We start from the raw sequence: 110,500 nt of genomic DNA on the forward strand, positions 1-110,500 counted from the left end.
AGAGAGATTTGACGGGCTCTCAAAAGTCCAAAATTGTGAGATGTCTTGCAGAGGGATGCAGCAGACTTGCAATTGCCAAACTTTTGAAGCGTGATCACTGAACAATCTAGCGTTTCATGGCAAATAGCCAACAGGCATGCAAGAAGCGTGTTGGGCAAAAAAGGCGCAAAATAACTGCCCATGAATTGAGAAAAATCAAGCGTGAAGCTGCCAAGATGCCATTTGCCACCAGTTTTGCCATATTTAAGAGCTGCAACGTTACTGGAGTAACAAAAAGCACAAGGTGTGCAATACTCAGGGACATGGCCAAGGTAAAGAAGGCTGAAAAGTGACCACCTTTGAACAAGAAACATAAGATAAAACGTCAAGATTGGGCCAAGAAATATCTTAAGACTTTTCAAAGATTTTATGGACTGATGAAATGAGAGTGACTCTTGATGGGCCAGAGGCTGGATCAGTAAAGGGCAGAGAGCTCCACTCCGACTCAGACGCCAGCACGGTGGAAGTGGGTACTGGAATGGGCTGGTATTATCAAAGATGAACTTGTGGGACCTTTTCAGGTTGAGGATGGAGTGAAGCTCAACTCCCAGACCTACTGCCAGTTTCTGGAAGACAACTTCTTCAAGCAGTGGTACAGGAAGAAGTTGGTATCGTTCAAGAATAACATAATTTTCATGCAGGACAATGCTCCATGACATGCCTCCAACTACTCCACAGCGTGGCTGGCCAGTAAAGGTCTCAAAGAAGAAAAAATAATGACATGGCCCACTTGTTCACCTGATCTGAACCCCATGGAGAACCTGTGGTCCCTCATAAAATGTGAGATCTACAGGGAGGGAAAACAGTACACCTCTCGGAACAATGTCTGGGAGGCTGTGGTGGCTGCTGCACGCAATGTTGGTCGTAAACAGATCAAGCAACTGACAGAATCTATGGACGGAAGTTTGCTGAATGTCATCATAAAGAAAGGGGGCTATATTGGTCACTAATTTTTGGGGGTTTTGTTTTTGCTTGTCAGGAATGTTTATTTCTAAATTTGTGCAGTTATATTGGTTTACCTGGTGAAAATAAACAAGCGAGATAGGAATATATTTGGTTTTTATTAAGTTGCCTAATAATTCTGCACAGTAAGTTACCTGCACAAACAGATATCCTCCGAAGATAGCCAAATCCCAAAAAAAAAAAAAAACCCGATCCAACTTCCAAACATATTAAGCTTTGATATTTATGAGTCTTTTGGGTTGATTGAGAATATAGTTGTTGATCAATAATAAAAATAATCCTCTAAAATACAACTTGCCTAATAATTCTGCACACAGTGTACGCTGACAGACACAGCAAACCTCCTTGCCCCAGCTCGCATTGATGTGCCATCCTGGATGAGCTGCACTACCTGAGCCACTTGTGTGGATTGTAGAGTCCGTCTCATACTTCCACTAGTGTGAAAGCACAACCAACATTCAAAAGTGACCAAAACATCAGCCAGAAAACATTGATACTGAGATGTGGTCTGTGGTCCACACCTGCAGAACCACTCCTTTATTGAGTGTGTCTTGATAATTGCCAATAATTTCCATCTGTTGTCTATTCCATTTGCACAACAGCATGTGAAATTGATTGTCAGAGTGTTGCTTCCTAAGTGGACAGTTTGATTTCACAGAAGTTTGATATACTTGGAGTTATATTCTGTTGTTTTAAGTGTTCCCTTTTTTTTTTGAGCAGTGTATATTGCCGACCGTTATTACACAGTGCCCTCTTGTTATGTACAGCTCCGTCCCTTACATATTGGATTACCGTATTTTTTGCTTTGTAATGCGCACTTTTTTTCCCCCAAAATTTTTTTTGGGGGAAATGGGGGTGTATCTTACAATACGGATATACCACTTACCGGTACCGTTGCAGAAGGCTGGGATGAGGGAGTGTCCGCCGCTGCAGGGGGCTCTGCCGACATTTCGTGAAAGGCCAGAGCCCCCAGGCGGTTCGTCCATGCTTTCCTGTGCGGTGGACTTCGGGAAAATGGCTGCTAGAGGTGGCACACGCACAAATGGAGGTCACGGGACCAAGATCTCGAGAGAGATCTCAGCGCTGAAATCTCATCTCCGGAGATCTCTATCTGCACATGCGCTGCCTCCCAGTGACCATTTTCCCGAAGTCCACCGCACAGGAAAAATGGACGAACTACCGGCGGGCTCTGGCCTTTTACGAAATGTCGGTAGAGACCCAGCAACGGAGACGCCAGCATCACCGGAAACACCCCAGCAGCACACCCCCCCCCCCCCCCGCAGCACAGGACACCTGCACACCCCCTCATCCTAGCCTGCGGCGTGCAGCAACGCTCCACTCTTGCCTCCTCCAGCAGCAACCCCGCTTCACCGCAGCCATCACCCCTGGTAAGCAATAAGGCGCATTGCTTATAAGAAGCACCACAATTTTATTGAAAAAAAAAAAAAAAGGGGGGTTTCCTATTTTTCTCCTCAAAATTTGGGGTGCGTCTTATAATCTGGAGCATCTTATAAATGGAAAAATTCGGTAGTTTTATGTCTAATATATGTAGAAATTTGGAAATTTATGAGTTTACAAACTTTCAAGCCCAATTACACATGTTCTACCAATGCGAATCACATTTAGAACAGAAACCCATTATGGTCCATGATACGGTTAACAAAAAAATTGAAGAAGAAAAAACCACAATGGAGACATGTCAGTTTTTGAACAGAGTCACAGATCTAACTTGTCCACCTAAATCAATGGCTCCATGCATTTTTTTTCTCTTTAAGGCTGAACGGTCAGCTTAATATAGGGTCTTTTGTAAGATTAGGAGTCTTTCCCCCTAGTGGTAAAAAAAACTAATATTGACGGACAAATGTTGCCATATTCATTCATGAGTATTTACATTTTTCTTTTTTTTTTAATTTAAATGGAAATAACTTCAAGAAAAGAAGAGCTCCTATAAAAACTCTAAAGAAAAAAAGTAGTAGATTTACTGAACTTTGTTTTTTTTTTTACGACTTAAATTTTAGTGTGTAGTGTGGAGAGGATTCCATCAGAGTCAACATACAAATTTTCTTTCCAATCAGGCATTTTTTTGTTTTATTTCCTCAGGGGAAATTCTGTATATGTAATACATTATAAATACATAGAAAACACACACACAAACACACACACAAAAACACACACACTTCATGAACAGCTAAGAAGAAAAAAATAAACACATTTCTGTATTAACAAATAAACAAAGAGTGCAAGAAAGAAACGAAAGAGGGTCGGTGTGCATGTAGATTACATTTCTTATCGGTTTAATAAATCCACTCGATCATCCCTGCAGGTGGTTACATGAGACGCTCTTATCTCAATAGAACATTTATACCAGTCAAAAAGGCTTATAAATTAAATAAAATATTTAAGGTGAAACATACAGAACAGATTGTAACCACCCACCTATAATACCTGCAGAAATAAAATACAAATAGTTTACATTCTGTTAACAGGACTATAATATTCCATCACATAATATCACACCAGAACTTTGGTCACAGTTATAGCTTTAAATAGATCATCACGATAACGGCGACATTCAGACTTCTAATACAGTCAAATTTTAGAACGTAACCTGAATGGAAGGAAAAGGATATTCGCTACCAAGATGAAAGACAGTTGCTACTGTACATGGACACGTGATGGGGCATTTGTTTCAAGGGAAAACTAAACGTGTACATGGTGGGTTCTGATGGTAGGAATTGATGTGGCTCCTGACCATTTGGCCTCTAGCCGAAATCAGAAATGTTTTCTCCAAAGTTTATATTCGCAAAGTTAGGGAACTGCGGCTATAGAAATAGAAAGTTTTCTATAACTAGTTTGGTAATTGGGCTCTGCTCATAATTGTGCTGCAGTTCCATCAGGGTTTTCAGGGGCCCAACGACAGAAAATAGATATCGTACGTCATAGTGACTACTGTTAGAAATGGAATCCACAATGCTGGTGTGAACAGATCCTTACTACTAAAAAAGAGTTTCCAAAGTTCAGAGGCTTAAACAGAAGAGCATCACATTTGTCATCTGGTTTCCCATTCCCCACCAGTGATGAAATCATATGCAGAAATATGCAAGCAAAAATGCATACAGGAATAAAGCAAAATAGCTACAATTATACAACATTGTATAGATTTTACTTATGAAATGTTAAGAAAACCCCACATACATATTTCTTAATGTAAACTTAACCAAAAATTAAAAGCACTTTCTACTTCATCAGGTGGCTGTCGCGCAATAGTGACACCTTGGTGGTTTTGCGCTTGCAGACTGGCCAGTGCAAAGTATAGAGATTTAGGAAATGATGTTAAAGGGCTATTCCTATCTTCATAAGTGATTATTACTAGAAAGCCCATGTAAATAAAAGCAATATATTGCTTATTAAAATTTTCAGCCATTCTTGTGAGCTATTAACACGTTTCTCTTTTTGCTTACACCTTGTTGGTAGGCCACGTGCCGTGCTTACAAGCAGTTTTCTATTGAGCTTGTAAGCACTGTTTTGAAGCTGACCAGAATCGTTGGCTTGTGCCCTTACCTTCTGATTCCAGACAGCTTCAGCTCAGTGTTTACAAACTCGACAGCGGCGATGGTCGGTCTCCTAGGAAACAAGCTGTAAACAGATTTTAATAAGCAGTATATGGCTTGTTTTCACAAGCTCTAATTGACAATATTCATATCTGAAGATAGAAGTAATCCTTTCATGTCTCAAGATTCAAATACAAAGGATATGCTATAGACTCTACCCTGGTGCCATATTGCCTCTCCCACCCTGCACATATTGTCATGCCTTAGTAAAGCCAATTATAGACATGTAACAACTATTGATGGCTGCAAAGTTTCCAAGTTTTGTTTTGTTTTTTTTTTTCTTGGATTTTGAAGCAGATCAAATTCGAAGTCAACGTCAATAAACTCCATGTGGACACACTCAAAACTTACGTTCTACTTGTCCGAATAAGCATCTTATCACCCTTTCCTATATTGCAGCAAGTGGCTTCCTAACCTTCATTGTTTTTGTAATAAATGGAAACCACACAAGTACGGACATAGCCTAAAAGATCATTCACTAAACACCACCATTATGGTGAAAAATATTCCCATGGTTTCAGCATGACTACAAAAAGTGATACATTTCTAGGTCATATAATATATTGCACTTCCCTAACCAGTCCATGTACATGTTGGCAATGCAGAAAAACTGTTTTTTTTCCCCTTATTTTTAATAGAAAACACAGAATAACCAGATAATAAAATACTAAAATAAGCCTCAGGATGCTATGAATAGCTGGTGGTCACACAATGCTGCTTTCTTTTATGCTGATTTTTTCCCCAATATTTGCTTTGCTGGGAAAGAAGAAATCATGGCATACTAGATGGCAGTGGAGTTTTTCCATAGCAGAGTTCCTTTTGTTAATTTCCGCCGCACCACTGCTGTACACATGATGAACTGGTTACAGCTGAAACATGCTCGAGTATTACAGTCAAAACTTACACAATCGTTTGATAATAATGATTTGGAATCGGAGGCAATTATTTTCTTACAGAGGTTGTACCAAGTACATGAGTTATTCCCGATCGATAGGATGGGGGATAACATTGGATCATTGGGGGTACTAGCAGTAAAACCCCCAGCGCTGAGGCCAGATATTATTTTAGGTCTTTATTGGAAGGTCTACATTGTTGCAGTGTTTTAATATGGAGGTTGTTCTAGGTATATTTTTATTCTGGCATTTTTTCTCAAGAAGACTTCGTAATGCATAGTCAAAAAGGTCACAAGACATATTTAAAGTGTCCAAAATACCAATGACTTTTTTTTTTTTTTTTTTTAAACATGCATTGTAAAACACAGAAAAATTTTTTTGTGCGTAACGGATTCCATAGAGAAAGGTGTACGCGCTGTCATTCGTAGGATTCTGTAACTCCCATTCTTAATAACTGGAAACCTGTACAGGACATCTCATGATCAGAGTTATAACATGTCAATTTATAAAATGTCACTTTTTTTTCCTTAAACAAAAAAATTAATTAGGTTACAAATATTAAAATGTAAATATAACCTATATAAATGTCATCAGATTAACCCTACTTAAGGCCTCATTCAGACAGTCCTACTAAACTGAACTTGCAGCCCCAGAGGATGCTATGGAGTTTTGCCTAGTAAAGCCATGGCTGGCCTGAAATATGTAGTTAAATGTGGGCACAGTAAACCAGTTCGAGCGAGGCCTTAAAGGGGTTGCTTCATTCCTTGTATACCAAGGACCCGACCTAGTGATAGGCCATCAGATTGGTGGAAGTATGGCAACCGGCACCACAAGTAATCCTCCGTTTTTGGTCTCAGATGATAGAAATTGTGGAGCTGAGCACAGCTCCATCTACTGTGTAGCAGCTACAGACGGGTACTGTACATCCAACAATTTTCAAATGAATATTACTGGATCCCAGTACCTGGCAGCTGCTGCTACAGTGGACGGAATTGGTTTCTTCAGCTCCGCAATTGTTAACTTCTGGCTGCCGCCAGCTGCTGTCAGTGGGGGCGTTGGACCCCTACCGATCTGATATTGACGCCCTATCCTCCTCAGGGGCAAGCCTTTAAATTGGGTTACAAGATTTCACAATACAAATGGCATACATTATTAAATATCAAATTATTTATAGACTCGAAGATACACTTCTCTCTCCTCCTGCCCCACACTGATCAGTCCGATTAGAATAGGGCAGGAGAGAAAGCTGCCTGAACCTGCACATCAATAAAATGGAACAGATGCTGCAGGTCCAGAGTAGATGAAGGTCACTTTAAAATGTAACTGTGTATACAGTGTGTAGGCCACAGCAAAACATTATATATTACACACACACACACGAGAAGCAGAGTGTGCATGTAATCTGCATTCAGCAATGTTATATGTGCGCTGCAGGGAGTGTATATAATGTGCAAACACTGACAATAGATCTATTACCACATTATTCTACCCTGTTACATGAAAATTAGTAATACTAACTAGTGATGAGCAAGTGTACTCGTTGCTCGAGTTTTCCGGAGCACGCTCGGGTGGTCTCTGAGTATTTGTGACTGCTCGGAGATTTAGTTTTTGTTGTTGCAGCTGCATGATTTACAGCTACTAGCCAGCCCGAGTACATGTGGGGGTTGCCTAGTTGTTAGGGAATCCCCACATGTATTCAAGCTGTCTAGTAGCCACAAATCATGCAGCTGCGGCGAGGAAAACTAAATCTCCAAGCAGTCACAAATACTCGGAGACCACCCGAGCGTGCTCAAGAAAACCCGAGCAATGAGTATACTCGCTCATCACTAATCCTAACCTTTCTACTACTTTACATCACCAGGGAAGATTTAATTATTAGGTAATATGTGTTTCCTATTTTATGCCATCTAAAGATGGGGTGTGTGTTTCAGTAAGATACTTCCCATAGATCAAATATGGTAGATCTCTTAGATCTGATGGGGCTGGTGTACTTTGAGGATTCTGTATTTTCATTTTTCAAGACCGGCTAGAGCTGAACTCCTAAAATTACCATTTTAATATTAAACCAGGAAAACTTTCAAAAAGATTACACAGCCATTTTTACATTGATTTTTAAAGGACACTAGTATCATCAAGTCTCAGATTTATGTAAAGTATGCACTTTATATTGTAAAATCTCGAGACAGGTCTATTTCATACAGAGGATCTAGAACTAGTGCAATGGTCAAAATAGAAACTATGAAATATATGGAAAATAGGAGGCATCGATGTATAGAATATATGACTTTACTTCAAACCATTTCCACGTGGAAGCCCTCTAAATAAATGATTTCACATCTTTTCGAAAGAACAACAAACTTGGCAAAATTCCTATTGCCCACTATAGCTGATTTTTACATATAATCTAATCTCCATATAGATATACATCTTTTGTATTTACATGTAAAAATAAAACTGGCACTCTAATACAATATAGAGGAATCTTCTAGTGGGCAGCTACACCCAAGCCCCCCAGAAGCAGTGTAATACATTAATTTATTGGCCTCTATAAATCAAATATATTATCCACATCTTTATCTTCTCCGTATACCTCTATTTAAAATATATTTTAATCAGATTGGATGGGATATAGATCTTTGGTGCATTACAAATTAACCAAGCGAGCCAGGTCACACTACCACCGTCTCATGGCAGCCCACCACACAGCATTGCCACACCTGTGATACCACTTACAGAACATTTCCCATTCCTGGGGAGCCATCAGCTCTTCAGCGAGGTCCTCATGTTGGGGGCCAATGGCGCATGTTGATTGTCAACACTACGTAACATTAATATTGTGGCTGCACCATGTGGATTGATGTTCTGGAAGTCTGACTCCGATGTGAGACCGAATGCTACTCGACTCCCTTGTACTAAAAATTATCGCACAAAATAGAGAAATTACACTCAGAATACGCCAGGCTCACATTATCAGAGGTCACTCTTGGATAAGACACAATATGTGAATGCGCTTGTGACTGCATAATCGCATTGTTTTACAGTGGTAACACAAGCTTACGCCTTGACTTTGTATGTCAGAACTGAAACAGTAAGGCTGCCTTCACGCTTCGACATTCATGGTCCAAGTAAAGATGATCAGATCTGGACCGCCTGTGGATCTCCAAACCCAAACTCAACAGCCGCTTCGGTTTATGAGGCTGTCGAGATTTTCAGGAGGCACGCGGCTGGTCCCGACATTGCAGTCCCTAATTAGAGCTTGAATGTCAAAAGTGTGAAACCACTGATGCCACATGAACAGGCAACTGTTGGATACCTAGCAAGTTCAACACAGGGATCAGACACCATGTGCATGGTATTTGCTGGGCATCAGACCCAAGAGGCATGCAGAAGCTTATCTACATGCTGGATATCAGAGTATGCAAAAGAAAGATTCCGCACAACCTCTTTATTCACACAATATATGAAAGGCAACGTAATGGAAGAAAAAAAAACAAACAAACAAAAAAAAAAAACAACAACAAACACACACATACATATCTATATAAAGCTGCGGCACTTCAGGGAAAAACCTAGGTTAAATAGCCGCCGAAGACCGAGCAACAAGGGAGACCAGTCCAGTCTGGTGGCTTGCACCCGCTGTCATTCCAGGGGACTGGAGAAGCCGCCAGAGACCAGCTTGTCTGACTAGTCTCCTGTGTGGTCCTGTCCCTAGCAGCTTTCAACCTACTGGTATATTCTTCTCTCTTCAGGAGCATTTCAGAGTTACACAAATATGGTTCAAATCAAACAGGCAGTACCTGATACATGCAATTCACGGGCAGCATGCCCAAACAAAAAAAAAAGTACATTTCACACGGGGCATACTTTCTCTTTCAAATTAATGTATATATTTATTATTATTATACACACCATAGAAATTCTGAATTTCAACATTAAAGATATCCTCATTCCAGATTGCCGGATTAGGCTAGGATTATACAGGTACTGAGAGTGTGGTTGATTAATACACAGCACTCGTCTGTATAAAATAGAAAATAGTGCAAATATAAATGCAAAGCTGGTTTTTAAAACAACCATAATATGGCTGCTTTTTAGGGTCCATATAACAGCTGCAATATTTGGATCCCCAATCGCCATTTAACCAAATGTGGACCACTATAAGGATTTACGGCTCTTAAGTTTACTCCCCTCTCCTGAATCTCAGCACGTTTAAGGTCATGTGAATTTGGCTTATGTAGAATAATCCACAATTTATACAATCACTTGCAGTTTTGAATGCCAAGAAAACCTATGGGGTTAAATTCATGTAGGAATATAACTATTATTCAAATATTTTTTTTTCTAATACATTTTTCAGGCTCACTATAAAAGCCTGTATGGGGAGGGGGAGCGAGTGTCGTCCACACCAAAAAAGGAGCAGATCAGCAGCGTCTTAATGCACAGTGACCATGAATTTTCAGAAAATTATATCCATTTTTCTTGGACTGTTAAATGCGGATTTTTGCACACACAAACAATAAAAAAAATAAAATAACATGCAGCAGTTATGCAATGTGGGAACATGTCCTAAATGTCCAAGGCCGCATGCTCGAGGCAGGGCTTTAGCAATACAGATACATGCATTTTGCATTAAATTTTACAGTCAGCACTTGCGCATATTGTGTCTTACAGAGCGTCCCTATACAATGAATTTACAAATTATCACATTTTTATTTCATCGTGAAACATGCGTTCACTTAACCATACATAGAATTCATGGCATGGTTAAGCAGGAATCATGGAGTAAGATATGCCCAGTTTACTTTTGCTCTCCCTTCCAGTAACATAAAATGAAAAAAAAAAAAAAAAAAATTATAGCAGTACCAATCCAAATGTGCAACTGTTCTCTCCCTAGGAAGAGGGTTGTGGATTTGGTAAGAATCTGTTGCTTCCACCTTTAATCTTTAGGAAGCCGTCCAGTGGTAAAAATGATGCAAGAACAAAAGTATGTGGTAGTAATAAGGACGAATCTGATAAAGGTCGTGGTGTTGTGTTCATTTCTTTCGCTCCTGAGTGCAGCGTGGACAAAACCTAAGAGAGAAAAAAAAATACTGTGAAAAGGATAATAAAAGAGAGTATTCACATGTGGTCAGTTAGCTGGCCTGTCCTATTCATCTGAATAAGATTTGCAGAAATTCATTTACAAGCGAAAGAAACAACTGCATCCACACAAAATGGGTTTTTAATGGCAGAAACTAATCGTACCCAATATACTCATTGCTGGAAAGGACTAGGAGACAATGACGGTAGGTAGAAAGCAGCTGCAACACTCACTTTTTCTATCTTGCTATATGTCAGATAGAATTGTAAAAGTGCGTGATCCCCACAAAAAACCCCATAGGCATCACAGACATATGACCCCACACCCACGATGTACTAAATAGTACCGCCAATAATGAAGGTTATGATGCAGCTTATATATTTACCAATACCTACTAGTATATGATTATTAAACAACTGGTAACAAATATAAAAATGCAGAACTTACCACTTTCCTTTTGGTTTAGTAGTGAGATCTACACAGGCAAAATGGAACCATTCAATGGGACACTAAAGACAGAAATAATTCTGTGAGACTATGATCTATGCCTAAATTATATAAATATATTTATTTTTACCTGTTAGACATTAGACTGACACTAGTGTGCATTTTGGTATAAAATTGGCTATAAAATTTCAATATGACTTATTGTCCATTAGAAGTGATATGATATACACAATCCTTACATCTGGGTTATCGCAGCCAATCATTTCTCCATAGGACACCTGGTGACACAGGCAGTATGTAGGCTCATTGGGGTCCACGGGCATATCAAGGACATCGGAAGGATGCACAGATAGAACCGCATCTGAAAAGACTGGCCTGTAGGAAAAAGCATAACCCAATCACAATGGCCAAAATCAGAGTGATTCAAAACCTAATGAGAAGACGCAACTCTACGTTTAGGTAATCGAACATTAGGTCACAGAAAGTCAGAACTATGGCTGATCTCTGACTTCCTGATGATGTTCGATTTGTCTGAAGGCGGGGACTGTGTCGCCGGCGATAACTGGGCACTGGGCCCACGTGATTTAAAGGGAACCTGTCACCCCGTTTTTTTCAGATTGAGATAAAAATACTGTTCAATAGGGCCTGCGCTGTGCGTTACAATAGTGTATGTAGTGTACCCTGATTCCCCACCTATGCTGCGAAATACATTACCAAAGTCGCCGTTTTCGCCTGTCAATCAGGCTGGTCAGGTCAGGTGGGCGTGGTGACATCGCTGTTTCTTCCCCAGCTTTCCGTTGGTGGCGTAGTGGTGTGCGCATGTCCAAGTGCCGAATCCACTGCGCGCAGGTGAAGAAAAAGCGCGCGATCTGCGGTATTACCCTTGTCATCGGTGGGGGTGGCCATCTTCCTGAGGCCGCGCGTGCGCAGATGGAGATCGCGGTGGCCATTTTCCTGAAGCCGAGATGCAAACTCGGCTTTGGGAAAATGGCCGCCGCTATCTCCATCTGCGCACGCGCGGCATCCCGCGGCCATTTTCCTGAAGCCCCGTGCAGCAGAGCACTCCATCTGCGCACGCGCGGCCTCAGGAAGATGGCCACCCCCACCGATGACAGGGGTAATAGCGCAGATCGCGCGCTGTTTCTTCACCTGCGCACAGTGGATTCGGCACTTGGACATGCGCACACCATTACGCCACCAACGGAAAGCTGGGGAAGAAACAGCGATGTCACCACACCCACCTGACCTGACCAGCCTGATTGACAGGTGAAAACGGCGACTTTGGTAATGTATTTCGCAGCATAGGTGGGGAATCAGGGTACACTACGTACACTATTGTAACGCACAGCGCAGGCCCTATTTAACAGTATTTTTATCTCAATCTGAAAAAACGGGGTGACAGGTTCCCTTTAACAACCACACGTGACCCTAAGGCTATGTGCACACGTCCGGAATTGCCACGGAAATTTCCTTGGCAATTCCGGAACTCCCGCTAAACACTAGCGTTTTACAAGCAATCTGTAGCATCGCTTGGAAAACTTATTGACAGGTTGGTCACACTTAAACATAGTGTATGCAGCATCAATAGTAAAAAGATCTAATGTTAAAAATAATTTAAAAAAATAAAAAAAATCGTGATATTCTCCCCTTCCGGCGTCCCCTGCAGCGTTCCAGATGATCCCGTTCCCAGTAATGCATTGCGAGAATGACCTGTGATGATGTAGCGGTCTCGCGAGAGCATCGAAAGGAGCGGGAAGACTGCAGAAGACGCCGGAAGGTGAGAATATCACGATTTTTAATTTTCTTTCTTTATTTTTTTTTTTTTTAACAATTATATGGTTCCCAGGGCCTGGAGAAGAGTCTCCTCTCCTCCACCCTGGGTACCAACCGCACATGATCCACTTACTTCCTGCATGGTCGGCATAGCCACAAGCGGAAAGTAAGAGGATCAATGCATTCCTATGTGTGCGGAATCCCGGCGATTCTGCACAAAGAATGAATTTTTTTTTTTCCCGAAATGCGATTCTGCTGCGGAAAAAAAACCGCAACATGTGCAAAAAAAATGTGGATTGCATTCTAAAAATAGGATGCTTAATGTATGCGTTTTTTTCATGGTTTTAAAAATCCTGAACATGTGCACACAGCCTTAGGGAAGCGAGTGCCAACACCGAAGAGGAGTATAAGAGTTTACAGCTTAACAGGGGGCATTCATTTCCTTTAAGGAAAATTTGTCAGATGGTTTTCGCTATGTATTCTGAGAGCAATATGATGTAGGGGCCGAGACCCTGATTCCAGCAATGTGCCACTTACTAGGCTGCATGTTGCAGTTGCAATAAAAATCACTGTTTTATCAGCAGGATATTACCATTAGAGGACTATGTGTCTCGTGGCTCCATGGCAACTGCAATCTAAATTCCCTATCAGTATGTCTTGGGAATGTGGGAGGAAACCGAAGAACCTGGAGGAAACCCACGCAAATACGGGGAGAACATACAAACTCCTTGCAGATGTTGTCCAAGGTGGGATTAGAACCCAGGACTCCAGCGCTGCAAGGCTGCAGTGCTATCCACTGAGCCACTGTGCTGCACCCATCTCGGACTAGCAGCTTTCTGTCTATGCAGTGTACAAACCAGGGCTGGGTATAGTGGGCTCAGCATTTGAGAACTGCTAGATTTGCAGCAGATAAGCGATTGTATTAAAATGAAAGCAAGCAGACTAGTAAGTGAGACATACCTGGAATCAGGGTCTCATCCCCTACATCATGCTGCTCTCAGATTACATAGCAGAAACCTTCTGACAGTTTCCCTTTAAAAGATTAATTTGACTTACCCTCCTTTTAATTTCTTTTTCTTTACTGTATCTTCTTCAGATACCCGGCGGCCTCGGGATCCGCGCTTATCCTTCTGACCACGATTCTCTGTTCAAAACATAGTAAAATAGGCCCCCAAAAAATCTTAAATCTAGACACCTACGGTATTTATGCACAAAATCTGGCAGTGCCAACTGTTGGAAATGAGAGTCTCACTTTTCACACCACGTCCAGACGAGCTGTCAAACTCTGCGCCTTCTAGTTTTTCCTTGAGGTCAGCTTCAAATCGTGCCAAATCGGCATCCAGACGCCTGATGTGCTTATCCACCTTTAATTACACCAAAGACACAAATTGCCTAATTTTGTCACTATTGAAAACATACACGCACTCAGCTAAAGAACAAACGGATGAACAAGTGTGGGGGTACACCCATTTCTAAGAGACATCTGGGCAGTGATTCTACCCACGCAAGCGGGCACACACACACACGCACGCACGCACACGCACGCTTGTAAGGCAAAGGCTGAATCTCCATAGTCTTGTAGAAGCTATTGTGTCATCTGGAAATAGAAATATCCATATACAGGCACCAGTATTCGTAAATTTAATAGGAACCCACCAATAGATGGAGTGGCTCGGGCATCGTCAATGTTACACAACCACTCCTCGTCATCTCTTACAAAAACCGCCATATAAAGGTGGCCTTGGAGTATAATGTGCTGCTGCCACCCGTGCTCCCAGGATCTAATACATGGATTCTTACCATTTCATAGGTCTGCATGGCCAGCTGCACTTTGTCATCACTGTACTCTTTGCACTTGCTGTAAGCATTCTGGATACGCTGTAGATGCTGCACCCTCTGTTCAGGAGTGAGGTCCCGCACCTTGGAGATATACTCACTGGCCAATGTATCGATCTCTTTCTTTTTATCTGTAAATAAGTATTACAATTTTAACATAAATACAACTTTAATTCATGAGTGATGTGTAAGCTTCAAGGAAAAATCATTTACCCTACAACAGAACGGACCAGAGGCTTAAATTGCTCTAAAGTTTAATTACAATCTGGTTTCCGGTGGGGATGCCGGACTAAAGATTTTAAGGCAAGGTATCCATCAATATCATAACGACAACACCTTTAAATTAAATATAAAGAACATACCCTCTGTCCTCTGATCTAGATCACTCATAAGTTGGAAATTTCTTTGGAGTTCACATGGTAAATTTTCTATACCTTAAAAAAAAAAAAAAAAAAAATTAATAAAAAAAAAAAAAGTTTGATTTCTATGAAAAATGTTACTTACGAATGGATATAACCCGCAGCACAGTGGATGACGTCCTGTACCAATTTCTAAGCAATTACAGTCGTTAAGCTACAGAATAACAGGGTGCAGTCGCTTCTAGTAAACTCCGGCGTTAGTGCTTATATCACACATCATTACCCTTCAGTTTTAGATTTTTTTTGTCTAAGTATAGAATTTTAAATGTGAAAACACATAAATGTACCTTACAGTAGTAAGAGCACCCACACCTCCAACCTCCCACCACAGGGTGGTGGAGCAGCGTCAGAGGCACCTGCTGCTACTAAAAGGGGTGTACATTCAGTACTGCACTAAGAATTAGGGAACTAAGAAGCAAATTCTGTGCATATCAGAAATGGTTCTTTAGAAATATCGCACCGTTTTCTTGATGCTTCGCATAACAAATATAATATAGAGTTTTTGTTTTATTAAATATATCCAAGTAGTCTGAAGTATTAACCACTAAATGAGGGACAGTCTATGATAATGAATTAGTCTCATGTATGGTTATATTATCCCTATAGAACTACTAGGTGACTGGTTTAAATATGTTGTAATATTTATGTTGACCACTAGAGGTCGCATCATGCCACCCTATCTATATCTATATACATAATTGTCTAAGGGGTACTTCAGTCTGTCCTTCTGTCACGGATATTCATTGGTCGTGGCCTCTGTCTATCATGGAAATCCAAGTCGCTGATTGGTCGCCGCAAAACAGCCACGACCAATCAGCGACGGGCACAGTCCGGAAGAAAACGGCCGCTCCATACTCCCCGCAGTCAGTGTCCCCGGCGCTCCACTGCTTACTCACCGCACCGTCCCCGGCGCCCGCTCCATACTCCCCTCCGGTCACCGCTAACACAGGGTTAATGCCGGCGGTAACGCATTCCGTTACCGCCGCTATTAACCCTGTGTGTCCCCAACCTTTTACTCTTGATGCTGCCTATGCGGCATCAATAGTAAAAGAAAGTAATGTTAAAAAATAATAAAAAAACAAAAAACCTGCTATACTCACCCTCCGTTGTCCGCTGAACCGCTCGCGCCCGCCACCATCTTCCTTTCCCAGCGATGCTTTGCGAAATTACCCATAAGACCTAGTGGTCTCGCGAGACTGCTAAGTCATATGGGTAATTTCGCAAAGCATCCTGGGTATGCAAGATGGTGGCAGCCGCGCACCCATCTGCACAGCGCCGTTGGATCCCAGAAAGCGGAGAGACGGGACGCCGAGGAGCAGCGACAAGAATGGTGAGTATGTTCAACTACAAGGGGCCCTCGGATCGTTAGGTGAGTATGTTTATTTTTTATTTTTTAACCTGTGACATACGTGGCTCGGTAATATAGTGCGTCACTGGGCAATATCCTACGTGGCTCTGTGCTGTATACTACGTGACTGGGCGATATACTATGTGGCTGGGCAATATACTACGTGGCTCTGTGCAATATACTACGTGGCTGGGCAATATACTACGTGGACATGCATATTCTAGAATACCCGATGCGTTAGAATCAGGCCACCATGTAGTGTATATATATATATATATATACGTCTAAGGGTCACTTCCATCTTTCTGTCAGTCACAGATATTCATTGGTCGCGGCCTCTGTCTGTCATGGAATCCAAGTCACTGATTGGTCTCGCCAGCTGCCTGTCATGGCTGCCGCAACCAATCAGCGACGGCCACAGTCCGATTAGTCCCTCCCTACTCCCCTGTAGACAGTGCCCGGCGCCCACTCCATACTCCCCGCAGTCACCGCTCACACAGGGTTAATGCCAGCGGTAACGGACCACGTTATGCCGCGGGTAACTCACTCCGTTACCGCCGCTATTAACCTTGTGTGACCAAGTTTCTATTATTGATGCTGCCTATGCAGCGTCAATAGTAAAAACATCTAATGCTAAAAATTATTTTAAAAAAATTAAAAATACATTATATACTCACCTTTCGCGATGCTCCGGTGACAGCTCCATGCAGGGTGGATTTGATTTAAATCTAACTGATTTAAATCACGATTTAAATCACTAGTCAGTAAGGCTTGATTTAAATCAGTGATTTAAATCAAAGTTTCTACCTAAACTAGTTCTTGCTACTAGTTCATGCAAGTAGATGAAGATTTTTAGAATCACTTTTTATATTACTTTTTGCTCCCCAGTTTAATGGGTTAATCATTCATATTTGGACACCACTGTTCTGTTGTACTTAGGAAGGAGAAAAATAATCCTGACCTTAATAACAATTTAAATAGATTTATTCAACTGAAACAATAACAACATTACAGCATAAGTTATTTGCTTAAACAAACATCCATGTTTGTTAACTAATTTGGCTAAACAAAAAATATATATATTATAAGAAACTTAGACTGTCAGCCCAGCCGACACATGAAAAACTTAAATACTACTCTCCCTGCTGTCCTCTGTAGCTCACTTGTCGTCATCTTCTTCTTTGTTCCTATTCATAATCTGGAAAAGAAAAACAAGCTTTCCTGCTTTATTGGGTCCCAACCGATTTCTCAATTTAGAATGAATGAGTCCAAAGGAAGAGAATATTCTTTCAACGCCTGCAGAAGAAGCTACTGCTGTTAAAAGTGAAATCATTACTTGAACAGTCTCTAAATCCAAGCGCTTAAGTGACTTCCACCAGTTTACTGGTGTGACCTTCCTTAAAATATCTTCAGCAAACATATATTTCTTGAATGGTTCCCCCTTAGCTCTGAAGTTTATTATAGTTGGCATTAAAGATGGATGATTGCTGGATACCCATGTCATAGCTAACTCCTCTTCCTCAGCACTTAGGTTTTGACCCTGATATTGGATACTGACAATATTTGCCAAAAAATGAGCTGGAGTCAGTGCTTGTCCCATTCGTTTGTTTACTGCTTGTAATTTAATTCTGTCCATGTGTAGTTCTGTTTTTAAATGTTCACTCAGTTCCTTCCAAATTTCAACAGCATCCGCAATAAAACAGCTATTTTTCTGTATTTTGTTTAAAGCTTGAGAGATGGGTTTCAGGAAGCTCAGCATATGTTCAACATTTCTCTTAAGCCCAATGTTGAGGATTTTGGCCGTGACAGTGCCATCTATTTTATCTCGATTTTCTTCACAAAGTGTCATCAGAATAGGCCAGTTTTTGATATACTGCTCAAAACAGTCCACCACAGAGTTCCAGCTAACATCTTGTGGGAGCGTTAGCTTGGTTCCACCCATCCTTTTCAGAGCTGCTGCAGCAAAATGATTATTACGGAAGTATTTAGCAATTTCAACAACATTAGCCTTTATTTCTGGAACACTTAAGTCTTTGGCTAAGAGGTGCAGCAAATGAGCACTGCAACCATATGTTATTAGCAGCTTTGTATTCCCTCCCTGCTCTTCTAAATCTCTTCTCATCTTGGATACGTTTGCAGCATTGTCAGTGACCAAACTGCGTACTAGACATTTGAATTTTTGTTCACATGTCGTTATAGCTTTTACTGCCACTTCTTGTAAGTATTCTGCTGTGTGTGCATTTCCTGACGTATCAGTTGTTTGTGCAAGGAAGACTTTACCTTCTTCTGTTGTTATACAAGCACATACAATAGGATCATTGTGGACATTACTCCACCCATCAATACTTAGGTTAACAATTTTACTCTCCAGAGCTGTTGCACATTGCTCCATTTCTCTGTCATACACTTGATCCAGCAGTTTCCCTGCAACATCAGCTCTGCTGGGTGGACTGTATCCTGGTCTCAGTGACTGAACCATATTAATGAAATGTGGGTTCTCAGTCAGACGGAAAGAAGAGTTCGTTGCATAAATAAACTGGGCAATTTTTTCATCAATCAACTCTTTTTCTAATCTGCTAGTTCTTATCACAAACCTATCTATGGTGGTTCCAGGAGGTAAAGGTTTTTTCTTCCTTTTGAGTGATGGTGATATGTGGCTGCGGGTGTCTGATGATGATGCTGCTGCTAATGAAGCACTATCCTGGATGGATAACTCTGAAAATGTAGAACAGGATGATGGTGATCTTGGAGGTGGATAGTTTCCAGAATCCATGAATTCCCCTAAACAAAAAAAGTCAATGCTGTTATTTTATTGTTTATACAATTTCTGCTTATTGTACACAACACATCACTTGCCCCTGCCCCAAAAGGAATATTTGTTTTTCTTCATAACTGTACCAAATGACAGTAACATGCAGTAATAATAAGAAATATAATTTTTCTCACACATGACAGTTCAGTCTTTAGAAATAGGATTCAATAAAAATGTTTACCAACCTGAAGATCCTGCCTGTTCAGAAGTGTTTCTTTGGTCATCTTCATCACCGCACTTCTCATGATGTTGCCTCATTCGCGCCACCAGGCCTTGCATCTTTGTTGCATCGTTTGCATTTTGCACGCATGCCTGCCTTACCGATAGGCGAAGGAGCTTCATTAAAATATTCCCAAACTGGGTCTCTTTTACGGCCTGCTGCCATTATAAGGAAAGAATGTAACAAACCTCAGATCGTACACACAAACAGATCCAGACTTGTCTGTCTGTGGCTATGCTGCAGTATTGTGCTCAAAGTTTCACTTTCATTTTCTTGTCTGCTTGCCCTTCCTCCTCCTCACACTTAGATTCACATTCTTCTTGTGTTGTGCAGATCTATTCCACTCCAAACAATCAGAAAAATATTGTCTAACTTCTTGGACTTGGCACTGAAGGGGTTGATTCTGTATTCATAGGTTTGTAGAACAATAGGATTAAGGTCTTTTTCTCAACTCTGTTCATGTTGTAACATTTTTGACGTGAAGAAGAGGCTGGGACCTCTGCGGAGTCAAATTCAGTTTTGAGAACTGCGTAAGTAAAGCGAGCATCTGTGATAATATAGGAGAGAAACTGCCCACTAATCCTACAGAAACCTCTGGAAGAGCATGGCATTGTGAATGTTACACATATACAGCCTTTATTCTACTGAGTTAAACAACTCAGCTTTATCTCATGATGGAAGAACCTTTGGATGGTAAAATATTTTCCTCAAAAAGCAGTTTATTGAAAAAAATCCGATTTAAATAAAAAAAATCCGATTTTTTTTAAAAAAAAAACATTGATTTTTATCCACCCTGGCTCCATGCAACCGGCAGGTTCCGGTGCCAAGGATGGTATGGGAGAAGGACCTGCCATGACGTCACGGTCACGTGACCGAACTACAATGGGCCCTCGGAAGGTGAGTATATGTTTATTTTTTAACCTGTGACATACGTGGCTGAGCAATATACTACGTGGGCTGGGCAATGTACTACGTGGACATGCATATTCTAGAATACCCGATGCGTTAGAATCGGGCCACCATCGTGCGTGCGTGTGTATATATATATATATATATATATATATATATATATATATATATATATATATATATATATATATATATATATATATATATATATATATATATATATATATATATATATATATATCTATCTCTCTCTAAGGACTTCCGTCTCTCTGTCCTCAACTTCCGTAACGGAAATCCCGCGTCGCTGATTGGTCTCGCCAGCTGCCTGTCATGGCTGCCACGACCAATCAGCGACTGGCACAGTCCGATTAGTCCCTCCCTACTCCCCGCAGTCAGTGCCCGGCGCCCGCTCCATACTCCGTCCCCCCGCAGTCAGTGCCTGGCGCCCGCTCCATACTCCCCGCAGTCAGTGCCCGCTCCATACTCCCCTCCGGTCACCGCTAACTCAGGGTTAATGCCAGCGGTAATGGACCGCGTTATGCCGCGGGTACCGCACTCCGCTACCGTCGCTATTAACCCTGTGTGTCCCCAACTTTTTACTATTGATGCGGCCTATGCAGCATCAATAGTAAAAAAAAAATGTAATGTTAAAATAAAAAATAAAAAAACCTGCTATACTCACCCTCGGTAGTCCGCTGAGCCGCACGCGGCTGCCGCCATCTTCCGTTCCCAGAGATGCATTGCGAAATTACCCAGAAGACTTAGCGGTCTCGCGAGACCGCTAAGTCATGTGGGTAATTTCATAATGCATCCTGGGAATGGAAGATGGCGGCAGCCGCGCGCTCATCGCCTGCGCCAGAGCCTCGCTGGATTGGATCCCGGCAGGTGAGTATATAACTATTTTTTATTTTAATTTTTTATTTATTTATTTTTTTAACAGGGATATGGTGCCCACACTGCTGTATACTACGTGAGCTGTGTAATATACCGCGTGGCTGCTATATACTACCTGGCCAGTGTATTATACTGCGTGGGCTGTGCTATGTATTACGTCGCCTGTGTTATATACTGCGTGGCTGCTATATACTGCGTGGGCTGTGTTATATACTGCGTGGCCACTGTTCTATATTGCGTGGCCTGTATTAACGCATCAGGTATTCTACAATATGTATGTATGTTTGTTTGTTTGTATATAGCAGCCACATAGTATATAGCACAGGCCACGTTGTATTTGTCTGCTATATACTACATGGCTCCTATATACTACGTGGCCTGTGCTATACACTGGGTGGCTGCTATATACATATTCTAGAATACCCAATGTGTTAGAATCGGGCCACCATCTAGTCTACTATATAATTGTCTAAGGGTCACTTCCGTCTTTCTGTCTGTCACGGAAATCCCAAGTCGCTGATTGGTCGTGGCTGTTTTGCTGCGACCAGTCAGCGATGGGCACAGTCCGCCGGCAAAATGGCCGCTCCTTACTCTCCGCAGTCAGTGCCCGCTGCATACTCTCCTCTAGTCAGCGCTCACAAAGGGTTAATGGCAGCGTTAACGGACCGCGTTATGCCGCGGTGTAACACACTCCGTTAACGCTGCTCTTAACCCTGTTTGACCAACTTTTTACTATTGATGCTGCCCATGCAGCATCAATAGTAAAAAGATCTAATGTTAAAAATAATAATAATAAAGAAAAAATCTCATATACTCAAATTCCCGCGCCTTTCCTGCTGCTCGCGACGCTTCGGTGACCGGTCCATGCATTGCGGTCTCACGAGATGATGACGTAGCGGTCTCGCAAGACCGCTACATCATCTCACGAGACCACAATGCACTCTTGGGACCGGAGCGTCGCGAGAAGCATCGGTAAACGCCTCGGCTGGATCCGGGGGGGCCGACGGAGGGCGAGTATATAACTATTTTTTATTGTAATGCTTTTTTTAACAGGGATATGGAGCCTACATTGCTATATACTGCATGGGCTGTGCTATATACTTTGTGGGATGTGCTATATACTACGTGGCTGGGCAATGTACTACGTGGATGGGCAGTGTACTACGTGGATGGGCAGTGTACTACAGGGATGGGCAGTGTACTACGTGGATGGGCAGTGTACTACGTGGATGGGCAGTGTACTACGTGGATGGGCAGTGTACTACGTGGATGGGCAGTGTACTACGTGGATGGGCTATATTCTACGTGGCTGAGCAATATACTACGTTGGCTGTGCAATAAACTACGTGGCTGGGCAATATACTACGTGGCAATTTGAACCACGCTTTGCTAATTGCTCGCGGCCGGCCGAATCCTGTGTGTAAATTGCATTATTCTGAAAACTTTGTAAATAAACTACATACAGATTCTAGAATACCCGATGCATTAGACTAGATGGTGGCCCGATTCTATCTATATAATTGTCTAAGGGGTACTTCCGTCTGTTTGTAACCAACTTCCGGAACGGAAATTCTGCGTCGCTGATTGGGCGACCAATTAACGACAGGCTTATTCCAACCGCGAATTGGCCCCTCCCTACTCCCCTCCAGTCAGCACCAGTGTGTCGCCCCATCCTGGACCAACTTTTTACTATTGATGCGGTCTATGCAGCATCAATAGTAAAAAGATATGTTAAAAAAAAAAAAAAAATCATCATGCTATTCTTACTTTCCGTCGCCTCTGCAGCTTTCCCGCTCCTCGCGATGCGGCCGGCAGCTTCTGTTCCCAGAGATGCATTGCGAAATTACCCAGATGACTTAGCGGTGTCACTGGGTAATTTCGCAATGCATCTCTGGGAACGGAAGCTGTCGGCCGCATCGCGAGGAGCGGGACAGCTTCGGTGGACGACGGAAGGTGAGTGTGTAACTTTTTTATTTTAATTCTTTTTTTTCACATGGATATGGTGCCCGCACTGCTGTATACTACGTGGGCTGTGTTATATAATGTGTGGGCTGTGTTATATACTGCGTGGGCTGTGCTATATACTACGTAACTGCTAACTTCCTAAGGGAGTGGAGTCGGTCCATATTCATTACTGTAATGAGCGGTACCATGTGACCGCTCAACGCTGGAAGAAACTGTCAGCGCCCGGAGAACCAGGGACGTCCAGGGACCACGCCAGGAGCAGGTGAGTATGATTAGATAGCTGCCGCTCCCCCTCCCCTGCCGACCCCTGGGAATGTCTCAAGTATAAGCCGAGAGGGGAAATTTCAGCCTAAAAAAAAAAAAAAAATGGGCTGAAATTCTCGGCTTATACTCGAGTATATACGGTATATCTACAACGCACGGGCACCGCTATGGGAAGTAAAACGGCACCCCAGTATGCCAACCTCTTCATGGCTACACTGGAAAAATTACATTTTAACATCCTGCTCCATCAAACCCTTTGTCTATTTCCGTTATATCGATGACATCTTAATAATCTGGACTGAGTCCGAACAAGAACTTCTAAATTTCCATGAAAAATTCAACAAATTTCACCCTACCATAAACTTGACATTGAACCACTCAAAAATAAAAATCAACTTTCTAGACACCACCATAAAAGTCCAATATGGTTCGCTCCAAACATCAGTGTATCGAAAACCAATTGACCGTCCCACATACCTCAGATGGGACAGTTTCCATCCTAAACACATTAAAAAGTCCATTGTCTACAGCCCTCAGATATAACCATATCTGTTATAGTCCTAAGGACAGGGATGAACACCTAACCCAACTGAAAATGTCATTTTTAAATCAAGGTTACCATCCCGCCTCCATTGATGATCAGATCATTAGAGCCACAAGGACCCTAGAAGTCAAGTACTTCAATACGGAAAAAAAAAAAAAAGAGGAAAATCATCGTGTACCTCTGGTAGTGACCTACAACCCACAGCTTGAAATACTGAGAAAAACAGCTAAGAAACGTCACCATATCCTACACAAGGATGACCGCTTAAAAATATTATTCAAAGACCCCCTTGCCGTGTTACAGGCAACCTCCTAATTTAAGAAACATCATGATCCAAAGTTCAATGCCCTCAGATTCACCAAGAGGGACATATCCTTGCAATGGGAGGAGATGCAAAACCTGCATTCATGTAGAGACCAACGACAAGATCCAAATCCCCAACACACAGCAGGACTATAAGATCCCCGGGACATTCACATGTTCCTCTTCCAATGTGGTGTATTTAATTCTATGCAATATATGTCCTGTGGGCGGCCTCTATGTTGGAGAAACAGGACAGAGGCTGAGAGCAAGGATGAGGTCTCATCGTCATACAATTACAGACAAAAAAAATCCATTTACCTGTGGCCAAACATTTCTGTGGTCCAGGACACAACAGACAATATGAAAGTTGTCATTTTGAAAGGCAACTTCAAATCACAGAAACATCAAAGGGTTTAGGAAGATAAATTCATCACCATCTTTGATTCTATACACACAGGACTCAATTTGTCAGGAGGATTTATGGCCCACTACCAAATCTGAACAATTTCCTTCAAAAACAATGAAGGCACCACCAGCCCTTTGATCTCACATGCATATGGGGTCCATGAAACTTTCACACCACTTGTCTAACCTTACCTAATTAAAGTGAACCTGTCACCCCGAAAATCGCAGGTGAGGTAATCCCACCGGCATCAGGGGCTTATCTGCAGCATTCTGTAATGCTGTAGATAAGCCCCAGATGTAACCTGAAAAAGGAGAAAAAGACGTTAGATTATACTCACCCAGGGGCGGTCCCGCTGCTGGTCAGGTCGGATGGGCGTCTCCTATCTTCTTTCCATGACGTCCTCTTCTGATCTTCAGCCACGGCTCCGGCGCAGGCGTACTTTGCTCTGCCCTGTTGAGAGCAGACAAAGTACTGCAGTGCGCAGGCGCCGGGCCTCTGACCTTTCCGGCGCCTGCGCACTGCAGTACTATCCTCTGCCCTCAACAGGGCAGAGCAAAGTACGCCTGCGCCGGAGCCGTGGCTGAAGATCAGAAGAGGACGTCATGGAAAGAAGATGGAGGCGCCGCAGCGGACCAGAGACGCCCATCCGACCTGACCAGCAGTGGGACCGCCCCTGGGTGAGTATAATCTAACGTCTTTTTCTCCTTTTTCAGGTAACATCGGGGGCTTATCTACAGCATTACAGAATGCTGCAGATAAGCCCCTGATGCCGGTGGGATTACCTCACCCGCGATTTTCGTGGTGACAGGTTCCTTTAAGGACTCTCTCTTTAAGCTCAGTGTTTGTTTAATTTAAATGTCCATGTATCACACCTTGCCTGTGCTCATTACTGTATATAATTGAGTTTCTTCAAATATTTTGTTATACCAGCTAGATGAAGAGACGCAAGCCCTCTTTAAAGCTTGCTTTGTAACATCATTCACTATATTTTGTTAGCCTTTAAAAGCTATGACACCCACAAGATTCCTATTTTGTCTCAGACTGAGAGCACTTTATATATATTTTTACCCTATGCTTTATAGCAGGGGTGGGGAACCTCAGGCCCCAGGGCCATTTACGGCCCTCGATGACCTTTTATCAGGCCCCCCGGGCAGATTCTCAGGACCGCATTCTTGGGAGGGAGGTGTATTTTGATTGTCACCAGCTCATTAATTTCTTCTTGCTCTGTTGGCACGCACGCACACACACACACACACACACACACACACACAGTGTTCACTACTGACCACTGAAGGGCATGCAATGAAACATTACATCCTTCTTGACACCAGTGCCAGAGTCAGGATGTACTTTGTGGGCGGCGTTTGTACGGCCCCCGAAGGATGGTATAAATATCCAAATGGCCCTTGGTAGAAAAAAAATAAATAAAACACTCCTGCTTTATAGTGTCCCTGCGCACAGTGGATATTGTAGTATTGTTTCCACCGCTAAAGGCTCGTTCACATGTAACGTTTGTGCGGAATAAAAACTCCACAGCAGAATAAGTGAGATTTCTAAAATCTCAGGCACACGGTGAGTTTGTTTTTTTTTAAACCACTGTATGTCGTCATTTATTTCAGCAATTTTGCTCAGCTTTTTTTTATGTTTTAACTAAAAATGCATAAAAAACAGCAAGATGGCAAAAAGCATCATGTGAACATACCCTAAAAAGGTGACATTATGCTCCAAGGAGTCTGACACTGCAGATATTTGCATTAGGCCGGGATCACACACAGCGAGATACGGCCGAGTCTCACAGGTTAAAACCAAGCTCTGGCACCGGCACTCCAGAGCGGAGCGTGCGGCCGCATAGCAATACATGGAGCTGCACAGTCTGCTCCGGAGTGCCGATGCCAGAGCTTGGTATTAACCTGCGAGACTCGGCCGTATCTCGCTGTAGTGTGACTCCGGCCTTAGGTGGAGGCCGTAAATTAGGAAGTAATACAGGAGTGCGGCCCGGCTACCAAATGTTGCCGACATAGCTATTATTATTATTATTTATTTATATAGCACCATTAATTCCATGGTGCTGTACATGAGAAAGGGGTTACCGTACATACAGGGTTATAGATATCATTTACAGTACACAAATTTACGATGACAGACTGGTACAGAGGGGAGAGGACCCTGTCCTTGCGGACTTACATTCTTCAGGATAGTGGGGAAAAGACAGAAGGTAGGGGTGAGGAGGCGGCGGCAGCTCTGGCGGCGGTGAGGCGGCGGCTCTGGCAGCGGTGGATTGGTTATTGTAGGCTTTCCAGAAGAGATGGGTTTTCAGGTTGCGTCTAGCTATGATAACACATACAGCACGACAGCCGAATGGACGCTTTCTACTTAATTATAGTCATTTCATTGGTTTAATGTATTGAGCTGAGGTAATAATGGGGTCTTTTCATTGAGTTACCAGTATGTAAATATACGGAGCAGTTGTCACTAATCATGTGGATAAGCAATGGATTGGATAATAGTGATGTAAGGCTGTATACAGGAAATGCTGTTTACTGAAAATAACCTCTGAGGAAGAGGCCGTCAACAACTGGGCCCAGGGAGAAAAGGGGGCCCGCTGAGGAAGAGGCCGTCAACAAATGGGCCCAGGGAGAAAGGGGACCTGCTTAGGAAGAAGACGGCGACCCGCTGAGGAAGAGGACGTCAACAAATGGGCCCAGGGAGAAAGGGGACCTGCTTAGGAAGAAGACGGCGACCCGCTGAGGAAGAGGACGTCAACAAATGGGCCCAGGGAGAAAGGGGACCTGCTTAGGAAGAAGACGGCGACCCGCTGAGGAAGAGGACGTCAACAAATGGGCCAAGGGAGAAAGGGGACCTGCTTAGGAAGAAGACGGCGACCCGCTGAGGAAGAGGACGTCAACAAATGGGCCAAGGGAGAAAGGGGACCTGCTTAGGAAGAAGACGGCGACCCGCTGAGGAAGAGGACGTCAACAAATGGGCCAAGGGAGAAAGGGGACCTGCTTAGGAAGAAGACGGCGACCCGCTGAGGAAGAGGAAGTCAACAACTGGGCCCCATGGAGAAAGGGGACCTGCTTAGGAAGAGGACGTCAACAACTGGGCCCCATGGAGAGAGGGGGCCTGCTGAGGAAGAGGACGTCAACAACTGGGCCCATGGAGAGAGGGGGCCTGCTGAGGAAGAGGACGGCGACCCACTGAGGAAGAGGACGTCAACAACTGGGCCCATGGAGAGAGGGGGCCCGCTGATGCCCATTTCAGCTGGATTTGTGTCCTCTGACGCACATTAACTTGAAATGCATTGTGGTGCAGAGATCCACAATGGCTTCTACAAGCAGAGACAACACTACTCTAATACATTTTTGTGGATACTGCTTCTATGGGAGGAACTAAATGGAAGTACTGTCACTGTGCAGGGAACCAGAGCAGCATCATTGCATGGTGTAAAAGTGTGAAGGGTGCTATAAAAGTGAACAGTTATAGATATAAGCGTGTTTCTGTCTGCAGAGATCATGGCACATGACGAAAAGCAAAAATGAATTCCTTCATTTGAAAGTGTCACTGAACTGACCTGTGCTGTATACAGAGCTCCTGTGTGTAGTGTCACTGGTGGGAGTATTAGCTCTGTGGTTTATGTTAATGATCAGTATGGTGGTATTATTCGGTCGCTATGTGGTTGTAGTATGTGGTCTGGTCATGGTGTGGGGGTACTTAGCTATCAGATAAGATTAGTGTAATAGTCTTGGTGTAGTGGAACTATTCATCAACACCAGCGATGTTCACACTGATCTAGATGAGGGGACGTGCTGGAGTCAGACCATTACGGTTCATCATGGAGATGGCAGTTGGTGCTGATAAAGATTCTATGTAGATGGGGAGGAGCTCTGCCTCTAGCCCCGTCCCCCCCATATACATACAATCTTATCACTACCAAGTACCATCTCCTCTTTCAGTGATGTAATCTGTCTTCACTAAACACAGAGCTGAACCCAGAATGGAGAATTTCGAAAATGACTGCTCAGTCCTGGTGGAGGAAGAAGCAAAATCCTCTGATCAGACATATTACACAGTTGCTTATGAGCATGTGTATTATCAATGAATGAAATAAAAATTAAAATGAAGGTTGCTCCTACAGTCAGGGCACAACAGCTCCACTCACCCTGTTGTGGCCGTTCTAAGGTACTGCAGCTCAGCAGCTGGCACAGTAATGGGAGCTGAGCTGCAGTACCCAATAACGGCCACAAGGGAGCCGCCACCAGCTGATAGTGGGGTGCTGGGAGGGGAACCCTACAAATTGGATAAAGATGGCGTACACCAAGGATCACCGCACCACAGCCGGTAATACCGCACCGCAGCCGGTAAAACCGCACCGCAGCCGGTAATACCGCACCGCAGCCGGTAATACCGCACCGCAGCCAGGGGTCGTGGCCTTCCCTTATTCCCTATGATAACAGTGGCGCAGTAACGGACACTAAGCGATTTCAATAAAGTTTTACGTGTTCAGAAAAATTACGTAAGCCCTCATACGTCATCACGCACCACTGCCTGCAAGGAGTGCGCGCCCGCAAGGCGGTGACGCACTTTTAATAACCCGCTCGGTGGATTCTTATTAACCCTCAGTTTCCCTCCACCTCACGCAATAACACACCCGTGTACTCAGCCCGTTCACCTCCCCCGCACCCGTACTCACTGTCTAGGTAGTGTTCGAGGTACATCGCAGTCGCCATGTTAGCAAAGTGCGAGCGTTTCCTTCCTCAGATCTGAATCCCGCTCAGAGACTCGCTAGATTATTCATGAGCAGTGCGCTTCCGGCGACTCGGATTGGCCAACTGCCTGATTAATATTCATTAGGATAGACTGCCCGCGCTCTGTGCAAGGGGGCGGGGCTGGGATTTCTCCTTCCTTTAGAGCCCGCCCTCGTTCACCTCAGTGATTGGTGCGTTGTTAGGGCAGTGCGCAGTTTCTATTGGCTAATAACTGTTGCACAGGGTTTAGTGCGGCCTGCACGCTCTGTGAGATCATTGGAGCGCGCCAAGTAGGGCCACTTCTGATTGGCTCACGAGTGTGTGCGGGAATTGCGAACGGACAGGGACTGACGTCACATAGTTGTGGTCTCCGTACAGCAGTGACCGGAGAATGGCTGCACGCCGCGGCGCTCTCATTGTCCTAGAGGGTGCGGACAGGGCGGGAAAGAGCACCCAGGCCCGAAGACTGGTGGAGGCGCTGAAGGAGAACGGCTACCAGGCCGAGGGCATGCGCTTCCCAGGTGAGAGCCCCTGTGTTGGGTCCTTAGGCTACTTTCACACTAGCGTTTTCTGCAATCCGTCACAATGCGTCGTTTTGCAGAAAAAACGCATCCTGTAAAAGTGCTTGCAGGATGCGTTTTTTCCCCATAGACTTGTATTGACGACGGATTGCCACACGTCGCATCCGTCGTGCGACGGATGCGTCATGCTTCTGCGGACCGTCGGGAGCAAAAAACGCTACATGTAACGTTTTTTGCTCCTGACGGACCGCTTTTTCCGACCGCGCATGCGCGGCTGGAACTCCGCCCCCACCTCCCCGCACCTTACAATGGGGCAGCGGATGCGCCGGAGAAATGCATCCGCTGCCTCCATTGTGCAATGCGCTAAACGCTAGCGTCGGAATCTCTCCCCGACGCACTGCGACGGGGAGATTCCGACGCTAGTGTGAAAGAAGCCTTATTGGAGGCGCAGCGCCCACAGGATGCGGCTGCAGTACCAGACACGGCCTGGGAACACGGGTGGCGCTGTTTATGCATGGTCTCCAATGCTGGACACCCCCTGTAGTCTGCGCAGTAAGGATCTGCTGCTCCTCTCCTTGCTGTGGTGAGGAGTCTGAGTGGAGGCTGTTATATGGGGTCGGGGTGGGCCCCTGGTGGCTGGCATTGAAGCGAGTGCTGTAGGGTTACTTACTATCGTCTTCATTCCTGAGCGCGTCATCACCACGAGGGGTTACTGGGAATGGAGAAGTATTCGGGAAGAGCACCACGAGGGGTTACTGGGAATGGAGAAGTATTCGGGAAGAGCACCACGAGGGGTTACTGGGAATGGAGAAGTATTCGGGAAGAGCGGAGCGGCTGACATTCACATTTGGGAGTGGAATAAGCCCAGACTGTAATAAATGGAGGGTGTAAGAATAATCGGCTCCTCTCTCCGCTGACCTGTCGTCCTCTTCAGCCTTCTTCACTGTCCTCCAGGGCTTCCAGCGCTGAGTTTTCCTCTGATGCCACGACAGATCACGTCTGTACATTGTGTGTTACCCGTGGGCTGGTGATCGCCTCTGGTCACACACGGCGCCACAAGCGCATGACGCCTTGGTGCAGAGTGAAGAAGGCCAAAGAGAATTTCGGGACCGGCAAGCAGCAAAGTGAAAACTATTTTATTTATTTTAATTTGAAGCAAACTAATTTCACTTTAAGCAAACTCACTCACCCCTATTATATGTCCTGTACATCCTAATAACGCATGGAAACCTTGTATATGTAATGGTAGTGATTCCTTACAAACATCATAGTATACTATTCCTTGGCCTCGGTAGCTAAGCAGACACAACATACACTATTTACAGGATAGAAGAAGGATGTCTGGTTCCCACCACTTATCGCTAGTGATGAAGTCCCAATCCCCCAATTTTTCCCAACAAATTTTCCGCAAATGCCACAAAGTATCTCTCCTACAATACACAAAACAGCACAGAGACGAGCCTCAAAACTGATGGAACAAGGTAATTTGGAGTGATGAGACCAAAATTGAACTTTTTGACTGTAACCCTAAGGCTGGGTTCACATTGCTTTATGGCAGTTCGTTAGACGGACTGCGTTACAACGCGGTGTGAAGCAGTCCATTAACACTGCTATTGACCCCTATTATCGGGCGCATCGCCAACGCATGCCATAATTGGCATGCGCTAGCGACGTGCCATCATTCTGTGACGGACGCAGGCTGCAGCGTTTCCGGGTCCGTTACCGCTAGCGCAGATAGAGCATTTGCGCGATCGCATAACGCGATCTTTTTCAGCACTTGCATTAACGCACTCCGTTTAACGCATGCGTTGGAACGGACTGCACTAACGCAATGTGAACCTAGCCTAAATGTTACATTTGGAGAGAGGTCAACAAGGCCTATGATGAAAGGAACACCATTCCTACTGTAAAGCATGGAGGTGGATCACTGATGTTTTGGCAATGTGTGAGCTACAAAGGCACAGGAAACTTGGTCAAAGTTGAAGGAAAGATGAATGTAGCATGTGATCAGCGAATACTGGAGGCAAATTTGCACTCATCAGCCCGGAAGCTGCGCATGGGATGTACTTGTACGTTTCAACATGACAACGATCCCAAACACAGGTTAATTGCAATTTTTTCTGACACAAATTGTTGAATTCGATGATAAAAACATCACTAATTTATAATAAAACATCATGTTGTGTATGAATGAGAAGATCGGCCCAGTGTAGACGGCAGTCTCTCCGGCATGTGCACATTATACGAGATGACTGAAACTAGGAAGAGAATGTAAACTACATAACAGGAAATCTGAAAACTAATTATTGTAGACTGAAACTATAGCCATCTGTGCATGCTATGAGCAGTAATTCTGTGTTTTGTTTTTTTAGAGCGAACAACAGAAATTGGTCGACTTGTTGGTTCCTACCTTGAGAAAAAAAGTAACATTGAAGATCATACGGTTCATCTGCTGTTTTCTGCAAATCGATGGGAACATGTGTACGAGTGAAATGGTTTTTGTCTTTTTTTATTTTGTCATTTTAAGCAATAATCGCACATATACTTAAAATCGTGCACCAGACATAGTAATGATATGTGGTTAAAATGCAGCCAAATTATTAAGTTATTAGATTTTGGCAGCCCAAGTTGCTCATGGTGTAGTTTTCCACTATAATTTGTAACCCATTGTGGATTAAGTTTTAGTACATTCATCTGACTTAACCTCCTCTCTGCTAAATCACGGTCACTTCTGGAAAAGAGTTGTGGAAAAGTTTTCATATTTTTGCACATGTATGCATAATGGGGCAGCTGTATTGTGCTTTGCATGGTTATGCAATTTACTCCTGGGAATATATAGTTTAAGTTATTCTGCCCTCATTAAAAGGGTTGCACAACAAACAAAGTACATTATAATCAATAGATCTTGGAATAAAAATAATTAACAAAATAGAATGTTTTTAGAAAAAAATGTCCCTGTGCTGAGATAATCTTATAAATGTGCCCCTGCTGTGTACTGTGTAATGGCCATGTCTGACCGTACAGGAACATGGTCTAATCATAACACAGCTCCTGGGTAGGGGAGAGTGCAAAAGTATACATTCGGTTATGGAAATTGTTATTTTCTCCTTCGCCTCATTGGGGGACACAGACCGTGGGTGTATGCTGCTGCCAATAGGAGGCTGACACTAAGTGATACAAAAAAAAAAAAGTTAGCTCCTCCCCTGCAGTATACACCCTCCTGCTGGCTCTCAGCTCCTCCCCTGCAGTATACGCCCTCCTGCTGGCTCTCGGCTCCTCCCCTGCAGTATACACCCTCCTGCTGGCTCTCGGCTCCTCCCCTGCAGTATACACCCTCCTGCTGGCTCTCAGCTCCTCCCCTGCAGTATACGCCCTCCTGCTGGCTCTCAGCTCCTCCCCTGCAGTATACGCCCTCCTGCTGGCTCTCGGCTCCTCCCCTGCAGTATACGCCCTCCTGCTGGCTCTCGGCTCCTCCCCTGCAGTATACGCCCTCCTGCTGGCTCTCGGCTCCTCCCCTGCAGTATACGCCCTCCTGCTGGCTCTCGGCTCCTCCCCTGCAGTATACACCCTCCTGCTGGCTCTCGGCTCCTCCCCTGCAGTATACACCCTCCTGCTGGCTCTCGGCTCCTCCCCTGCAGTATACACCCTCCTGCTGGCTCTCAGCTCCTCCCCTGCAGTATACACCCTCCTGCTGGCTCTCAGCTCCTCCCCTGCAGTATACACCCTCCTGCTGGCTCTCGGCTCCTCCCCTGCAGTATACACCCTCCTGCTGGCTCTCAGCTAACCAGTTCTTGCTTAGTGTCTGTAGGAGGCACATGGGTCTGTTTCAGACCCCAACGTTTTTATTTTGTTTACTTTTCTGTAAATTTTTATTTTTTAATTAACGGAGTGAAGGGGGCGACGGTTCCTTTCAAGGTTCCGATCTCCCCCGAACCATCAACAGGCGAGCACGGCGAGTATACCTCCCCGTACCCTCTCCTGCGACGTGGGAAGCCATGCCTGAGCTCACTTCAGGGGCGACGGTTCCTTTCATGGTCCCGATCTCCCCACACCAGCAGCAGACGACCACATGGAGTGTCGCCTCCATGTATCCTCTCCTGGAACCAGGCCTAATGCCGGACAACTGGCCCTGTCCACCCGGACTGAACTCCGTGGCTGTACAGAGGCCCCTCTCTATGGCGTCCGAGCAGCCCCCACTGTCCCACCACTGTGAAAGCGGATGGCACAAGGAGGCGGACGGTTCCTCTCCACCTCCCTAACAAAGGTATGATGGATTGAGGCTTATCCCTGCACCGTCCACGCTGCACAGAACAGCGCTGAAACCCACATCCGCGGCGGCTCCATGCCGGGACGCGCATCAATGGTGAGTGGATCCATCTTCAGTGGGATATCCACATGCTGACAGGCAGCCGCAGCCACTTCCCTGTGGCCCACCTCTCTGAGGTAACGCTCTGGATGGCTGCAAAAATTTAGTCCCCGGCTTCAGCCGATTTGTAGGCCGCATCCTGGAAGTCCTGCCTGGAACGACCCACTGGTGACGTCCGCCGGCTACAGAAATTTAGGCCCCGGCTTAGGCCTATTCAACATCGTGTCTGTGGCTCCTCCCCCCCAAATTGGCGCTTCTCGCTCTCTGCGAGATTTTAGCAACTCTGCAGCTCCCGGTGGCCATCTTGGTCCACCCGGCCAGCTCACACTGGGGTGACAGTATTTTTGCATTAAAGGGGCACATCGACTCTACATCAGTACCCGGGTAAGGAAGTACCTGGTCTTAAAGGCTGATGACCAGTATTCCCTGGTCTTAAAGGCGCATGACCAGTATTCCCTGGTCTTAAAGGTGCATGACCAGTATTCTCTGGTCTTAAAGGCGCACGACCAGTATTCTCTGGTCTTAAAGGTGCACGACCAGTATTCTCTGGTCTTAAAGGTGCACGACCAGTATTCTCTGGTCTTAAAGGTGCACGACCAGTATTCTCTGGTCTTAAAGGCGCATGACCAGTATTCCCTGGTCTTAAAGGCGCTTGATCAGTCCGAGGAGCCCTCCGCCGCCGACCCCAGCTTTATCCTCTAGTTCCCCTCAGTGGACTTCTTCACTGACCAATCCATGGTTCTCGGACCAAGAGATTGAATCCCTCTGTGTTCCCTCTGTGTTTGGAGTGCTCGCAGGACCAATATACATGGTCCCTATCCTACATGGGAGCCGTCGGCTAGCAGGGGCCGCAAGTATTCTAGAAACGTGCAGGCGTCTAGAAACATACAGGCATCTAGAAAACGGAAGTTTTTCGTTTCCTGCACCCTCACCAATGATTTGATGACAACAAGGCTCTGAATATGGATTGGATATTGCCTGAGCTTGCCAGAGCTTCAGAGACTAAACTCCCTCGAGAGCATTTGCCATTCAATTCGGATAAGCGATTCACTGGACAGAAGCCTCTACGTGGGATGCCATGCCTGGCCTGTTTTTTTTTTTTTTTTAAGGGCGACGGGTCCTTTAAAGGGCACCGATCTCCCAACACCATCAACAGACGAGCACACGGAGTGTGTCGTCTCCATGTTTCCTCTTCTGCATCCAGGCCTAACGTCAGACAACCTGTCCTGTCCACCTGGAGACCTGAACTCTGTGGACATATAGAGGCACCCTTTTTTGGCGTACGAGCTCCCCTCTCTGCATCACCACTATTTAGTGGAGGATGCAAGAAGGCGGACAATTCCTCTCCACTTCCCTGTTAAGAGGTTGATGGATCGAGGGTTCCTAATTTTTATCTCTGCACCGTGAAAAGAGGAGATGGCAAGAGACTATGACCTGCTGGATGCAGCCGCACATTCTGCCATGGGGCAGATTAACCGGGTAGAATCTCCTGTGGTATACCTACCAGTATCCCTACCTGATGGGTCATCAATTAAAAATACCACGGACTGTCAGATAGCAAATCTGGTTCGTTCCGTCTTGCGGCTTCGGGTCCAGCGCTCTATCCTCCCTAGCGGCCGCATGGATTGCTAGAGCAATGGTCTCCTGGCTGGAGACCTTAACTACCTTGATTCACACCAGCAACAACTGGCCAATCAAATCCTTTGAGCGGGAGTCTGACAAAGGATTGTATAAGGATTGTCCAGCACAGTCTAGATCTAAGGGATCTTGGTTCCAAACAGGGGAACGAAAAGTAAGATCAACCCTGGACCTCAAACTTCTAACAACCTTTGACATGGTCCTCCTTCTTTGGATGGAGTTCCTCCGCTCAGCCATTACTTCAACAGAAAAAGGTGCAGTTTCCGGCATCCATCGACATTCGGGTTGCTTGCCCTCTGCAAAAATTCCTTCGCCTTTCCATTCGTCAACAGCATTTTCAAGTCACAACCTTGTCCTTCGGCCTTGCTTCCGCACCCAGAGTGTTCGCTCGGGTCATGGCGGATGTCATGTTTCTCTTGCACTCTAGAGGCGTGCTCGTCCTGCCCTGTTTGGTCTGTCTAGCCGCCCTTCCAGGACTACGCTGAGTCGTCTATATCTCTTGCGATACATTCTCTCCTGGGCTGGCAGCTACACTTAGACAAGTTCTCCTCATTTCCAGCCCAGCAGATATCCTTTTTGAGGATGATCCTGCACACTTCTAGAAAGATGGTAATTCTTCCTCGAGACAAGGTCATGGCCCTGCAACAGGGAGCTCGCGCAAGGAGAGTTCTGAGGACTTGATTACTCACCCCCTCATTTCATTCGATTTGCTAAGAGAGTTCTGAGGAAAAATGGTGACGACAATGGAAGCGGTTTCCTTTGCTCCGCTCGTTTTCAGCAAGTCAAACAGACTTTCAGACAATAGTCTCTGAGCTCCTTCTTCATCAAGGGCCTTTCTCCCGGTTCAATGGTTATTAGTAACTACCAATGCCAGTCTTCTTCTCCCCATCATTATTCTGGAGATCCGAACGGTAGTCTTACAGCAGGTCCACTGCCTTCTGGCGGGTCTCCCTATCCGAATTCAATTGGATAATGCCACGGCGGTGCCTTACGTCAGTCATCTAGCAGGTACCCACGGTCAGGCGCCATGACCGAGGTACCTCACTTTCTCTGATGGGCCGAAGTCTATTATTCGGTGATCTCGGCAGTATATATCCCAGAAGTAGAACTCTGAACGGCAAACAAATTCAGCCGTCAGGGTTCCGCCTCAAGTCAGTGGGAACTTCACCCCGAAGTCTTCCATCAGATCTGTCCTTACTGGAGCTCTCCAGTTGTAGGTGGGATGACATCCAGACTGAAGGCCAATGTATTCGAGTTCGTGGTTCGGCCTCGAGATCCAAGAGTCATCGCTCTCCATGCTCTGGTTCTGCCGTGGTACCAGTTTCCATAACTCCCCTTCCACTGCTTCCGAAAGCCTTTCGGAAGCAGAAAGGGGCCCCATTGATCCTCAGAGATCCGCACTGACCACGTCCGTTTTTTGTTTGCGGAGCTAGTATCTTCTCGCCTTATCGCAGCACAACTGCAAGTAGGGACTTTCTCACAGGGAGTATTCACACGTAGTTCTTCCCTATCGCATACCGTTAGATCATTGGGACCTTATTATTCCTAGGAGCCTTACAGTAGGCTCCTTTTTTCATCCAGGCAGACTTTACTATCAGGGAAAGTCGTCCCGTTCTCCTCTGCGATATTCTCACTCTGACGAGTCTTCGGAGCTAGCTTCTCTGGTCTTTCAGACTTTTTTCCCTTATTACCTTCGAGGCAAGGTTGTCCTCAGGCCATCTCCATCCCTTGTTACCAAGGTGGTACTGTATTACCACTGTTATGAGGGCATAGTTCTTCCCTCATCTCTTTTGGCTCCAGTCCACAAAATGGAATAAGATCCCCCATATTCTGGACGAAGTGAGTGCTCTGAGTAGGTACGTCTTGAGGACGGCGTCCTTCTGAAGGTTGGACGTTTTATTTGGGCTTCCTGACGGTAGAGGAAGGCTTCCTGACATTTTCAGGAAGGGTTTAGCCGTTTCATCGACCATGATAACATGGTGAATTCTTTTCACCATCCAGGAGTCCTTCCGTGCTAGATGTCAGCCTATCAAGGGTTCTAGGCACCAGGCGTCAGCAAGGCACGCCTGCAAGCTTGCGGATTCGTCCAGTCCGCATGCATTCTTGAAGCACTATAATTCCCACACTTCCACAGATGTGAGTCTGGGCAGGCGGACTCTGCAGGCCGCGGTGGCGCACTTGTAAGTAGTGGTTACACAGGGCCTGATCTATTGTTGTCCCCACCCAGGGACTGCTTTGGGACGTCCCACGGTCTGTGTCCCCCAATGAGGCGAAGGAGAAATAGGGATTTTTGTGTACTCACCGTAAAATCCTTTTCTCCGAGCCATTCATTGGGAAACACAGCTCCCACCCTGTTATTAGCTTATGCTTGTTTTTTAGAATATGACATGCTATACGCTCATATATTGTTATTGATCTCCTACTGCTTTTGCACCGAACTGGTTAGCTAAGAGCTAGCAGGAGGGTGTATACTGCAGTGGAGGAGCAAATTTTTTTTTTTTTTTTTTTTGTATCACTTAGTGTCAGCCTCCTATTGGCAGCAGCATACACCCACGGTCTGTGTCCCCCAATGAATGGCTCGGAGAAAAGGATTTTACGGTGAGTACACAAAAATCCCTATATTCCAAGATCTATTGAGTCAAATGTCCTTTGTTTTTGGGAAAATCCCTTTAACTAAAGCTGAATTGTTGTGAATGACGTCATGCACCTTTCTAATATACAAGTGCTTTTTTCCAATTCCTCCCAATTAACGCCTTCTACACAGAATAACAGCTTAGAGCACTCCTGAAAATCAGTTGCACCAATTACCGTATGTGCTAGCTTTTCTGAATTTAGTAATGTTTTTGGGTTTCATATTAGAAAAAGAAATATGCACAACTGCACCAGAGCAGGCGTTCATCAGTTGGCTTTCTTAGATGTTCAGGATGTCTGTTCGCAGACTTGTAACTTGCAGTTTTGAAGTCCTGAAGATGACGCCTATGTATTTTAATTCTTTTTGCTTCCTGTTTTACAGTCCACTAATAAAAGAGAAACTGCGCAGCGGAGTCACTCTTGTGGTGGATAGATATGCATTTTCTGGTGTTGCATTCACAAGCTCAAAAGAGGTAATGTAACGTATATATACCATATTTTTCGGACTACAAGATGCACTTTTTCCCCAAGAAATGGGGGGTGCGTCTTATAGTTGGAATGCAGGCTTACCGGCAGTGGTGTGGCGGCGGCAGAGGTGCGGGGATGATGAGGCGCAATGAGCGGTATGGCTCACCACAGGTGAGGTGACGCAGCAGCCGGGTAGCAGCAGAGCCGGGTGATTCATTGCATTATCGGTGGCGGCGGCCGCCATCTTCCGACCGCAGATGGAGGTCGCGGCGGCCTTTTTCCTGAAGCCGAGATCTAAATCTGCTAACTCGGCTTCAGGAAAATGGCCGCCGCAATCTCCATCTGCGCACGCACAGCCTCCTGCTGCCATTTTCCTGAAGCCCCGGGAAGCAGAGCACTTCATCTGCGCACACGCGGCCTCAGGAAGATGGCCGCCGCCACCAATAAAGCCACGATTCACCCAGCTCTGCTGCTTACCTTGGATCCCGGGCCGCTGCGTCACCTCACCTTTGCACACTCTTGGCATTCTCTTGAGCTTCAAGAGCTAGTCACCAGGAATAGTGTTCACTTCACAGGTGTGCCCTGTCAGGTTTAATAAGTGGGGTTGGGATCATCAGTTGTGTTGTGCAGAAGTCTGGTGGATACACAGCTGATAGTCCTACTGAATAGACTGTTAGCTGCTTTTTTTCTTGCCATAATACAAATTCTATGTAAAGAAAAACGAGTGGCCATCATTACTTTAAGAAATGAAGGTCAGTCAGTCCGAAAAATTGGGAAAACTTTGAAAGTGTCCCCAAGTTCAGTTGCAAAAACCATCAAGCGCTACAAAGAAACGCTCACATGAGGGCCGCCCCAGTAAAGGAAGACCAAGAGTCACCTCTGCTTCTGAGGATAAGTTTATCCGAGTCACCAGCCTCAGAAATCGCAGGTTAATAGCAGCTCAGATTAGAGACCAGGTCAATGCCACACAGTTCTAGCAGCAGACACATCTCTACAACAACTGTTAAGAGGAGACTTTGTGCATCAGGCCTTCATGGTAAAATAGCTGCTAGGAAACCACTGCTAAGGACAGGCAACAAGCAGAAGAGACTTGTTTGGGCTAAAGAACACAAGGAATGAACATTAGACCAGTGGAAATCTGTGCTTTGGTCTGATGAGTCCAAATTTGAGATCTTTGGTTCCAACCACCGTGTCTTTGTGCAATGCAGAAAAGGTGAACGGATGGACTCTACATGCCTGGTTCCCACCGTGAAGCATGGAGGAGGAGGTGTGATGGTGTGGGGGTGCTTTGCTGGTGACACTGTTGGGGATTTATTCAAAATTGAAGGCATACTGAACCAGCATTGCTACCACATCATCTTGCAGCGGCATGCTATTCCATCCGGTTTGCATTTAGTTGGACCATCATTTATTTTTCAACAGGACAATGACCCCAAACACACCTCCAGGCTGTGAAAGGGCTATTTGACCAAGAAGGAGAGTGATGGGGTGCTACGCCAGATGACCTGGCCTCCACAGTCACCAGACCTGAACCCAATCGAGATGGTTTGAGGTGAGTTGGACTGCAGAGTGAAGGCAAAAGGGCCAACAAGTGCTAAGCATCTCTGGGAACTCCTTCAAGATTGTTGGAAAACCATTCCCGGTGACTACCTCTTGAAGCTCATCAAGAGAATGCCAAGAGTGCAAAGCAGTCATCAAAGCAAAAGGTGGCTACTCTGAAGAACCTAGAATATAAGGCATAATTTCAGTTGTTTCACACTTTTTTGTTAAGTATATAATTCCACATGTGTTAATTCATAGTTTTGATGCCTTCAGTGTGAATGTACAATTTTCATAGTCATGAAAATACAGAAAAATCTTTAAATGAGGTGTGTCCAAACTTTTGGTCTGTACTGTAGGACCTCTAATGCCACTTCAAACCTGGATAGGCCCCAAAAAAAAAAAAAAAAAAACACGGTACATTTTGTAAATTTCCATGAAAAAATGAAATATTGCTGCTGCATTTTTATACCTCATAAAATAACATTTCTCCTTCGCCTCATTGGGGGACACAGGACCATGGGTTATGCTGCTGTCTCTAGGAGGCTGACACTAAGCTGAGACAAAAAAAGGTTAGCTCCTCCCCTGCAGTATACACCCTCATGCTGGCTTCCAGAGACCCAGTTTAAGCTTAGTGTCCGTAGGAGGCACATTGATTTTTAATCCTCATGGATTTTCTTTTTTTTTTTTTTTTTTTTCATTTTCAATCTATTCCGGACGAAGGGGGCGACGGATTCTTCTAAGGTCCGATCTCCCCCGAACCAACAACAGGCGAGCACGGGAGTTTCACCTCACCGTATCCTCTCCTGCGACGTGGGAGCCACTGCCTGAGCTGACCTTTTTTGGGCGACGGTTTCTCCCCTAAAAGGGCCCCGATCTCCCCCTTTTTTATACAGACGAGCACTGGTGTTTTACCTCCAGTATCCTCCTCTGCAGCCAGGCCTTTTTATTGCCGGACATCTGCCCTGTCCACCAGGTTCTACCCTCGGCTGTACAGTGGTCCTATCCCCGTGGCGTCCGTGCAGACCACACTGCATCACCAATGCTCTGCGTGACTCAGGTGGTGGACGGTTCCTCTCCACCCCCCATCGGGGGCCGGTGGATAGAGGCTTCCCAACCCCTGCACCATCCCTATTCCAAGGCACCCTCTCACCTCCAGATCAGGGTAAGTGTCCTGTGGGGGGATTGGGGGGGGTCGCCGGCGGTTCGGAGGGCTCCTCAAACTTCTGGCACATCGGCAGGCTGATACCGCTCATTGGGGGGCGGTGTCCCCGTTTTTTTCGGCTCTTGCGCCGGGCCGAGGCTGCAAATTTAGCCCCCGGCTTCGGCCTAGCCGCTGGTCGCCGCCGTTGGGCTCCGCCCACTCCTGCACGTCACAGCGGCGCCGCCCCCCGGTCCTGGCGCTTCTCGCAGCCGCCGAGATCTCTCTCCTGATCTCGGCGGCCATCTTGGTCCCTCACTACAGCGCCGCAGCTCCTGCCTGTCGCATCTCCGGTGTGTCAGTGGCCCACGTGCAGCCGGCTTTCACTTCTCAGAGGGGAATTCTTCGCAGTTCGTCTTCCCTGGACAGCGGGACACAGGACCGGGGTAAGGAGACATCGTTAGCTCTCTTCTGCAGCGCCGCCCTCTCCAGGCCTCAAAGCTCTCCCCTCTGCTCTGCCTGCGATGCTCCATGTGCCCAGGAGCCCTCCACCGCCACCGACTCCGGTGTACCTAGTCCCCCCCCGTGGGTCGCCTCGCTTTCACAGTCCGTGGATTTTTTAGCTAACGCCATCAAATCCATTCAAAATCCTCCCGGGGAACGAGGCAATCCGTTACAGGTGTTAAGAGATCCCTCCATAGCAGGGGAATCGTCGGCCAGCAGGGGCCGCTCTCCTCTTAAAGAGGCACGGTCATCCAGAAAACGGATCCGTACTACCTCTCCTGAGCGTTCACCTCGCCACTCAGACTCTGGCAGCTCCACCTCTCGCTCTCCCTCTTTGGGGGCTCGCAGCGTTCACGACTCTGAACATGAGTCCGAGATATCTTTGGACCCGGAGGCTCCGGAGTTCAGAGCTACGGTTGACTCCCTCATTGTAGCAGTCAATCACGCACTTAAGGTGGATGACGACTCTAATTCCGCTCCGGAACACGCGGTCTCCTTTTCCAGAACCAAACGTTCTCACAAATCTTTTGCCTCTCATCCAGCCTTCCTGGATATAGTCAGGCGTCACAGGGAGCGCCCAGACAAGCGCTTCACGGGTAAGAAGGACTTGGTTTCCAAGTATCCCTTCTCAGCTGATCTCGTGAAAGACTGGACGGATCCCCCTACTGTAGATCCGCCGGTCTCGCGCCTGGCTTCTAAAACTCTTCTTTCAGTCCCGGAGGGCGCTTCAATTAAGAGCCCCACTGAACGCCAGATAGACTCCCTAGCTCGGTCAGTGTACGAAGCCTCTGGCTCTTCCCTGTCTCCCTCCTTCGCCGCGGCTTGGGTGACCAAGGCTATGGTTTCCTGGGCGGATGCTCTAGCGAAATCCATTAATGAGCAGGATCTCCCCTCTGAAATGGCGGACCTAGCTAAGCAGTTAGCCATGGCCAGTGATTATGTGATGTTCGCATCCCTCGACGCGGCGAATTGCGCAGCATCGGCGGCTTCCAACGCCATCGCTATTAGAAGGGCTCTTTGGCTCAGAGATTGGCGCGCAGATTCTTCCTCTAAAAAATCCCTGATCTCTCTCCCTTTTCAAAGCGGGCGTCTTTTCGGCGAAAAGCTTGACCAGTTTATTTCCGACGCCACAGGGGGAAAGAGCAAGTTTCTTCCCCAACAGAGGCCCAAGGCGGCCTTCCAGCGCCAGCCTTACTTTCGTTTTCGGCCTTTTCGTACCAGCCCAGCCTGGTCCAATCCCTCCGGTCTTCCCAGATCAGACCGTTCCGCTCGCACAGACAGAGACGCTCGTCCATCCTTCAGGCCTAATCCTTCCTGGAGCGGGAAACCGAGGCAGCCCAGAACCAGAGGTTCGAGACCCCCCAGATTCCCGTCTCAATGACTTGGGAACGGCGCCAGTCGATACCATCAGAGTAGGCGGACGTCTACTCCTTTTTCAGCAAGCCTGGCTCTCCGTCGTTCACGACGAATGGGTCAGGGATCTGGTATCGTCTGGCTACAAGATAGAGTTCTCCTCTTCTCCTCCAACTCGGTTTTTCCCCTCTCGTCTCCCCAGTTCGGGAGCTCAGTCTCGCGCCCTTCTTTGCGCCATCCACTCCCTCCGCCAGAGCGGGGTCATTGTTCCGGTCCCGGAACACGAGAAGTTCAAAGGCTTCTACTCAAACCTCTTCGTCGTGCCAAAGAAGGACGGGAAAGTGCGTCCCATTTTGGATCTGAAGCTCCTGAACAAGTGCGTAAGAGTCCGGCACTTCAGGATGGAATCGCTCAGATCGGTCATCTCTTCCATGGAAAGAGGGGAATTCTTGGCCTCGATAGACATCAAGGATGCCTATCTTCACATCCCGATTTTCCCGCCTCATCAGAGGTTCCTCCGCTTTGCCATTCTGGAGGATCACTTCCAGTTCACGGCCCTACCCTTCGGCCTCGCCACGGCGCCCAGGGTATTCACCAAGGTCATGGCGGCTGTCATGGCCATTCTTCACTCTCGAGGAGTCGTCGTGTTACCGTACTTAGACGACCTCCTCATAAAGGGCCCGTCTTTCCAAGCCTGCGAGTCAAGCGTCCACATTACCCTGGATTCTCTTTCGCGCCTGGGCTGGCTGATCTCCTTTCTGGGAATGATCCTGGACACTTCAAGGGGGCTGGTCTTGCTTCCTCGGTCCAAGGCCCAAGCGCTCCAACAGGGGGCCCGTACACTCTGCCATTCTCGCCCGTGAACCATTCGGTTCGCCATGAAGATCCTGGGAAAGATGGTTGCGGCAATCGAAGCGGTTCCCTTTGCTCAACTCCATCTTCGCCCCTTGCAACAGGCTCTGCTGGACAACTGGGACAGGAGTCTTTTTTTTCTCTCGACCACCCTTGTCCCGTCCCCAAGGGTCAGACAATCTCTCGTTTGGTGGACCCTGGGCCCATCTCTTCGCCAGGGGAAGTCCTTCCTTCCGATCCGCTGGTTAGTGGTGACCACCGACGCCAGTCTTCTTGGCTGGGGGGCGGTGTTTCTTTACCACTCTGCCCAGGGCCGTTGGACTGTTCGGGAATCCAGACTCCCCATCAACATTCTAGAGATTCGTGCTATAAGACTTGCACTGAGTCACTTCCACGCTCTGCTCGCGGGTCACCCAATACGAGTCCAATCGGACAACGTCACGGCGGTGGCTTACATCAACCACCAGGGGGGTACCCGCAGCAGGGCAGCGATGCGGGAAGTCTCCCTCATCCTTCGTTGGGCCGAAACCAACCACTCCATCTCCGCGGTGCACATCCCGGGAGTCGAGAACTGGGCGGCGGACTTCCTGAGCCGCCAGGGTCTTGCCTCGGGGGAGTGGGAACTCCACCCAGAGGTTTTCCAACAGATCTGTCTTCGTTGGGGCACCCCGGACGTGGATCTGATGGCGTCCAGATTGAACGCCAAGGTCCACAACTTCATTGCATGTTCTCGGGATCCCAAGGCCATAGGAGTGGACGCGCTGATTTCTCCGTGGCATCAGTTTCAGCTCCCATACGTGTTCCCTCCCCTTCCCTTACTGCCGAAGGTAATCCGAAAGATCAAGACGGAGGGAGTTCCGGTCATTCTGGTCGCTCCAGACTGGCCTCGTCGCGCGTGGTACGCGGAACTCGTCCAGCTCGTAGCCGACGTTCCCTTGCGGTTGCCAGACCGTCCAGACCTACTTCGCCAAGGACCGATTTACCATCAGAGCTCAGGGGCCCTACGTTTAACGGCGTGGCTGTTGAAACCTGGATTCTAACTCGTGCCGGTTTCTCTCAGCAGGTCATCCCCACCATGTTAAGTGCTCGCAAGGCGTCTTCCGCCTCTATCTACCACCGCGTCTGGAAGACCTTCTCATGGTGCAGGCTCCGAGGGCACCCTCCGCTCGTGTTCTCTATACCTTGTATCCTGAATTTCCTTCAGTCTGGTCTGGATTCCGGTTTGGCCCTGAGCTCTCTTAAAGGTCAGATCTCAGCCTTATCCGTGCTGTTCCAGCGTAGGATTGCCACCAACCTTCAGGTCAAGACTTTCATTCAGGGAGTCTCCCATGTTGTTCCTCCCTACAGGATGCCGTTGGAGACCTGGGATCTCAACTTGGTCCTGGGGGTTCTCCAGGAACCTCCGTTCGAACCCCTTCAAGACGTTCCGCTCTCTGTCCTCTCTTGGAAGGTCGCCTTCCTGGTAGCGGTGACGTCCATCAGAAGGGTTTCAGAGCTCGCCGCTCTATCCTGCCGGGCACCTTTCCTTGCCTTTCATCAGGACAAGGTAGTCCTACGTCCTTCTCCGGCATTTCTTCCAAAGGTGGTCTCATCTTTCCACCTTAACGAGAACATCATTCTTCCCTCCTTTTGTCCGCAGCCCAAACATAGGGTCGAGAAGGCTCTCCATACTCTGGACGCCCTTTTCGTGCTCCCGGTGGGTCACAGAAAGGGTTTGGCTGCGTCTAAATCCACGATAGCCAGATGGATCCGATCTGCTATCCAGGAATCCTATTGGGTCAGGGGCAGTCCTATCCCGGCGGGGATTAGAGCACACTCCACTCGGTCGATGGGTGCTTCCTGGGCCATCCGGCACCAGGCAACAGCGGAGCAGGTTTGCAAATGGCAAAAAAGAAAAAGTGGGCGCGCACTTACCCTGTTGCGGTGAATATCACTTTATTAGGACATATAAACAAACGGATAGCAGGGAGGGATAGGGTCAGCCACGGACAACGATCGTTTCGTGCTCTACGGCACTTCAACGGGTCCTAATGCTGAGTGGAACAGGAAGGAGTTTTATAGACCCATCTGGATCCCAGACTCCTCCCCCTGGACTCCAAACATAAACAGTGTTACATTTAAAACAAAATGGTATTAAAAACAACAATAATAAAATAGCACATGCTGAGAACTACAAATAAACCGAATACAGCTTTTAGAAACCAAGATTGAGACACTTTTATAAGAAAACCGACATGTCGACTTTGTCATTTAAACCAGATGGTCCTGCTGCGTCTGCGCGCAGGATCCATCTGGCTTCTCTGCGCAGCAGGAGGCGGCGCAAATCCCCTCCTCCCTCAGGCAACGAGACCCGCTCCAAACCCGCAAATCTTAGTACTTGGGCATCTCCTGCATGGCAAGTGTGTAGATGGTCTATTAACCTTGGAGCTCCTTTCCCTGTTCTAATGGAGTAAAAATGCTCCCTAATCCGAACAAACAGTGGGCGGAAGGTTTTGCCAATATAGAAGCGTCTGCACGGACAAAAAAGAACATAGACGACATGGGTAGTCCTGCAAGAAATAAAGTCCCGTACAGTGTGCTGGATATGACCTACTCTAATTCTATTACCCGTATGATGGTACTTGCAGAAGTTGCAACCCCCGCATGTGAAGTTGCCTTCAGGGATACTATCTGTGAGCCAATTATTTTTGGTAGTGACAAAGCGGTTGCGGACTATGCTGTCTCTAATGTTTGTACTGCGACGGCTAGCAAAGAGAGGTCCCCTATCTATTATTTCTTTGAGGTCAGTATCTTGACGTAAAATACACCAATTTTTACGTATGACAGTTCTGATGTGGTTGTCAAGAGGGCCAAACTTAAAACTGAAGACAAACTTTTTTTCTTCTTTTTGTCTTTTTTTGGAGGTGGTGGAAACATCCGTGGCTGCTGCTTTATCGTAGGCATTTTTTAAAATAGATGGGGGGTACCCACGTTTCTTAAATCTTCCAATCAAATCGACTGACTGCTGCGCAAAACCTGCAGGATCACTATTGATTCTCTTAACCCTAAGAAGTTGACTATAGGGCAGAGATCCCTTCATGTATGGCGGATGAGCACTGTTATAATGTAATAAAGAATTACATGCCGAGGGTTTACGATATACTCTAGTGGAGATCCCCCCGTCCTCAATGCATAACTGGACATCCAAAAAGACCAAGTTGGTGCCTCCAAATTGCGAGGTAAACCCCATGTTCATGGTATTGGATGTCCCCAGGTACCTCACGAACTCCGTGAAGGCATCCTGGTGCCCATCCCACACCATGAACATGTCATCCACATACCTAGCATATAGCTTGATATGTCGAAGAAATGGGTTTTTGTTGGAATAAATATATTCCTCCTCAAACCTCGCAAGAAAGAGGTTTGCCAGGGTACATGCGACGGGGGTACCCATAGCGGTACCCACCGTCTGCAGGTACCACTGGCCGTCAAAAGAAAAAGCATTGTGTTCTAAAATGAACGAGAGTCCATCACAAATGAACTCCACAGTGTCATGACCAGTGGGAGTATTCTCCAAAATGCTTCTAATTGTTTCCACCCCCAACTTTTGTGGAATACGTGTATAAAGACTTTCGACATCAATCGAAGTCAGAGCATATGACTCCTGCCATTCAAAATCCTTAATCACATTCAGAAAGTCTCCCGTGTCTTTAATAAACGAAGGGACATCCAACAACAGGGGGCGCAGCAGCCAGTCGATGTAAGAGGAGATAGGCTCAGTTAACGAACCAACCCCTGACACTATGGGACGGCCAGGGGGGGCTTCCACTGATTTGTGTAATTTCGGTATGTGATACCAATGTGGGCGTCTCGGAAAATCCGGTAGTAGCTTTTCAGCCTGTTTACAAGAAAACACCTTTTTATCCACAAAATCTCTTAGCAACGAACGCAAGAGATTTTTAAATTTTACCGTAGGGTCCCCCTTAAGCTTCAAATACGTTGTATCATCTGACAACTGTCTCAATGCCTCTGTTTTGTAATATTCTCTTGTAAGCAGCACCACGTTGCCACCTTTATCCGCACTACGGACAATCACATCAGACCAGCCCTGTATTTCACCCAAAGCTTGTTTTTCCTTTAAAAGAAGGTTTTCTATGGGCTTTTCATATATTAAAGCCTCCATATCTTTTAAAACCTGCGATTGGAAAACATCTACAAGATTACCTGGGGCTACTGGGGGCATATAGGTAGATTTATTACCTCCAGTAAAAGGTGCAGTTACTTTATCTTTATGACTTGCAGAAACCGGAGTAATGCTCATAGAATCCAAAAGGTCACGGGTCTCTTCCCGCACATCACCAAATGGGTCCTCTGTGACAAAAAAGCCCAGGGGACCCACATGGCAAGGTGACTCACCTGGGAACACTTCACGGGGGGTGGCATGGTTACTAACTGCAGAAAACGACTTAAACAAATGGATCTTGCGAACCGCCTTGAAAAGGTCGATTTTAAAATCTACCAGATTAAATGGTTCTGCTATACAAAAATTCAATCCTTTGGACAACACCGACAGATGTGCTTCACTCAAGGTTCGTGGGGTTAAATTAACAACCGCTACTTCGTTGGCCGCCACGAAACTTGCCGCCTTTTTTTTGGATTTTCTTCTGCCATTTCTCCTACCCCCTCGGCGCGTCCTGCGTCTAAAGGGGAAACACCTGAGATAGATGCTGGTGGCAATGGCATTTGGTTTTTAGATGTACAAGGATCCTCGGTAGCACTTGAGTCTGAGTCTGTTGTAAGGTAATCTTTTTTATTTTTGTTCTTTTTAAACAGGGACTTGTTACGTCCTTGTCCCTTGTTCTGATTCCATTTGTTGCGGGATCTGCGATGGCCTTCTGATAGGCTGCCTTTATTCCAAGTAAAAATTCTGTCTGTTTCAAAATCAATTTTGTCTCTTATAAATTTGTCTCTTTTCCTTTGCTTTATATCATTTTGCAAAATGACCAGTTTTGTATCCAGTTTTTTGTCAATAGTTGACCATTGTGTGTCAGACAACCTGGTTCTCAATTCTTCTTTAGTTTTAGTAAGTTCGGCTTTAGTGGCTTCATAATTAATAATGTTTTGCTTCAACACGAGGCGGAGTAATTCCTGGGAGCATTGTAGTAAGATTTTCTCCCACTCTTTAATGAAGGATACATTATCTTTATATTGAGCCATTTCTTTTATGACACGCAGTCCTCGCGGTACTCGACCGCACTCCATGTAGGACTTCAAAGAATTATTTGTCCAAAACAAATTTACCTCTCTTTCTGCGGCCATAAATAGTTTGTGTTCCAGCGTCTTTGTGCTAAGTGAAAAAACGTTGTCGTGTAGTTCACATTCAGACAAGGCCACAACGTGGTCCAGCCTGCATACCTTCACAAAGCATTACAATGTTCACATCCAATCCTCTGCGGACGCGGCCCTTGGCAGGTGTATCCTGCAGGCGGCCGTTGCGCATTGGTAGTCAGATGGTACACGGAGTTACTTGGTTGTATTGTTTCCCTCCCAGGGACTGCTTTGGGACGTCCCATGGTCCTGTGTCCCCCAATGAGGCGAAGGAGAAATAGGGATTTTTGTGTGTACTCACCGTAAAATCCTTTTCTCCGAGCCACTCATTGGGGGACACAGCACCCACCCTGGTAGCCTTACGGCTTGTTATCTTTTTTAGTCTTTGACTGTTGTTTGACAGGTTATATTCTAATGTTTTTTGATATATTGTTCTTATTATCCTACTGCTTTTGCACTGAACTGGGTCTCTGGAAGCCAGCATGAGGGTGTATACTGCAGGGGAGGAGCTAACCTTTTTTTGTCTCAGCTTAGTGTCAGCCTCCTAGAGACAGCAGCATAACCCATGGTCCTGTGTCCCCCAATGAGTGGCTCGGAGAAAAGGATTTTACGGTGAGTACACACAAAAATCCCTATTTTACAAATTGTGCTGATTTAAAGCAGACATGTGGGAAATGTTATTTATTAATGTTTTTGTGTTGTAGGATTATCTGGATCAAAGGGATAATCATTCAAAGTTTGAAAATTGCTAATTTTTGTACATTTTTGTCAAATTTGATTTTTATTTTTTTTTTAATTTTTTTTATAAATAAACACATAACCTATTGACCTAAATTCACCATTATCATAAAGTATAATGTACCACGGAAAAACAATCTCAAAATCAGTGGGATTTTTTGAAGCGTTCCAGAATTATTACCACATAAAATGACTCTGGTCAGACTTTACAAATTTGGCCTGGTCACTAAGGGGTTATACAGCCCTTCTTGGGTTCTTGAGACTGCCCATTTTAAAGGCAGTAATCTTGCATGTAAGCTTCTCACCTACTGGAATAATGAAATGATCTGTCTAAACATTTGTAGGCAATATCGGACATCCATTAACCCCCTTTCTGACATATGATGTACTATCCCGTCGAGGTGGGGTGGGCCCGTATGACCACCGACGGGATAATACGTCATATGCGATTGACGATCAAACATGATCCCAGTGTTCCGGCGGTATAGGAAAGCATCGCGCAGGGAGGGGGCTCCCTGCGTGCTTCCCTGAGACCCTCAGAGCAACGCGATGTGCTCGCGTTGCTCCAAGGGTCTCCTACCTCCTCCCTGCAGGCCCCGGATCCAAAATGGCCGCGGGTTCTGCAGGGAGGTGGCTTACCAGCGCCTGCTCAGAGCAAGCGCTGGTAAGCCTACAGCCCTGCATGTCAGATCGCTGATCTGACACAGTGCTGTGCAAAGTGTCAGATCAGCGATCTGACCCTATAACATAATATTCAGATGTGTAAATAAATAATAAATAATAATTACTAAATAAAGAGGAAAAAAAAAACATTGTTCCAATAAATAAATTTCTTTATCTAAATAAAAAAAAACAATAAAAGTACACCTATTTAGTATTGCCGCGCCCGTAGCGATCCAACCTATAAAACTGTCCCTCTAGTTAACCCCTTCAGTGAACACCGTGAAAAAGAGGCAAAAAACAACGCTTTTATCATGCCGCCAAGCAAAAAGTGGAATAACACGCAATCAAAAATACGGATATAAATAAAAATGGTACCACTGTAAACGTCATCTTGTCCCGCAAAAAAAATTTGTCAGAATCATCAGGATCCGTTGAAGCGTTCCAGAGATATAACCTCATAAAGTGACAGAGGTCAGAATTGTAAAAATTGGCCCGGTCATTAACAAGCAAACAACCCTTGGGGGGTAAAGGGGTTAACTATTGTTTAGATTGAATCTGTGCAGGGATTAAAAGGAACCTGTCACCAGAAAAAAAAACCCACTATTAGGCCGGCGTCACACTCGGCGTAAGACAATACGGTCCGTATATTACGGCCGTAATACGCATAAAAGTCCCCAAAATAGTGGTCTGTAGCTCCTCCGTAGGCAGGGTGTATCAGCGTATTTTGCGCATGGCATCCTCCGTATTTAATCCGTATGGCATCCGTACTGCGTGTTTTTCTCGCAGGCTTGCAAAACCAACATACGGATTTACAATGGATCCATGTGTTAAAACAAAAACATATATACTGTGTGTGTATATGTATATATATTAATATTTCATCCAGCGCGAGATAGCTTTAAAGCCGGTAATTCAATTGCCGGCTTTTGCTATCTCCTTCCTAAACCCGACATGATATGAGACATGGTTACATATAGTAAACCATCTCATATCCCCCTTTTTTTTTTTTTTTGCATATTCCACACTACTAATGTTAGTAGTGTGTATGTGCAAAATTTGGCCGTTCTAGCTATTAAATTAAAGGGTTAAATGGCGGAAAAAATTGGCGTGGGCTCCCGCACAATTTTCTCCGCCAGAGTAGTAAAGCCAGTGACTGAGGGCAGATATTAATAGCCTGGAGAGGACCGCTGTCTGTCCTCGGCGCTCTGCTTCTCTGCTCTGGCTGTGAGCGCCGGGCAGCCGGAAAGCAGAGCGGTGACGTCACCGCTCTGCTTTCCGGCCGCTGTGCTCACAGCCAGAGCAGAGAAGCAGAGCGCCGAGGACAGACAGCGGTAGGTAAGTATGTAGCGGTTGTTTTTTTTAACTTTAACGATGGTAACCAGGGTAAACATCGGGTTACTAAGCGCGGCCCTGCGACGAAACAAAGTTCTGGACTTTTTTCCCCGACCAGCGACAGCACAGCAGGGGCCTGATCGCTGCTGCCTGTCACACTGGACGATATCGCTAGCCAGGACGCTGCAACGTCACGGATCGCTAGCGATATCGTCTAGTGTGACGGTACCTTAACACCGCTGCGTATTTCTCGCAAGTCACACTGCTGGTCCGTGTGTAATCCATATTTTTCTGACTTTCATTGGTGATTTTTTTTTTTTTTTGCGCAATAAGGTGACAAACGCAGCATGCTGCGATTTTCTACGGCCGTAGAAAGCTGTAAAATACGGCAGATAGGAGCAGGGGCATAGAGAATAATTGGGCCGTGTGTAATGCGTGTTTTACGGACGTGTTTTATGCGCTCATACGTCCGTAAAACTCGCTAGTGTGACGCTGGCCTTAACCTGCAGATATTGTTACTCTGCAGGTCAATAGCGTTACTAACCTGCTGAACGCTGTGGGGAGAAAATGAACTTTATTCCCCCCGGCAGCATTCAGGTTCAGTCAACTGCACCCCCGACCCTGACTGACAGCCAGGCCCAATGCAGAGCCAGTGTCCATTCTTGTTTACCTTCTGTAATAGAAATTTCTTTGCTACCTTTTCTCACATAATCTTTGTATATATGATTTTGTAGTTGAAAATAACCTTATTGTTAATAATAACAATATTTTTCTTTTGGCTTCTAAAGAATTATTGGATTATTGCTTCAAAGTAAGCTGTCACAAATAGCAATATGAGCTTATTGATATATTTCTTTTTTTTTTTTTTTTTTTAGCAAAATGTTGATCTTTTCTTTCATCCTTTTTATTTCAGAATTTTTCTTTACATTGGTGTAAGCAGCCTGATGTTGGCCTTCCGAAACCAGATCTTGTCCTCTTTTTGAACATAACTCCTGAGGCAGCATCTAAACGTGGGGACTTTGGAAATGAACGTTATGAGACCAGTGCCTTCCAGCAAAAGGTGCAGAAGCGCTATGCTGAACTAATGGAAGACAAATCTCTGAACTGGAAGGTAAAGGAAACATACCCAATGTAAGAATATACCCTTTAGTGTCCTGGACCTCACAGAAACAGAAGAAAAGAAAAAAAAAACCTTTTCACCCTTGACATTAAATTAATGCACAGGTGCACAAATACGCTATGCGACCAATATACTACTATATCCATTCACAATGCGTCAGCACACTGACTGTTGAGTACATGAGAGAACATTTTGCTGCAAAACGTTAAAAATTTAAAGGTACTTACGGTGTTTTGATCAAAGAGCACAAAAGCCATCCAACAACGTCAAGGTGACCTTTTAGTATGGTTGTTCCCTATCGCTAATGTCTTACCTCTATTAACCAGTCTTGTGTGAATGTGGAGTGAAAAGGAAAGCAAGAATAGCTCATAACAAAAACTTTGTTTGGTTTCAATTAAACTCCAATATTGTTAAAAATGTAAAGGTTACTTAGTAAGTACTCTTACTTTGTCTCCTCATTGGGGGACACAGGACCATGGGTGTTATGCTGCTGTCCACTTGGAGGCGACACTATGCATAATCTGAAAAAGATTAACCGTGGCTCCTCCTCTGCAGTATACACCCCTGGACGGCGTCAGCCTTCTCCAGTTTTTGCTTAGTGTCGCATAGGAGGCACACCTAAGATTTTTTTACTCTTTTTTTTTTTTTTTTTTTTTTTTCCCGACGGATTACAGATGAAGAAAAGTGGGTCTCCTGTGAGACTTCCGGCATGGCTCCTTCCTCTGCGTCTGCTTCAGATCCGACCCCCTCCCGGACTTCCGCGCCGGCCTGGAGCCTTTCTGGGCATTAGGCATGGAATTTAGGCCACAGCTTCGGCCTAGCTGAAGCCGCCGCCTCCTCTCCTCCCCCGGCCCGCCCCCAGATGACAAATATGGCACTCTACAGCAGGGGTGGGCAATTAATTTTGCCATGGGGCCGCATGAGAAATTTGGATGGTTTTAGAGGGCCGGACTAATATAATTAACTCATTTTTACCCAATACTGTAGTATACATATATATAACAAGGCCATCTGCATGGGGCATTACAGCTGGCCGGTTCCATGATACATATGATGGGCAATGCCCCATACAGACACTTGCGCCATATAGTGCTGCACAAACATTATGGCCCCATATACTGCAGCACAAACATTATGGCCCCATATACTGCAGCACAAACATTATGGCCCCATATAATGCAGCACAAACAGTATGGGCCCCATATACTGCAGCACAAACATTATGGGCCCCATATACAGCAGCACAAACAGTATGGGTCCCATATACAGCAGCACAAACAGTATGGGCCCCATATACAGCAGCACAAACAGTATGGGCCCCATATACAGCAGCACAAACTGTATGGGCCCCATATACAGCAGCACAAACAGTATGGCCCCCATGTAGTGCTGCACAAACAGTATGGGCCCCATATACAGCAGCACAAACAGTATGGCCCCCATATAGTGCTGCACAAATGTTATGGCCCCCATATAGTGCTGCACTGTCGGCTGCGCCCGGGGCCCCCTGGATACGCCACTGCTGAGACCACCGCTGATACCCGAAGGATGGAGACCATCAGCCAGCAACTTTCTTCACCGCAGCATCCCGCACGGCGCTGGAGTGGCGTACGCAGGTGACGTACGCACGTGACGTACAGGGCCGATGCGGAGCGCAGCCTCTTGTGACCGGTGGCATAATGCTACCTCCGGTCACAAGAATGATTGACACAGCCAGGAGCCAATGGCTCCTGATGCTGTCAATCACATCCTGACCCTGGAGGACTCCCGTATGGAGGAACTGTATGTGCTGCAATGCGCAGCGTGTGGATGAGCTCGGGGCCTTCACTCCAGCCGCCAGCCCTCATAAGCATCTGGCGGCGGGCCGGATGCGGGCCGCATCTTGCCCAGGTCTGCTCTACAGTGTCATAGAGGGGGCGGATCGAGACAGAAAGGGCGTGTTTTTACACAGCTTTGCCACCTGTTTCCTCAGCTCTCCGCCCCCTTCTCCGCCTGCCTCTTCTCGGCAGTCATTTCTACTGTAGCAAGGATTAACCCTGCTTCTCCCGGTCAGCAAGACCAGGCCAGCCAGTCTCCAGGGGGCACAGGACTGTGGTTCTTCGGCGCTGGACCTAGGGGCAAACTGGTGGGGTAAGATCACAGCTGGGTTGGTTTACTTGATTGTGAATCTATATTCCCTATAAGGCTCCCCTATAGGCTCCTCTGCATAGCTACACCTGTAAGGTCCTCTGCATAGCCAGCCCTTCTGCACTATGCTGGGCTCAAGGTCCAAGAGAACCAGGCAGGACTGCTATTATGCATTCTGCACAGCCTGCGGGACCGCTCTACCCAGTGGCAGCACGTACCCGCACTGCCAGGACTTCATCCAGACTACTGTGTCAGAGCCCCAAGAAGCCCCTGCCAATGCTTCAGTGTCTAATGCCACGCCGGAATGGGTCACTCAGATGTCGCAATCTATGACTTGGTCTATAGATAACCTAACCTCCACATTGCTTCAGGCTCTGCAGAGTCATGCCTCAGCTATGACAGTTACCCAGCAAAGGGAGAGCTTGACTCAGGGACAGGACGACCCTGGCACATCCACGTCTAGGTCAGGACGCAAGCGGACCCATAGGTCAAGTCCATCTGCGTCATCCCATAGCACACGGTCATCCCCTTCTAGAGAGAGACACCGTAGTTCCAGGTCATCTAGACAGTCCCTTTCCAGGGACAGACAATGCAGATCTCTGCAATCCCCGACCAGAGAAGGCCTCCGCCCTAGCTCACCAGCAGGGGACGCCTCAGTGATACACAGGATTCGGAAGGCATCTGTGACTCTGACAGGGAAAAGGAGGGGTCCCTGATCCCAATGCCCCCCCTAGCAATACAGCGCTAGTTGAGAACATCCATCGGGTACTGGACATTTCTGATCCCCCACTAGAGGCCCCAGAACACACGATTTCCTGTGAAGGACCTTTAAAGCCGCCTAAGGTTTCTCTAACCACCCAGCGTTTAAGGCAATCCTTAAAAAGCAGCTCTCACAGCCTGAGAAAAAATTCGCTAATCGCAAATATCTGGAGGCAAAGTACCCCTTCCCGCAGAAGGATACCAAGGAATGGAGAGACCCACCCGAAGTGGATTTCCCAGTCTCTAGACTAGGAGCACAGACCCTCCTTTCACTGCCAGATAGCTCAACCCTCAGGAACGCAGCAGACCGGCAGGTAGAACACATGGCTCGTTCAATTTTCGAGGCCGCAGGGGCATCGCTGGCTCCCGCGTTCGATTCAGTTTGGGCTGCCAAGGCCAGTCTGACCTGGGCCAAAAATTCACAAGCTGGCCTCCAGGCATCCGCTCCTGAGCTGTCAGACCAAGCGGTTCAAATGGCAGTCGTAGCAGATTACATGCTTCATGCAGCTCTGGATTCAGCAAGGGGCGTAGCGGGGATAGCATCAAACGCCATCACAATTCAGCGTATCCTCTGGCTGCGGGAATGGAAAGCGGACGCAGCCTCAAGGAAGTCCCTCACGCACCTCCCATACCTCAGTGGACGACTTCAGTGAACAGTTGGACACGATGATATCCAACGCCACTGGGGGTAAGAGTACCTCTCTTCCCCAACTGAAACCTAAACGCACTTACAAGAAGCGTAACCAAACTTAATTCCGATCCTTTCGGAATTCTTCGGGCTGGTCCGTCTCATGTCCAGCACAAAATCGTAAGCGTTCCCCACGCAGGGACAACTCACGTTCAACGCAAATGTCGGACAAGACCTGGCAGTCAAAAGCAGGCCAGTCTAAGCCCAGAGGAGGAAAATCTCAGACTTTGGCCGGCGTCACACTGGCGAGTTTTACGGACGTACGATCGCAGAAAATACATCCGTAAAATACGCATAACACACGCCCAATGATTCTCTATGCCCCTGCTCCTATCAGCCGTATTTAACGGATCCGTATTATACGGTCTTCTGCGGCCGTAGAAAATCGCAGCATGCTGCGTTTGTCACCGTATTGCGCAAAAAATACGCCAATGGAAGTCTATGGGGGCGAGAAAAATACGGATTACACACGGACCAGCAGTGTGACTTGCGAGAAATACGCAGCGGTGTTCTAGAGAAAAGCCGGCAATTCAGTGCGGTGTACAGTAAAATCACACTGGCAGCTTAAAATAGAATAGGTAGAATAAATGTGTACACATAGAATAGGTGTGTGTGTGTGTGTGTGTATGTATATATGTATGTATATGGGTGTATATATATAGATAGAGAGATATCTATCTATCTATATATATATATATATCCATCCATCCATCGTATGTCCGTATGTCATATATATATATCCATCCATCCATCGTATGTCCGTATGTCGGTTTTGCAAGCCTGCGAGAAAATCTCGCAGTACGGATGCCATACGGATTAAATACGGAGGATGCCATGCGTAAAATACGCTGACACACCCTGCCTACGGAGGAGATACGGACCACTATTTTGGGGACTTTTCTGCGTATTACGGTTGTAAATTACAGACCGTATTTTTATACGCTGAGTGTGACGCTGGCCTTTCTCCTCATCATGACTCACGGACTCCGGAAGACACCACACCCGTAGGCGGTCGACTTTTGCTCTTTCATCAAGTCTGGCTGCCTCTTGCAGAAGACAGGTGGGTCAGGGAACTAGTGTCTTCCGGAAAACAAGATCGCATTCACCTGCAACCCTCCAGACCGATTCTTCCTCTCTGTCCCCCCAAAACCACCAGCCAAGGCTCGTGCCTTCCGACAAGCTGTCTCCTCGCTTTTTAAAGCAGGAGTCATAGTACCGATCCCCACGGCCGAGCGCTTCCGAAGGTTCTACTCCAATCTATTCGTAGTCCCCAAAAAAAGAGGCAGCGTGCGGCCCATAATGGACCTAAAACAACTCAATATGTACGGGTCTGTCACTTCCGCATGGATTCCCTTCAGTCCATCATTGCATCCATGGAGAAGGGAGAATATCTCGCCTCCATAGACATACAAGATGCATACCTGCATATACCGATTGCACCTGCCCATCAGATTTCGCAGGTTCGCAATCGACCAGGACCACTACCAGTTCGTGGCTCTCCCGTTCGGACTCGCCATGGCTCCCAGAGTGTTCACCAAAGTCATGGCAGCCATCTTGGACGTCCTGCACTCCAGAGGCATAGTAGTCGTTCCATACTTGGACGATCTACTCATCAAGGCTCCCATTTTTCAAGGACTGCGAGCTCAGCGTCTCAATCACAATCGACACTCTGAGTCACATGGGCTGGTTAGTCAACCTACAAAAGTCATCACCAACCCCGAGTCAATCTCTGACCTTCCTGGGAATGCTATTCAACACCTCCAGGGGTCTAGTGCTCCTTTCCCAAGGACAAGGCACTGGCTCTCCGCCTAGGAGTTCGCACCGTCCTCTGCAAACCCCCTTGATCTCTCCAGTTTGCCATGAGAGTCCTCGGCAGGTTGGGGGCAGCAATAGAAGCCGTCCCATTTGGCCAGTTTCGCCTCAGGCCTCTCCAACTAGCCATCCTCAAGTCCTGGGACAAGAACCCTTTTTCTCTCGACAGGGAGTTCCGACTAACCAAGAGGTCCCTGCACTGGTGGCTCAAGCCAACAACGCTAGCAAAGGGGAAATCCTTTCTCATAGGTCAGTGGAAGGTTCTGACCACCGATGCGAGCCTGACGGGTTGGGGTGCAGTGCACCTACACCACAGGGCAAGTGGTCCCCAGTGGAAGCAGCCATGCCAATCAACATCCTGGAAATTTGTGGCATCCTCCTGGCATTGAGGGTCTTCCATCACTTACTGGCAGCCTCTCACATCAGAATACATTCGGACAATGCCACGGCTGTGGCATATGTGAATCACCAAGGGGGGACCCGCAGTACCCAGGCGATGCGAGAAGTGTCACATATTCTCCTTTGGGGGGAGGGCACAGGGTCGTTCTCTCGGCGGTCCACATTCCATGAACATTTTATTTAAAATTATTGAATCTGTCCAATTACCGTATATACTCGAGTAAAAGCCGACCAGGGTATATGCCGACACACCCCCCGGCCCTAATTTTGCCACAAAAAACTGGGAAAACTTATTGACTCGAGTATAAGCCTAGGGTGGAAAATGTAGCAGCTACCGGTGAATTTCAAAAATAAAAATAGATGCTCCATACCGTTCATTATGGCCCCATAGATGCGCCATATAAAGCTGTGCCACATATAATGCTCTGCACCGTTCAGTATGGCCCCATAGCTGCCCCATATATAATGCTCTGCACCGTTCAGTATGGCCCCATAGATGCTCCATATAAAGCTGTGCCATATATATATTGCTCTGCACTGTTCAGTATGTCCCCATAGATGCTCCACATAAAGCTGTGCCATATAGAATGCTCTGCACTGTTCAGTATGGCCCCATAGATGCTCCACATAAAGCTGTGCCATATAGAATGCTCTGCACCGTTCAGTATGGCCCCATAGATGCTCCATATAAAGCTGTGCCATATAGAATGCTCTGCACTGTTCAGTATGGCCCCATAGATGCTCCACATAAAGCTGTGCCATATATATTGCTCTGCACTGTTCAGTATGGCCCCATAGATGCTCCACATAAATCTGTGCCATATAGAATGCTCTGCACCGTTCAGTATGGCCCCATAGATGCTCCATATAAAGCTGTGCCATCTATAATGCTGCTGCTGCTGCAAAAAAGACATACTCGCCTCTCTTGCTGCCCGCAGCTCCTCAGTGTCCCGTCTCGGCGTCTCTCCTCACTGACTGTTCAGGCAGAGGGCGGCGCGCAGATAGTACGTCATCGCGCCCTCTGACCTGAACAGTCAGCAAGAGGATGCGGAAGACAGAGCGGCGCCCGGCGGGTGGAACGTGGACAGGTAACTATGACATACTTACCTGGTCCCGGCGTCCCTGGCTCCTTATCCTGGACAGCTGGTCTCCGGGTGCCGCAGCCTCTTCTTCTGTCAGCGGTCACCGTTACCGCTCATTAGAGGAATGAATATGCGGCTCCATCCCTATGGGAGTGGAGTCCATATTCATAACTTTAATGAGCGGTACCACGTGACCGCTGAACAGGGGAAGAGCTGCGGCACCGAAGACCGTGGGACGGGCAGGGGGAGCGCCGGGACTAGGTGAGTATGCGACAGTCCTCTCTCCCCCTCACCCGCCGACCCCACTGCCGATCATGACTTGAGTATAAGCTGAGATTTTCAGCCCAAAAGTGACCCTCTCGGCTTATACTCGAGTATATACGGTACTTTTGGTCCCTTTAAAAACAGGGTGGCACATGTTAAGGAGCTGAAACTCCTAAACCCTTCATGCAATGTTAATGTGGATACCCTCAAATGAAAGCTGAAAGTCTCAACTTCAACTGCATCTGAATTGTTTTGTTTAAAATTCATTGTGGTAATGTCTAGAACCAAAATTAGAAAAATGTTGTCTCTGTCCAAATATATATGGACTTAACTCCTCTGTCCAAATATATATGGACTTAACTGTACATACTCCTTGCAGATGTTGTCCTTGGTGGGATTTGAACCCAGGACTCCAGGGCTGCAAGACTGCAGTGCTATCCACTGAGCCACCTTGCTGCCCATGTGGATACAATAAAAAATGGAAGCAGTGACCATCTGCTGAATATGTTGTGAATGATTCCAACAACGCTGAATGGATCTTGGTGACTTATCCGGCTACCCTCCCCCCCAGAATCTATTTACTGAGGAGGTCCTGCATTTATATTCTGAGGGGTATTTACTGCTGCAGATATCATTGTGTAAAAGGTGTGGGAAAGCTAAAGGAGTGACACTCGCACCCATGTCCTCAGCAATAATTGACATGCAGTGGATTTCAAACCAGCAGCTTCTGTCAATTTACGTTGTGGATTTATTTCGCAGCATGAGGTTTGTTTGTTTTAGTTTTTTTATTTTCTTGCACTTTAAGGCTATGTGCACACGTCAGGATTTCTTGCAGAAATTTCCTGAACAAAACCGGACATTTTCTGCAAGAAATCTGCATGCGGATTTTTTGCGGTGTTTTTTGTTTTTGCGTATTTCTTGCGTTTTTGTGCATGGGTTTTTGTTTGTTTTTTTTTTTGTGGATTTTTTTGCATTTTTTTTCCCGGAGGTTCTGGGATGCAATAATATAGTGGGAAATCCGCAAAATTAATGAACATGCTGCGCTTTTTTTCCGCGGAAAAAATGCAACATATGCACAAAAATTGTGGAATGCATTATACAGGTCCTTCTCAAAAAATTAGCATATAGTGTTAAATTTCATTATTTACCATAATGTAATGATTACAATTAAACTTTCATATATTATAGATTCATTATCCACCAACTGAAATTTGTCAGGTCTTTTATTGTTTTAATACTGATGATTTTGGCATACAACTCCTGATAACCCAAAAAACCTGTCTCAATAAATTAGCATATTTCACCCATCCAATCAAATAAAAGTGTTTTTTAATAACAAACAAAAAAACCAACAAATAATAATGTTCAGTTATGCACTCAATACTTGGTCGGGAATCCTTTGGCAGAAATGACTGCTTCAATGCGGCGTGGCATGGAGGCAATCAGCCTGTGACACTGCTGAGATGTTATGGAGGCCCAGGATGCTTCAATAGCGGCCTTAAGCTCATCCAGAGTGTTGGGTCTTGCGTCTCTCAACTTTCTCTTCACAATATCCCACAGATTCTCTATGGGGTTCAGGTCAGGAGAGTTGGCAGGCCAATTGAGCACAGTAATACCATGGTCAGTAAACCATTTACCAGTGGTTTTGGCACTGTGAGCAGGTGCCAGGTCGTGCTGAAAAATGAAATCTTCATCTCCATAAAGCATTTCAGCCGATGGAAGCATGAAGTGCTCCAAAATCTCCTGATAGCTAGCTGCATTGACCCTGCCCTTGATGAAACACAGTGGACCAACACCAGCAGCTGACATGGCACCCCACACCATCACTGACTGTGGGTATTTGACACTGGACTTCAGGCATTTTGGCATTTCCTTCTCCCCAGTCTTCCTCCAGACTCTGGCACCTTGATTTCCGAATGACATGCAAAATTTGCTTTCATCAGAAAAAAGTACTTGGGACCACTTAGCAACAGTCCAGTGCTGCTTCTCTGTAGCTCAAAAGTGGCTTTACCTGGGGAATGCGGCACCTGTAGCCCATTTCCTGCACACGCCTGTGCACGGTGGCTCTGGATGTTTCCACACCAGACTCAGTCCACTGCTTCCTCAGGTTCCCCAAGGTCTGGAATCGGTCCTTCTCCACAATCTTCCTCAGGGTCCGGTCTCCTCTTCTCGTTGTACAGCGTTTTCTGCCACATTGTTTCCTTCCAACAGACTTACCATTGAGGTGCCTTGATACAGCACTCTGGGAACAGCCTATTTGTTGAGAAATTTCTTTCTGGGTCTTACCCTCTTGCTTGAGGGTGTCAATGATGGCCTTCTTGACATCTGTCAGGTCGCTAGTCTTACCCATGATGGGGGTTTTGAGTAATGAACCAGGCAGGGAGTTTATAAAAGCCTCAGGTATCTTTTGCATGTGTTTAGAGTTAATTAGTTGATTCAGAAGATTAGGGTAATAGGTCGTTTAGAGAACCTTTTCTTGATATGCTAATTTATTGAGACAGGTTTTTTGGGTTATCAGGAGTTGTATGCCAAAATCATCAGTATTAAAACAATAAAAGACCTGACAAATTTCAGTTGGTGGATAATGAATCTATAATATATGAAAGTTTAATTGTAATCATTACATTATGGTAAATAATGAAATTTAACACTATATGCTAATTTTTTGAGAAGGACCTGTAAATGATGGGATGCATATGTATGCGTAATTTAACCGCTTTTAAAGCAGAAAAAAATGCAAGAAATCCAACGTGTGCACACAGCCTGAAAGGCAGATTTGGCACAAATATGCAGTAGCAAATCCGCTCCACACAAAATGCAGATTATTACAGTTCCAGCAAAGTATCTGACATTTATAGAAATCTCATGCCACACTGTGAGGGGTGTGTGTGTGTTGTTTTTTTTTTTTTTTTTTTTTTACCGCGTAAACTGACCTGTGGAGCATTCTTAAAAACTACATGTCAGTTTCTTTTGCGGTAACATGTTTTTTGTTTGCAGATTTTTCCCCATAGACTTGATTGAGATGAGGAAAATCGTCATGTAACCAGCACATGAGTTTATCACTGATTTTATATCAAAGCTAAATAACTGGAAGTTTAAAGGGAAGGTGCCACCAGTTTTCTTGTATTTTGTTTTTTTGTGAACTTAAGCTTTAAAATAGTAATTAAAATATATTAATGCAATGTTTGCACTGTTTGCAAACATTTCTATATGAAAACATTATATATTTTTCTACAAATATACATATTTACCACTAGGGGGAGCATTTTCCGTTTTAGACCTCAAGCAGCTCTGAGATTTAGCAGCTCTGCCCCAGGGATGTTAGACCACCCAAAAGGGGAGGGAAATGGTGATGTCAGCAGTTACTGCCCCAATTTTTCTGCTAACAGTAAGAATGAAGAGCAGCATCACAGGGCATCACCATTTTGTGTGTGACTGCCCTGTGACCTGCTATCACCAGCAGTTACTGCATCAGAGGCACAGCTTGTTTACAGAGGAGCAGAACACAGTGGACTCAGCAGCATTTTTTGTGAATAACATTCTTGCCAGCCCCCTCCCCCCACCTTAATCCCTGTCCTGTCAGCTGCCCTTCCTGCTCTCTCTCTCCAGGTGTCAGCTCCCTCTCTGCAGGCTGTGAGTGCAGCTTACCGGAGATCACAGGGACTGTGTATGAGGGGGGACACAGCAGGAGAAGCACACAGGGCAGCGTGTGAGAGCAGAGAATGGGTGCCTGCTTGGAGTACAGAGGAGCAGTGAGGGCTTCTTCTGTCCTGCGATAGAGAGCACAGGGCTATAATAAAATGGCAGCTAGTCACACCTACAGCAGTGAGTTGTGCAGCCCACAGAGGCGTGCCCAGCTCACTGCTAATGCTGCTGCAATGTTACAGATAGGGTCAGCGCTGGTCTATTATCTCCTATGTCCATGGGGTGCCGTAATCTGACACTGATAGTGCCCTGCTACTGCTGCAAAACCAAGATGTCAGCCCCCAGTGCCTTCTTTAAACTCATATAACACATGAAATCTGTTTCACATGCATTTCAAACTTGCTTATAGCAGCATTACAGTGATCTATTAATGACCTACAAACGTGGTACCTTCCCTTTAAATAAAATAAAAAAACAGCCATTTAATTTAAAACCTGACAGACCAAGAAGAGACAAAAGCCGCAGCATAAAAAATGCATGTAAAATAACCACGTAACCTCATTTAATTGGTTCAGTTATTCTGCACAAAATCTGCAACATCAAAACTCCTCACATACGCATAGTTTTGGCCTATGGTCTGATGAGCTTATGTCACGTTGCCATCACTTTGACAGGAAGAATAAGCTGAAGGAATATGTAACTCAGAATAATGCTCATGGTTGATGTTTTATACCTTCCAGGTCATTGATGCAGCACAGAGTATGGAAGATGTGCACAGTGATATAAAGCAGCTAAGTGAAGCAATCATAAAGGAAGCCAGGGATCAACCCATTGGGAAGCTGTGGATTGAGGACTGATGTGGTCACGACCTGCTTGGATTTTCATTTCATGGACATGAGACATGGGCACTTTAACTGTAAAGCTGCTGGATGTTATAGAATGACTAAAACCATATGCATATCTTCTGTAATTAATTACAGAAATTTTATTTCTTAGTTTTAGATGTAATAACCATGTGATTTTTAAATTTTGAATATTTATGTGCAAGCTATGAGTATAATTTAATATATCATTCATTGACATTTTATAAAGTATGTATATTGGCAGAATTTTATCTACTCAACTGGTGGCGTTTGCATAATGTCCAATTCGGTATATATTCTGGTTTGTGTATTTGCATAGTAAAGAGATATATGTGCATGCATTGTTCCTATTCAACCAAATGTATAGTCTGTTAGCACTGAATAAATATTTGATGGTAATGGTTCTTTTCTATACGTTCTGAGCAGTACAACATGTTCTATTGTAATTGAGTTTCCATAAAAATTTGTTTTCCAAAAATATCAGGAAAGTATCTAAAGGCCCCTTCACATTTAGCGACGCTGCAGCGATACCGACAACGATCCGGATCGCTGCAGCGTCGCTGTTTGGTCGCTGGAGAGCTGTCACACAGACCGCTCTCCAGCGACCAACGATGCCGGTAACCAGGGTAAACATCGGGTAACTAAGCGCAGGGCCGCGCTTAGTAACCCGATATTTACCCTGGTTACCATCCTAAAAGTAAAAAAAAACAAACACTAGATACTTACCTACCGCTGTCTGTCCTCCAGCGCTGCGCTCTGCTTCTCTGCTCTCCTCCTGTACTGTCTGGGAGCCGGAAAGCAGAGCGGTGACGTCACCGCTCTGCTTTCCGGCTCACAGCCAGTACAGGAGGAGTGCAGAGCGCAGCGCTGGAGGACAGACAGCGTTAGGTAAGTATCTAGTGTTTGTTTTTTTTTTTACTTTTAGCATGGTAACCAGGGTAAACATCGGGTTACTAAGCGCGGCCCTGCGCTTAGTTACCCGATGTTTACCCTGGTTACCAGTGAAGACATCGCTGGATCGGTGTCACACACGCCGATCCAGCGATGTCTCCAGGGAGTCCAGCGACGAAATAAAGTTCTGGACTTTATTCAGCGACCAACGATCTCCCAGCAGGGGCCTGATCGTTGGTCGCTGTCACACATAACGATTTCATTAACGATATCGTTGCTACGTCACAAATAGCAACGATATCGTTAACAATATCGTTACGTGTGAAGGTACCTTAAGGGTTGTTTTACTGTGCCTACACCTCCTGCCGCTAATAACAGCAGGCTGCAGCTGATGGGTGTATTGATCAGCCACTGCCTGTGTTATATATTAAAAAAAAAAAAAAAAAACTGCTTTGGTTTCCCTTTATTTTTGATAACCAGCCAGGCAAAACTCACAGCTGGGGGCTGCAACTCTGTCGCCAGCTTCACAAGGCTGGTTATCAAGAATAGAGGGATCCCCAGTCTCACTTTTAAAATTATGTAAATAATTAAAACTGTGTGAGCTCACCCCATTTTTGACAACCAGCATTGCTTAAGCAGACATCTGGAGGCTGGTATTCTCAGGCTGATGAGGGGCCATGGATATTGAAACCCCCAGCCTTAAAAATAGCAGCCCAGAAATGGCATATCTATTTGATGCGCCAATACTGGCACTTTGCTGGCTCTTTCCGCTTGCCCTGTAGCCGTGGCAAGTGGAGTAATATTTGTGAGGTTGATGTCACTTTTGTATTGTCTGGTCACATCCAGCCCACGGCTTAGAAAATGCATCCATTACTAATCCTATAGTTGTATGGTAAATAGACACAGCCAGAAAAATCTTATTTGAAATAAAAGCAAAATACCCTTTTATTTGGACTCCCATGACAGCACCACGAGAGCGGAGATCTGCCCTTCAGGAACAGGAAACCTACAGATACAAAAAGGGCGGCACCTCTCCCATGCATCAGTTGGTTTCCTGTTCCTGTAGGGACAGGATCCTACAGATGAATCCTAAGGATCCCAGGCCGGCCGAATCAGGTAGCGGGGGGGATCTCCTAGCTCAGCCGGTGTGGGAGTTCCCGGAGACGCCACGGTGGTCCTGGCTGGGCTGCACGTCGATGGCGTTTTTCAGCAGAGTCCAGAGGATTCCTGCCAGCGCCGGTAAGTATTCACCATCCCCTTCTGGTCTGTGCGGTATGGGGTGCAGCAGGGTTGCGGGGTACCGGCGTCAGGAGGTGGGTGCCGTCCGGAGCGCTGCTGGCCGTCTCCGGTGTCCTGCACTGCTCTCAGTGTAAGCTGGGCCGTGGTGACGTCGGGGGGCGGAGCCTGCAAGCGCTTCTGGGTTGCTGCGCATGCGCAGTCGATCCAAGATGGTGGCGCCCACCGGATCCTGAACGCCGGATTCAATGCAGGTCCTCTGACCTCCCAGCTGTATTCTGGATTGTTTGGCCAATGGGGACAGCGCGAGGCAGTCTGCTGACCGGAATCAAGGGGGATTTTTAAGCAGGTGTCAGATTCAGAACCCTGCTTTGGCCTCATTTCATCATGGAGAGTGATGGTGATCGGCAGCCTCAGCTGCTGGATGAAGTGCGACAGAAGCCCGAGGAAAAGGAGCATGTCTGGAGTGACCAGTCCAGTCGTAAGAGCTCATCCAGGCAGGGATCGAGAGCATCGACTGGGAAAGAACCCCCTCGCATTCCGGTACCTTTTTTTGGCGGGCACTGGTAAGTGATCTACGTGAATGTTCACTCAGTGACGCAGGCCCCTTATACTTTGTCATTTTAGGGGAAGAAAAGTATGGGCAAGACGAAACATAAGGAATGTGCCCTCTGTGGAGTCCCCTTACCAGATTCTTGTCCCAAAAAATTATGCACCCCCTGTATACAGCAGACTGTGAGGTTTACAGGAGGTGTGGGTGTGAAGTGGCATTAGGTCAGACAGAAGATATCAACTTTATTGTCCTCCCTCAGGTAGCGGAAGAATCTATGAGGGCGGCTAATTTAAAGGAAATGATCCGTGTGGAAGTAAGGGAATCCCTGAGGACCCTATCCCAGGCGGGAGGTTCAACGTATAAGGCCCCCTTGAACTCTGATTCTTCGGAGGAAGAAAAAGAAGAGGGTTCCTACGGCTCTGTTCCCTCTTCATCAGAAGAAGACTCTGGCTGATTTTGTCTGCCTCTGGACCGGGTAGACAAACTAGTAAAATCAGTCAGAGGTACAATGGGCATAGAAGAGCCTAAAGCGCAACCTTCTGAACAAGAGATGATGTTCAGCGGATTAGATCAAAGAAAACATAGGTCTTTTCCATTGAACGAAAAGATTCAGGAATTAATTCTCCGGGAGTGGAAGAAACCTGAAAAGAAAGACGCTTTACCACCAGTATTGAAGCGCAGATACCCCTTTGATGATCCAGCTGTCGATACCTGGGACAAGGCCCCTAAATTAGATGCTGCAGTGGCGAAAGCACCAAAGAAAGCCTCACTTCCATTTGAGGACATGGGGACCCTTAAAGATCCTCTTGATAGGAAGGCAGACTCCTTCCTTAAGGGTACCAGGGAAATGGCGGCCGAGTCTTTGAGACCGGCAGTGGCTGCAACTTGTATGGCTAGGTCCTTAATGGTTGGCTAGATCAGTTGGAGTCCCAGCTTAAAGAAGGCGCTTCCAGAGATATAATTCTGAATGCTCTACCAGTAATTCAAGAGGCCGCTGCCTTCCTATCGGACGCTTCGGTTGATTCGGTTAAAATGGCAGCCAGAGCAGCGGGACTCTCCAACGCGGCTCGTAGAGCCTTATGGTTGAAGTGCTGGTCAGGAGACATTCAATCAAGATCGAAACTCTGCGCTATCCCATGCAAAGGAGAATATCTCTTTGGCCCAACTTTGGATGAGTTGCTGGAAAAAGCAGGGAATGACGAAAAAATTCCCTAATTTATCATCAGCATCTTACCGTCGTCCTTTCAACAGAAGGAGATTTGGTTGGGGAAGGGAGCGCGTATCATCACCCTCTAGAGACAATTTTAGATGGGAGGATAGACGCAGGAGAGGTACGGGCTATATGTTCCGGCGTTCCTCAAAAGAACGTAAGAAACCGGACCAATGACTAGCAATCCCTGTGGGGGGGAGATTGTCAGCTTTTTCTTCTGCATGGTCAGAAATCACAAATAGTGATTGGGTGCAGGGCATAATACTGGATGGACTGAAACTTGAGTTTAGTCACCTGCCTCGAGATGAGTTTAAATTAACTCCCTTGCATACTTTCCCCTCCCCCTTGAACAAACCGCTTTGGAAGCAGAGGTCATAAGCTTATGCCTTAAAAAAAGTTCTGATTGAAGTTCCGGAATCAGAGAGGGGGGAAAGGGTTCTACTCTCCTCTCTTTCTGATTCAGAAACTAGACAAATCGTTTAGAACTATTATGAACCTTAAGGGTACCGTCACACAGTGAAATTTTGATCGCTACAACGGTACGATCCGTGACGCTCCAGCGTCGTAACAATATCGCTCCAGCGTCGTAGACTGCTGTCACACTTTGCAATGTACGACGCTGGAGCGATAATTTCATGACGTATGTGCGATGTAGAAGCCGTTGGTTACTATGCGCACATCGTATACGATATATGTTACACCATGCGATCATGCCATCACAGCGGGACACTAGACGACGAAAGAAAGTTTCAAACGATCTGCTACGACGTACGATTCTCAGCGGGGTTCCTGATCGCAGGAGCGTGTCAGACATTGCGATATCGCTCGAACGTCACAGATATATCGCTCGAACGTCACGAATCGTGCGGTCGTAGCGATCAAAATTTCACTGTGTGACGGTACCCTAAGTCCCTTAATGAGTTTCTGGTTAGTAAGACCTTTAAGATGGAATCAATCAGTTCAACAATAAAAATGTTCCAACACTGTTTCATGGTAGTTGTAGATTTAAAAGATGCATACTATCATGTACCTATCCATGAAGACTTCCAAAGATTCCTAAGCGTAGCGGTTCTTATGGGAGGAATAGTTCGCCATTTTCAGTTCAGAGCTCTTCCCTTTGGTCTATCAGCAGCACCTAGGGTGTTTACAAAAATAGTTGCTGAGGTCATGGCGCACTTACGAGAATCTAATCTCATTATTCCTTACCTAGATGATTTCCTTATATTGGGGAATTCAGCAGACCATTGCCTTTCACAAGTAAGAACGGCTACGACCAGACTAGAACACCTAGGCTGGATTATAAATTATGAGAAACCCCGATTACAGCCCCTGAAAATTCAGAGATTCCTAGGGCTGCTATTAGATTTAGAGGCCCAACAATGTCATCTTCCACCGGATAAGTTATTGCATATTCAACAACAGATATCAAAGGCAATTGATAAACCCTCCGTGACCCTTAGACAAGCTATGTCACTGTTAGGATCCCTGACTTCATGTATTCCCGCTGTCCGTTGGGCTCAATTTCACACCAGACCTTTACAGTCTGAGGTACTGGTTAATGTCAGGGCCTTACAAGGGTCCCTGCAGGGTCAGATGATATTAAGTCCAGTAATCCTTACATCTTTTAGATGGTGGCTAAATGAGGACAAATTATCAGCAGGTGTTCCCTGGGTGACACATGTGACTCGTGCAATAACCACAGACGCTAGCCCAGTGGGGTGGGGAGCACACATGAGTGTAATTGTAGTTCAGGGTCTATGGGACCCCCAAACATCAGTTTCTTCCAATCAGAGAGAGTTAATGGCAATTGAACTTTCAGTTAAGAAGCTCCTTGTATATCTACAGGGTCACCATGTCAAGATCCTCTCGGACAACCAGGTGGCGGTGGCCAACGTAAATCACCAAGGTGGAACGCATTCCAAATATCTGATGCGAGTGGCGGATCGCCTATTCCAGACAGCAGAAAGGCATTTTCTATCTTTAACTGCGTTGCATATCAGAGGGAAGGAAAACGTAAAGGCAGACTTTCTAAGCCGCAATACCTCAAGACAAGGGGAATGGTCTCTGAACAGAGACATCTTCAACCACATTGTCTGCAAGTGGGGTTATCCAGAGGTGGACCTCTTTGCTACCAAGGACAACAGACAAACAAGAAAATTCTGTTCCCCAAATCCCAGGGAGATTCCTCTGGCAGTGGACGCCTTCCTGATAGAATGGGATTTTCGGTTGGCTTACGCGTTCCCCCCCCATTGGCCCTGTTGCCCCTAGTGGTCAGAAAGATCAGGGAGGATCGGGCAAGAGTCATACTGATTGCCCCATTCTGGCACAGAAGGGCCTGGTTCGCTTGGCTCAGAGCCATGTCGGTAGACGACCCCTGGGTGCTTCCAGACATTCCAGACTTACTCTACCAGGGTCCGATCAGCCATCCACAAGTGAACATTTAACAGCATGGAGTTTGAGAGATCATTGCTAAAAGACAGAGGTTTCTCCCCAAATTTAGTAGTTACCCTTCTGAAGAGTAGAAAGCAAATAACAACAAAGATCTACTCTAGAACCTGGAAAAAGTTCCTGGCCTCTTCAGATTTTAATATTGATGAAGGAATACCCATAAATCAGATCTTAGAATTTCTGCAGAAGGGTTTGGGGCTAAATCTATCCACAAGTACACTTAAAGTACAAGTCTCAGCCCTAGGGGCCCTGTTTTCTTGTAACATTGCTAATAACTATTGGGTGTCAAGGTTTATTAAGGCATCTAGTAGAGCTAGACCCATACACAGGAATAGGTCAGTACCTTGTGATCTCAACCTAGTCCTTTCAGCCTTGACTAAGGAACCGTTTGAGCCCTTAAGGTACCGTCACACTCAGCGACGCTGCAGCGATATAGACAACGAGACGATTGCTGGAGCGTCGCTGTTTAGGTCGCTGTAGAGACGTCAAACGCAGCAACTCCAGAAAGATGCAGGAGCGATCCAGTGACGTAACGGCGACTCACTTATCGTTCTTGCTGGTTGTTAGCTCCATGTAAAACGTTGCTGGCATCGTTGCTTTTGATGTCAAACATGACGATACACGCCGACCTGACGACAAAATAAAGTTCTGGACTTCTAGTTCCGACCAGCGATGGCACAGCGGGATCCAGATCGCTGCTGCGTGTCAAACACAACAAGATCGCTATCCAGGACGCTGCAACGTCACGGATCGTTCTCGTTCTCGTTGCAAAGTTGCTGAGTGTGACGGTACCTTAGCTCCGACCAGCGATGGCACAGCGGGATCCAGATCGCTGCTGCGTGTCAAACACAACAAGATCGCTATCCAGGACGCTGCAACGTCACGGATCGTTGTCGTTCTCGTTGCAAAGTTGCTGAGTGTGACAGTACCTTTACATTCAGCCTCAATTAAAATGTTATCCCTTAAAACAGCTTTTTGGTAGCAATAACATCTGCTCGTAGGGTAGGGGACATCCAGGCGCTTTCCAGACTTTCCCCTTATACAGAGTTTTTTACAGGATAGAGTAATCCTCAAGCCGGACCCAGCTTATTTGCCAAAAGTAGCATCACATTTTCACAGATCACAGGAGATAGTTCTACCATCATTTCTCCCTAATCCCTCTAACTCTTAAGGTACCTTCACACTTAGCGACGCTGCAGCGATACCGACAACGATGTCGATCGCTGCAGCGTCGCTGTTTGGTCGCTGGAGAGCTGTCACACAGACAGCTCTCCAGTGACCAACGATCCCGAGGTCCCCGGTAACCAGGGTAAACATCGGGTTACTAAGCGCAGGGCCGCGCTTAGTAACCCGATGTTTACCCTGGTTACCAGCGTAAACGTTAAAAAAACAAACACCACATACTTACCTTCAGCTGTCTGTCCCCGGCGCTCTGCTTTCCTGCACTGACTGTGAGCACAGCGGCCGGAAAGCACAGCGGTGACGTCACCGCTCTGCTTTCCGGCTGGCCGACGCTGACACAGGATGCAGGAGGAGTGCAGAGAAGCAGAGCGCCGGGGACAGACAGCAGAAGGTAAGTATGTAGTGTTTTTTTTTTTTACTTTTATGATGGTAACCAGGGTAAACATCGGGTTACTAAGCGCGGCCCTGCGCTTAGTAACCCGATGTTTACCCTGGTTACCAGTGAAGACATCGCTGAATCGGCGTCACACACGCCGACTCAGCGATGTCTGCAGGGAGTCCAGCGACGAAATAAAGTTCTGGCCTTCTAGCTCCGACCAGCAATATCACAGCAGGATCCTGATCGCTGCTGCGTGTCAAACACAACGATATCACTAGCCAGGACGCTGCAACGTCACGGATCGCTAGCGATATCGTTGTGAAGTTGTTTAGTGTGAAGGTACCTTAAGGAAGAGATACTCCATACATTGGATGTTAGAAGATGCCTGTTATATCTCAGTCACTAATGCTTGGAAGAGAGATAATGCGTTATTTTTGTCCTTCCAAGGTCCTAGAAAAGGGCTTAGAGTATCAAAATACACACTAGCAAAGTGGATTAGGGAGGCTATCTCTCTGGCTTATACTGCAGGTGGGGGTCCGGCTCCGCAGAATCTGAGAGCGCATTCCACCCGGGTCATGGCACCATCCTGGGCGGAAAGATCAGGAGTGTCAATCGACCAGATATGTAAGGCAGCCACGTGGTCATCCCCTTCCACCTTTTTTAAACACTATCGGTTGGACTTGGGGTTTTCCTCTGATCTCACCTTCGGGTTAAGGGTGCTGCAGGCTATAGTCCCTCCCTAAGGTGGCTTACAGTCATGGCCAAAAATTTTGAGAATGACACCAAAATTATATTTTCACATGATCTGCTGCCCTCTTGTTTTTATTAGTGTTTGTCTGATGTTTATATCACATACAGAAATATAATTGCAATCATATTATGAGTACCAATAGGTTATATTGACAGAATGAGTTAATGCAGCAAGTCAATATTTGCAGTGTTGACCCTTCTTCTTCAAGACCTCTGCAATTCTCCCTGGCATGCTCTCAATCAACTTCTGGACCAAATCCTGACTGATAGCAGTCCATTCTTGCATAATCAATGCTTGCATTTTGCCAGAATTTGTTGGTTTTTGTTTGTCCACCCGTCTCTTGATGATTGACCACAAGTTCTCAATGGGATTAAGATCTGAGGAGTTTCCAGGCCATGGACCCAAAATCTCTATGTTTTGTTCCATGAGCCATTTAGTTATCACCTTTGCTTTATGGCAAGGTGCTCCATCATGCTGGAAAAGGCATTGTTGGGCGCCAAACTGCTCTTGGACAGTTGGGAGAAGTTGCTCTTGGAGGACATTCTGGTATTATTCTTTATTCATGGCTGTGTTTTTAGGCAAGACTGTGAGTGAGCCGATTCCCTTGGCTGAGAAGCAACCCCACACATGAATGGTTTCAGGATGCTTTACAGTTGGCATGAGACAAGACTGGTGGGAGCGCTCACCTCTTCTTCTCAGAATAAGCTGTTTTCCAGATGTCCCAAACAATCGAAAAGGGGATTCATCAGAGAAAATGACTTTGCCCCAGTCCTCAGCAGTCCACTCCCTGTACCTTTTGCAGAATATCAGTCGGTCCCTGATGTTTTTTCTGGAGAGAAGTGGCTTCTTTGCTGCCCTCCTTGAAACCAGGCCTTGCTCAAAGAGTCTCTGCCTCACAGTGCGTGCAGAAGCACTCACACCAGCCTGCTGCCATTCCTGAGGAAGCTCGGCACTGCTGGTAGTCCAATCCCGCAGCTGAAACAGTTTTAAGATACGGTCCTGGCGCTTGCTGGTCTTTCTTGGGCGCCCTGGAGCCTTTTTGACAACAATGGAAGCTCTCTCCTTGAAGTTCTTGATGCGATAGATTGTTGACTGAGGTGCAATCTTTGTAGCTGCGATACTCTTCCCTGTTAGGCCATTTTTGTGCAGTGCAATGATGGCTGCACGTGTTTCTTTAGAGATAACCATGGTTAACTGAAGAGAAACAATGATACCAAGCACCAGCCTCCTTTTACAGTGTCCAGTGATGTCATTCTTACTTAATCATGACTGATTGATCGCCAGCCCCGTCCTCATCAACACCCACACCTGTGTTAATGGATCAATCACTAAAACGATGTTAGCTGCTCCTTTTAAAGATAGAGATGGCGTGCACTCGGTCAGGGATGCGAGGTGCTGGTGTAATGGATCAAATGATCCTGAATACTAGTAAATATATTCACCGCACACTCTAATGATAACGTGTTGATTGCTTAAACATTTATTGTCAAGTAAACTTATATTGGGGAGCGAAACAGCAACATAGAACTTGGAAGCGATATATACAGACGTTTCGGCTCTACCAGAGCCTTACTCATTGTATCGCTGAAACAAAAATAAAAAACGTATATCACAAAACAAAATAATAATAATATGTTGACAATATATATTGAAACATTTCCGTGATCCTAGAAGTAAAAAAACAATGCCTCGTAAATGAACATATATGTACAAAATATACAATATAGACTAGCAAGTTCTGGTGTCCTAATGAGTACATCTATTTAGAAAGGGTATGTTACCTTTTCCACAGTAAAGAATGAGATGAGACGACTAGGGTAGAAATCCCACAGTGCCCAGATAAGACTGCAAAGAATAGCAACATAATTAATATAAAGGTTAAACTCTCTGTGTCATAGAGAAAGAGTAGGAAGATCGGATGGTACCTATGGCTGTGCTGCTGTTCATGTAATGTATGCAGGTGGTGGCACAGCAGATGTGTGGTAGTCTATGGAGGGATGGAAACACAGTAAGATATACGTGTAGGGACATAGAGGTATGGGGGTTTAGTATGGCGCTAGTAGTGCCCCGGCTTGTGTGCTGGCATGAGTTACCTGAAACGCTGGTAGGGGTAAGCGGCGCTCCCGCGCCTTGCTCTGTCAGCGGCGTGCCTGCAGAACCCATCTCCCTGTGTTATATGCGGCCAGGAGTGCCGAAAACCGGAAGTCCCAGACCGGAAGTGACGTGGCGCTGTGTGTCTGGATAACAGAGCGCAGATGTAAGGGAGCCTGTGTATACCCTGTAGTCAGGGTAACGAAAGTGAAACAGCAACGCTGAGACAGCGCTATGGTGTGGCCCCAGTGTGTATATATGAGTAACGGGATCTCTATGCATAGGTCACACAGCGCAAATCTGGGACGCAAGTGTGTACTAGGAACAGCAAAGGGAGGGGCAAGCATAAAGATGGCACTACAATGAGGCTCTGAAATAAGGCTATGACATGTTCCTATATATATGCTGTGTAATAAACTAACTAAGGACTACATATGAACAGAACAGGATAGCAGCTACATATATGGGCAAACCCATGTAAGGGAGTGACTCTGGATACATATCCTAGAGTAGATATAGTGGGAGTATTGATCCATATATATGGAGATGGCACTAATTATGCCGAGGACATAAAAGGTGTATATGATAAAAATAGAGGAATCAGGGATTATGAGGAGACAGAGACCAGAGGGTAGGGGAGGGAAGGTGAAGAAGGTTATTTAGGAAACTCACCCATCATGACAGTAGTTTAGCGGGTCTGTGAAGACAATAGGGTAAAGGTTATACGTAGTTTATAAGAGCCAATCTATTTCTCTATTAAGCCCTTTTGGGGCTAATGTATCCAGCTTATGTATCCAATATGTCTCTCTCATTTTAAGGAGTCTTACATGGTTACCACCCCTACGGGGGCAGGGGACGTGCTCTATTACCTGAAAGCGAAGTTGTGCTACAGAGTGACCGGAGTTAGAGAAATGTTCTGGTAGAGGGAGCCAATTCTTTTTGCAACGGATAGTAGATTTATGGCTCGCGATGCGATCTCTCACATGTTGGGTGGTCTCCCCCACATAGAGGAGACCACAAGGACATTTCACCAGGTATACCACAAAGTTTGAGTTGCATGTGTAGAAGCCTTTGATCGGAAAAGATTTGCCTGTCCTGGGGTGGGTTATGTTATCTGACTTGATGACGTTGGAGCAGGCCGCACAATTTAGACAGGGGAATGTCCCCTGCTGACGGGTTGCCAGTACCTTTTGTGTAGAAGTAGGTCTGGAACTCCCCATGTCCGCTCTTACCAACTTGTCCCGGATATTGGAGGGCCGTTTAGTACAAATTAAGGTTGGCGCTTTGAATGAGTCAATGTTAGGGTATGCCTTAGATAATAGTGGCCAGTGTTTCTTTATGATGGAGTACACCTTCGGCATTGAAGGATGAAAAGTATGCACAAAGGGAATGCGTTCTCTGGGGTACATAGGAGGTGGAGGAGATGGAGGAGCTAGGGCCCGAGTTATTTCATTGTCAAGCAATCTAGGTGGATAGTGTCTCCATTCAAATTTTTGGGCCACAGTATCTAGTCTTTCCTTGCGAATTTCAGGATTAGAGACGATGCGTGACACCCTGTTGAATTGTGAGCGTGGCAGACTATCTCTGGTGGTCCTAGGATGGCAACTAGAATAGTGCAAAAGGCTATTACTGTCGGTGGGTTTGCAATATAGGTCTGTGGAGAGGTTGCCTTCGGTGTCCTTTATCACCAATGTATCCAGAAATGGGACTTTCTCCGTACTGTGGTGTAATGTGAACTGTAACTCTGCATAGATAGAATTGAGCTGTGAAAAAAAGTCGAGCATAGAGTTGGGTGTACCCGTCCAGATAAAAAAGATATCATCGATGTAGCGATGATATCCCAGGGCAAACCGTGAGAAGAGATCATTAGGGAATACATGATTGATCTCAAAGAAATTCATGTAAGCATTTGCATACGCTGGCGCTACGTGCGGTGAATATATTTACTAGTATTCAGGATCATTTGATCCATTACACCAGCACCTCGCATCCCTGACCGAGTGACCGTTAACGTAGCGCCAGCGTATGCAAACGCTTACATGAATTTCTTTGAGATCAATCATGTATTCCCTAATGATCTCTTCTCACGGTTTGCCCTGGGATATCATCGCTACATCGATGATATCTTTTTTATCTGGACGGGTACACCCAACTCTATGCTCGACTTTTTTTTACAGCTCAATTCTACCTATGCGGAGTTACAGTTCACATTACACCACAGTACGGAGAAAGTCCCATTTCTGGATACATTGGTGATAAAGGACACCGAAGGCAACCTCTCCACAGACCTATATTGCAAACCCACCGACAGTAATAGCCTTTTGCACTATTCTAGTTGCCATCCTAGGACCACCAGAGATAGTCTGCCACGCTCACAATTCAACAGGGTGTCACGCATCGTCTCTAATCCTGAAATTCGCAAGGAAAGACTAGATACTGTGGCCCAAAAATTTGAACGGAGACACTATCCACCTAGATTGCTTGACAATGAAATGACTCGGGCCCTAGCTCCTCCATCTCCTCCACCTCCTATGTACCCCAGAGAACGCATTCCCTTTGTGCATACTTTTCATCCTTCAATGCCGAAGGTGTACTCCATCATAAAGAAACACTGGCCACTATTATCTAAGGCATACCCTAACATTGACTCATTCAAAGCGCCAACCTTAATTTGTACTAAACGGCCCTCCAATATCCGGGACAAGTTGGTAAGAGCGGACATGGGGAGTTCCAGACCTACTTCTACACAAAAGGTACTGGCAACCCGTCGGCAGGGGACATTCCCCTGTCTAAATTGTGCGGCCTGCTCCAACGTCATCAAGTCAGATAACATAACCCACCCCAGGACAGGCAAATCTTTTCCGATCAAAGGCTTCTACACATGCAACTCAAACTTTGTGGTATACCTGGTGAAATGTCCTTGTGGTCTCCTCTATGTGGGGGAGACCACCCAACATGTGAGAGATCGCATCGCGAGCCATAAATCTACTATCCGTTGCAAAAAGAATTGGCTCCCTCTACCAGAACATTTCTCTAACTCCGGTCACTCTGTAGCACAACTTCGCTTTCAGGTAATAGAGCACGTCCCCCGCCCCCGTAGGGGTGGTAACCATGTAAGACTCCTTAAAATGAGAGAGACATATTGGATACATAAGCTGGATACATTAGCCCCAAAAGGGCTTAATAGAGAAATAGATTGGCTTTTATAAACTACGTATAACCTTTACCCTATTGTCTTCACAGACCCGCTAAACTACTGTCATGATGGGTGAGTTTCCTAAATAACCTTCTTCACCTTCCCTCCCCTACCCTCTGGTCTCTGTCTCCTCATAATCCCTGATTCCTCTATTTTTATTTTTATCATATACACCTTTTATGTCCTAGGCATAATTAGTGCCATCTCCATATATATGGATCAATACTCCCACTATATCTACTCTAGGATATGTATCCAGTGTCACTCCCTTACATGGGTTTGCCCATATATGTAGCTGCTATCCTGTTCTGTTCATATGTAGTCCTTAGTTAGTTTATTACACAGCATATATATAGGAACATGTCATAGCCTTATTTCAGAGCCTCATTGTAGTGCCATCTTTATGCTTGCCCCTCCCTTTGCTGTTCCTAGTACACACTTGCGTCCCAGATTTGTGCTGTGTGACCTATGCATAGAGGTCCCGTTACTCATATATACACACTGGGGCCACACCATAGCGCTGTCTCAGCGTTGCTGTTTCACTTTCGTTACCCTGACTACAGGGTATACACAGGCTCCCTTACATCTGCGCTCTGTTATCCAGACACACAGCGCCACGTCACTTCCGGTCTGGGACTTCCGGTTTTCGGCACTCCTGGCCGCATATAACACAGGGAGATGGGTTCTGCAGGCACGCCGCTGACAGAGCAAGGCGCGGGAGCGCCGCTTACCCCTACCAGCGTTTCAGGTAACTCATGCCAGCACACAAGCCGGGGCACTACTAGCGCCATACTAAACCCCCATACCTCTATGTCCCTACACGTATATCTTACTGTGTTTCCATCCCTCCATAGACTACCACACATCTGCTGTGCCACCACCTGCATACATTACATGAACAGCAGCACAGCCATAGGTACCATCCGATCTTCCTACTCTTTCTCTATGACACAGAGAGTTTAACCTTTATATTAATTATGTTGCTATTCTTTGCAGTCTTATCTGGGCACTGTGGGATTTCTACCCTAGTCGTCTCATCTCATTCTTTACTGTGGAAAAGGTAACATACCCTTTCTAAATAGATGTACTCATTAGGACACCAGAACTTGCTAGTCTATATTGTATATTTTGTACATATATGTTCATTTACGAGGCATTGTTTTTTTACTTCTAGGATCACGGAAATGTTTCAATATATATTGTCAACATATTATTATTATTTTGTTTTGTGATATACGTTTTTTATTTTTGTTTCAGCGATACAATGAGTAAGGCTCTGGTAGAGCCGAAACGTCTGTATATATCGCTTCCAAGTTCTATGTTGCTGTTTCGCTCCCCAATATAAGTTTACTTGACAATAAATGTTTAAGCAATCAACACGTTATCATTAGTGTGCGCGGTGAATATATTTACTAGCTTCTCCTTTTAAGGCAGGACTACAATGATGTTGAAATGTGTTTTGGGGGTTAAAGTTATTTTTCTGGGCAAATATTGACTTTGCAAGTACAGTAATTGCTGTTAAGCTGATCACTCTGACATTCAGAGTAAATATATTTACTAGCTGCTCCTTTTAAGGCAGGACTGCAATGATGTTGAAATGTGTTTTGGGGGTTAAAGTTATTTTTCTGGGCAAATATTGACTTTGCAAGTACAGTAATTGCTGTTAAGCTGATCACTCTGACATTCAGGAGTATATGCAAATTGCAATTAGAAAAAATGAAGCAGTAGACTTTGGAAAAATTAATATTTGTCTCATTCTCAAAATTTTTGTCCATGACTGTACATCTCTGTAAATCTCTCGTGGTGCTGTCATGGGAGTCTGAATAAAGCATTAAGCTACTTACCGGTAGCAGCATTTTTCGGAGGCCCATGACAGCACCCTTAGTTCCCTCCCTTTTCACGTGGGGGTTGCACTTCCTAAAATGTATATATATATATAATGAGATATAGAGATCTCACGTGTGGTATCTAGTTACAATGCAATAGGATATTTTTGTATATAAACTGTATATAATGTATATTTGTGTGCCACTAACCGCGGTAGTCCTCTCAGGCTCTGAAATGCAACTGATGCATGGGAGAGGTGCCGCCCTTTTGGTGTCTGTAGGTTTCCTGTTCCTGAAGGGCGGATCCCCTCTCTCGTGGTGCTGTCATGGGCCTCCGAAAAATGCCACTACCGGTAAGTAGCTTAATGCTTTCCCTTTTTTTACTTAAAAATGACAAACACAGTTATATTTGTCTAAGGCTTAATTCCAATGAATTCCTGTAATAAAACAAAAATAAAAAAGCAACCATATCCCTCACCTGTACGAAGTACTTTCCCATGCCATAATCCATTTCTGGGGTTCAATACACTGCTCAAAAAAATAAAGGGAACACTAAAATCCCACATCCTAGATATCACTGAATGAAATATTCCAGTTGTAAATCTTTATTCATTACATAGTGGAATGTGTTGAGAACAATAAAACCTAAAAATTATCATCGTAAATCACAACTAATATCCCACGGAGGTCTGGAGTTGGAATGATGCTCAAAATCAAAATGAAGGTACTTGCTGATCCAACTTCAGTGGAAATGCCTCAAGACAAGGAAATGATGCTCAGTAGTGTGTGTGGCCTCTGCATTTTCCTGATGAGGTGGCGGATGGTCTCCTGAGGGACCTCCCAGACCTGGATTAAAGCATCCGCCAACTCTTGGACAGTCTGGTGCAACGTGACGGTGGATGGTGCAAGACATGTGTTCAATTGGATTCCGGTCTGGGGAACGGGTGGAACAGTCCATAGCTTCAATGCCTTCATCTTGCAGGAACTGCTGACAATCCAGCCACATGAGGTCTGGCATTGTACTGCATTAGGAGGGACCCAGGGCCAACCGCACCAGCATTTGGTCTCACAAGGGGTGTGATGATCTCATCTCGGTACCTAATGGCAGTCAGGTTACCTCTGGCAAGAACATGGAGGGCTGTGCGGCCACCCCACACCATTATTGACCCACTGCCAAACCGGTCATGCTGAAGGATGTTGGAGGTCGCTCTCCACAGCATCTCCAGACTGTCAAGTCTGTCACATGTGCTCAGTGTGAACCTGCTTTCATCTGTGAAGAGCACAGGGCGCCAGTGGCGAATTTGCCAATCCTGGTGTTCTGTGTCAAATGCGAAGCGTACTGCACGGTGTTGGGCTGTGAGCACAACCCCCATCTGTAGATGTCGGGCACTCAGACATCCTCATAGAGTCGGTTTCTAACTGTTTGTGCAGACACATGCACATTTGTGGCCTGCTGGAGGTCATTTTGCAGAGCTCTAGCAGTGCTCCTGTTAGGCTGAGGTAGCAGTCCTGCTGCTGGGTTGTTGCCTTCCTACGGCCCCCTCCTCATTTCCTGGTGTACTGGCCTGTCTCCTGGTAGCGCCTCCAGCCTCTGGACTCTACGCTGACAGACACAGCAAATCTTGCCACAGCTCGTATTGATGTGCCATCCTGGATGAGCTGCACTACCTGAGCCACTTGTGTGGGTTGTAGAGTCCGTATCATGCTACCACTAGTGTGAAAGCACAACCAACATTCAAAAGTGACCAAAACATCAGCCAGAAAGCATTGGTACTGAGATGTGGCCTGTGGTTCCCACCTGCAGAACCACTCCTTTATTGAGGGTGTCTTGATAATTACCAATAATTTCCATCTGTTGTCTATTCCATTTGCACAACAGCATGTGGAATTTATTGTCAAACTGTTGCTTCCTAAGTGGACAGTTTGATTTCACAAAAGTTTGATTTACTTGAAGTTATATTCTGTTGTTTAAGTGTTACATTTATTTTTTTGAGCAGTGTATATGTCCCCATCAATCCTGTTACTGTATTTCCAAATTTGAGATGTTAGAAAACATTTTTTCCCCTTATATTCTATATATAGTGTATATGTCATCAGAGCAGCTAATTTCTCCAAATATGAGCTAAGAGGAAAAACAAACTAAGACATCAAGCATACAGAGACAACATATACTGGACTATTGATTTATGCACAGTTTATTGAAAGTTTAGATATGCTTTAGCAAGTACTTACCTTCTTTAATCCTGCTTTCCTGTTAACTTCAGAAATTCTGAGATGAATGTAGTCTTTCCTTCCCTGTGTTTGTTTTTTTTCCCCTTATCTGTAGAGGAGGAGCTTCACTACTTATCATGAACATAAACTGCAGCACAGATTCATCTCGGCTAAAAGTCTAGACCTTAGATCAGGAGTAGGACAGACATTTATATGACATTTCATAACTTTCCCAAATTCTTATGAAAAAAAATATTCCCCACAACTGCAATGAACTACTGTACCCAATTTATTATATATTTTAGGAGTCCGAGTCGGTCCATTTTATACTAACTCCAACTCCACCAAAATGATCTCGACTCCACAGCCCTGGTTTTTTTCAAATAATCCATGGGAATTTGCAAAGTGGTGTGCTAGAGCTATTTTGTTCCAAGGTCACCCAATGCTTAGAAGATCTATGATCCTATCAATCAAGCAGACGTATCCAAAGGGCTGCTCTGTGATACAATTTAAAGTTAGGGAGCCCAGCTTCTACATTTTTGTGTCTATGGAAGTTGCTAAGGCCAATCCGTTTGAAGTCTAGAAAAGAAGGAGAGGGGGGTAAAATGGGGACTGTCTGAAATAAGTACAGAAAATGAGGTGGAATGTCCATTTTAGAGGGACTCTGTCAGCTTAAATTGGCGGGATATTAAAATGATTTCTTACCGGTCAGATGGGCGGCGTATCCTCTTTATATCTCCACCCCGTCCGTTCCTGTTTTTCACATTATTTTCGAGAATAAGAGTATGCGTGCACCATAGTTGGCGTGTGCGCCATGCAGTCTTCGGTGACGCACGCGCAATATGCTTTGCCCTACTGCGAGCAAAGCCGAAAAGCATTACTGCGCATGCGCCCGCGCACTATGTCCCGGAACACAGCAAAATACTTCCGGGACATAGTGCGTTCCGGGACATTAGCTCTCTTTGATTAGCAGCAAATCAAATAGCAAAAACATTTACAAAGCTGGTGAATTTGAAATTTGAAAGATTCTTTCAATAATCACTTTGATAGCAATGGGTACAATCAAGCTCACACCAACAGATATTCTGTAATATCAAGGTAGTATTCTGAGAAAAAGTGGGGTTTGAGGGTGGACAGATTGGACAAGGTAAAAGGTACTGTGGGATGATCTTAAACTCGCCCTCTACCCTCCAAGGGCAAGATATGATAGCGATGACCTGCCACAAAACTGATAAAGTAATATACAGGGGAACATAAAAACTTGTTTTCCTATATTTTTTCAAACCATTCCTCTAAGGTTGGAGGATTTCCATTTATATTGAATATTTACAAAATGGGGAAGTTTCTGGAAACAGAGAGTTATGCGTATGATAAGCTGCATATATGGCATATGAAGGGACAGAGGAGGACAGGCACTGACTTTTCGTTAGTGTGCAATGAACATTGACTTTCTTCTTCCTCATAGAATAAAAATATTTAAGTTGGTTATATGTGGACTCTAAATGCGTTGTGTGGGTCTGTTCTGGGAAAGGGGCAGTAAAGTGGAACTAGAAGTTGACATATGAGATGCGCAGAAGACATTGGAGGGATCCCCTGAGGAATCGGTTATATGATCTGGTTGGAGGAAAGGCAAGGTTGTCAGTAATTGGGATCTAAAGGCCTTTGGTGACTAGAAGAGTATTTACACGTCGGGAAGATTCCAAGTTGGAGGGGTTTGTTTAAAACTGGAGGAGATCTGTGAACAAAGAGGAAAGAATGGATACCAAGTCCAAGGGAGGATTTAGGGTATGTGCACACGTCAGGATTTCTTGCAGAAATTTTCCTGACAAAAAACGGACATTTCTGCCAGAAATCCGCATGCATCTTTTTTGCAGTTTTTGACGCGTTTTTTGTGCGTTTTTTGTGCGTTTTTTCCCAAATGCATAGAATTGCGGAAAAAACACAGAAAATCCGCAAAAATAATGTACATGCTAATTTTTTTTACCGCAATGTGTTTTTTTCGCGGAAAAAAACGCATCCATGTGCACAAAAAATGATAGAATGCATAATGTATGTGTTTTTAATGAGTTTTTATACCGTTTTTAGCACGAAAAAAACGTGAATAAACCTGAACGTGTGCACATAGCCTGAAAGGGTACAAGGGCAAACTTATTGAACTAGACAGGCCCAAGTTTTGTCTGATTATAGTGGAAGAAGTCAAGGATTCGACTATCAGGCAACAATCTGGCACTAGGAAGAGCAGAAGATTGCATCTGGAGTGGTGCTTTAATACAGTTTCACGCTCCAAAGCAGGCAACTGAGACATCAAGAAAGGGATAAATAATAGTGGGTTTGTTAGGTAGAATAGAAGTTGAATATTTGTATTCTATGCTTTGGCTAGTGAAGCCCTGGATGTCTGCGTTGTGCTGGCTAAAGGCCATTAATTGTTCCATGAGAATGTAAAAAAGTGGGTATAAAGGGCATCCTTATCACATGCCATTATGTACGGAGAAAGAAGAGGTATGGGCGCTATTCATTTTTTTTAATTGCATCTATAGGGTTTGGTATAGCACTAATAGTGTTGTATTGAAAGTTAAAACAAGGCCAATCTTCTGTAGAGTATATTGAAGTGCTGGTCAATCTATTCTGTCAAATGCTTTTTCAGCATCAAATGCCCTTAGCACTTCTCTGAGCATATCTATTTCAGTATTCATTCGCAATGCTCTTCCAACCCACAGATGAAGAGATCAGCGACAGTCCCACTGTCCCCAGTGATATATATATATGCCCCCCAGCGATCTATATACCCCCAGTCCTTCCCAGTATATGCCCCCAGCCTAGTCCCCAGTGATGTATATACCCCCTAGCCCTTCCCTAGTTATATGCCCTCCAGCCTTTCCCAGTAATGTATATGCTCCCAGCCCTCCCCAGTGATGTATATGACCCCAGTCTCCCCAGTGATGTAGAGTATGAGCTTCCCAGCCCTCCACACTGAACAGCTGAACAGTGCGTGGGCATGCATTGAAGGATTCCTTCCCCAGTCTGGTGAGTGCCAGCGTGAGGACATACTTTGTGGGCGGAGTTAGCACGTAATGCGCTCCCGTCCCACAGATGGAGAACAGTGGCAGTTCCACTGTCCCCAGTGATGTCTATGCCCCCAGCCCTCCCTAGTGATGTCTATGCTTCCAATTATGTATATGCCTCCCAGCCCTCCCCAGTGATGTCTATGCCCCCAGCCCTGCACAGTGATGTCTATACTTCCCAGCCCTCCCAAGTGTTGTCTATGCCCCTCAGCCCTCCCCAGTGATGTCTATGCTCCCAGTGATCTATATGCGCCTAGTCCTCTCCAGTGATGTACTGTATATGGCCTCCACCCTCTCTTAGTCATGTATATTCCTCCCAGCCTTCCCTGGTGATGTATATTCCTCCCAGCCCTCCCAATAATGTACATGCCTCCCAGCTCTCCCCAGTGATATCTATGCCTCCCAGCCCTCCTCAGTGATGTATATGCCTGTAAGCCCTCCCCAGTGATGTATATTACTCCCAGCAATGGCTATGCCCCCAAGCACTCCTCAATGATATATATATATATACAGCATCTCCTGTGATGTATATACTTCAGTCCCAGTGTCTCCTGTGTTGTATGTATAGCAGTCACAGTATCACCTATGTCATGTATATGTAAGAAGGGGGGAGCCAGGGAGGTAGTCATGGCCGATAGCAATCCTTGGATCACTCCCTGGTTCCTTCCCAGTAAAAGTTCACATTTGTCTGCTGCGTTACCTCTGTGCTGACTCTCCACGCCATCTTGGCTTGGCCTGTACGGGGATGTATTCCTCACAGACGGTTCCGCAATAAAGGAGACACAATCCGGCTTAAATTCAATAACAACTTGTTTACTCAGCACAGTCCGTTTAAGTACAGGCACTTTGGGTATCACATTCAGTACCTTCTCTTCTGTCCCGGTTCTGTCCTTTCCTTCTCTATGGTCAACCCCGAGCAGCGTCGGACTGGAGCACCTTGGGCCCACCAGAGAAAATCATTCTTGGGGCCCACTATGTAGCTACATAGAAATAGATACAAGACCACCAATTGTGCGGTAAAAAGCGCTAATATCAGGGTATAATATAAGGTAGTTCACGTCTTAATAATGTAGCAAGGGTTGGGGTAGCCCCCTCACAGAATATAATGTAGCCCCCTCATAAAATATAATGCAGTCTCCTCTCATAGAATATAATGCAGCACCCCACAAAATATAATGCAACCCTCTCAGGTATGACGCAGTCCCCACCATAGAATATAATGTAGCACCCCATAGGGTATAATGCAGCCCCCCCCCATATAGTGTAATGCCACTCACCACAGAATATAATGTAGTCCCCTGAGAGAATGCAGTTCCACCACAGAATATAATGCAGCCCCCCCATAGAGTATACTGTAGCCCCCATAATATTATGTAGTCCCCTGAGAGAATAATGCAGCCCCACCACAGAATATAATGCACCCCCCATAGAGTATACTGTAACCCCTCATATAGTATGATGTAGCCCCCCATAATATAATGTAGTACCTTGAGTATAATGCAGTCCCCCCACAGAATATAATGTAACCCCCCAGGGCGGTATTTAGAGTTTCTGCTGCCCTAGGCACTTTTAGCGCTGCCTCCTCTTTTGGTGAGTATGACACTATCGGCAGTGACTTTGGCAAGAATCGCTGATGTGAAAGTCGCCTTTTGCAGCAGATCCGTCAGTTTTTCTGCATCTGCCGTGTATCGGATCACTTACGGCAACACTGCGTTCGGCCTCATTCATTCCCTATGGGATTTGTGGTACCATACCTCCCAACTTTTGAAGGGAAGGAGGTATTAAGTTTGTGGCGTGCGTAGTGCGCCGTGGCAAATTTTAGGCCACGCCTCTGACCACACCCATTTCACAACTAGTCACACCCATGTCCACGTCCCAACCACACCCATTTAGCACTGCTGATCACACTGTTTTATATACAATAATTAAAACCAAAAAAAATGGCCACACATGCTGCTCCATACTGTATAATGACCGCACATGATGCTCCATACTGTATAATGACCGCACATGATGCTCCATACTGTATAATGACCGCACATGATGCTCAATACTGTATAATGGCCCCCCTCCTGTATGCATGGTTCATCTCCCTCCTATCCCATATACATAGCTCATATTACCCCCTCCTGTATGCATGACTCATATCTCCCCATGTATGCATGGCTCATATTCCCCCCCCCCTATGCATGGCTCATATCCCCCCCCTGTATGCATGGCCTATATTCCCCCCTGTATGACTCATAGTCCGCCCTGTATGGCTCATATTCCCCCCTGCATGGCTCATATTGCCCCCCTGCATGGCTCATATTCCCCCCTGCATGGCTCATAGTCCGCCCTGTATGGCTCATATTCCCCCCTGCATGGCTCATATTCCCCCCTGCATGGCTCATATTCCCCCCTGCATGGCTCATATTCCCCCCTGCATGGCTCATATTCCCCCCCTGCAGGGCTTATATTCCCCCCTGCATGGCTCACATTTCCCCCTGCATGGCTTATATTCCCCCCTGCATGGCTCATATTCCCCCCTGCATGGCTCATATTCCCCCCTGCATGGCTCATATTCCCCCCTGTATCTGTATGCATGGCTTATATTCCCCCCTGCATGGCTCCGCACCCGCTCCTGCTCGGCGCGCCGGCTTATGTCCTCCTTCATCCCCCCCATCCGTCATACTCACCTGTCCCACTGCACGGCCGTGCTGACATCCCTCGCGCTCTGTCCCGACTCCAGGCGGCGGCGCCGGCGCAGGACCTTCTTCCTGCTTGAGCGGTCATGTGACACCGTTCATTAAGATCATGAATATGCGCATATTCATGATCTTAATGAGCGGTGTCATGTGACAGCTCGTTCAGGACGAGTTGCAGTGCAGACGCCAGACCATCGCTGGAGCAGGGTGAGTATTCAAGGCGGGCGGCGGGCGGGCGGCGGCGGCAGCGGGGGAGGGGGCCCTGGAGCGGGGGGAGGCCCTGGAGCGGGGGGAGGCCCTGCCAGCAGGTGTCAGTGCCAGGGCCCACCGGAGGATCCTCCGGTTCCCCGGTGGGCCAGTCCGAGCCTGACCCCGAGTCAGACCGAATCTTCCAGTCCTGCAGGATCTATTCCATCCGGAATTCTTGCCTCACATGGGGGAGTCCTACACCGCTTCGCCCTGTTTCTAAGAACTGCCGCCCAGGCAAAGACCTGCCACATCTTGGCTGAACAAAATTCTCTCTATGAGGACAGGTTCCTTCAGCTGCGTCCGCAGCATATCCACACTCATTTCCCCCTAGAGGAATTCTTCAGTGTGCGGTTCTATGCTGGGCCCCTTTTCTTATAACGTTATGGAGCACAGCGACTTTTGACTTAGCAGCCCTGTGAGCTGCACAGGCTCCCAGGCCCCGACTGACTAAAACCACGAAGCTAATTTTCTTACTCCCACTGTGCCCCTCTTGTTCTAACTATGTACTATAGTGCCCCCTGTAATGGCCAACAATGGACACTACACCCCTATCAATATACTGGGCCAGGGGGGCAAACTTTCCCTACAACAAGGATATGTGTTCAAAACATGTAGATATAAATGTCGGCAGAGCCCCGGCAGCACCGGAGACCGCCACAGCAGCATCGGGCAATGCCATCCGGGCACCCGCAGCCCGAGAGACACCAGCAGAGCATCGGGCAGCAGCGCCACACACCCACAGCAGGACCGCCAGGTACCGGAGACACCCGCAGTATCGGGCAGCAGCGCCAGACACCAGCAGCACTGCTAGACACTCCATCTCAGCCTGCGGCCTGCAGCATCACCCCACTCCTGCCTCCTCCAGCAGCAACCCTGGGTCCCCGTTTCACCGCAGCCACCACCCCTGGTAAGCAATAAGACGCATGGATTATAAGAAGCACCACCATTTTACTAAAAACATTTTTTTTCCTAGTTTTCTCCTCAAAATTTGGGGTGAGTCTTATAATCCGGAGCATCTTATAAAGTGAAAAATACGGTACATAGGAACAAACACATTTCCCATGTTCATAAACAGGAGTACACTTTGTTATTACACTGGTTTACAAAATTAAAAGCAACAATGTATGAATTGGTACTTGTTCATTCCCATGTCTGGTCATTAACCATCCAGCAATGTAACACTGTGGTTATATATTTCCCATACATCTAACTACACATTATACCTAGTTATCTCAGTATACATTTACTGGATTGCTTAGACCTCAAGGCAAGGTGCACACATAATTCACACAAAAGGGGGTACCATCACCACCAATGCACACCAATGGAAAATGAAACGGACAAATCGGAGACTCAAATGATAAACAGAGAAAAAGAAACAAAAACATGTCCAACAATTGAATATATAACAATATTTATTAGGGGATGTGCATCAAAAAATACGCCTCCTGACAAATTTGCGACGAAACGCGTGTAGGGGTTGCAGGCTTGGGGGAACTCGCTGCTGTTAAACAAATGTAAGTACAGGGCCTGCTATTCCTGGATTGTCACAAGACTATATATGATTATGGTACACTAATTGCACTTTATTGGTATTCTATTGTACTGTATATGCTACTAGTTGATGGTGTGTTTCTCGCCTTTGGTGGGAATGCTTGGCAGATAGCACATTGCACTTTATATGCCTAATCAATTCATTAATTAACTTTATATATAGCGACCCTTATGAGCATAATTCAGTAATAACTGTGGAGATTTTCCCCTTGAGAGTTTTGGCTGCCTAGTGAGTGCTGCTCTGTATTTTAACTATGTTACAGTGCCATGCGAAAGTATTCGGCTCCATGGAACTTTTCAACCTTTTCCCACATATCATGCTTCAAACATAAAGATACCAAATGTGAATTTTTGGTGAAGAATGAACAACAAGTTGTTAGGACTGGCGGAAAGCACCAAATAATAGTAATAGGGAATATGAGGTGCGTTCGCAGTCCTGGGTCCATCGTGCAGAGAAGACACCTGCTGCTGAGTAATGGCGGACGAACGCTTGCTCACACGTTGGTTAGACCTCACCCAGTGTAAACAGAAGAAAACTCTGTTGCTTCACAGAGTCACCAGAAATATGCTGCGCCCTGTTAGCAGTCACAGGGTGCAACTGAAAGACACTAGTGGGATCCCTATGAATCACCCCCACTAAGCTGGTGATTGGACCCGCTCTGACCCTCGGTGGCTTTGAAGCCCGCACCTGAGGACGCCCTGAGTCAGATGCAGAGTCGAAGCGGGAATTCCCACCCTACACTGACAAGCTGTCAGGAAAGCGCACTGATTGCGCACGGTGCCATATAAGCGGGAACTGCACTGCAAAGTCGCTGTAACGTGTGCTTAGTGTGCTGATGGCACTGTCGGGCACTAGATAGCAAACATCCACCATACGCAAGCAAACAACAACACTAAGAAGGGGTATGAATAAAGAGCGACTTTCACACATCTACACACACACGTTTTCAAGTATACACTAATGCATTGCCGAGCGACCATGTGAACCTTTTATAGCAGTAGTGCTACGGGACCTTCCAGGTGGCCCAATAGGAGGTGCAACAGGACTTGAGCTCGGGACCTCAACCTCGCAACAGGACCTCCAATGGGAAGTCGTCCCGTGGGCATGCTCAGTATGGGAAAAGCAGAACTTAGTCCCAGAAAGATCTGCTTGCTGCTGATCAGTGCTGGCTACAAAGGCAGCGCCTGGAAAGACAGCAGTAACCAGTCGCACAGTATCAGCTTGAGCCAGATGCTGGAACCGACGTCTCCACTGAGCAGGCTCCACTGTGGCTGGAGAAGAATGGGAGACTGCAGCGGAGATGGTTTGAGATTCCTCCTGTGCAGAGGCGAGATCTCGACACCTAACAGACCCCATAAGATGCTCCATACAGACATTTGCCCTATATAATGCTGCACAAATGCTGATTATGGCCCCATAAGATGCTCCATAGAGACAGCGGACATGGTTCAAGATTCTCCCTGTGTGGAGGTGGGAACTCGACACCTAACACGAGTGGAACACAATTGTGAAGTTGAGCAAAATTTATTGGTTATTTAACATTTTTGTTGAAATTCAAAAACTGAAAAGTGAAGCGTGCAATATTATTCGGCCCCTTTAACTTAATACTTTGTTGCGCCACCTTTTGCTGCGATTACAGCTGCAAGTCACTTGGGGTATGTCTATCAGTTTTGTACATCGAGAGACTGAAATTCTTGCCCATTCTTCATTGGCAAACAGCTCAAGCTCAGTGAGGTTTGATGGAGATTGTTTGTGAACAGCAGTTTTCAGCTCTTTCCACAGATTCTCAATTGGATTGAGGTCTGGATTTTACTTGGCCATTCTAACACCTGGATATGTTTATTTGTGAACCATTTCATTATAGATTTTGCTTTATGTTTGGGATCATTATCTCCGTCCCAGTCTCAGGTCTTTTGCAGACTCAAACAGGCTTTCCTCAAGAATGGTCCTATATTTGGCTCCATCCATCTTCCCATCAATTTTAACCATCTTCCCTGTCCCTGCTGAAGAAAAGCATGATGCTGCCACCACTATGTTTGACAGTGGGGATGGTGTGTTCAGGGTGACGAGCTGTGTTGCCTTTGCACCAAATATATCGTTTGGCATTGGTGCCAAAAAGTTCGATTTTGGTTTCATCTGACCAGAGCACCTTCTTCCAAATGTTTGGTGTGTCTCCCAGGTGGCTTGCTGCAAACTTCAAATGACACTTTTTATGGATATCTTTGAGAAATGGCTTTCTTCTTGCCACGCTCCATAAAGGCCAGATTTGTGCAATGTACCACTGATTGTTATCCTATGGACAGACTGTCCCACCTCAGCTTTAGATCTCTGCAGTTCATCCAGAGTGATCATGGGCCTCTTGGCTGCATCTCTGATCAGTCTTCTCCTTGTTTGAGATAAAAGTTTAGAGGGATAGCCGAGTCTTGCTAGATTTGCAGTGGTATGATACTCCTTACATTTTAATATGATTGCTTGCACAGTGCTCCTTGGGATGTTTAAAGTTTTGGAAATGACTTTTTTTATCCAAATCCAGCTTTAAACTTCTCCACAACAGTATCACGGACCTGCCTGTTGTGTTCCTTGGTCTTCATGATGCTGTCTGTGCTTCAAACAGAACCCTGAGACTATCACAGAGCAGGTACATTTATACGGAGACTTGACTACACACAGGTGGATTATATCTATCATCATTAGGCATTTCGGACAACATTGGATCATTCAGAGATCCACAATGAATTTCTGGAGTGATTTTGCTGCACTGAAAGTAAAGGGGCAAAATAATATTGCATGCCCCACTTTTCAGTTTTTGAATTTCCCCAAAAATTTAAAATAACCAATAAATTTTGTTCAACTTCACAATTGTGTTCCACTCGTTGTTGATTCTTCACCAAAAATTTACATTTGGTATCTTTATTTTTTAAGCATCATATGTGGGAAAAGGTTGAAAAGTTCCAGGGAGCCGAATACTTTGCAAGGCACTGTATGTATTGAACGTTGTAATAAAATATATTTAATTTTTCCAAATATACTCTTTGGTTCTTTTGCTTCAAATAGCGTATAAGGAACCTGGAACAACAAATCTACCCACATATCTCGTTGTCGGCTCTGTTACACTTACATAGGGAGGACCTTCCAAAGGGGATACAGGAACACCCGTCACTATGGCAAACGTTACAGACCTGGCGACGCTGTAGAAAAATCTGTAAACTACAGACTGGTTTATCCCCATATCAGTCTTTTCTGGGTAACCCTGGATTCTTGAGGGGTTCTGCACCATCATCGTATAAACTTTTGGCCTCCCAGGGCTGTGGGCAGGTAATTGATCTATTGGAACTCAATTTCTCGGTGTTATCCTTTGAAGCGGCGTCACAGCGCTTCTCATTATTTAGTAATAGACCTTTCCTATTTCTTCAGGCACGTAGCTTAGCACAGAAGTGTCAGTCGATGGAGAGGACGGTAGAGGGGAGAATCAACTTGGATGGGTATATTAGAAATGCCAAATCCCAACCGGCCTCTATAAGTAGCATTTACTCGACGATTCGCAAAAAGTGGTCTTGGGAAGGAAAAACCACGGCAGTGGCGAGATGGTTGAGGGACTTGCCATGTCTCAGGGTGGAGGACCTCCTTGACGCTACTTCGGCACAAAGGAAAATTCTGCCATACAGCAGCTACACTGACATGACACTTTTAATATTACACAGAGCCTACATTACACCTTGCTTACAATCTAGGATGTCTCCCTCCAACATTTACCTATGTTCTAAATGCAAATCTCGCAACGCCGACATATTTCACCACTTATGGAGTTGCCCGAAAATTCAAGAGTTATGGGGTGATGTTTATGATGAACTGCAGAGATTGTGTGGAGTCAACTTCACACTTACTCCACAATGGGCTATTTTTAATATCCTAGACGAGGCATCTCACAAACTGCCCAGATACACCAAAGCAACGCTCACGATATGGGCTTCAGCGACTAGGAAAAGTATACTACATCAGTGGTTGAATCCAACAGTCCCATCGCTCTCTTTTATCCGCACCAAAATCCAATTCATATTTAGAATGGAGTGGATGGACGCACTGACTAACAGGGAGAAGTTGGTGGGTACATTTTTATCCACGTGGGCTACATTCATTCCGTCTCTTCCTCTAGAGACTAGAGAGAGGCTAAGAACGCAATTTGAGAATACCCAATCGTATTTACTACAGTGGATAGGCGGCAACACACGAAAATAATACAGCTCGTTGATTATACACATGCAGAGACAGGGTTTTTGGCAGGGAGTGGGATCTGGGTTACTGTTATTTCCATTGTCTTGTTTGAATTGGAATTGTTTACTTTGTATTGGAAATGTAAAAATTCAATAAACAGATTTGAAAAAAAAAAATAGCGTATAAGGAATTTTTTGATCCACATACTATATTATTGAGTTATTGGAAGTGTTATTTAACACCATAAGCTAAAGAAATTTTTTTTTTTGTTAATTTCTTAGGGGATGTATAACAACGTGAGGTAGAGTGGAGAACAAAATACCAAAAGGGGCACTACACAAGGGACAACGTTGATTGCAAAGTGTGGCAACAACAATAGAAAGTGTCAATATTGTTATAACCACAATGGTCATAAATAACATATGTGGGTGCCACAAATAAGGGTAAAAATTGCAATCAGCATAATTATCAATATGTAAATTTAAAATACCAAAATAGAAAAATAAAGTGCAAATGTAGAGTAGCCACCCGGTATTTACCTTATGCAATGTGAGAGAAGTCCCCAGGATGCACCCTGCGCCGACGCGCGTTTTGGTGTCTGCCTTCATCAGGGGGGTGGCAGACACCAAAACACACGTCGGGGCAGGGCACATCCTGGTGACTTCTCTCACATTTCATAAGGTAAATACTGGGTGGCTATTTATTTGACCCATGTAAGTCAGCAGCATTTTGACTACAAACATCTTCCTACTATGTACCAAATCTTCTGATTGGTATTTTACCTTTGCATATTGATAATTATGCTGATTGCATTTTTTACCCTTATTTGTGGCACCCACATTTGTTATTTATGATCATTGTGGTTATAACAATATTGACACTTTCTATTGCTGTTGCCACACTTTGCAATCAACGTTGTCCCTTCTGTTGTGCCCCTTTTAGTATTTTGTTCCCCACTCTACCTCACGTTGTTGTACATCCCCTAATAAATATTGTTATAAATTCAATTGTTGGACATGTTTTCATTTTTTTCTCTGTTTATCATTTACTGGATTGCATATAACATTGACCTCGAAACTTGGAGATTGATACCCAGTAACTATTTACATAGCAATAACTAAAATTAACAATTTGCTGGAAAAACCGACGCACCTGTAAATGTGGTTTGGGCACACCCCTCCCCCGTCAATATTCTAGCCATTTGTTAGATAGTGACGGGTGTTGAGTTCCAGAAGTCCCATATTTTATAGAATTTCCCAGGGCACCCTCTATTTTGATAGACCGTGTTTGCACATGGAATCACTGAATTGACAAGTTCTACCCAGGATCTCAGTGTTGGGTGTGGACTACCCATTCGTCTCAGAGCAATTAATTTCCTGGCCAAAAATAGAGTCTTTTGGAGAAATATTTTAATATAATGGTCCCAATTATCTTCTTCCACAACCCCAAACAGGCACACCAAGGGATCTTAGGGAATTGGTATAGCTATTAGGGATGACAAAAAGGTGGTAACCTCCTGCCAGAATCTGCCAGAATGTATGTATTACTTGACACCTCCACATCATGTGTATGACATCAGCCTCCAACTCATGACACCTCGGGCATTCTGAGGTCTGAAAACGACCCATTTATGCTAATTTAGCTGGTGTAAGATATGCTTGATGGATTATATATAATTGGGTCATTTTGTTGTTAGCTGATGGGGAAAACTTGATTGAGGACTCCAGCATCTCCCAGTCCTCTTCCTGAATATTTATCCACATTGCAGAGTTTGCGTAATCTGGAGGGGGTTCTTACAAATACTAAAATACAAATCATTAGTGCATAGTAGTCGGCAAATACGGCAGTCGTTCCCGCAGCTATCATTCAACAAACAAGAGTAATTGCAACAAAACCAAGAAGAAGAAAAGCAGACAGTCGACACAAATAACCATTCTTGGTGTACAGCATTTTGTACTTGGGGGATACCTTCACTGATCACAGTGTCCGGTATAGTTGGTCTCATGTCTTTTGAGTGGAGTTCCTAATGCTCGATTAATAGAAACAGAGTCTTACAGGCTCCAGTAATGACTGCTCTGGATAAGTGACAGAGGATTTAAGGAGTTCATTTGTTATTAGGTCCAGGGTGTTGTTGAAGCCATTCTGACGCTTCTTCAGGAGTTGAAAAGAATGTTGATGATCCCTCATGGACAAAGCACAGGCGGGCAGTGTAAATCATGGAGTAGATGATATTTCTGTCCCGGAGTTTCTGTTTCACATCCAGAAATAGGGCATGTTGTTTTTGTAGGTCTACTGAGAAGTCAGGAAATATTGAGATTGTGGCGTTATCATGCTTGATGGGGCCTTTTTGTCTGGCCAAGCGTAGAGCGGTATCTCTGTCCTTACAATTTAGAATATGTGCAAGGATTGAATGTGGAGGGGCACCCGGTGGGAGAGGTCTGGTCAAGACTCTGCGTGCTCTTTCTACCGCAAATACTGTTGAAAACTCATCCTCGAGTGTGTTCTTGAGCCACTCCTCCAGAAAACGCTCAGGTTGTTGCCCTTCTGCGCACTCTGGTAATCCGATGATACACAAATTATTTTCCAAGTCATCTGCTTTTTGACGCCAGGTATTTATTGATCCTGCCACTTTTGTTAGTTTAGTGGCCATCATTTTCCACCCTGTCCTCCAAGCTTGACACCCTATTTTCGGCCTCTGTTATACAGCCTCTCGGGGTCTGCATATCTTGTTAGAGAAGCCCCACGTCAGAATGTACCTCCTCCTTGATCTTCCCTGATTCTATATTCTATATTCCTTTTTAACAGCCTGGTCCGTTTATATGCAATGCCTGTGTTTTGTTATGCACTGTGGGTCCTGTGACACTCAGCCTGTGTCTATTGTTTGTTAGGGAGTTATATGGCTTGCTATCAGTTAGGCCGGGTTCACATTAGCGTTTCTGTGCACAGCATATGATCCGCATAGATCCACATGCGTCATGCGTACATATCTTTAACATGGTGTATGCAGGGACATGCGTTTGAATGAGTTCGCATGCGAATGCATGCGTCGTTTCGCGGTGTGTGGCGGTTTCCGGCGAATGCAACATGTTGCATTTTTTGAGATGTCACAAATTGCACAATCATGCACATGCGGATGATTGCGGATGAGTGCGTAAGAAAACCGCATTACTGTCTATGGAAACGCATTGGCACACAAGGACATGCGTACGCATGCGTTCAATACACATGCGTACTTCAGACTGAACATGTCCAGGAACTGGTTTCAGCCACTCCTAACACAAAGGGATATAAAAGGAGGTGAGGACACTGCAATTTCATTACTCTCAATACTCTGGATGCAAGACAATGAAAGTATAGAAGCTTTGAAAAGGTCTGTCTGTCTTTGCAGTCTCTACTCTGTACTATTTTTTTTTCTTTTCCTTGTAGACTATTTGCTGCTCCGGTCCTGGTGCTGCCTTCCTGGTGCTGCCTTCCTGTTGCAGCTTTCCTGGTGCTGCCGTCCTGGTGCTGCCATCCTGGTGCTGGCTGTCTGCTGTGCTGTTGGACTACTTCCTGTAATGGAAGTAATGGTGTCCATTGTTCTTTTTTTTTTGGCTACATTGTGTTTGGCTCTCAACAAGTTAAATTTTTCTTATCTGTTCTTTTCTAAAGTGTTTCACTTGACTGCTGCCTGCTATTCCAACATGCCCTCCACCAAAGTTTCTGAAAGTGGACATGACACTGATTATGTAATCACATTTGATTTACTGATTGGTATGTATTGACTGGCAATACTATACATGTGGTAAATCATGTATTTTCTTGACAGGTACCTTCCAGTGCGGAAGAGCAGTCGAGTGGAAATGATTCTTCCCAGGGTCGACAGCCTCAAGTTGCTGAGGAGGTAAGCAGTAAGCAGTCTTTATCAGTGTTGTAATTGAATTTGTTTTCAGTTTTTTCTTACAAATTCTATTTTTGTATTTCATCTATAGGTTCCACAACATGAGGAAGGACAACGTGATATAGATAACGACTAGTGATAAGCGAATATACTCGTTACTCGAGATTTCCAGAGCACGCTCGGGTGTCCTCCGAGTATTTTTTAATGCTCGGAGATTTAGTTTTCATCACCGCAGCTGAATGATTTACATCTGTTAGCCAGCTTGATTACATGTGGGGATTCCCTAACAACCTGGCAACCCCCACATGTACTTATGCTGGCTAAGAGATGTAAATCATTCAGCTGCGGTGATGAAAACGAAATCTCCGAGCACTTACAATTACTCGGAGGACACCCGAGCTCGGGAAATCTCGAGTAACGAGTATATTCGCTCATCACTAATAACGACCTACTTATTCAAGCTATGCAAGAGCGAGCCGCTTTGTGGGACCCCTGTGATCTGAATCATTCCGACTCAGCCTTGATCCGACGACTCTGGGAAGAAGTGGCAACATTGCTGCTGGCTGATTGGGACCGTGCCACACCACAAGTATTGTAATGTTGTCTGATGCGGCAGTGAACCTGTTAATGTAGGTGCATTGTTTTACAATTAATTTTTTCCTTTTTTTCCCCCTTCATAGTGAAGAGAATAAAAGTCCTTTGGTGTTCGATGAAGGATAGCTTCAATAAGGACATGAGAGAGGAGATTGGGGTTTGAAGTGGTGCTGCTCGAAAACTCAGAAAATATGAGTACCATCATTAGCTTTCTTTTCTGAAGCTTGCTGATGCTCAGCGAACGTGAGTATCTTTTGTGTTGTCTTACTATTATTTAAACTTTTTATTTTTTTTTACTAATGTTTTTCATTTATTTTCCACACAGAACCTGGAGCAGCACCACACAACCTGGATCATCCTCTGTTGGAGCGGTCCCTCATCGACCAGCCAATGAATAGGCCCAATCCCATTCATCCACCAGCGATGGAGCAACCAGGCAGGCTTCACAGGCTGGGGGACAGGCAGCCGGTCCATCTGGTTTTCCCCTCTCCCAGTCCTCTGCCACTACTTTACTTGGATCTGCTTGCCAGCGACAGAGGGCCTGGGAGAGGTCAGTCATGCCCGAGTTTATTCACTTAAGCTCGGTCTTCCAGGCTGGGATGAAGGTGGTTGTAGAAAGACTGGATAGTGGGTGCACTCAGGTGAACACACTTTTCCAGGAAGTCCACAGACGCCTTGACCGCCTGGAAGCCGACCTTAATAGACCGACGCGACATTATTTTTCCGCTATGAACGGGGCGTGATGGAAACGCTTAGTCCTGGACTCCAGCTGTATGAGATGAAGGCTGTTTACACTGAGGCCATGAAGCGGTCCCGATATCAGCAGCAGGCACAAACTTCATTCCCTACAGGTCAACAAGCTCCAGCACAGCATCAGTGGCAGAATCCGCCAGCACTTTTCCAAACATTGCAAGGACTTGGATACCAGTCTGCTCAACAAGTGACCTATCCACGACCACCGCTGGACATTAGAACTGTTCCTACAGTACCCAGCTACACCATGCAGCCGAGTTCAGCAACCCAGTCTTCTACTTCCACCATGCAGCCGACTTCATCAGCCCAGCCTTCAACTTACACCACACATCTGAGTGCAGCAGCCCAGCCTTAAACTTCCACCCCGCAGCCAAGTTCATCAACCCAGCCTTCAACTTACTTCACGCATCTGAGTGCAGCAGCCCAGCCTTCAACTTCCACCACGCAGCCGAGTTCATCAGCCCTGCCTTCAACTTACACCACGCATCTGAGTGCAGCAGCCCAGTCTTCAACTTATACCACACAGCCGAGTTCAGCTGCCCAGGAACAGGAAAAAAAATGTTGCGGAACCAGCAAAACGAAGGCCAGGTAAAGAAAAGTAGCAAAGAAACATTACTCACCCCCTCCGCCCTCACCATCTTTGTTTTCAAGTCTGTCCACACCTTCCCGTGGTTCTTTCCCATCCAATGTGACAATCCCTTCCACTCCAAATGTGTTCTCTTCCCCCAGTGTGTCCTCTCCCAATGTTTCTGACCCAATCCTCCAATTGACTGCCACTTCCCCTATAACAACTTCCCTAACACTCCTAGCCTTCCATCATAGCCCGACACCCTCCAGGTCCACAATGTAACTCCCTCCCGCAGACCCCGAAAGTAAATCACATTATTTTCCTTTTTTATTTATTTGTTAAATTTCAAATTGTTTTTATTTTTGTTAGTAAAAATTATTTTGTTTCATACCTGTCTCCCTGTGTTTTCATTATCTCTTTATTTAAATATGTGTTTATTGTTGAGTGAAGTACTAACGGGTGTTACAGGTAAGGTGTTTATTATTAAATTTACAGTCAAGGTGTTAGTATTACAGTCGGAAAACAGTACAGGTACATAACATTACAGGTACATTTGACTTACAGCTTAAACCATTTCATCTTGCCATGCCACACGTCCAATATCAGAAACAAAGTAAGTAGCCAATTTATCCCTCCTTTGGGCAACTTCCACTGTAGTCCTCAGAGGGTGAGCATGGTATTCCTGCAAAGTGGTATTAACAGGTTCCTCAAGTTCGAAGTGGGGTCCCTCTTTTGACAGGATGTAATTATGCAGAACAACACACGCTTTCACAACCTCATCAATTGTCTCAATTTTAAGATTTATAGCTGTATCCAAAACGTGCCATTTAGCTGCCTGCAACCAAAGGCACACTTCACAGTTCTTCGTGCTCTTGTCAGTCGATAGTTGAAAATCCTTTTTGTGTGAATCAAGTTCCGACGCGAGTTTGGTTTTATGAGATTGGCACACATTTGAAATGCCTCATCCCCCAACAACAAATGGCATTGGCAGTCCTTCAGTGTTTGGAAGAGGTTGTGGTGGTGGAAAATTAAAATATTTGTCATAAAAACATTGGCCCATGTCAAAGTTTTTTAAAGTCTGTGAGTCATTTCCTCGTCCAAATGAGCCAACGTCAACTGTGACAAATCGACACTCAGCATCTGCAATCGCCATGAGAACAATGGAAAAGTTTTTGTTTTATAATTGAAGTACTCGGATCCACTTCCAGCAGGTTTCAGAATCTGAATGTGTTTGCCGTCCACAGCCCCCACACAGTTTGGAAAATTACAAATTTCATTGAATTCTTCTGCATTTTTCAGCCAGAGTTCAGTTGGGGAAGGAATTCTGCAAGCAGAACGTCACACAATGCACGGCAGGTGTCTCCAACAATCCCAGAAAGGGTGGACACTCCAATCTGAAATTGAAAAGGTAGAGATCTTAAGGTCTCTCCGGTAGCCAGGAATCTGTGGAAAAGAAAATGGGAAAAAAAAATCATTACATGGCTTTTAGAACAATAATATTAATGACAGGTGTTTCTTTTTCAAAATAGCGTACCTTAGGGTTGCCAAGAGGCGTTCCTCAGCAGGAATTGCTCTACGTAGCTGTGTGCCCTGCCTGGCGATGGATCCTTTGACATGTAGCAGCAATTCTTCGAAGCTCTGTTGCAACATTCTTGTGTACTCGAAAAACTTTTGTTGATTATCATGAAGTTCGGTGTACAATGAGTGGTTGGCTCCACGGCTCTCTCGGACTTCAACAATAAGGTGTTGCCAATAGCGATGACGACGTCTTCTCTGTCTTTGGCTGGTGTCACACTAGCAGTATTTGGTCAGTATTTTACATCAGTATTTGTAAGCCAAAACCAGGAGTGGAACAATTAGAGGAAAAGTATAATAGAAAAATATGCACCACTTCTGCATTTATCACCCACTCCTGGTTTTGGCTTACAAATACTGATGTAAAATACTGACCAAATACTGCTAGTGTGACGGCAGCCTTTCTCTTCTCCTTTCTTCCACACAAGCCACAGCAAAAGCAAAAGCCAATTTCAATGATAAATCCAGATTCAGATTGAAGCTCTCTACGCTAAGATCCATCTTGCAGCAGGATACAGCATCAAAAGACAAGGTTTTCTTCTGTGCAGTGTTTCTATATATAGAAATCCCATGAGACACGCCCATTGTGTGTGTCTTGTGTCAAGGAAATTCTCCTGGAAAAGCATTGTCCTATTGAACGCATGCGCATAAACAACACAAACGCATGCAAAAACGCATACAAAAGCATGCACACGCAGTGTTTTTTTTGCCGTCATGAGTAAGATCATGCAGATAAAAAACGCTGCGTAAACATGCGTTTTGGCATGCATTTATGCATGCAGATGATATGCTGCGCACAGAAACACTAATGTGAACCTAGCCTAAGAAAGGTACATGCTTTGCCTTTAATGAGACCCAGTGCAAAAGACCTAATTCTTGTAAAAAATATAGACATGAGTGCTCCTTTTGTGGAGGGGGCATCCAATGGCACGATGTTTTAAAAATGCCAATATACAAGTGCAGCCCTCCACAAAAGAATCTATATATATAATTGTCTAAGGGTTTTTCCGTCTGTCTGTCTTTCTGTCTGTCTGTCCTGGAAATCCCGTGTCTCTGATTGGTCGAGGCCACCAGGCCTCGACCAATCAGCGACGGGCACAGCGACGATGATGTCATAAAGGACGTAGACATCCCGCGTCTGATTGGTCGAGGCCCCCAGGCCTCGACCAATCAGCAACGGGCACAGTATCGACGTAGATGTCATAATGTTTGCCATGGCGACGATGATGTCATAAAGGTTGCCTCGACCAATCAGCGACGGGCACAGTCTTCCGCGAATTCTGGAATCATCATTGTCCATATACTACGGGGACATGCATATTCTAGAATACCCGATGCGGGCCACCATCTAGTCTACTATATAATTATCTAAGGGTCACTTCCGTCTTTCTGTCTGTCCCGGATATTCATTGGTCACGGCCTATGTCTGTCATGGAATCCAAGTCGCTGATTGGTTGTGGCAAACCGCCCACGACCATTGCCACGACCAATCAGCGACGGCCACAGTCCGGCGGCAATATGGCCGCTCTTTCCTCCCCGCAGTCAGTGCCCGCTCCATACTCCCCTCCAGTCATCCAGTCAGCCCTCACACAGGGTTAATGCCAGCGTTACCGAAGCACGGTGTAACGCACTCCGGTTACGCAGCTATTAACCCTGTGTGACCAATTTTTTAATATTGATGCTGCGTATGCAGCATCAATAGTAAAAAGATCTAATGTTACAAATAATAATAATTAAAAAAAAACGTTATTCTCACCCTCCGACATGTCACCCTGTCCTCGGCAGTGCAAGTGGCAGGTTCCGGTGCTAAGGATGGTATGTGAGAAGGACCTGCCATGACATCACGGTCATCACAGGTCCTGCGCTCATACCAACCCTGGGACCGGAAGCTGCCGCGTGCACCGCACACAGGCGAGAGGACTACAAAGCGCCCTCGGAAGGTGAGTATATGTTTCTTTTTTATTTTTTAACCTGTTACATACCTGGCTGGGCAATATACTACGTAGCTGGGCAGTATACTATGTGGCTCTGTGCTATATGAGAGGGGGTATAGCTCAGTGGTAGAGCATTCGACTGCAGATCGAGAGGTCCCTGGTTCAAATCCGGGTGCCCCCTTGAAGTATCTGTTTTTCCTCAATAATATCTTTATAGAAGGAAAAAAGAGATCTGTTACTAAAGTAGTAGGAGATCTGTTACTAAAGTAGTAGTAGGAGATCTGTTACTAAAGTCGCAATGATACCACAATGTGTACACTCCCACAGCATGTGCGCATACCAAGGACTCCTTCACACCTTGGTATTTTTTCAAATGTCTTTTTTCGGCCTTACTAACTATGTTACTATATACAATTATTAGGTTCTGTAGAAGGACGTAGATCTGGATATTTATTATGATGGAATATAGGCTGAACTGGATGGACAAATGTCTTTTTTCGGCCTTACTAACTATGTTACTATGTTACTATGTATGCTATGTCGCTGTGCAATATACTACATGGCTGGGTAATATACTACGTGGCTGGGCAATATACTACGTGACTGGGCAATATACTACGTGGCTGGGCAATATACTACGTCGCTGGGCAATATACTAGGTGGCTGGGCAATATACTACGTGACTGGGCAATATACTACGTGGCTGGGCAATATACTACGTGGGCTGTGCATTATACTACGAGGACATGCATATTCTAGAATACCCGATGCGTTAGAATCGGGCCACCATCTAGTACCTTAATAAAAGCGGAGATGGCAGTAAAACTGGAGAATATGTTAGCTTGGTTAGAGCGGTATCCAAACCGCGAGAGAGCCAAGCTATTCTTTGATGGTTTTTCAGTGGATTTTGTGGTTCCACCCTTTACTGGTTATGGATGTACTTGGGTGAATAATTTAAGATCTGTGGAATTACATCCGGGGGTGGTGACAGCAAAGCTGGGGAAAGAAATTAAGGCCAGTAGAATTGCTGGGCCATTTGAGAGAATACCATTTGTCAGTTTTCGTTTATCACCCTTTGGTGTAGTTCCTAAAAAAGAACCAAACTCATTTAGATTAATTCATCATTTGTCATTTCCGTATGGCTCATCATTGTATGATAGTATACATGAAAGTTTAAAATCAGTCTGTTATACCTCTTTTGACCAGGCAGCAGAAATACCGTATTTTTCAGATTATACGATGTACTTTTTTCCCCCAAATTTTGGGGGAAAATGGAGGTGCGTGTTATAATGTGAATGTACCTTACCGGTACCGTTGCTGCAGGCCGCAGGCTGGGATGAAGGGGTGCCTGGCGCTGCTACTCAGTGCTCTGCGGGTGTCTCCGGTGCCTGGTGGCGCTGCGGGGGTGTCCGGCGGTGCTCTGCTGATGCCGTCGGTGCACGTCCGGCACTGCCCGATGCTGTTGTGGTGGTCTCCGGTGCTGCCGGGACCCACCCCGGCAGTCCCATGGTTTCCTGTGCGGTGGACTCCTGGAAAATGGCCACCGGGCGGGGTGGCGCATGAGCAGATGGCGATCTCGGTGCCGAGATCTCCAATCTCCACATGCGCAGCTTCCCTGGCGGCCATTTTGCCGGAGTCCACTGCACAGGAAAACATGGGACTGCCGGGTCTCTGGCCTTTCACAAAATGTCGGCAGAGCCCCGACAGAACCGGAGACTGCCACCGCAGAGCATCGGGCTGCGCCGTCCAGGCACCCGCAGCACTGGAGACACCAGCAGAGCACTAGGCAGCAGCGCCAGACACCCGCAGCAGGACCTCCAGACACTCCCACTGCGCCACCGGGCACCGGAGACACACGCAGAGCAATAAGACGCATGGATTATAAGAAGCACCATAATTTTATTAAAAAACATTTTTTCCTATTTTTCTCCTCAAAATTTGGGGTGCTTTTTATAATCCGGAGCGTCTTATAAAGCAGAAAATACGGTAGTTAGAAGTTTTGGCCCTGGTTCGTAGATGGAAAAGGCAGACATAGAGGCAGCATTCAGATTGCTCCCAATACATCCAGATTGTTTTAATTCTTTGCGTTTCCAGTTTAATGGCTTGTTTTATGTAGACAAATATTTTCTCATGGGGCGCTCATTATGTTATTTTGAGGCGTTTTAATCTTTTTTTTAAATGGATGGTAGCAGTGCAATGTATGAATGGTGGTATTGTGCATTATTTGTACAATTTTTTGTTTGTTGTTCCAATGGGTAGTGGGATTTTTAGTGATTTGTTGCATTCATTTATTGGAGTTTTTAGGGATTTTGGAAATCTGCTCGCAAGTGATAAAACAGTTTTCCCTTCCCGTTGCATAGACTATCTAGGCACATTAATTGATACGGTCAGGGGTGAGTTTAGACTTCCTGTAGATAAAGTTGAGAAGTGTGTGCATGGGTTAATGTTGGTTTATAAAAGCAGGAAGGCTACTGTTAAAGAATTTTAATCTTTAGGCTAGGTTCACACTGCGTTGTGTGGACCCGTTTAACGGACTACATTACACCACGGCATAACGCAGTGTAACGTAGTCTGTTAACGCCGCCATGGCTTGTAATGGCGAACGCATTGCTAGCGCATGCGCTGTCATTTGAGTGACGGACCTCGAACGCTGCTTGCAGCGTTCGCGGTCCAGTCCTCGCTAGCGCAGGTTGTGCATCTGCGCTAGCGAGATCGGCAAACACGATCGCTTTTGGGACATTGCGTTAGCGCAGTCCGTTAGCGCTATGTGCTAAACGGACTGCCCTAATGCAATGTGAACCTAGCCTTACTTTGGTTGCTTGCTTTTGCTTCCAGAGTTATTTCGATGGGCAGGGTTTTTTTTGCAGGAGATTAGAAATGCATATCGCAGGTATAAGGAATCCTTTCTTTCATCTATGGATTACTAGGGAAATTAAGAAAGATTTAGAAGTTTCAATGGTATTACGGTATGGAGAGATCCTTTTGTGGCAGCGGAAGACATGAAGTTGTTCATGGATGCTTCGTGTTTGGTTAGTTTTGGAGCATATTGGGATGGTAAGTGGAGTTGTGCTACATGGCATCAGTCTTGGGTGGTTAATGGAGTACTTAAAAATCAGTGACAAAGTTGAAGTTACGCAGGGGATGGATCTTTCAGCAAGACAATGATCCAAAACACCGCTCCAAATCTACTCAGGCATTCATGCAGAGGAACAATTACACTGTTCTGGAATGGCCATCCCAGTCCCCAGACCTGAATATCATTGAACATCTGTGGGATCATTTGAAGAGGGCTGTCCATGCTAAGCGACCATCAAACTTAACTGAACTGGAATTGTTTTGAAAAGAGGAATGGTCAAAAATACCTTCATCCAGGATCCAGGAACTCATTAAAAGCTCCAGGAAGAGACTAGAGGCTGTTATTTTTGCAAAAGGAGGATCTACTAAATATTAATGTCACTTTTCTGGTGGGGTGCCCATACTTGTGCACCTGTCAAATTTTGTTTGAATGCAGATTGCACATTTTCTGTTAGTACAATAAACCTCATTTCAAAGCAGAAACATTACTGTGTCCAACTGTTATTAGATATATGAAACTGAAATAGCTGTTGCAAAAAAAACAATTTTTATAAAACATTAAGCTTAAGATTAATAGGGGTGCCCAAACTTTTTCATATAACTGTATATTAAGGTCAAAAACAGATGAGCAAGGGAGAGGTGTTAGTCTAAGGCCGGGGTCACACTAGACCGTAATACGGACGAGTGCAATGCGATAAAAAATCGCATAGCACTCGTCCCAATGTTAATCAATGGGGCAGCTCCCATCATCCGATATTTTCTCGGCCGTACTCAGGATCCGAGTGAAATCGCAGCATGCTGCGATTGTCAGCGTTTCTCGGCCGAGAATCGCCAATGAAAGTCTATGGAAGCCCCAAAAATACGGATTACACACGGACCAGCAGTGTGACTTGCGAGAAATACGCAGCGCTGTTACAGAGAAAAGCCGGCAATTCAGTGCGGTGTACAGTAAAATCACACTGACAGCTTCCAGTAGAATAGGTAGAATAAATATGTACACAAAGAATAAGTATATATATATATATATATGTCAGTAGACACATATATGTATATATATTATTCCTTCATACAGCCGCGATATAGCAAAAAGCCGGTAATTCAATTACCGGCTTTTGCTTTCTCCTTCCTAAAACCCGACATGATATAAGACATGGTTTACATACAGTAAACCATCTCATATCACCATTTTTTTTGCATAATCCACACTATTAATGTTAGTAGTGTGTATCTGCAAAATTTGGCCGTTCTAGCTCTTAAAATAAAGGGTTAAATGGCGGAAAAAATTGGCGTGGGCTCCCGCGCAATTTTCTCCGCCAGAGTAGTAAAGCCAGTGACTGAGGGCAGATATTAATAGCCTGGAGAGGGTCCATGGTTATTGGCCCCCCCTGGCTAAAAACATCTGCCCCCAGCCACCCCAGAAAAGGCACATCTGGAAGATGCGCCTATTCTGGCACTTGGCCACTCTCTTCCCATTCCCGTGTAGCGGTGGGATATGGGGTAATGAAGGGTTAATGCCACCTTGCTATTGTAAGGTGACATTAAGCCTAATTAATAATGGAGAGGCGTCAATTATGACACCTATCCATTATTAATCCAATTGAATGAAAGGGTTAAATAAAAGACAAACACATTATTTAAAATTATTTTAATGAAATAAAAACAATGGTTGTTGGAGTATTTTATTCTACGCCCAATCCAGTCACTGAAGACCCTCGTTCTGAAAGTAAAAAACATAATAAACCAACAATATCCTTACCCTCCGCAGATCTGTAACGTCCAACGATGTAAATCCTTCTGAAGGGGTTAAAACATTTTGCAGCAAGGAGTTCCGCTAATGCAGGCTGCTCCTTGCTGCAAAACCCCGGGGAATGAGGCTAAAAATAGGTCACTGATCTATATTTAGCTTCATTTGCGGTGAGGCGCCCTCTGCTGGATGTTCATAGATCGTGGGAACTTTCCTTGAAAGCCTGGGAGCTTTCTAGGTAAGTTCCCACGATCTATGCAAAAAAAATGGGGAGAAGACATGGTTTACTGTATATAAACCAGGTCTCAAATCATGTCAGGTTTTAGGAAGGAGAAAGCAGAAGCCGGCAATTGAATTACCGGCTTTCTGCTATATCGCGCTGGATGAAATAATAATATATATACATATATGTGTCTACTGACATATATATATATATATATATAGACAGTATATATGTTTTTTTTTTTTTGACACATGGATCCCTTGTATTGGCGTATGTTGGTTTTGCAAGCCTGCGATAAAAACACGCAGTACGGATGCCATACGGATGTCACACGGATCATTTGATGCGAGAAAATCGCATCCTCGCACTGCACTCGGATCACTGTTTTGTAAAAATTTGTGCGATTCTCGTCCGACAAAAACGGACCGATTTTTTATACGTTGTGTGTGTCCCCGGCCTAAAAGTAATGTTTCCCGCATGCTCAAATATGTCCGGTTGGTCTAATTAAACTGGGTGGGGTGAGCATTAGTGATGAGCAAGTGTGCTCGTTACTCGAGATTTCTGAGCATGCTCATTACTCCGAGTATCTTGGGCGTGCTCGTAATTAGGTTTGAGTCCCTGCAGCTGCATGATTTGTGGCTGCTAGAAAGTCTGCATACATGTGGGGATTCCCTAACAAATCATGCAGCTGCGGAGACAAAAATATAATCTACGAGCAAATCCAAGATACTTGGAGAACACCCGAGCGTACACGGAAAAGTCGAGTAACGAGCACATTCGCTCTTCACTAGTGACCATCTGTTGTTACATCAGTCTGGTATGTCTCTGTTTAATGATTCTTTCATTTGGGTTTGGGTGATAAATACTTTTCTACACATTCGTCTCGAATTGGTGGCAAGATTGGTTTTGCATGAATCTATTATAAAGTGGCTGGGTAGGTGGATTTCAAACTGCTATCAGCTGTACTTTAGAAAGTGATAATCTCTAATGCTGTTATTATATGGTTTTTAGAGGTTTCACGGTTTGGATTCTCGGTCATTCCTTCATACACTGGACGGAGCAAAGAGCAGAAAAACGGTGCTATGGACCGAACCTGTCATTACCACCTGATCGTGTAAGAGTATGCTGGATG

The 110,500-nt window shown here is 45.6% G+C and overlaps 2 protein-coding genes, 2 long non-coding RNA genes and 1 other non-coding gene across 5 annotated transcripts; 3 read left to right on the plus strand and 2 right to left on the minus strand.

Moving 5' to 3' along the window:
- Positions 1 to 7,774: 7,774 nt before the first annotated feature.
- Positions 7,775 to 29,589, minus strand: ING5 (inhibitor of growth family member 5). The gene is made up of 8 exons (XM_069727705.1): positions 29,417 to 29,589; positions 15,005 to 15,076; positions 14,607 to 14,773; positions 14,059 to 14,170; positions 13,863 to 13,950; positions 11,273 to 11,408; positions 11,034 to 11,095; positions 7,775 to 10,576 (listed from the first exon to the last, which is right to left on the minus strand). The coding sequence occupies exons 1-8, from the start codon at positions 29,451 to 29,453 to the stop codon at positions 10,540 to 10,542; spliced, it is 711 nt and encodes a 236-aa protein (XP_069583806.1). The 5' UTR covers positions 29,454 to 29,589; the 3' UTR covers positions 7,775 to 10,539.
- Positions 29,590 to 29,729: 140 nt separating this feature from the next.
- On the plus strand, positions 29,730 to 65,682 carry DTYMK (deoxythymidylate kinase). Its single transcript, XM_069727706.1, has 5 exons — positions 29,730 to 29,992; positions 32,365 to 32,473; positions 39,010 to 39,100; positions 53,438 to 53,635; positions 65,161 to 65,682. The coding sequence occupies exons 1-5, from the start codon at positions 29,863 to 29,865 to the stop codon at positions 65,275 to 65,277; spliced, it is 645 nt and encodes a 214-aa protein (XP_069583807.1). The 5' UTR covers positions 29,730 to 29,862; the 3' UTR covers positions 65,278 to 65,682.
- A 9,779-nt stretch (positions 65,683 to 75,461) lies between these two features.
- Positions 75,462 to 76,120, minus strand: LOC138680876 (uncharacterized). Its single transcript, XR_011321819.1, has 3 exons — positions 76,027 to 76,120; positions 75,715 to 75,778; positions 75,462 to 75,517 (listed from the first exon to the last, which is right to left on the minus strand). It is a non-coding gene; the product is annotated as an uncharacterized lncRNA (long non-coding RNA).
- A 3,754-nt stretch (positions 76,121 to 79,874) lies between these two features.
- On the plus strand, positions 79,875 to 80,562 carry LOC138680877 (uncharacterized). Its single transcript, XR_011321820.1, has 3 exons — positions 79,875 to 79,968; positions 80,217 to 80,280; positions 80,478 to 80,562. It is a non-coding gene; the product is annotated as an uncharacterized lncRNA (long non-coding RNA).
- Positions 80,563 to 104,435: 23,873 nt separating this feature from the next.
- Positions 104,436 to 104,507, plus strand: TRNAC-GCA (transfer RNA cysteine (anticodon GCA)). Its single transcript has one exon. It is a non-coding gene; the product is annotated as a tRNA-Cys (tRNA).
- The last annotated feature ends 5,993 nt before the right edge of the window (positions 104,508 to 110,500 follow it).

This window comes from Ranitomeya imitator, chromosome 5 (genome assembly GCF_032444005.1).
Source record: "Ranitomeya imitator isolate aRanImi1 chromosome 5, aRanImi1.pri, whole genome shotgun sequence".
Classification (NCBI taxonomy): Eukaryota; Metazoa; Chordata; class Amphibia; order Anura; family Dendrobatidae; genus Ranitomeya; species Ranitomeya imitator.

Coding starts and splice junctions, on each gene's coding strand:
- DTYMK (XM_069727706.1), top strand. CDS start 29,863: ATGGCTGCACGCCGCGGCGCTCTCATTGTCCTAGAGGGTGCGGACAGG. Junction 32,474..39,009: donor GCAAATCGATGGGAACATGT/GTACGAGTGAAA, acceptor CCTGTTTTACAG/TCCACTAATAAAAGAGAAAC. Junction 39,101..53,437: donor CATTCACAAGCTCAAAAGAG/GTAATGTAACGT, acceptor TTTTTATTTCAG/AATTTTTCTTTACATTGGTG.
- ING5 (XM_069727705.1), bottom strand. CDS start 29,453: ATGGCGACTGCGATGTACCTCGAACACTACCTAGACA. Junction 15,077..29,416: donor CCTCGAACACTACCTAGACA/GTGAGTACGGGT, acceptor TTTTTTTTTAAG/GTATAGAAAATTTACCATGT. Junction 14,774..15,004: donor TCTAGATCAGAGGACAGAGG/GTATGTTCTTTA, acceptor ACTTATTTACAG/ATAAAAAGAAAGAGATCGAT.